Source organism: Heptranchias perlo, chromosome 8 (genome assembly GCF_035084215.1).
Source record: "Heptranchias perlo isolate sHepPer1 chromosome 8, sHepPer1.hap1, whole genome shotgun sequence".
Lineage (NCBI taxonomy): Eukaryota > Metazoa > Chordata > Chondrichthyes > Hexanchiformes > Hexanchidae > Heptranchias > Heptranchias perlo.
Window position 1 is genome coordinate 4,390,338 of NC_090332.1, and position 144,179 is coordinate 4,534,516.

Genomic DNA, 144,179 nt, shown 5'->3' on the forward strand with positions numbered 1-144,179 from the left:
GAGATCTAATCTTACAAAAAAAACTCCACTGGGCACAATTTGAGTGAGACAAAGCTTTTTATTTTTTCCAGTGAATTGGTTGCCTGGGACGTTTGCCATGTTTGTTCTACAGAGACTCATTATCTTCTCTTGCAAAGCAAAACATATTTGCGAGTTGGACAAATTCATTAGGTAAAGTTACAAAACAGCATCTCTTAAAAGGGGCTCGCATTATCACTGATGTTTAGTCTTGCAAGCCACAAATCCACTAAGATATTCAAGATATCGACGGTCCCCAGTGCGCTGGGATCTTTCTGAGAAAATAGGCAGTGTTTATTCGAGTGTTTTGAAAACAGGAAGATTTGTTACTTGAAACTATTCAGACACTGCATTTTGGAAAAGAATGCGCCTTGGCCCACGATTACATCATTGAACGGCGTGACATTGGGTCATATAGACCAGCAAGATCCCAGGTTCAACCCTGGTCTGTGCTGAAGTGACCAATCTCAGGCAGGGTTCCAGCTGACCTCAGTATCTCTGAGCGAGGGAGAGGGAAATTGACCAAGGTTCTTACTCCTGACTGCTTTCTAGTGACTCGCTGTAAAACACGGGCACGTTAAGATCAAGCGAGGACGGGATTCGGCTGGGAGAGCGACCGTAGTCTAATAACTTGACAACGCTCACTGTCCGGATCGGGCTTTGCTGAGAATCACCATGGACTAATAACTTGACAACACTCGCTGTCTGGATCGGGCTTTGCTGAGAATCACCATGGACAAAGAGCTTGACAACGCTCACTGTCTGGATCGGGCTTTACTGAGAATCACCATGGACAAAGAGCTTGACAACGCTCACTGTCTGGATCGGGCTTTACTGAGAATCACCATGGACAAAGAGCTTGACAACGCTCACTGTCTGGATCGGGCTTTACTGAGAATCACCATGGACAAAGAGCTTGACAACGCTCACTGTCTGGATCGGGCTTTGCTGAGAATCACCATGGACAAAGAGCTTGACAACGCTCACTGTCTGGATCGGGCTTTACTGAGAATCACCATGGACAAAGAGCTTGACAACACTCACTGTCTGGGCACATACATGAAGAGTGACTAAGTATAGGCAAGTTGCTGCCACCTCATCATGAGTCGACACCTTCTGGGATACAGAGGTAAGGAGAGAAAATTGGAAGAATAAAACAACGCATTACCAGTGGAGTGCAATGGCTGGTGTTATCTGCCGAGAATATGGCACAAACAGCGATGATGAGTTAATTATTTTTTTTGTGTAATATTTGTTGAGGGAGGAGTTTCTGTCAGGACATTGGGAGAAGTCCCTGCTCTTCTTGAAATATGCCATGCGATCTTTAACAGTCAAGTGGGGCCTCAGCACCTCCAACACTGCAGCATTCGAGTGTCAGCTTAGATTGTGAGCTCAAGCCCAATTATGGAGTGCAAACCAAAAGAGGTGAGAGTGCTACCTCCACATTCCTTACCCCTGAGTGGAGCTATCATCATTAGTAACAGAATATTTTGTTCAATGTTGTTGCTACAGTTCAGCTTCTTAAGGTGAAACCTTTACTACCATTTTACCAGAATGGTTCCAAGGATGAGGGACTTCAGTTATGTGGAGAGACTGGAGAAGCTGGGGTTGTTCTCCTTAGAACAGAGAAGGTTAAGGGGAGATTTAACAGAGGTGTTCAAAATCATGAACAGTTTTGACAGAGTAAATAAGAAGAAACTGTTTCCAGTGGCGGAAGGGTCGGTAACCAGAGGACACAGGTTTAAGGTGATCGGCAAAAGAGCCAGAGGCAACATGAGGAAACATTTTTTTTACGCAGCTATGATCTGGAATGCGCTGCCTGAAAGGGCGGTGGAAGCAGATTCAATCGTAACTTTCAAAAGGGAATTAGATAAAAACTTGAAGGGAAAAAATTTACAGGGCTAGGGGGAAAGAGCAGGGGAGTGGGACTAATTGAATAGCCGTTTCACAGAGCCAGCACAGGCACGATGGGCCGAATGCACTTCAGTGCTGTTATATCCAGAGCTTCTCCCATTCCCAATTCACTGCGCTGCGTTGCTTGTTTTTCAAAACATTTGTTGCTCTTCAGATGTGTTATTAAGAACTTCCTGCCTAACTCCATTGTGGGAGCACGATCGCTACCAGGACCACAGCAGTTCAAGAAGGCGGAACACAGCTACCTACCCAGAGCAGCTGAGGATTAACAGTAAATGCGGCCTTACCGGCCGTGCCCACATCTTGAGAACAAATAATGATAAAAGGGATCTCACAGTGGAGGAGGGGGGGGAAGGACATCTCCCCTTCCGGGAAATTCTTAGAATGCTTTGAGCTACAGTCTATTCCTGCCATTCTTCTGCCCTTTGCCCTACTCTGTTTGTATTAGATACGCCATCAACTGCTATAAAGATTGTCTTACAGTTGAATACGCGTTCCCAACAGATAGAGGCATATTTTTCTCCGGTCACTACTCTTGGTGATAAAGTAGACATGACGGGGGTGAAATTAGCTTTAGGCAGTAGTGCAAAAACAGGCGATAACAAATCAGCAGCCTGTTTCACAACCCCGCCGGATTTGACACTGATTTGACACCAACGGAAAAGAAAACAGGGCAAAATGTTAAAAAAAAAAGCTGCCAATTTGCTTAACTCACTCCCAACCTTCCTGAAACACGGGCTGTATTTTTGTGAACGTTTGAAAGTAATTTAGTTTTAGGATAGGGAGATCACGTGCTTGAAACTCTTCAGAAACTACACATTCGAAAAGAACACCCTGCTACCCCCACCCCCCCCACCCCGCCACGATTATCTCAACACTGCGCGCTGCGGCATTGAGGTACAGGCCATGAAGATCCTGGTCTCGGTCCTGGTCCGTGCTGAGGCCGAGGCAGCCAGTCTCAAGATAGAGCAGCCAGGGAGCCGCTGCAATTGGACCTCAATGTCCCCGAACTAAAGGAAGGACAAATTGTTCCTGCCCTTGACCAGTGATTGATGGAAAGTGCGTGTGTGTGGACATGGAGTGAGGACGAGGTCAAACCGAACTCTAAGCATCACCACTTTATACTCGTATCTACCTTTTCCACTGAAATTAGTGAAGGGAAGCAAATATGGTGTGGCAGGGTGTAGGAACGCCCTGTATAGGGGCCTGCAAGCATCAACCCTCATTCAGTGGTGACACTCTTAGCTTTCAGTCAGAAGATTGTGGGTTCAAGCTCATTCCAGAGACTTAGGCACATTATCTAGGCCGACACTTAAGTGCAGTACTGAGGGAACCCTGCACTGGCAGAGGTGCCGTCTTTCGGATGAGATGTTAAACTGAGACTCTCTACTTGTTCAGGTGAATGGCGTTATGCAAAGGAGAGCATTGGTGCTCTCCAAGTATCCTTCAATCAATATTACTACTACAGATTAACGGGTAATTTATCTCATTGCTGTTTGTGGCATCTTGCAGTGTGCTAATTGGTTGTGTTTGCCTACATTATAAAAGTGACTACACTTCAAAAGAAGGAACTTGCATTTATATAGCATCTTTCACATCCTCAGGATGTCCCAAAATGCTTTTCAGCAAATGAAGTACTTTTTGAAGTGTAGTTACTGCTGTAATGTAGGAAACACAGCAGCCAATTTGCGTACAGCAAGGTCCCACAAACAGCAACGAGATAATGTCCAGATGATCTGATTTTTGTTGGTGTTTGTCAAGGGGCACCAGGAGAATTCCAAGCTCCCCTTCGAATTGGGATCTTGTATTGGCTGTGAAGTGCTTTATAAATGGAGGGTCCATCTAAAGCTGCATGGTACAGCAGCACTATGCCTCTCACTGTCTCACAGATTTAAGTTTATTTATGATATGTGGGGCAACTTGACGACCTTTGATAGTTGTAGAGATTACCCCTCTTCTCTTGCAGTCATGCAGCTGTGTTGAAATGAATTGCTGTATTGAACTGTTGGACCCAATCAAGTTAGGCGAGTATTTTCTTCCCCTGACTTTCCCCCTTCCCCCAACTTTCCTGAAGGTGACGACTTGTGCTGGGGGTACGGGTTCCACAAGTGCCGGCCGCCACCGGTAACTCTTAGTAGGTGGCCGTTCTTCACGTGTGAGCCTGGACACTGAGTGTGCAATCGCTGCTGTTCAACCGTGAATGGCACCACAATGTAGCCCATTGCTGTCCCCAGCCGTCATCCTTATATATGCGCTTTCCAGTAGGAGGCGCTACCTGTGGCTGATATTTTTTACTCCCTTCCCTCACTCAAGGGGTGCTGAGGCCAGTTACAGCGAGGCTGCCCCCGAAGGCTACCCCAGCTGAGATCAGCTGGCACAACAGAGACGAGGGACGGGACCTGGGACCTGGGACCTGCCTGGTCTGTAGTACTCAGCTCCGCACTGGTCATTGCATTTACCGGTTAAGTTATCAGGGCAGCCTGCAGGCAAGAGCTGCTAAACATGTTTCAAAGTTCTGTCAAGGCAGTGGAAGTTAAGAATTTTGGAACGTCCCTGTTGCTAATATCATGGCATTTTAATGGCTAAAAATAACAGTTAAGACTTGGAAGGAGCACTAGTTTCCACTAGCTTGGTTCGTGGCTGATGTCCTCCCCTCCCCTTTAATTACAAAAAGAGAATTTTGTCTGTAATTTTAATCCCCCTGGAGGACTGGGTGGTACATAAATCAAAACACTCTCCTCTCTCCTCTGGGACCTGTATTTGCATCCAGCTTTGAACTGATAGCATGAAAATGACCTCTCCCTGCCAGATGTAACGAGCCTGAGGAGGTCTCACCCTAATTCCCAGTAGATCGGGCTCTGCAGTGGACAAACTGCCCACAACTCACCATTAATTACAGTTGGAGGGGCCACAGGACGGCTGGAAAATGGAAAATGTAACTCTGGCAGTGACGTGCCTTTCCAAGGTTGGCACAAGGTACAGAAAGCTGTAATCCATGGGAAAGTATCTAATCCATGTCGTGCTCAACCCGGGGGTATTTGATCATCAACAGTGGGCAGAACGTCACTCTGACACTGTGACGTGGAGCACTCGATGCTGACGCTGGGTACAAAAAGCGGACAAAAGCCTAATTTTCCGTCGCTGATATCCCTCACCTTGAATGCGCCAAGAAACAAATGAACTGCAAAAATAGTGATATTCACCTTCTCTTCGTGTTCCCCCTGTATCCCCGAAGCCTCTGCCAACGCTGCTGTGTACATATTATTGAGTGCTGTGTGAAACACAGTGATTGCTGTGCATGGGAATCACAAAACACAAAGCAAGTTTGAATGGAATTCTGATGAAGGGTCCATACCTGAAAAGCTAACTCTTGTTTCTCTCTCCACGGGTACTGTCTGATCTGCTGAGTGTTTCCAGCACTTCCTATTTCTCTTTCAAGATTTCCAGCATCTCCGGTATTTTCCTTTTCGTCGGATGAAGAAGCGCCTTTGGGCTCACTTGAGTTCGTCCGTCCAGGAAACAGGGACTCCCCCTACAATTGGACTGTTATGTATTGTTCCAGTGTTTTGCCTTGCTACCCTGAGACATCAACTCCTGTTTGGGTATGGTTATTCGGGCAAAGACCACACTGTCACCCAAGTAAGGTTGCCAACTCTGGTTGGACATATCCCGGGAGGCATCATCACATGACCTTCTGCCTCCAAGCGCCCCGCCCCCACTCTCCCCCTCATTGGCCGCCCAACACGTCCAACCTCGCAGCGCCCCCCACCTTCCCACGGCCAATCGGAAAGCAAATTAGACTCTTCGTTACCCGATTGGATGATTCCTGACTGTCAGTCAGTTTATTTTTCTGGTATAACCGATAAACAGAAGTGTTCAAAGAAAATTAAAAAAAGACACAATATTTTTTAATGCCGCTATGATTTTTCTCCTGGGCTTGCTCGCAACGAGAGATTAGTCTTTAATTCCTGGAGACTCCAGGGCAATCCTGGACCCAAGTGGTCAACTCTTCATGTGTGAGCCCAGCCGGCCAGTGTGTGGGTAGGTTATTTGCCCCATTAGGGGCAACACTGCTGAGCCTGATCCTGCCTTCAGCTGACATCCACACACATGGACTTCAGAGCAGGGACTGGATCATGTTTTGAGAGAAAGTAAACTCTGCTGTGAAAATAATGCATCTGATTCAGTCAGGCCTGCAAACCAATCTACTGCTTAAAGTCATATCTAAGTGAACTTTCACTGAACAGGAAAAAATGTTGGACAATGGAGTCACTTTTAATTTTTTTTTATATATACAAATAATGCTTTAACATAGATAGAGATGCAGATGGTTTTTCCAAATGATATCAGCGTGTCATTTCCAGCCAGAGATATTATTCTTAACTTCATCAGAATGCCTTTTAAAAAATACTTTTGTATATTACATGGCACAAATGACTGGCAACAGAGGTCTCCCAACATTGTCTGCCTGTTGGTGAGCGCCAATGAGTTTGTACTGGATTTCCAAGAGGCAAGGACGAAGCCAGTGTGCAGCCTATCATACGCTCCAAACATGGCAGCTTGGAGGAGAAAAAGTCTTGCAAGTCCAAAATACCATAATTGTCAAAATCACAAATGGCACGGGGCCATCACAAATCATTTGCAGAGCTCGAACCCATTGCTAATTCTTCATAAAATCTTCTGAACAAAAGACCTACCAACAGAACAGGGCTGCTTGTGATAACGTAATTCATATATGGATATATACTTACATAGAATGACATCGAACTTACAGCATAGAAACAGGCCATTCGGCCTTACTGGTCTATGCTGGCGTTTATGGGGAGGGTTTAAACTAGCTTGGCAGGGGGGATGGGAACCTGAGTGTAGATTCAGATGGGACAGAATCAGAACTGGAGCTAGAAGGCAGAAAATGAGTAAGTGACTTAGGAAGGCAGAGGAAACAAAGGTTAGAAAATAAACAGCAAGGGAGTTTGGCAGCGCTTAATGGTATATACCTCAATACAAGGAGTATAGTGAATAAGGCAGAGGAGCTAAGGGCACAGATAGACTCGTGGCAGTATGATATCTTAGCTAGTATAGAAACATGGCTTAAAGAGGGGCAGGAATGGCAGCTCAACGTTCCTGCTTACAGGGCCTTCAGCCGAGATAGAGAGGGGGGGTGGCAATTTTGGTTAAAGAAACAATTACAGCTGTAAGGAGGGATGATGTGTTAGAAGGATCATCAAATGAGGCCATATGGGTTGAGCTAAGGAACAAAAAAAGGGGCAGTCACGCTGCTGGGAGTGTACTATAGACCCCCAAACAGTCAGAGAGAGATAGATGAGCAAATATGTAGGCAAATTTCTGAGAAGTGCAAAAACAGTAGGGCAGTAATAGTAGGGGATTTCAACTACCCGAATATTAACTGGGACACAAACGGTGTGAAGGGTATAGAGGGTGCAAAGTTCTTCAACTGCATTCAGGAGAACTTTTTTAGCCAGTACGTAGCAAGCCCAACAAGAGCGGGGGCAGTTCTGGATTTAGTTTTAGGAAATGAGGCTGGGCAGGTGGAAGGAGTATCAGTGGGAGAGTATTTTGGTGGTAGTGATCATAATTCAGTAAGTTTTAGCATAGTGTTGGAAAAGGACAGAGATAGAACAGGAGTTAAAGTTCTCAATTGGGGATTTCATTTCGACATTGTTCACCTGAGGAAGGAGGAAGCCTCCGAAAGCTTGTGAATTGAAAATAAAATTGCTGGACTATAACTTGGTGTTGTAAAATTGTTTACAATTCACAAAAGAGGGGGACGATGCAGCCATTGTAGTTGAGGAGGAGTGTGAAATATTGGATGGGAAAAACATAGTGAGAGAGGAAGTATTAAGGGGATTAGCATCTTTGAAAATAGATAAATCACCAGTGCCGGACGAAATGTATCCCAGGCTATTAAAAGAAGCAAGGGAGGATATAGCGGAGGCTCTGACCATCATTTTCCAATCCTCCCTGGATACAGGCGTGGTGCCGGAGGATTGGAGGACTGCTAACCTTGTACCATTGTTTAAAAAGGGAGCGAGGGATAGACTGAATATTTACAGGCCAGTCAGTCTAACCTCAGTGGTGGGCAAATTATTGGAATCAATTCTGAGGGTCAGGCTAAACCATCAGTTAGAAAGGCACGGAGTAATCAAGGACAATCAACATGGATTTGTTATGGGAAGGTGTCTGACTAACTTGATTGAATTTTTTGAGGAGGTAACAAGGAGGGTCGATGAGGGTAATGCATTTGATGTAGTCTACATGGATTTTAGCAAGGCTTTTGACAAGGTCCCACATGGCAAACTGGTCAAAAAAGTAAAAGCCCATGGATCCAAGGGAAAGTGGTAAGTTGGATCCGAAATTGGCTCAGTGGCAGGAAGCAAAGGGTAATGGTGGACGGGTGTTTTTGTGACGGGAAGACTGTTTCCAGTGGGGTTCAGCAGGGCTCAGTACTAGGTTCCGTGCTTTTTGTAGAATATATTAATGATTTGGAATTAAATGTAGGGGGCATGATTAAGAAGTTTGCAGATAATACAAAAATTGGTCGTGTGGTTGATAGTGAGGAGGAAAGCTGTAAACTGCAGGAAGATATCAATAGACTGGTCAGGTGGGCAGAAAAGTGGCAAATGGAATTCAATCCAGAGAAGTGTGAGGTAATACATTTGAGGAGGGCAAATAAGGCAAAGGGAGTACACAATAAATGGGAGAATACTGAAAGGTGTAGAGGAAGTGAGGGACCTTGGAGTGCAAGTCCACAGATCCCTGAAGGTAGCTGGACAGGTAGATAAGGTGGTTAAGAAGGCATATGGAATACTTTCCTTTATTAGCCGAGGCATAGAATATAAGAGCATGGAGGTTATGCTGGAACTGTATAAAAACTTGTTAGACCACAGCTGAGTACTGTGTACAGTTCTGGTCACCACATTACAGGAAAGATGTGATTGCACTAGAGAGGGTACGGAGGAGATTTACGAGGATGTTGCCAGGACTGGAGAATTTTAGCTATGAGGAAAGATTGGATAGGCTGGGGTTGTTTTCTTTGGAACAGAGGAGGCTGAGGGGTGATTTAATTGAGGTGTACAAAATTTGAGGGGCCTGGATAGAGTAACAGGAAGGACCTATTTCCGTTAGCAAAGGTCAATAACCAGGGGCATATATTTAAAGTGATTGGAGGGGAGCTGAGGAAAAATGTTTTCACCCAGAGGGTGGTGGGGGTCTGGAAATCACTGCCTGAAAGAGTGGTAGAGGCAGAAACCCTCAACTCATTTAAAAAGTACCTGGATGTGCACCTGAAGAGCCGTAACCTACAGGGCTACGGACCAAGTGCTGGAAAGTGGGATTAGGCTGGGTGGCTCATCTTTGGCCGGCACGGACACGATGGGCCAAATGGCCTCCTTCTGTGCCGTAAATTTTCTATGATCCTTCTATGATTCTTATGCTCCACACGAGCCTCCTCCCACCCCTCTTCATCTAACCCTATCAACATATCCTTCTATTCCTTTCTCTCTGGGACAGCCATAGCATTAGGGGCTTGGATGGAGAGAAATTTGTTGAGTGTATTCAGGAGGAATTTCTCATTCAGTATGTGGATGGCCCGACTAGAGAGGGGGCAAAACTTGACCTCCTCTTGGGAAATAAGGAAGGGCAGGTGACAGAAGTGTTAGTGAGGGATCACTTTGGGACCAGTGATCATAATTCCATTAGTTTTAAGATAGCTATGGAGAATGATAGGTCTGGCCCAAAAGCTAAAATTCTAAATTGGGGAAAGGCCAATTTTGATGGTATTAGACAGGAACTTTCAGAAGTTGATTGGGAGAGTCTGTTGGCAGGCAAAGGGACGTCTGGTAAGTGGGAGTCCTTCAAAAATGTGTTAACCAGGGTTCAGGGTAAGCACATTCCTTATAAAGTAAAGGGCAAGGCTGGTAGAAGTAGGGAACCTTGGATGACTCGGGAGATTGAGGCCCTAGTCAGAAAGAAGAAGGAGGCATATGACATGCATAGGCAGCTGGGATCAAGTGGATCCCTTGAAGAGTATAGAGATTGCCGGAGTAGAGTTAAGAGAGAAATCAGGAGGGCAAAAAGGGGACATGAGATTGCTTTGGCAGATAAGGCAAAGGTGAATCCAAAGAGCTTCTACAAATACATAAAGGGCAAAAGAGTAACTAGGGAGAAAGTAGGGCCTCTGAAGGATCAACAAGGTCATCTATGTGCGGAACCACAAGAGATGGGTGAGATCCTAAATGAATATTTCGCATCGGTATTTACGGTTGAGAAAGGCATGGATGTTAGGGAACTTGGGGAAATAAATAGTGATGTCTTGAGGAGTGTACATATTACAGAGAGGGAGGTGCTGGAAGTCTTAACGCGCATCAAGGTAGATAAATCTCCGGGACCTGATGAAATGTATCCCAGGACGTTATGGGAGGTTAGGGAGGAAATTGCGGGTCCCCTAGCAGGGATATTTGAATCATCCACCGCTACAGGTGAGGTGCCTGAAGATTGGAGGGTAGCAAATGTTGTGCCTTTGTTTAAGAAGGGCGGCAGGGAAAAGCCTGGGAACTACAGACCGGTGAGCCTGACATCTGTAGTGGGTAAGTTGTTAGAGGGTATTCTGAGAGACAGGATCTACGGGCATTTGGAGAGGCAGGGACTGATTAGGAACAGTCAGCATGGTTTTGTGAGAGGAAAATCATGTCTCACGAATTTGATTGAGTTTTTTGAAGGGGTAACCAAGGAGATAGATGAGGGCTGTGCAGTAGACGTGGTCTACATGGACTTTAGCAAAGCCTTTGACAAGGTACCGCATGGTAGGTTGTTACATAAGGTTAAATCTCACAGGATCCAAGGTGAGGTAGCCAATTGGATACAACATTGGCTTGACGACAGAAGACAGAGGGTGGGTGTAGAGGGTTGTTTTTCAAATTGGAGGCCTGTGACCAGCGGTGTGCCTCAGGGATCGGTGCTGGGTCTGCTGTTATTTGTTATTTATATTAATGATTTGGATGAGAATTTAGGAGGCATGGTTAGTAAGTTTGCAGATGACACCAAGATTGGTGGCATTGTGGACAGTGAAGAAGGTTATCTAGGATTGCAACGGGATCTTGATAAATTGGGCCAGTGGACCGATGAATGGCAGATGGAGTTTAATTTAGATAAATGTGAGGTGATGCATTTTGGGAGATCGAATCGGGCCAGGACCTACTCCGTTAATGGTAGGGCGTTGGGGAGAGTTATAGAACAAAGAGATCTAGGAGTACAGGTTCATAACTCCTTGAAAGTGGAGTCACAGGTGGATAGGGTGGTGAAGAAGGCATTCAGCTTGCTTGGTTTCATTGGTCAGAACATTGAATACAGGAGTTGGGATGTCTTGTTGAAGTTGTACAAGACATTAGTTAGGCCACACTTGGAATACTGTGTACAGTTCTGGTCACCCTATTGTAGAAAGGATATTATTAAACTAGAAAGAGTGCAGAAAAGATTTACTCGGATGCTACCGGGACTTGATGGTTTGACTTATAGGGAGAGGTTAGATAGACTGGGACTTTTTTCCCTGGAGAGTAGGAGGTTGAGGGGTGATCTTATACAAGTCTATAAAATAATGAGGGGCATAGATAAGGTAGATAGTCAAAATCTTTTCCCAAAGGTAGGGGAGTCTATAATGAGGGGACATAGATTTAAGGTGAGAGGGGAGAGATACAAAAGGGTCCAGAGGGGCAATTTTTTCACTCAAAGGGTGGTGAGTGTCTGGAACGAGCTGCCAGAGGCAGTAGTAGAGGCGGGTACAATTTTGTCTTTTAAAAAGCATTTGGACAGTTACATGGGTAAGATGGGTATAGAGGGATATGGGCCAAGTGCAGGCAATTGGGACTAGCTTAGTGGTATAAACTGGGCGACATGGACATGTTGGGCCGAAGGGCCTGTTTCCATGTTGTAAACTTCTATGATTCTCACATACTTATCGAGCTTCCCCTTAAAGGCATCTACGCTATTTGCCTCAACCACTCCATGCACTTGAAAAGGAAATATTTGCAGGGCTACGAGGAAAGAGCAGGGGGAGTGGGACTAATTGGAGAGCTCTTTCAAAGAGGCATGATGGGCCAAATGGCCTCCTTCTGTGCTCTAAGATTCCATGATAATACTTAGAACAATAAATGAGCATGAGAAGGGGAGATCGCAAGTATATGTGCAGTCACTTACAAGTCGGAAAGTAATTAACAATTCACACACACACACACACACACACACACACACGTCTGTCACTCCCTTGCTATTCTTTATTTTCTAATAATATATACAAGGTACTGCATGATCTTTTGAGGTGACACTAAATGATGATTTCAAGATCATGAAGAGGGGTTGGTAAAGAGGTTTTGAGTCAAATTATTCACTATGGCTGAGAGTTCAGGAGATGTTAGTTAAACATTAAGGAGGTAAGAAAAGTAGTAAGAAGAAAAGTCCAGCGAGCGTTGCGTAAAATAAACCACAACTGCAGGGGCAACAGTACATGGGTACAAACTGGGAAAAGTCAAGTTCAGAACTTTTTCCACATAAAGAGTAATAGTGTGGAATAAATTACAAGGAAAGCCATTGAAACAAGTAGTATAAGTGGATTGAATAGTCTCCAACGAAAGTTTTCCATTTATACAGCACCTTTCGTGACTTCAAGACGCCCCAAAGCGCTTTACAGCCAATGAAATACTTATGAAGTAATCATTGTTGTGATGTAGGAAGCGCAGCAGCCAATTTGCGCACAGCAAGCTCCCACAAACAGCAATGAGATAAATGACCAGAAAATCTGTTTTGGTGATGTTGGTTGAGGGATAAATATTAGCCAGGACACCGGGGAGAATTCCGCCTGCTCTTCTTCAAAATAGTGCCATGGAATCTTTCACCTGAGGGCAGATGGGGCCTCGGTTTAAAGTCTCACATGAGAAGACAGGGGTTGATCTATGAAAAAGTGGCGGGCTTGTTGATCCGAATGGCCTTTTCCTGTTCCTAAAAATGCTTGTGTCCTTATGTCCTCCGCATTTCCATTTGTGAAAGTGACTAGCAAGTGCCAGGGTGATGGAGGGGAGGTTTGGGCAGGGCCGCACCCAGAATTCTTAGGACCCCCGAACACCCCACCCATCCATTAAAACACAAACTTGCAATGTGATGCCTAAAGATTAAATATCCAACCTTGTGAAGAGCTGCAGAGGCTTCTCGAGGTTCTTTGACCATGTCTTCCGACCCTTGGGACCACACGCAGGACGCTTGGAGCAGATCCGACCACAGTCGGTAACCAAACACCGCCCCCAACACCCCCCCACCCCCACTGCCCACCGTGCATTGCAATTAACATAATCGGTAGGCAGAGCTGATTAGGTTTTTGGTGAGGTCTGTTCACAGGGGACCCCAGCGATGGCCCCATATTTGGCCGCCCGTTGGCCCATGCATTAATGCAGTCCAGGATGTGGGAGGGGAGGAGAGGGCAGGGGAGGCCAACTGCTCATTTGAGAGCTTTGGTAGTGAGGAAAAATGAGTTCCAGCTCACGGCCACAATTGGTGCAAAAGTAGAAGTAAGCGCTGTTTTGACAGACGTTACAGTGTACAGGGATACTACTTTCAGTAATATACTGTATAAATATCACAACTGTATTAAAAAAATAAACTAAAAGCAGCCCTCTGATGCACTATGGTGTGGGGTTGAGTTGAATTCCCAGTCTTGCTCAGTGGGGCCTTCCTTGTTCCACTCTTGCTGTGAAGAGGCAGTGAGAGGCAGCCAGGCACTTGCCAAGGTATTTTATGTATGGGTTGCTCTTCACATTTATGGTTCATCCGGTTACTAACTCTAATTACGTTCCTTTTGTTTCATTAAACTCATATTTCCGCCTTCTCCCATTTTAGGTTGCTCTGTTGTACGGCCCATATCCTAGCCATGAGGGCAGGCAGGCTCCTTACTTCCAAGACCCTGCCAAGACCAAGGCTTAGCTGAGACTGGGAACGAGTCATGTGGGGAATCAGGAGCCCATGACCATGATGTTTTGGCACAACATGTTGGACCTCTAACACATTGTGTTGTGCGGTACTTACCTTCCTTGAAGTATAGTTTGATGCCTCCTCTTGCGAGGAAGCTACTGAAGACCAACAAGGTAGGTGCAAGAGAAGAATGAAGGTCCGATGTTGGAAGTTTAGAAGTTCAGTCTCGGGAAAACAAAGAGCTACAGTACCTTGCATATATTACGACATCACAAAGTGTCCAGAAACGTACTGCGGATTCCGGTAAGAGTGTCAGAGATACAACATCTTTGCAACAGCGTCAAAGTGAACTGTAATTATACGAACGTGGTGGAGTCCACAAAAAAAGAGAAAAAAATCTTAACCTAGCTTTGCTGATTGGATTGATTTAATGCTAGCGTTGGTCCATTTAAAATGAACGAGTTAACGCTGGTGCTGAAACAACACTAATTGGAAAATCTAGGCTCTTGTCTCTTAGGCTTTAGACGTCTTTAAACTCAACCTCTGTAACTTGACAACTGTGAATTGGTACTTATTACGAATTAACAAATGACCTTGTTGATGCTATGATCTCATTAGTCGGATGATTTAGCTCCAACCAAGCTGGTTGGATGAATGAGGTTCATGAGGTTAATAACTGTGACTCCATAACACTGCTTGGACATGATAATGGTCTGTTCCTTTTTCCAATGAGGTGTAATAACTGTCTTCATTCCCCAGGTTTTCCACGTGGTATCTTCTGCCTTGTGTCAGTCCATTTTGTTCTTAGTGTTGAGCTTTTCTTCTACATCTAGGAAAACACCAGATCAAATATGTGTTTCAGTGAAGTACATTTCTGTTTTTATCTTCCATTTTTGATTTGCTTGTGCATATCAGTCATACTTATAATATGGCCAGGAGATCACAGCAGCGTAACACCTCCTCACCTGCAGGTCCTCTGCAGAATACCTGCCCTGTCCGTCTGTGGGCTTCTGCCCGCAGCCGACTCAGCTGTGGGGTGTTGGCAGAGACGGGATTGAGTGCTGGCCCTCTCTCCTTCACTTGCAAGTAAAGGGGCGCTGTTGGCAAGAAGGGGCTATCCCAGCATCCATTGTACAAGTGAAAGAGCAACTCCACACTGCAGCACTGCTGAAATTAGGAACTCACCATTCCAGGGCAACATTTCCATTTGCTACAACCATCGTCATGGACTCCCTTCAGTGAAATTAACCATTTAGTAGACGGTCGTATGCTCTGGATTCGGATCCTCCAGGAACTGGGTTGCAACTGCCCCAAATCCCTTTCCATCTGAGACCACTTTGGAGCCATCAAAGAAAGGAGACTTTCATTCTTTCAATCTAGCCCTTAGTAGCCTTAGTAAGAGTGATGTGGGAAATAGGAAAATTCACACTGGCATAGTAGGGGATGGTCTGATGAGATTGGATTTAAGATACCTTACCAAGGCGGGTAGATGGAGTTAAGATACAGACCAGCCATGATCTAATTGAAAGGCGGAACAGGCTCGAGGGGCTGAATGGCCTCCTCCTGTTCCTATGTTCCTACCTTGGTGGGAACAGTGTGGACAGAACTTTGTACCACGTTACACTTGATCTGGCTGTGCTTGATGCTGCCAAGAAGTGAAAAGAAGTTCCATTCCCCAGCACAGTCTCAGGTGCAAAATAAGAAGAAATCACCTCAAAAATGAAAAGCTGAGCTGTGTCCCTGACACCCTAGATTAATGGGAAACATCTCACTACCACAGTTTTGTACTGAGTGATATTAGACATGAAATATATTCTAATCCACTAAAATGCAGCGATAATCTGCGCATGCACGAGAGACAAACGGCCTCGGATGTACACTTTCTCTGTCACAGGAGAGAATGATTTTCAGTGGTCTGAAATAGCATTGTACAGGGGATAAAAAAAACATTTCTGATCTCAGTATGGTCTTCAGCACCTCTGGGCTGGGGGGAGGGGGACAAAAAGGACCCCACATTTAGCCTTCAACACTCATGCTGAAAGAAAATCAGCCAAAAGCTCTCATTCCTGATTGTTAGCCAGAGCGCCGTTATGATCGAAGGGCCCACAACCGCAGTGTCAGAACTTGTGGCTTTTGTATCTTACATAACTTGCAAATCTGTAACCAGAGGACACAGATTTACGGTAATTGGCAAAAGAACCAGAGGCGACATGAGGATAATTGGATTGCTCTTTCAAAGAGCCGGCACAGGCACGATGGGCCAAATGGCCTTCTTCTGTGCTGTACCATTCTACGATTCTATGAACTTGTCTTTTCTGTTTGCAGATGACAACTGACCTGTTGTGTATTTCCAGCATTTGCTGTTTTTATAGAAGCTTTCAATTTACAAAAAGGACTAGGGAAAGATAGGTTAGATGGAAAAAAGTAAAATTTAAGTTTTTTTTAAAAAGAGACAGGCAACGAGAAAGAGAGGAAGGGCAGGAAAAAAAAAACAATGAAGAGGGTGAGCGAGATTCAAATGTTTAAATTATCTTAATTTTTAACTAAAATTATTTTTAAGTGCTTATTCTAGTAACTTGGGGTTAATGTTACCAAAATAAGGCTATTTCTGACATTCAAGTAGCTTTTTAATGCTGTGATATTTGCGTTCCTTTATGGCCACATTGTGCATGAGCTGAAAACTTCCTAAAATCCGGGTGGACCAGTGGTGGGGTTGGGTCTGCAGGGTGAAACAAAAATGGGTTAAATTTCAGATGCAAAAAGAATAATTAATGACAAGTTATGCCAGTAATGAACATTTCCAGTAGCGAATGGGTCACAAATTGCTCTACTGTCGGGTTATTCAATTAGCTTGGAGTGGAAATATAACATCACATATGAATCATGCACAGGCCTTTATATCTTACATATGTTTTTGTACTGAGAGGATTTAAACAGGATCTAGATAACGCCAGTACTTACATCTCGACTTGGCCCAGATGAAACTGTTTAATATCTCACCCACCACGTATAAGACGTTAATGGCAGCGATCGATGCAACAAAGGTCCCGATCTTCGTAAAACTGGACAGATGATCGAGAAGTGGGTAGACCCACATCCCTGTCACGTGGCGGATCCAACAAATCCTGGGAGGGGGGTAGGGGGAGTGGGGAACAAGGAAACGCACACGGTAAAACCTCCCTGCGTGAATGGTGGGCAACAGCAAGGACCCTTGCGCCCCTGGCCCCGCAAAGGAAAATGCTACATTTGCCTAGGAGGGGGCCTCTCCATCTGACGGCCGGCCGTAGACCTGGTCCAGCCTGGCGTGAGAAGCCGAGGCGGAATCCCCCCCCCCCACCTCCCCCGCCCCCGGTTAAAACGCAATCAGCGTCCTGTCAATGCAAGTTCAATTGCAAATTTTGCAGGGCTAACGGGGAAAGAGCAGGGGGCAGTGGGACTAATTGGCTAGCTCTTTCAACGAACCGGCGCAGACACGATGGGCTGAATGTGCGCTGTATGATTCTATGATATTACAGGGAGCAAAATGCAACCAAACATCAGTGCTCCTTCTAAAATAACGGCAATCTAGCATCAACTTTTCCAACAGAAACCTAGCTTTAAGAATCGAACTTCAACAGGCCAAGCCCGAATGTCAGTCGCAAGCCAGGAGGATGTGAAGTTCGCTGTAGGACCTGATGTGAAGATTGTCTGTATTAAAGTGAGACCAGCAGCACGCTCCATTGCCTGCTGATTTCCTTCACCATGAAATGGGGTGTGCTGTGAATTGGGCATGTGGCCTTGTCATCAGCACCCCTAATGAGGCTCTGTGCCCTCACTGGAGCCTCACGAAATTGAGGCTTAAATGTCTCCCTTTTCAGACGCTATCTCCAACCTTGAAGCTGGCGACTTAATGGCGAACATCCCTAATCCCAAACCAGTTGTAGAACCTGGCTGAGCTTCTTGGGGTCAAGAAGCACTTTGCCATCATCAGTGCTGCATTTGCACGTAAAACAATTAACTTTAGGCTAGCGGGAGAGGGGTGAGGAAGCAGGGCATTAGCTCAGTGCCACTCAGCAGGAAGGTGCCAATCAGAGGCCGTGGAATCACCCAGCATGGGGACAGGAAAATCAGAGAAAGAAAGACTTGCATTTCTGTCGCGCCTTTCACGACCTCAGGACGTCCTAAAGCGCTTTACAACCAATGAAGTACTTTTTGAAGTGCAGTTACTGTTGTAATGTAGGAAACGCAGCAGCCAATGCAGAACATCGCATGCCTCCCCACCCCCGCTCCCCCACCTGCACTGACCATTACTGCACTGGATCATTTACTGGACTGAATAACCACATTCCCAGCAAGAAAGTCTCACCCACATACATTTGGTTTCGCTGTGGCACTGCTCCCGACACCAGAAAGAAGAAAACAAAATCCTTCCAGCTGTTGATTTGCTATCAGCAAACTTTAAAATTAGATCAGACAATTCCCTGTGCAGTTGTGAAATTTGCTGATTGCAATGTCAATCGCTGAGATCTTGATGTTTACTGAAAAATGAAAATCATGAACAAAGATAACTGAATCATCAGCCCTGCTCGTCACTCAGCTCAACACAGTGACTTCCAGGACTGCACTAATGGCATGAGTAAAAAAAGAACTTGCATTTATATAGCGCCTTTCACGACCTCAGGATGTCTCAAAGCACTTTACTTTTGAAGTGTTGTCACTGTTGTAACGTAGGAATCGCGGCAGCCAATTTGTGCACAGCGAGATCCCATAAACAGCAATGTGATAATGACCAAATAATCGGTTTTAGTGGTGTTGGTTGAGGGATAAATATTGGCCAGGACACTGGAGAGAACTCCCCCTGCTCTTCTTTGAAAAGTGCCATGGGATCTTTCACGTCCACCTGAGTGGGCCTACTGAAAGACAGCACATTGCTCCCTCTGTACTGCACTGGAGTGTTAGCCTGATTTTGAGCTTAAGTCTCTGAAGTGGGGTTTGAACCCACAACCTTCTAGATTCAGAGGCAGGAGCGCTACCCACTGAGCCAAGACTGAAACCAGAGAGGATAGCGAGAGTAACTGTGGGGTGTGGAATGTGAGAATAGGCACAGGGCCATAGCGGGTTTGGGAGCAGGGTCTAACAGTCAGGCCAAGAGGACAAAGAACACAAAGGGCCTTAAATGAATAAAAATAAAGGCTCTGAAATTCTTCTGGCCAATAATTGTATTGAAAACATCGGCACGAATACAAAACTGATAATTCTACTTTGAACCTATGCTGTCACTAAAACAATGGGACAGGAAAAACTTCACCCTCAGTGACATTTTTAAGAATGAGCTTTTTCCTTGGGTTTTCCAGGGCCACAACTTCTCTTGGGCTCTAGGGGTTGCCAACCCTCCAGGATTGTCCTGGAGTCTCCAGAAATTAAAGATTAATCTCTAGGACACTGCTGCAAGGAGAAAAATCAAAGGGGCATTAAAAGAATTGTGTGCTTTTTTCATTTTCTTTGAATGCTTTCATTTATTAGTTATAAAAATATCGGAGATGGGGGGAGAAAGGCTGTTTGACCGAGCGGGACGACTGGAGGCCCGAGGTCATGTGTACAAACCTCCAGGAATATGTCCAACCAGAGTTGGCAACCCTACTTGGGCCCATCATCGAGCCTTGGACTCTCTCGTTTCAAACAAATGATCGGGCCTGATCCTGCTGCCTCTCGTTGCTAGTTCCTAAAGGATAGGTGAAGAATTAGATTAATTAACTGGGGCTGAGATCAAAGCTGCGAAAGCAGCACTTAACAGACAATAATACGCAAGCAAACCCTACTGTTCAGCATGGCCTCAATGAAAATAAGCCGAAAGCAAAGGCTCTGCTCTTTGTGATCAACAGCGCAATTCTTTTTGAGTGTGCGCTAACAGACAAGTCATCTGCGTATTGTAAAGTTCTTCACCACCGCCCCCCCCCCCATCCCCCCCACCTCAAAATACAATTACTGGAAGTGTGGTAATTGCTATGGCAACATCATTAGTGAATGAGATTTGTAGAAGACACGTAATACTGGGGGCGGAGGGGCCCTGTGTGAGGTCACACTATTATTGAATCCATTTGTCTTTGTTACTGGTGTAATAGTCCACCTACTTTCACACTGTTGTGCCCAGATTATGTTTTATAAAAACAAATAAAAATATAATTTAGCTTATCCATGGTTCACAGAAATCCATTTCCCTCCCACATATTTTATGCCACTGCTTGGCAGATTTACTTTTAATCTTTTGTCGCCAGTAATACCTGAAGGAAACCAGTTGGAGCTGCAACACATTGAGCTGCCAATCTCTCAGCAGTTAATAACTCCTTGTGCCTACTCTCATAAATCGGGAGAGATGGAAAATGGGCTGCCGATTCGTTATCACCCGTTTGACATTACGACACAAAGTCAAAATTACCCCCAGTGAGTCTCCTATCTATCCTAACATGAACGTTTGGAGCTGGAATACGCATCCCAGATAAAATCCAAGATATGGCCTTCCAGTTTCTTAATGACGGGGCAAATGAGGCACCAGGTTAAAGGCCTTACAGAAATCAATAAAAGCAGTGTAAGTGGGGTTCCCTGAGTTACACAATGTTCTGCAATCTCATATAAAGCACCAAATGTCCACCATGTGAGTGAAACCCTGCCTTTTCCTTTTTGATTGTTCTTCTATCCTCCACAGCATCTGATATGTTTGCCGTGACAATCCTAAGATTCAGTGAGATTCCTTGGCAGCTTTCAGGCTCACCATAGCCTCCCTTTTTTGTGGTTAGAGACCCATAACTCTGCTCAGAGAGGGTGTGCTTGCCTCAACAGTTTGGATTGCTATTCTGGAAGGAAAATGGACTGAAAGGTTTTCTTCATCCAAACCCATCGCGTGATTAATGATTAAAGAGTAAAGATTCCGCCTTGTAACAAAACTTCTTACTAACTTTAGCCTAAAACAAACCTCTTCAATTCACGACGTCCATTTACAAAAGATTTATGAGCACAGAATGTGATGCCAACAAGGCAGAAACATTTTCACAGGTGGATGATTAACTTTTATGCAGAAGTTTGTCTCATCTGTAGGCGTCCTGTACAGTGTGTACAGGAGATAGTTACCAACAAAGCTTTAAACTGTTTCCTTGGTTCCTGAGTGTGATCTCTTCCATGGTCTCATGCCCTAAATTGAACTCCACCCGTTGAATCTTTTGGGTGGTAACCTGAGAGAAACACAAGTCACGGTGAGTCAATGTTTCGTGGTGAAGTGGTTGAAGCAGATGGCTTTGCTGAAATTTTGACGGGAGTGTTTGTGAACAGAGTTTGGCTCTGCAGAACGCAAATGCAGCTTCAATAAGTGATTTAAAGAAAAATCATATTCTGTTTTCTCTTCAACCCCCTCTTTTATGCCTGTCCTGTGCCACAATCCCTTCTCTCCAGAAACACATCCCATTACCTGTTTATACTGCCCACCTCAAAGGCCTTCCCTGGTAACTTATTCCATAAGTGGAACCAGGCAACACCCTGACTTCCTTGACCATTCTCTATATAGTCCTATTTTTTTTTTAAAATCACTGGCATGGCCGGCATTTATTGCCCATCCCGAGTTGCCCCTTGAAGGTGGTGGTGGGCCTTCTTCTTGAACCGCTGCAGTCCCATGTGGTGAAGGTGTTCCCACAGTGCTGTTAGGGAGGGAGTTCCAGGATTTTCACCCAGCAATGATGAAGGAACGGGCGATATATTTCCAAGTTAGGATGATGTCTGACTTGGAGGGAACTTGGAGGTGATGATGTTCCCATGCACCTGCTAGAAGGTACCGGTCGCGGGATTGGGAGGTGCTGTCGAAGAAACCTTGGTGAGTTGATGCAGTGCATCCTGTACATCGGTGGTGGAGGGAGTGGATGTTTAAGGTGGCGGATGGGCTGCTGAACAAGCGGATTGTTTTGTCCTGGATGGTGTTGAGCTTTTTGAGTGTTGTTGGAGCTGCACTCATCCAGGCAAGTGGAGAGTATTCCATCACACTCCTGACTTGTGCCTTGTAGGTGATGGGGAGTCAGGAGGTGAGTCACTCATAGCAAAATACCCAGTCTCTGACCTGCTCTTGTAGCCACGGCATTTTTGTGACTGGTCCAGTTAAGTTTCTGGTCAATGGTGACTCCCAGGATGTTGATGGAGGGGGATTCAGTGATGGTAATGTCATTGAATGTCTAGAGGAGGTGGTTAAGCTCTCTCTTGTTGGAGATGGTCATTGCCTGGCACTTGTGTGGTGTGAATGTTACTTGCCACTTATCAGCCCAAGCCTGGATGTTGTCCAGGTCTTGCTGCATGCGGGCACGGACTGCTTCATTATCTGAGGAATTGCGAATGGAGATGAACCCTACTGAGAAATGAAATTAAATGGATTCCAACACATGCAGCTCAATTTCTTTGTGGGTAGCAATGTTACTACACTATTTTGCAATGAATATGGATTTTATTATATTAAGCTAGTCGCAGCAGTTGTTTAAAACTGAGTGCCCTGTTCAGTCCCAGGGTTTGACTAGCTGTAGCAACTGCTAAACCAGTTGGTGGGTTAGTGATGGGGCTGCACTCTTGTGTCCCATGCATGTGTCTCCACCGCTAACCCATCCGTTCCTTTCTCCTCCAGGTTCCCATTTACGTACGCAGGGCGGGTTAGGAACAGTAACAGTGCTCCTCATTGGGGTAACACTGCTGGGAGGAATGGAAACAGAGTGATGTTGTAGTGTTTTAAACACTGCTATTTAAAGGGGTGACATGTATTATTGGAGAGCAACAGCCTGTGGGGAAGGGGGGGGGGGATGGTTAACAGCAGGAAGAGCTCTCAGATTCCGCCAGGACCACTCGGCTCCAGAACTCATTACAGCCTTGGTCCAAACATGGACAAAAGAGCTGAATTCCAGAGGTGAGGTGAGAGTGACTGCCCTTGACATCAAGGCAGCATTTGACCGAGTGTGGCACCAAGGAGCCCTAGTAAAATTGAAGTCAATGGGAATCAGGGGGAAAACTCTCCAGTGGCTGGAGTCATACCTAGCACAAAGGAAGATGGTAGTGGTTGTTGGAGGCCAATCATCTCAGCCCCAAGACATTGCTGCAGGAGTGCCTCAGGGCAGTGTCCTAGGCCCAACCATCTTCAGCTGCTTCATCAATGACCTTCCCTCCATCATAAGGTCAGAAATGGGGATGTTCGCTGATGATTGCACTGTGTTCAGTTCCATTTGCAACCCCTCAGATAATGAAGCAGTCTGTGCCCGCATGCAGCAAGACCTGGACAACATCCAGGCTCGGGCTGATAAGTGGCAAGTAACATTCGCGCCAGACAAGTGCCAGGCAATGACCATCTCCAACAAGAGAGAGTCTAACCACCTCCCCTTGACATTCAACGGCATTACCATCGCCGAATCCCCCACCATCAACATCCTGGGGGTCACCATTGATCATAAACTTAACTGGACCAGCCATATAAATACTGTGGTTACAAGAGCAGGTCAGAGGCTGGGTATTCTGTGGCGAGTGACTCACCTCCTGATTCCCCAAAGCCTTTCCACCATCTACAAGGCACAAGTCAAGAGTGTGATGGAATACTCTCCGCTTGCCTGGATGAGTGCAGCTCCAACAACACTCAAGAAGCTCAACACCATCCAGGACAAAGCAGCCCGCTTGATTGGCACCCCATCCACCACCCTAAACATTCACTCCCTTCACCACCGGCGCACAGTGGCTGCAGTGTGCACCATCCACAGGATGCACTGCAGCAACTCGCCAAGGCTTCTTCGACAGCACTTCCCAAACCCGCGACCTCTACCACCTAGAAGGACAAGAGCAGCAGGCACATGGGAACAACACCACCTGCACGTTCCCCTCCAAGTCACACACCATCCCGACTTGGAAATATATCGCCGTTCCTTCATTGTCGCTGGGTCAAAATCCTGGAACTCCCTTCCTAACAGCACTGTGGGAGAACCTTCACCACACGGACTGCAGCGGTTCAAGAAGGCGGCTCACCACCACCTTCTCAAGGGCAATTAGGGATGGGCAATAAATGCTGGCCTCGCCAGCGACGCCCACATCCCATGAACAAATAAAAAAAAATACAGAAATGGATGTTTTACTGGATGAAGAGCTAGAAGGAAACGTTTGTTGGAGACTGAGGGCAGGAAGTTCATAAGAGGATTGATTGGCCTGAATGGGGGGAGGTTCCAGAACATACAACTTCCACCATCTCAAGAAGTGCTTCACGGTGCAGGAATAAGTTCAATGACCTTGCAAGGGTGACCAAGGTACGTAAAGGCACTGTTCCCCATGCAGATCTTGTTCAAATGATGGAGGCTTCATGCACCTCCTTACCTCTCATGCTCTTTTTGTGTCATCACTGGGTGTCAGGGAAACTGACTTACGCAAAGGGGAACCTCTGGAAACAGTGAAGCATTAAGTCAACTCACAACCACTCCGTGAACTCACATTGCCTGCCACAGGGGGTTTTGCTAGTCTTGAAGGACAGTTGATTTAAAGGGACAATGCATCAGATACACGTATGGAGGGAAACAAGTATCTGTGCTAGTCACATTCCCTCAACATGTGTTTACTCCCTGAAAAGGAAATGGTCACACATAATCATCGCCAGAGAACTGCAACTGGAAGAGGAACACCATCACTGGAAACCCTGAGGTGAATCTCTGCAGACAATAGGCAGACAGATAAAAGAGACTGTGGGAGATGGCAAGGGAAGGTTGGTAAAGGCTTGACAAGGTTCACCATAGGTAGTTTCAGTTTTATGTTGTTTCTCAGAGCATTGCAATGTCCTGACTCTCAGCCGCTATTTCCTCAAGGGGAAATGAAATCTCACTGTGCTCAACTAAGCACAAGCTCTTCTGTTGCTCACATCACCGGGGGTGCCTTGGAGGAGGAGACCTGCCACGCTCATAACCAGACCCACAACTGCTGCCAATTCCAGATACACAATCCCTCCCACACCCTCACCAACTCCATTCACGGCACCCCATCTACTCCATAGGCATGGACATTCAGCTTTGCTGCGATACCCTTCCCCCGTAAGATAAATGATCTCCTGCTGCTCCCCCACTGTCTGCCAGCACTCTTAGAACCAAAACCTAGCATCAGTCAGTGCTTTCAGAAGAGACAGGAAGGAAAGGGATGAAAATTGGGGAAAAAAAGGAAGGAACCACCAAGTATCATTGTGTACTTTGTACTTTATTCTACACACTGACTAAAGCACTATAAAATTGGGTACAGTGGTGTCGTGGTTATGTTAATGGATTAGTAATCCAGAGTTCTCGACTAATAATCCAGAGGACATGAGTTCAAGTTCCGCCATAGCAGTTTGAGAATTTGAATTCAGTTTAAAAAATGAAAATAAAAAGCTGGTATCAGTAAAAGTGACTGTTGAGTTGTCATAAAAACCCAACTGGTTCACTAATGCCCTTTAGGGGAAGGAAACCTGCCAGTCTGGCCTGCATGTGACTCCAGTCCCACGCCAATGTGGTTGACTCTTAAGTGCCCTTCTGAGGTGGCCTAGCAAGCCCCTCAGTTGTATCAAACCTCTACTGCAACGGTTCAAGAAGAAGGCCCACCACCACCTTCTCAGGGCAACTAGGGATGGACAATAAATGCCAGCAATGCCCACAGCCCAAGAACAATTTTTTTTTTAAAATGTTGGTGCAGGGGATAAACCATTTTAATGTCAGCTTAGCCCAGTTAATAATACTCACACCAAGACCTAGGAACATAATTCAGGCTGATGCTCCAGTACAATACCAAAGGGAATCCTACATTGTTAAAGGTACTGTCCTTCGGATGGGATGTTAAAATGGTGTGCTCTCCACCTGTTCCGGTGGATGTTAAAAACTGTAATGGGAAGACAATAGGAATGGTATTCTGGGAGGATAAGATCGAGGGGGTTGAACATTATTCAAACCAATTTATTGTCCTTGTGGGAAGACTGTTGCCGTAAGGAACGCGCAAGCAAACATAACAACAAATTAAAAAACAAATCCAGATTTCATCCATGAGCCACTGTAAATAAACTATCAATATTCAGTCCCACACATGTGGCATGAAGAATTTTACAAGTTCGTTGTTAATCAAGAAAGCATGTTTCCTGGGCAGCTGGTTTACTTCACAAAGTCTGGCACAGTCAGACATTGAACCTGGTTCAAGCATTTGGGTCCAATACCTGGCTCTGCATTATCCAATTGCGGATAACTCTGTAGTGAGAATGGTTCTCGGTTTATATAAGTGCCTTGGGACGTTCCACAGACCTTGTACGATCGATCATAAACTTTACCAAACCCATTTAATGTCCTGAAAAATAGTTCTGCAATGTTCTTTTCTTTTCCTCACACCCCTAAAGGGACAACAAACAAAACTGCAGTAACTTTACATCCTGCCTTATTATTCTTTGGCTGGTTGCCATTGGTAGCGTGACATTTCCAAGTGTCCAGACATTCAGGAACTGTCATGTTCCTCCTCACATATTAACCACTTCACTGCTAATTGGGTACTCACTAATTTATTTTGTTAAAGGTGTTAATCAACTGCTTTGACTGGGAGTTTATCTATATGGGAACCTAATCCACATAATACTTTGTGGGTAAATTAAGAACATAAGAAATGGGAGCAGGAGTAGGCCATACCACTCGCTGCAGTTGAAAATTGGCACTTTGAAAATTCCATCCTCGGATGTGATATTTTTGGCTGCACTGTCAAAGTGAAATGGTCTCTTAAGTCTCAGGAATTCAGTAACCGCAAGAGTACTCAGCAGGCAATGAGTTTATGGTGTAACCTGCCCATCACAGGCAGTTTCCTCAGTGACTGCCCTGGGTGCCTGGAGCTTTCCCACAGTGCCGCTTAATTAGACACTGCAATCCTTCAGCATCCTGAACCGAAATGCTGATCAGAACCCTTAGGGGGCCTGGGGTTTTCCTTTTTTTATCTTTAAATCACTGCAGCTTCTGCATTTCTGCTCAGGGCTTGCTAACTCAGCCAGCGCGTGGCCCCTGCCAGTGATGGGTCAGGTCAAACTTCAGAGGTAGGAGGAGAAAAAAAAAAAATGGGAGGGAACGTTTGCATTGCAGTGGCACAACACCAATTTTACACTTCAGTACTCTTGGGAAAATAATGATTCTGATATTACTATGTTGTAACTGGATTATATTTTGTCCCTTGGAATCCGGGGATTACAGAGGAGAAAAATCAGTTAGGGTTCCCGCTCCTGATTGCTGTAAAGAAAGAACTTACATTTAGATGGTGCCTTTCACGTCCTCAGGCTGCTTCAAAGTGCGTCACAACCAATGAAGTTGCTTTTGAAATGTAGTCGCTGTTATGTAGGCAAACGTGGCAGCCAATTTTGTGTACAGGAAGGTCCCATAAGCAGCGGATGAGTTGAATGACCAGCTAATCTGCTTTGATGGTATTGCTCAGGTGATGAATATTGTCCAGGACACCAGCACAACACCGTGCTCTTTGGCGAAAAGTGCCATGGGATCTTCTGCGTCTACCTGTGGGGTGGAGTGTGGGGTCATCGGGCGAGGATCGGATCTGATCGAGTTGGGCTGCGGTGCTTTCCATGTTGGAATAGCCCGTCAAAGCTTAGGCCCCGATATTAACGGGGAGCCGGGGAGGGTGCGGGAGACAGCGGGCGATGAACCCGGTAAGGCCGGGCACTAATGGCAGGGCCTCGTTTAAATAAAAGAATGCAGAGTCCCGCACCAAAACCGGCCAGATTGAAATCAATGGACCCGATCTGTATATCCTTCCTGCGGGTCTCCTGCTCGCCTGCTCAAAAGAGCAGGTTAACATGGAGAAGTGACACGAAGGAAGCAAGGTCGGAGCGGGCAAGTGACTCCCGTTATTTTAACTGCTCCCCCTCCCTCACCCCCGGCTCGGTTTCGGCCAGTTGGGGGCAGTTAAAATTGGGGCAATGGGTGAGATATTGGCGGTGGCTGGTGCCTGTGAAACGGTACCCCTAGCATGGGTTAGCACCTCCAGGACAGGAAAAAATAAAAGTGGAAAAGGCATGTTATCATTTTTCTGCTCGCGCTCCACCAAAATATACAAGTACGGCAGCCTCATCTTTAGCTGCTATACCTTGATTACAACCTGCAGAGTTAATCATTGTTCAAAGTGTCTAAAATAATCCACCACCTATCAGGCTTCAACAGCTTCCTTGTCTGTGCCATTTCAGTACTTTGCGTAGGATGTGTGCTGAGGTGATGGTACTTGTTTTAGGTCTCTTATTTTTGTCACTTGTCACTTTGGTATCTTCTGATTCATAAGAAAAGTTATTACCGTTTTAAAATTTTGGTGCTTTTTAAAAGAAAGTAAGTCAGACCTGAAAGAACAAGCAGCTGCTCGAGAGTGACTTTTGTGAATGTGTGCTTCTGGCCATGGAACCTTCCCTGACTTTCCTTCAAACAGGTCTGCAGTCAGAACAAAATCACCACCCAATGCCACCAGCCGCTGCCATTTGCGTTTGCCAATAGCTTTTCCCTCAAGAAGGAGGGAGCAAAATTATCTTGTGAGGTGTGCCTCTGTGCCCCCAGAAGCAGCAGTGTAATATGAGTAGGGTATAAAATGCTCTCAGTTGCTTCTCAAACCTTTGGTTTGAGCGCAGCACTGGGAGTAGGTCACCCACCCTCTTGGCCACCGATTGAGTTGCCAACTCTGGTTGACCGTGTTCCGAGAGGTTTCATCACATGACTTCCTGCCTCCAACTGCACCCCCACCCTCGCCTTGCTCCCTCCATTGGTTGTCCATCCTCACGGTGCCCCGTCTCCCTAAGGGGAATTGGAAAGCGAACAGACTCTTCTTTACCCGATTGGATGATTCTTGATTGTCGGTCAAACAGCCTTTTCCTCCCATCTCCAATGCGTTTTTTATAACTAACAAACAAAAGTGTTCCAAGAAAATGAAATAAGAACACACTATTTTTTTTAATGCCCCTGTGATTTTTCTCCCAGGTTGCTTACAGCTGTATCCTGGAGATTAATAGGGGCATAGATAAGGTAGATAGTCAAAATCTTTTCCCAAAGGTAGGGGAGTCTATAATGAGGGGACATAGATTTAAGGTGAGAGGGGAGAGATACAAAAGGGTCCAGAGGAGCAATTTTTTCACTCAAAGGGTGGTGAGTGTCTGGAACGAGCTGCCAGAGGCAGTAGTAGAGGCGGGTACAATTTTGTCTTTTAAAAAGCATTTGGACAGTTACATGGGTAAGATGGGTATAGAGGGATATGGGCCAAGTGCAGGCAATTGGGACTAGCTTAGTAGTATAAACTGGGCGACATGGACATGTTGGGCCGAAGGGCCTGTTTCCATGTTGTAAACTTCTATGATTCTATGAATCTTTAATTCCTGGAGACTCCAGGACAATCCTGGAGGGTTGGCAACCCCTAGATTCCACCGCACTGGAAAAAAAAACAGGAGTGGGGGGGGGGGAAGAAAAAGACAGGGTGAGAAAATTGGAGTGTTAAAAATGTGTGCAGTGACAGTGGCTTCTTGATTTCTGCAGCAGATTACTAAAACATCCGTAAGGCTGAAGATGCATCTGTAATTGAGGTTTCAGCTCAAATGAGGCACAAAGTGTGAACTGGTAATGATTGCATTCATTGTATCCAAATATAGCAGCATATGACTCAACGGTGATGTGAAAGCAGTGCTGTTAAGTAGAGCTACTTACCATAAAATATATCCAGTAGAAAAGAAGCTAACTGCAGCCTGGCCTGCTTTCCTGCTGGGATAATGATGATGTGTTGTTCTCATCTCAATTAGAATGAAGGGAAGGACTGTGGTATGCTGCGGGGAGAAAAAACAAAAGTACAAAAACAAGGAGAAAACATACCGAGACCGAAAACAAAAATATATATATTAGCAATTCAGATCGACCCCCGCTAAATAACTGAAGAAAAGGAAAAGTCACACTCGTAATGGGGAGATTGTGAAACACTCCTTGGTCAATTGTTTTACATCCAGTGCACAGTGCACAATGTATTGGAGCACCAGCTCACTGCTACAGAGCGATACAATTCCCCACCTTGAGAGTCCCCTCATCTGGCAGTCTTGAGTACTGAGGCCATATTTGGGCAGTCAACACTGAATCTTGAACGCCGGTGGAGTCAAAATATCAATTTAACCAATTAGTGTGGGAGGGCATCTTTGATAGGTGGCCACAAACAAACAAGAACACGAAGGTCAAACTTCTGAGCGTTGTCAAAAGAGCTTGAAAGTTTACTCTCGTTTACTGGCATCCCAAACTTTTTTTTTTGATAGGCAGTAATTAAACTACAGGCACAATGCATGTAGCTTTCCCCATCGTAAGTCCACACTCACCCCACCAAGGCAGGCAATTAAACCAGCTTGAGAACATGTAGTGAAATGAAAAGGAAATACTGCAAATGCTAGAAATTGGAAATAAAAACGGAAAGTGTTAGAAATGCACAGCAGGCCAGTCAGCATCCGTAAAGAGAAAAGGTTTTCCCCTCCATAATCGCAGCCCATCTTTTCACTGTACAGATACTAACTGACCTGTTGTGGCACCGAAGGTCAAACAATAGCAGACGACTGCCAGTAATTTCCACCAGGGTTCTCCTGCTCTCCCACCATAACTTTACACCATCCCTCTGGGACTTTTCCCAGTTTTCCGCTGAAGTTACAGGAGGAGAGCATCGAGCCCCCCGTGGAAATTCCACCCGACATTTTTTTTTTGGAACGGGAGCAGCAGAGCTGGGGGCTTGGAATTTGCTTTGAGCCAACTGGATTGGAATGCAGACAAATTCTGGAATTTTTGGGTGATTTGGAAATTGCGCTTACCTTTTCAACCTGCGCTTGGAGACACTGGCCGTCAGTTTCTGCGGGGGCCGGGTGGGATAAGGTTGTGGTGGGGGGCGGGCGGGGGGGGGTCCTCCCGATCGTCTGCTCAAAATTCAGCGGAAGGCCTACGGAGACCTTGAGGGAAAAAAACGGCGCCAACTGGTTTCCGCAGCTTTTCCACCGGATCATCAGGAGAATCCCCGTAGGAGTTCACCCTCGGTGATTTGGCGACTGTTGGCTTACTGGCTTGTTCAGTAATCAGTGACACCCTAGATGTGTTTCGCTCCAGCAACTATTCAAACTTGGCTTTTACGTGTCAAATGTTCCACAAGTTAAATTCCTTTCTAGTAATTACACATCAAAAACACATGAAATCATTGCTGGTATGTATTAAGTAACTTTATGTACATTAATAAAACTCATGGGATTCATTTAACATCAAACTATTACCAGGTGGCCTGGCACGCTAACATACTAAAATATGGAAGTACTAAAGAAATGGATCTGCGGCAATGGGTCCCCACTGGGTGAGTTTCTGATCTCGGCCAGGGCTGATGGTGGGAGGCATCGAGTGACGTTTGGGGTGCTTTCCCCACTGGGTGATAGGGGATGTCAGAAAACAAGGCTGTGCTCCACCCCCCCCCACCTCCCTCTCCCACTCAATGGCCCTCTCAGCAAGGAGAACCAGGGAGGGCAGCGTTGGTAAAGGGTTAACCCCTTGTCCCCCTTATCCATTCCTTTTGTGAAAGAAACACGTTTCTTTGTAGAGCTCACTCATCTGGGGGGACAACGTTTGAAAATTACATAGAATATACAGCTCAGAAATAGGCTATTCGGCCCAACAGGTCTCTGCCGGTGTTTATGCTCCACACGAGCCTCCTCCTACAATACCTCATCTAACCCTATCAGCATATCCTTTCTATTCCTTTCTCCCTCATGTGTTTATCTAGCTTCCCCTTAAATGCATCTGTGTTATTCGCCTCAACTACTCCTTGTGGTAGCGAGTTCCACATTCTAACCACTCTCTGGGTAAAGAGGTTACTCCTGAATTCCTTATTGGATTTATTAGTGACTCTCTTATATCAATGACCCCTAGTTTTAGAGCGTGGGGAGGATCTCAAAGAGAGAAGCAAGCGGGTAAAAATGAGAGCTAAAGCGGGCGTTTAAAACAAAATTAAAAACTTTATTGCAAGGGACACTCTTGCATTGAACCCATTCAAGAGAACATGAAGCTGCCACCTTGTTCTGTTAGCAGATCCCTCTCTGTTTTCACGTGATTCACAGTGTACACATCTGCTTTTTTTGCAGTGTGAGACTCTTACGGAATTTCCTGATGCCTTCAAACCACGGCACAGTCTGATTGTTATCGGCGATCATTACCTGCTGTCCCAGAGCAATAGTTTAAAAGAAAAATGTACCCTTTGCGCGACTGTTTGGTGCCTTATTCTAGCGCGGAACACCTTGAGGCTACTTATTATCAGGCTGCACTCTTACCCAACACGCCCAAATATAGGCAGAGATGAATACACTCTGCAACGTAATGCCACTCATTTCCTGATATGCTGCACGCAGCTGCTCATTTACAAGCTGGTATGAAAAATGCAATTTGCTGCATTTCCACAAAACCTCTTTGTTTTTATTTGTCAGCCCGTGGCTCTGCCCCAACCGCAGTACATGAGAACATAAGAAATAGGAGCAGGAGTAGGCCAATCGGCCCCTCGAGCCTGCTCCGCCATTCAATAAGATCATGGCTGATCTGATCCTAACCTCAAATCTAAATTCATGTCCAATTTCCTGCCCGCTCCCCGTAACCCCTAATTCCCTTTACTTCTAGGAAACTGTCGATTTCTGTTTTAAATTTATTTAATGATGTAGCTTCCACAGCTTCCTGGGGCAGCAAATTCCACAGACCTACCACCCTCTGAGTGAAGAAGTTTCTCCTCATCTCAGTTTTGAAAGAGCAGCCCCTTATTCTAAGATTATGCCCCCTAGTTCTAGTTTCACCCATCCCTGGGAACAACCAGGACGGTACGCAGAAACCCTGCCGTGAGTTCAGTAACGATAAAAACCACCTGCGGCCGGAGCCCACTGTGATAAGAGCAGATAGATGGCGAATTTGGACCCTGGTAGTTGCCAGGAACGGAAATATTTGGAGAAATTGTACCGAGGAATCGCCAGGAAAGTCATAAACCCCGTTTTTAACCTAACCCGCCTGGCAGGAACGGGATGGGGTTGGCGCCAAATGCCTGTTTTACACCCTGCCCGATTTCACGCTCCATTTTGATGTGTCCAACCTGAACCGGTCCGCGGGTCAGATTAAAAAATAGGGCACTGGTTTCGCAATGCGCACTCCAGCAAACCTACTTCAGCAATTGATGGATGTGTTTAAACTTCTGCATTCAAGGGGGAGAATTCCAGGAGAGAACGGGGGCAATTTTGCAAGTCTGCCCTCCTGGCATGGGGCAGTTGTGGAGAGAGGACTGCATCACTGCAGCCCCAGTTTTCTGACCTTCGCTCACTGCCAGATGATTGTCAAGCAAAAAGAGAGTTAATCACAATTTAGAGGGTGACATTATCAGGAAAGACAACAATTCCTCTTTTGATGATATCCGAGAAGTCTCTAGTGAATGATAATAATATTTGGATTTATATAATCTTCAGAACTCCCTGCACACTATGTTGGACTTTGTACAAGTTATGTGGAGAGACTGGAGAAGCTGGGATTGTTCTCCTCACAGCAGAGAAGGTTAAGGGGAGATTTAATAGAGGTGCTCAAGGTTATGAGGGATTTTGATAGAGTGGAAAGGGAGAAACTGTTTCCACTGGCAGGAGGGTCGGTAACCAGGGGACACAGATTTAAGATAATTGGCAAGAACTAGTGGGGAGATGAGGAGACATTTTTTTGCACAGCGAGTTGTTATGATCTGCCTGAAAGGACGGCAGAAATAGATTCAATAGTGACTTTCAAAAGGGAATTGGATAAGTACTTGAAAAGGAAAAATTTGCAGGGCTATGGGGAAAGAGCAAGGGAGTGGGACTAGTTGGATAGCTCTTTCAAAGAGTCGGCACAGACACGAAGGGCTGAATGGCCTTTTGTGCTGCATGGTTCTATGATCTTTCTTTTGATACCAAAGTACACATACGAGACTTGGGTCCCGAAGAAGAGGAAGTTGACCAATGCTCTGAGAATCCAACCCATCTCCTTTCTGAAAATGCTTTGATGGTTTTCCCTGGGTGTGGATGTGTGAAGAGGAAGACAAAGTGTAACATTGCAAATCTCGTCAGCTTGCTGCGTCGAGCGGTCTCAGTTTTATCAACTCTTCAAGCCCCTGGAGTCTATTCTGTTTGGAAATTCCTAGGAATGTTTGGCAAAATAAGTACTATGCAAAGTTGACTGTCGGAAGCCTCAAGATGACCCATGTCTGACCAGAGAGGGGCTTCCAACAGTTGACACAAATTCTGAAGTCAGGACTTGGCATGAATGAACATCTTTGTGAAAAACAAGAATCGGAGTTTGAACTCACCATATTGAAAATAAATCTCAAGAAGACAGGTCAGAAATCGGCTCAGTATTGTCTAGAGATAAGTTAATGGCTCTTCGCCAGAGCACAGCAATGGCAATTCATGACAATGTGAGGAAAAACCCACCACATGGGGATACTCTACATTGTCTGTAGGAAGGGGAATTTTGTTGTGAAGGGGGAAAATCTCTTAAGGAGACAGCTGCATTAGAATATGTGGTGAATAACATTTGTTTTTTTCCATTGCTAAAACTCATTGCTAGCTTTATTCTAAAACTTTATAAATATTAAAACATCACCAATAACAGCAACAAGTTGCATTTATATAGTCTTTGACATACAAAAATGTCCCAAGGTGCTTCCCAGAGGTATAATCAGAAAAAAAATTGATGCCAAGCCAAAGAAGGAGATATTAAGAGGTGTGACCGAAAGCTTGGTCAAAGAGGTGGGTTGTCGGGGGGGTCTTAAGGGAGGAGGGTGAGGTGGAGAGGCAGGTGGGTTTAAGGAGGGAATTCCAGAAAGTGGGGCCTAGGCAGCTGAAGGCACGGCTGCCAATGGTGGGGTGGAGGGAAGGGGGTGCACAAGAAGATGCTAGCATCAGAGGAACAGAGATTTCGATGGGGGAAGGAATTGTAGGGCTGGAGGAGATTACAGAGGTAAGGAGGGGCGAGTCCATGATGGAATTTCAACAGGAGAATGAAAATTTTAAATTGGTGGGGTCAGTGGACCATGAGCCAATGTAAGTCAACGAGCACATGGATGAGCGGGACTTGGTGCAGGATAGGATGTAAGTAGCAGAGTTTTGGATGAGCTGAAGCTTACCGAGGGTTGGGTATGGGTGGTTGGCCAGAAGAGCATTGGAATATTCAAATCTGGAGGTGAGAAAGGCATGGCGGAGGTGGGCGCTGTTATGGAGGTGCAAGTAGATGGTCTTTGTAATGGAGAGGAATTGGAGCCAGAAGCTCATCTCAGAGTGGAATAGGAGGTTGTGAACAATCTGGTTCAATGTAAGGTGGTGGCTGGGGAGGGAGATGAAATCGGTGGCATGGGTATGGATTTTTGTGGTGGAGCCCAAAGACAATGGTTTCGGCCTTCCCAATTTTTAACTGGAAGAAATTGCGACTCATCAAAAATTGGATATTGGACAAGCAGCCTGACAACACAGAGGCAGCGGAGGGGTCGATAGAGGTGGTGCTGGATGTCTTCAATATATATATGGAAAGGAAGGTTGGAGATGGGGCGCTAGTTTGCAAGGACAGAGAGCTGGAGGTTGATGATGGCGGTTTTAAAAGAGAAGTCAATGCAATCATCCACAATAAACCATGGATGGCAAGGACCTTGCTCGAGAGTGAATGGTCAGTCTGGAGGAAAATGCAGAGATTGATCCACTGGTAGAGTCCAAAGGGGCAGTAGTGGGTGGGATGAGTGGGACGGGCAGGAGATTGGGGAGATTAGTCCTCTGTGGGCAAGTTGGGCAGGAAGGTTAGCGAGAGAGGATAAGGCAGTTGGGGTTGTTGCTCGTAAGGAGGCAGTGACGAGTGCCTTGATGGGCCCTACAGAGATTGCCAAGAGAAACACAGAGAGTAGCTGTGGGCTTAGTCAAGGGAGGATTCAATCTGTGATGGCAACAAAAGAGAAGAGTAGTGATGGGTTGGTATAGGGACAGAAAAGCCCGAGTGAGACCAGGAGAAAAAAGAGAGATAGACGAGTAGACACAGAGGGAATTCAGGTTATATAGGCATGGCAAATTAAGCTTAGATGTAAACAGAGCACAAGGGAAAAACAATATGAAAGAGTCCAAAATTAAAGTCTGAGGTCCTGTGATGGGATGATGTCGACTTCTAGAGAGGATGGAACCAGCTTTGGAGAGTCCATGAACCAGTGTCCCGGTTCGGAGACAGTTGCAGAGAGGAGTAGATCCAGGAGCGAATTGAAGGGTGGAGTATCAGTGAGCTGGAATCAGAGGGCCGAGGAGGAATGGAGAGGAAACCGTTTGCCAGCAAAGTGGAGGTGAGCGAGAACTGCGTATTATTCATTGCCCAAATCATATTAAATACATAAAAATGACATTAAAACTGATCTGGCCTTCATTGTCTCAGTGGTTACGGCAATGCTACAGAGAAAATACAGGTGGAGGAACTGGGCAAGGATGGAGAATGAGGGCCTGTCTGGGAATATTCTGCAGGCAGTCAGATATCACACCAGAATGCTTCAGCCTGCCTAGGAGAGGTAACGCATGGGCAAAAGCAGCCTGCAAATTCCTGTTTGCACTCAAATCGGGGTAAATAGAGCGATACAAGTTTCTCTTGTGAATGCACTCACATAACCGTTCACTCTATATTCGACATTAGTATGTTCATTGCCTGGCACAATGGGTTACTTAATGAAGCGTTCTCGCAAAGTTAACAGCTGAGGCTCATTTAAAGTGCTTCAGCGGCCATTTAAATGATTGAATTCGCACCTGCAGCACTAAAGAGTTTTGAGCTGCAAAATTCCCGGGCAATGGAGCAAGAAGGCGAAGGAAAGGAGAGCTGTCCTCTTCAGCACTGAAGAACACCCTCCACAGAAATGAGTGGTGCAGTGAGCCTGGAAGCAGGTAGTGGAAATCTGGAACTCTCTCCCCCAAAAGGCTGTGGACGCTGGGGGTCAATTGAAGTTTTTTAAAGACTGAGATCGCTAGACTTTTGTTGGGTAAGGGTATCAAGGGATATGGAGCAAAGGCAGGTAAATGGAGTTGAGGTACAGATCAGCCATTATCTAATTGAAAGGCTGAACAAGCTTGAGGGGCTGAATGGCCTCTTTCTGCTCCTATGTTCCTTTGAGAGGGAGAATGCTGTCACTTGTTCCAAATATACTAGAAGGTGGCAGACTTGAAGAAATCTGCCACGGTAAGATTCCTAAACTGCTTTCTGTGACAAGTAAGTGCCACATAATCTGCTCTATCCATACAACCTGACCATGTATGGTTATACTGCAACATGGCACAAGTACCAGGTGCAACTTACATCTGAGGCCAGACTGGGTAAGGAATGGCAGGTTTCTTCTCCCAAAGAACATTAATGAACCAGTTGCATTTTTACAACAGCTTCATGGTCACTTTTACTGAAGCCAGCTTTTTATTTCCAGATTTTCTTTAAACTGAATTCAAATTCTCAAACTACCACGATGGGATTTGAACTCACGTTCACTGGATCATTAGTCCAGTAACATAATCACTACATTACCGTATCCACCCATGCCTAAGCCCTGTCTGAACATCTTTTGTGAACGCTCAGACTCTTGCTATAGAACCTGGGCTCAAATCTGCAAGAGGGGTTCATTGCTGGGGACTTGGATGGACAGAGTCACGAGGCAGGGTTTCACAGACCTCTTTGCTGTCCGGGGACCTCCTCGCATGGAGATGTTGCGCACAGACTAAGGGATTGCCCAGCAGCATGGGCATACCTGGAGTAGGCCGACCGATGAGGCTACTGTCTCTCAGGGTGACACCATGCACAGCCTCATCCAGTAGCCCTGTGCAAATGTCAATAGATGTGCCAGAAAGTGAGTCGGTTGCAGGGCTACCTTTAATAACCTGCACAAGTTTAAGATGTGGAGATGCCGGTGATGGACTGGGGTTGACAATTGTAAACAATTTTACAACACCAAGTTATAGTCCAGCAATTTTATTTTAAATTCACAAGCTTTCGGAGGCTTCCTCCTTCCTCAGGTGAAGGCTGTTGGAAAAACGTTCACCTGAGGAAGGAGGAAGCCTCCGAAAGCTTGTGAATTTAAAATAAAATTGCTGGACTATAACTTGGTGTTGTAAAATTGTTTACAACTGCACAAGTTAATACAGGGCCGCATGGATCTTAACGGCTCTTTTACTGTAACCCAGCAGCCTGTCAGAACACTTTACTCCTTCCAGGAGCCACAGGTTAGGGGGGTTAGAATTTGTACTCAGTAAAACAGTACAAAGGAGAAGCATTAGGTTAATAACATTGCATCTGTACAGCCCTGTGGTGCTGTCCTTTATTGTTCAGCAGGAATGATAATGAAGGTGTTTGAGAAAGTGTCAGTCACCTCATTAATACATCTGTGGACAATAAATTGGCCGATACAGCAGATGTTTACGTGCTAGCCTGGAAAGAGCCGGAGGCCTTGGTCAGCTTGAGTGGCAGTGGGAGTGCCATCACTGTGCTGGAGGCGAAGCTGGCTGCAACTGTCTTCGAAGCAGATGTACAGCTCTGTAAGTGCTTCCTTAGCTGAACCCGAGCCTGAGAAGGCACTGTCTTCTCAGTCGCTACCAATTAGCTGCGTCTGAGCCTATAGATAAAGTGGGTGGCATGTAGGTGGGCATGGGCAGGTCACCTCTAGTGCCTTGTGATATTCCTGGCATCCCTTTTCTGTTTCTCTTTCCGATCTTCCAAGCAAACGGGGTAGCACGGAAAGCAGTGCCCGCGGTTTAAAAGATGCGTGCAGTGAAAGAAGTGGGAGCAGCCGCTGCTGGGCTTGAGTCCCTGACATGCAAGAACCCGGGCAAGGTTAGCGCACTACGCATGTGGTGCGTCAAATAGGGGAGAACTCAAGGCTCCCCCGGTAAGTGGTAGTCAGTAGCAGGTTTGCTTTGTCAATGAAGGCAGCGCGGGTCCTGCCAGCAGGGAAGCAGCGCGGGGATTTCAAGGGTGGTGATGTCCTGTGAGCAGGAAGTGAGCGAGCTCAGCAAGTAACAATTTCCTGGCCCGCCACCCCCCCACCCCTGCATGCATAATTTCCGCTAGTGTAAAGCACTTACACTAACCTGTAATTTCCAGGCTAGTGTATCCAGTTGGGAGACTAAACACACGGTCAGGGAAAAGTTGAATGCTCATTCTAATTACATACAAGCTGAAACCCTGCTGATTTTGATAAGGGGCTGAACAAACATTAATCCAACGGTAAGACCAGACCATTACAGAATCAGGAGTAGCCCTTTAATTGAGAATAAATTTATCTTCGCCCTTCCGTACAGTGCTATGTAACATTTTTATTTTTAAAAAATTGAATTCCCCTCGCTCAGCTCTTCTGAGCACTCTGCAGATCAGCAAGAATGGTGGGTACAATAGTGAGCTTATCATGTCTGTCTTTTGTAATGTGTGCTTCCTGTGAAATTGGGTCAGACTGCAGCTGGGTGGGAATGCACAGCTGCAGCCCACTCAGCCACCCATAATTAAGAGTTGTGCCTGTCCCAGGGCAACAGAAGTGCCATTCTGCTTGAAAAGGGGAAAAACTGAATCATGTGATTTTTTTATTGGTGTAAATATATAGATATGTTAGTATCAGAGTTGCAAAGGGATTCTACCAGCAGCAATGACAATTAGGGAAAATACTCCTCTTTTAGGCAGGAGACTGTACAGAAGTTCAAGCTGTCTGAGTGCACTTGTAGTTTCTTACATTGGTGCTCATGGGTTCAAATTTCCACCAGCTTCATGTCTTAAGTGTAAATAAAATTAAGTTGTAGCATAACAGCAGGTGGTTTGCTGATTAAAAAAAAAATGTTCCCCTGTTGAAATAAACAAACCTTGATGTATTAATCCACAGACAGAAAGCCTCTTTTTAATTAGATCAATGGAGTAAGTCACAGATATTACTGACTGCATTTCCAGTGTGTGTTCACCCCACTATACCGGATCTCCACGCCCAGTGACAGAAAATATTTCTCTGAGCCAGTGTGGCACCTGTTTTTAGCCTCTGCGTAAGAGTCCTGCTTGCTATTGATACAATTATCATTCTCTAGTTTAATCTCTGTAGTTAGATGTAAATGAAAATCGCATAACAAAATGAGGAGGAAAGGACATTCAGTTTATTTCCACTTAGCCTATCATTTGGTTCCATATGTAGGAGATCCACTCAAGAGCCTATCCTGCACTGGGAATTTAATAAACTCACCCAATCAAAAAAAAACAAGAGGAGGCCATTCAGCCCCTCAAGCCCGTTCCGCCATTCAATTAGATCATGGCTGACCTGCACCTCAAATTCATTCACCCGCCTTTGATCCATATTCCTTGATATCCTTACCTAATAAAGATTGGTCGATCTCAATCTTGAAAATTTTAGTTGGCCACCAGCATCCATAGCCTTTTGGGAGACCGAGTTCCAGATTTCTAACCTCTGTGTGAAAAAGTGCTTCCTGATTTCACTCCTAAATGGCCTAACTCTAATTTAAAGATTATACCCCCTTGTTCTGGATTCCCCCAGCAGAGGGAAAAGTTTCTCTGTATCTACCCTATCAAATCCTTTTATCATCTTAAACACCTCAATTAGATCGCCCCTCAACCTTCTAAACTCAAGGGAATGCAAGCCAAGTTTATGCAACCTCTCTTCATAATTCAACCCTTTTAGCCCCGGTATCATTCTGCGCTGCGTCGCCTCCAAGGCCAATATATCCTTCCTGAGGTGTGGTGCCCAGAACTGAACTGACCAAGGCTCTGTACAACTGAAGCATAACTTCCTCCCCTTTTGTATTCCATTAGCCTTTATGATTACTTTTTACACCTATGCACTAGCTTCCAGTGATTTGTGTACATGGACACCCAAATCCCTTTGCTTCTTTACAGTTCCTAATCTCTCACCATTAAGAAAATATTTTGATTTGTCTTTCTCGAATTTAAATTGGATGGCCTCACATTTCCCCACATTGAACTCCATCTGTCAGTTTTTCCCACTCACTTAGTCTGTCTATGTCCCTTCGTAACTTTCTGCTCATCCACACAATTTACTGTGCCTCCTAACTTAGTCTCATCTGCAAACTTAGGTATGTAACACTCTTCTTCTTCATTCAAGTCATTAATATATATGGTGAGAAACCGAGACCCCAGTACAGATCCCTGGGGAGCTCCACTTGTCACATCCCACCAATCAGAGTACATTCCCTTTATCCTTACTCTCTGTCTCCTACCTCCCAACTAATTACCGACCTATATCATAAGGCAAGCTCTATAAACGGCCACAAAATAAACGGCATAAGAAGGAGTGAAAATAACAGGGATTCAGGAGACTTGGACAAGCGCTGAAGCTTTGCTCTCACAGTTCATCACATCATCCGAACACTCACAGTCATAATGTACTTTGCAACTCTCCTGGTGACCTAGGTTTTGTACGGTGCAAACTCATTTCTAAGTGTGATACTGACCATATGCTAAGAATCTGCGTTTGATTATCGATTTCCCTGAACTAAATGGGTGTGAACACGGTTGCTATGGCAGCAAGCATAAACAAACTGATGAAGTACACAGAAAAGTATGCAAAATATGTGCAGACAGCAGACTATAAAATTCAAAAAAAGTTTTCCCCTCTACTTTTTGTGCTAAACAGTTTGTGTAGATTGTGCCTTGTGATAATAAATGAGAATCAGAACTATTTTAGTGGAGGTTCAATATTGTATAACAAAGTGTTTGATAATATGGCGGACAAGGCATGTCGAATTTTCACCATCACCCAGCACTTGGATGAAAGAAAATAGGTCCCTTGTCCCAAAAACAACGTCAACAATAACTTGCATTTATATAGCACCGAACCTCTGTGAAAAAGTGCTTCCTGATTTCACTCCTAAATGGCCTAACTCTAATTTAAAGATTATACCCCCTTGTTCTGGATTCCCCCAGCAGAGGGAAAAGTTTCTCTGTATCTACCCTATCAAATCCTTTTATCATCTTAAACACCAGGAGCGTAACCAGGACAGGTGACCAAAAGCTTGGTCAAAGAAGTAGGTTTTAAGGAGTGTCTTAAAGGAGTAGAGAGAGGCGGAGAGGTTTAGGGAGTGAATTCCACAGCTCAGGGCCTGGATAGCTGAATGCACGGCCGTCAATAGTGACAAGAACCCGGGGGTCATAGGCCTGACAAACTGGGCAATGACAGATGAGCTAAAGCAAACTTTAACTTAAGAATGAGAATTACTTAAAGAACACAAGCATTCAGCGTTGTTTAGTGATAGCTAATACATGACTGGGCATGGAGGTTCATGTTACATAATTTCCAAATATAAAGTAAAGAACTGCAGCTGGAGGGCAGTAAAATGGCGCACTGCAGTACAGCACTGGGGTATACCCATGGAATAATGAATCATAGAATCATAGAATCATAGAAGTTACAACATGGAAACAGGCCCTTCGGCCCGACATGTCCACGTCGCCCAGTTTATACCACTAAGCTAGTCCCAATTGCCTGCACTTGGCCCATATCCCTCTATACCCATCTTACCCATGTAACTGTCCAAATGCTTTTTAAAAGACAAAATTGTACCCGCCTCTACTACTGCCTCTGGCAGCTCGGTCCAGACACTCACCACCCTTTGAGTGAAAAAATTGCCCCTCTGGGCCCTTTTGTATCTCTCCCCTCTCACTTTAAATCTATGTCCCCTCGTTGTAGACTCCCCTACCTTTGGGAAAAGATTTTGACCATCTACCTTATCTATGCCCCTCATTATTTTATAAGATCACCCCTTAACCTCCTACTCTCCAGGGAAAAAAGTCCTAGTCTATCTAACCTCTCCCTATAAATCAAACCATCAAGTCCCGGTAGCATCCTAGTAAATCTTTTCTGCACTCTTTCTAGTTTAATAATATCCTTTCTATAATAGGGTGACCAGAACTGTACACAGTATTCCAAGTGTGGCCTTACTAATGTCTTGTACAACTTCAACAAGACATCCCAACTCCTGTATTCAATGTTCTGACCAATGAAACCAAGCATGCCGAATGCCTTCTTCACCACCCTATCCACCTGTGACTCCACTTTCAAGGAGCTATGAACCTGTACTCCTAGATCTCTTTGTTCTATAACTCTCCCCAATGCCCTACCATTAACGGAGTAGGTCCTGGCCCGATTCGATCTACCAAAATGCATCACCTCACATTTATCTAAATTAAACTCCATCTGCCATTCATCGGCCCACTGGCCCAATTTATCAAGATCCCGTTGCAATCCTAGATAACCTTCTTCACTGTCCACAATGCCACCAATCTTGGTGTCATCTGCAAACTTACTAACCATGCCTCCTAAATTCTCATCCAAATCATTAATATAAATAACAAATAACAGCAGACCCAGCACCGATCCCTGAGGCACACCGCTGGTCACAGGCCTCCAGTTTGAAAAACAACCCTCTACACCCACCCTCTGTCTTCTGTCGTCAATCCAATTTTGTATCCAATTGGCTACCTCACCTTAGATCCCGTGACATTTAACCTTATGTAACAACCTACCATGCGGTACCTTGTCAAAGGCTTTGCTGAAGTCCATGTAGACCACGTCTACTGCACAGCCCTCATCTATCTTCTTGGTTACCCCTTCAAAAAACTCAATCAAATTCATGAGACAAGATTTTCCTCTCACAAAACCATGCTGACTGTTCCTAATCAGTCCCTGCCTCTCCAAATGCCTGTAGATCCTGTCTCTCAGAATACCCTCTAACAACTTACCCACTACAGATGTCTGTAGTTCTCAGGCTTTTCCCTGCCGCCCTTCTTAAACAAAGGCACAACATTTGCTACCCTCCAATCTTCAGGCACCTCACCTGTAGCTGTCGATGATTCAAATATCTCTGCTAGGGGACCCGCAATTTCCTCCCTAACCTCCCATAACGTCCTGGGATACATTTCATCAGGTCCCGGAGATTTATCTGCCTTGATGCGCGTTAAGACTTCCAGCACCTCCCTCTCTGTAATATGTACACTCCTCAAGACATCACTATTTATTTCCCCAAGTTCCCTAACATCCATGCCTTTCTCAACCGTAAATACCGATGTGAAATATTCATTCAGGATCTCACCCATCTCTTGTGGTTCCGCACATAGATGACCTTGTTGATCCTTAAGAGGCCCTACTCTCTCCCTAGTTACTCTTTTGCCCTTTATGTATTTGTAGAAGCTCTTTGGATTCTCCTTTGCCTTATCTGCCAAAGCAATCTCATGTCCCCTTTTTGCCCTCCTGATTTCTCTCTTAACTCTACTCCGGCAATCTCTATTTGAGATTCTGTTTCAATCACACTGGTTTGAGGAGTTGTTGAGTGGAGTCCAAGCATTTCCCAAAAGGGGTGGAAAGAGTGGGAGAATTCCCAACTTGGACTTTTATGAGTACGCAACTTCGCCATAGCTTCCCTCACAACTGGTCTTCGACCTCAGCGTGTTCAATTGCAAGAAGTCTCTTTTCTCAGTGGAAATGGCAAACATTGTTTGCAATTGGCCTGACAATAATCCAAACAGATTCTGACAAAAAACAAATACTGCAGATAATGGAAGTCTCAAACGAAAGCTGAAAATGCCGGAAACACTCAGCAAATTAGGCCCCATCTGTAAAGTAAGAGCGAATGTTAATGTTTCAGGAATGCCCTTTTCTCACAACTGGAACAGGGGTAGATTTTAGCTTTGGGCCGGCTGTCTGTCTGTGCCGGGATCGAAGAGGCCCGGGCTACAGTTGAGTAGCAGCAGCCCAGATTATTTGTGTGGGGCCCGGGGCAGCTCTCCTGCTCCTACTGTCCCCAACAAAAATAATTTAAAACTTATCTCTACTGTTGTACTGCCAACTCCGCCCAGTTGTCTGCCGAAATGGCATACAGAGTCCTATGTATGTCATAGGACCCCAATTTGCATATTAAAAGGAGCCTATTACATGAAAGCCTTAGGCCCCTTTAAAAATGGCGACGGCAGAAACATTGCTGTTAACAGGGCAGTAAGTCTACTGACCTCATTGATAAGGCCTCGTTAACCCTGATTTGGCCACGTTAGAATCGGCCTCATTAACTTAAACAAGGAAGGTGGCTTGCGCCAAGACAGTCAAGTTGCCTCGTGTCACCAATGCCCACTGATTTACCTTGTTACTCAATAAGCCTACTTAGTATAAAAGAAAGAACTTGAATTTCTATTGTACCTTTCATGATCTCAGGACGTCCCAGACAACAAAGTACTTTTGAAGTGTAGTCACTGTTGTAATGTAGGAAACGCAGCAGCCAATTTGCACACGCTAAGCTCCCTCAATCAGCAATATGATAATGACCCGATCATCTGTTTTAAGGTGTTGGTCAAGGGATAAATGTTGGCCAGGACACTGGCAAGAACTCCCCTGTTTGTCTTATACCATGGGATCTTTTATGTCCACCCAAGAGGGCAGATAGGGCCTCAGTTTAACCTCCCATCTGAAAGACAGCACTGGAATGTCAGCCTGGATTATGGGTTCAAGACTCTGGAGTAGGACTTGAACCTACAACCTTCTGACTCAGAGGCAAGACTGTTCCCAACTGAGCCAAGACTGACACACAAATATATGATTGAATTAAAAAGCATACAATCCAAGATACTTTGTTGTGTGCAAACATGCTTCCTGTGCGATAGTCTTAATTGATCACCTCAAATTGATCCCACCACAACCAATACCTGGGATAGTCGAGGATTTAAAATAAATAAATTTAATTTTGTGAACTGCAGTATCATGGAATTCCCAGGAGATAGGGTTGGGTTTTTAATAGTTTCATTATTACATGTGTATTCTATTGCGTAACAATCCTTCACTTTAGTGATACGTGTCACAAAATGTTCCCTCCAGATAAAACTCAAGTTTGGAAGGACTGCACCTGTAATTATACTGTTAGGTGTTTTTTACGGTACAAAACTTTCACATGCTCTCATTATAAGTACTGAGTTCTTGGTGGTGACATAGATCTTTAGAGGAAAGCACCATCCACAGAACCAGGTATAGGACTCGGCTGTCAAAGGGCAGAAACAACATGGGCACAATCCCATCAATTACATCGTGCCTCTGAAAGAGTACCCCGTGTGACCCTTCCTTCCTACTCTGTGTAAAGGTGAAACCCTGGGTTGGTCGGCCAGTTGTTTAAAAAAGAAGGCAAATAAATCAAATATAACGATGTACAAGAATAAACAAAATTCAGCTACATTCGCTGAATCCCTGAAAATGGGTACAGATGAGCTGCATGGGAGGGAGCTCAGTCAAGGTGGGTAGCTTAGCTCTCCTCTTTACTGGTCACCTCGCACTTAGTTCAGGAGTTTAACCAGTTGGACTGAGGAAGAGAAATGGAGGATCTTCTACTCCCCGGGAAAAAAATCCGCAGTCAGAACAATTCTGTCAAATTGCAGATTTGCTGATGAAACCAACTGGCAATGTTTGCTGCAAGCACCAACTCTCAGCGAATGTTTCCCTGTCGTTACTCAACCACATCCATAGTACTCACCATTCCATGGTTAATCCACGGTGGTATAAAGCTGTCCAAGATTCTTGGATAAACCAACTCTCGATCATACAGGTATAAGGCCCAGAACATTGTCACAACAAGCTGCAAGGAAACAAGAAATAGGAGTAAAGTAGCAATATCTATTCGTTCTCCAACAAGTGTAGTGTTGAAGCTGGTTTTGTGTGACACGTGAAGCCAATGAAACCTTGCAATAAGCTGATGTGCCTCTTGCCTGTGTGAAATACTGAATTAATTCCTAGAGTGTAATTTAACATGGTAACTGCTTCTGCCTCCATTAGTCAAACCAAAAGTTTGTGGCAATGCATTGCCACCATATTGCAAAATGCCTTCAGTGGAAAATAATGTTATAAAATTTTGTTCAGAAATAGAGGAGACTTCAGAGTGACCTAATCAAAGCCTTCAAGATGATGAAGCTCAATTGGCAAAGTTGAACCAAGGAAACTGCTCGAATGCCAGGGAACCCAAGTTTAAAAATGTGTAAGTTAGGAGTGAAAAGGAAAGGAATATTTTCACTCAAAGTGCATAGACCTGTGGGCTAAAGGGGCAATTTTAAACCCTACACCCCAGCAGACATCAGGCTGGCGGGCAGTTAAAATGGTCTGGAAGACTTACCTGCCGACATCCAGCATCGTTCCCACTGTCTTCTATTTTAACCCACTATCCCGGGCAGGCGGCAAGGACACCTGCCTGAAGCCCACGGGGTCCTTCTTTAGATTTGAAGATCGGGATCCGGAGACATCTTCAGGCCCCGACTGCAATTTTAACTGATGGCCTGAGCGGGGAAGCCATTGTGGTTTCCCTGCCAGGTGAACACAGCGGGAAGAGGACCTGGGGCCAGAAGAGGCCCAAAACAGGCGAGTTTTTTCTAAATTTTCTTTGTGGGATCAGGTGGAACAGAAATGCTCTACCTGGCCTCCCCTGCCTCGGACTCCCCCCTCTTCCCAAACGACAGGCTCTTCCAAACCCCCCCTCCTCCCCCCGCAGCTTAACTGAGCGCCAACGACCATTCCCAGCTGGCAACCTCTTGTCGCCCAACGTTCCGCACCTGCCCGCAGCTCAGCTGCTGCTTCCCACCCGTTTCGGGCGGGCGCCTGACCGGGGGACATGCAGGTGAGGCCAGGGAGTTAAAATTGCCCCCGGGCCTCACACACTGTCGAGGTCAGGGGGTTTTGTCGGTCACCACACCGACCCCCTTGCCCGATTCCCACTCCGGGTTAAAATAAGGCCTTAAGGTACCAAGGAAGGCCATCGAAGCAATGGGTTCAGGCAACAATTGTATGCATTTCTGGCAAGAAAAGGATGTGCGAGATAGTATGGGAAAGCAGGCAGGTGGGATAGCTCCATCATAAATAGACACGTTTACTTGACCTAATGCCCCTTCCTCTAACTAAATGTTCCTACGTTGTGGCGTGTCCCATTGCTGAGTGACGGAAATAGGGTGAGATTTTAGCTCCGTTACAGGATATAAAGATGCAAGCTTGGATTGTCATGTGTGCGGTAATGTCACTGTAATAAACAGTGCAGATGCAATGTGCTGCCAGTGATGGTAATGGAAAACTTGCAGTAATTAACATGACTCTGCACTTTCCATACACTATTAAATCTGCCTGCACTTAGTGAACCACGAATTAAGCCAATTATTAATGGAATTAATGGTATTTTCTCTGGTGGCATTAAATTGTGCTATTTAAAGGACATTTGAAACAGAATTGAATACCTCGCCTCCTACTCTATCCCACTATTTTCATACATCTCCTTTTAGTTTTTCCACTAGATATAAATCTGCTTTGAATTATAGAGTTCCACTGTACTTCAGTTTAACGCAGCAGCTAATGTAGTTTACATACTCTGGTCCATATGTGGCATTTTAAAATGAGAACTATGAACAGAAAGTGGAGTAAATGAAGGAAAAATGAGAACATAAATCGAAATTTCTTTCATTACAATACCGCACAACAAATTGACACAACTTCTACAGGTTTGTATTAAAGCAACCAGGTCTCGTATGATAAGAGAGCAAGACACAGGCCAGGATACACAAGAAAAATGAAACAATGCACATTTTTACAAACCATGAAACGTTAACTAAGTACCAGCACCAAAAGAAAAGGGGTCGGATACAAAAGAGATAAAAAAAAAAAAAAATCTTATTTAACAGGTTTTCGATTACAGAAGGTAAATATAGTGCAATTTTGACAGTTTCAAAAATTGGCGTTGACTAAAATTAATTTATATTTTAAAAAGTCATCTAAATGAACTAGATGTCCAATAGTAATTATGGGGGGAAATTTCCTCTTTGCACTAAGTGTAACAAAAGAATAAATCAGTTTATAAAGGGCTTATGATTTCATGGTACATGGCACACGGATGGAATCTTCCATCATGTTGGTACAATGTGTAGTATGTAGACCAATCCCTATTGTGTCCACTGAGCAATCACTGGAAATTCCGTCCTCCCATCATCCCTCCCCCTCCCCCCAATCCCTTTTTGTTGCGACGAGAGTCATTTATTTTTTTGAAAACCACTCACATCCGACATGTGCTCCCTTTATTTAAAATATTTTTTTTTGAGAGAGACATAAAGGCCCAGAAATGACTCACCTCAGGACGCCGTTCCATTATGGCGTCCTCTCCCAGCGCTGGCCAATCAATGGAGTAAGTTCGCGAATGCGCGCACGCGCACTGAAACCCGGCAATCGCGAACTCGCTCCCTTTGGTTTGCCGGCGGTTTGACAGTTCCGAATTAAAGAGACACGGTACCGTAAAACCATAGAAATCATTAAACGTTCGCAAACTTACCCATCTGCCCAGCTGGAACGCAGATACTTACGTCACCCAAAAGGTACATTGGAAAATACCAGCCCTGCACTACTTTTTAAAGGCACGGTGACTATTAATGACTGCGAAACAACAAAAAAACTACATTTTAAAAATGCGGTTTGTCAAATTACTTTTATTTTAATATTTTTTGATCATTAAATTTTTTTTTAAAATTACAAATTAAAAAAAATAACTTCTGTAAGTTTCATTAAATTAAATAATTTGCTTGGCTTTTTGTAATAAGATATGTTAAAGTTTTATTTACACTAACATAGAGAAGTTTACTTGAAATTAATGATTTCTCCTTGCCTGCTTGCGAGCGGGACTTCCATTCCCACAGACGTTTCCCGTGCGCATCAACCCGCGCTGTTCAGAGGCTGGGCTGATGTCGCGATTTTTTTTTTTCAAATCTGCAAAATCACGCAAGTCTACGCCACGGACCCCCGGTAAGTAAATTCGTACCTTTTATTCGTAGGAGCTGCTGCGGACGTTGCCATACCGACGTGAGCAATTTCCGGCCCAAAATAGCTGGATGTACCCAGATTTGCTCACAAGACGATAGTTATATTATAACTGGGACTCAGTGAAACACTTCCTGTACGAGTACATTATCAGAGGTCTGTTTGAGTCCAGATAGCTTATATAAGAAGGCTTGACCATGTCTTTTTTTGGTTTATTTTGTGATCAAGATGAGGGATTCTGGGCCATGGGACACTTTCCAATTTTCTTTAATAAAGACTTCTAAGAATCATACCCAGGCAAGGAATCAACATCTTCAAGAGAGGACAGATGAAAATCTGGCAGAGAAAACTGCAAGGGACCTAAAAATAATAACAATCTGCAAGATCTTTGAGGCTGCATCTTCAAATGAAGGAAAAGCTTTGTGTTCCCAAAACATTTCTTAAACGGGTTTCTAAATACTATTATCTTGAAAGCTTTAGGCCTTCTGGCTATTGATTATAAAATGGACAGTGGGGGAGAAAATGGAATCTGTATTTGAACCAATGATTTGACAGGTTGAAATTCGTTTTTCAAATTTCATTCTTGGGATGTGGGCATCGCTGGCAAGGCTGGCATTTATTGCCCATCCCTAGTTGCCCCTTGAGAAGGTGGTGATGGGCCTTCTTCCTGAACCGCTGCAGTCCGTGCAGTGAATATGCTCCCATAATGCTGTTAGGTAGGCGGCTCCAGGGTTTTGACCCAGCGACAAAGAAGGAACGGGCGATATATGTTCAAGTCGGGATGGTGTGTGACTTGGAGGGGAACTTGGAGATGTTGGTGCTGCCATGCATCTTCTACCCTTGTCCTTCCAGGTGGTGGAGGTTGCAGGTTTGGGAGGTGATGGATTCACAAATTTACAATATTTTGTAACAGGTACCAGTTTAAAGGAACACAAAATTAAATTCCGGAGGAAATTTCCATAAAGTCACACCTTAATCATAACATCACTACTAGGAAAAATATTCCTTAATTCCCAGTCTAGCGTCTTCTCCAAGTTGTTTGAAAGGAGAGGGTAATTCTTAAACTATAGTACTACTATGAATGGTCGACTTTGAAATAGGAATTACTTTCTGTTTAAAGTGCTTCTCTAGTGTCTATCTGGGAAAAATGTCTACATGTGAATATCCTGCAGGACTTTAAATTCAGTGTGAAGGAGGTATTTGGTAGGTTGAAGGGACTGAAGACTTAACAAATCCTCCAGTCCAAATGGCACATAACCTGAAGGAGATGAGGGAGGGAGTTTGTGGGGTGCTGAATATAGTCATGAACGAATTATTGAGTCCTGATGAAGTTCTGAAGGATTGGAAACAAACGAATGCCGTAACTATACGTAAAAAGAGGGACAAATATGACCCAGGTAACTACAGGCCCATTAGCCCAACATCAACAGCAGGTAAAATAATGCAAACCATTCTAAAGCTTAGGCTGGAGGAGTTTTGGCGGGGGGGGCGAGGGGTGCTGTTTTGTCTACTCAGGCTGGGATCAACATTTGGGCCCCCACTGTTTCTTATCTGCTTAGCTGCAGAAGTCAATAATAAGCGTGTTACATTTGCAGACAGCACTATAAGCAGTAGGAATGGAGGGTGCAGTTTAACGACTTGTAGAAGGATTTAGATCAGTTAAGCAATTCGGCAAACAAATTGGCAAATGAAATTTAACGCTAAAAAAAAATGTAAAGCATTGCATAATAGGTGAAAAAATGAGTGTCATAGGTAGAAAATGAAGGAATCAGAAATAGCGGAGAGACAGAAAGCAATCTGGAGAAAAAGTTGACTCATCATTTTCACTGTGGAAAACCAACGAAAAAACAACATAGAATGTTAGGATACCCATCCAGAACAGTGGAGTATTAGTCCACAGAGGTTATGCTGTGGCTTCATAATACACTGGTCAGACCAGATGTGGGAGTCCTGTGTACAATTTTGTCACCATGTTTCAAAAGGGACTTAAATGTGTTGCAGAGGGTGCAAAGAAGAGCAGCAAGAATTATCTCAACTGGAACGGTAAGACTAGAGAAAATTACGCTCTTTAGCCTGTAAAGAAGGTGATTAAAGGGGCATCTTCACTGAGGTACATAAGGGCAAATGCTTCGATTTAGTGCTCCTTGCAAAGAGCTTTGTGCGCCAGGAGTGCACATCTGGAATCCAGACACAGAGGTCAGGGCGTCCAATTCAAAGTCTGTTCGATTTTCTGTTCACTCCCAAATTCCGAATATACACTCCTATCGATTGAAGCTCTGTGCGTTAAACCATGAAGACGATAAAAGGCACCAAAGAGGTTTAAAAAAAGAAAATGGCCACTTACCACACCCACAGGAAATGCCAAGACAGCCATCAACCAGTCTCGAAGAGAAATCAGTTTCCTCAGTTGTCTCTGTTGTTCTTGGTCATCAGTCCCTTGAGTCAGGAGACTAGACAGATCAGTCAGTACACAGATCCCAAAGAAAATGGTCTGAATAACCTGTTGAACAAATGACATTGTGAGGCTATTTTATAGTCTTAAACATAGTAGGGGTGATTTTGACCTTGGGCGTTAGTGTAAAATTGACAATATCGGATCCACTGAAAGTCAATGCAAATTAAAATCGGGAGAGATGTAATTGGCAAAAGAACCAGAGGCGACACGAGGAAAAAATATTTTGCGCAGCGAGTTGTTATGATCTGGAATGCGCTGCCTGAAAGGGCGGTGGAAGCCGATTCAATAATAACTTTCAAAAGGGAATTGGGTAAATACTTGAAGGAGGAAAATTTGCAGGGCTACAGGGAAAGAGATGGGGAGTGGGACTAATTGGATAGCTCGTTCAAGGAGCCGACACAGGCACGATGGGCCGAATGGCCTCCTTCTGTGCTATATCATTCTATGATTCTATTTGTAACGGGTGGCTGATCCAATATCGGCCATTTTATACTATCGTCCCAAGTCAAAATTACCCACAGTAACATTAAAATATCAACAAAAAACAGACTTAGCCCAAATTGCCAAGACACTATTGGCACAGCGAGCAGTTTTTGGGCAGGTTCAAGTCAGCTGGTTCTTAAAGCCACCGATGCAACACTGGCGTCTGGGGAAAGTCTCCACTGCAGCAGTCACTGTGCCAATAGGATGAAAAATAATTTGCGGGTTCTGATGCAACAGTGGGTGAACGTATTGTACGTCGTGCAGTACTGAGCCATGCAGGTCAGAAACCACCTTCAATCTCTGGTTCGTGCCGAGTTAGCCGATCTGAGCTGGGGACAGTACAATCGGCCACAGTGTCCCTCCGCTATTAGGGGAAATATCAGACAACATTCCCACTCCTAACCCTTATTCAGTGACACCCCCTGCTGGAAAATGCTTGTGTGTGGATTTTGAGAGACGCCACGGTCGGCCTTGGCAGTGGTGCCCTGCCGACCCTCACGGTTTATGTTCGACACACAAAGAACGGGCATTTGCCCAGGTACCAGTGAGCAGCCTGCGACCATCGAGTTGTCCCACAACGTAACTCAGTGCCTTCAGGAGAGGAAGGAAGGGTAGAACATTTTTACTTTTCCTATTTCTTGCGTTTCTATATCAGCCAACCTTTCCGATATGATGTCCCTACCAACAACTTGAGCCTATCAAAATTATTTGGGACGTTAATTTAATAAAAATGTATGTAATATTTTATATTTCCCTGTGTCTTTACTATTGTGTTACTATTTGACTGCAACCTTATTTCCTAAATGAATAATTTATTTTTCCACATTATTTTAATCACATACCATGAATGTTCATCTATCATGAATTCATCTAGCCACTACTTCTTGATTTAACGCATCTTCTGTCCTACTCTTTGCAGCTTTGTTGGTGTCCTGCCCAATGACCGTGAGCCTTCAACTAGGTTTCTCAATAATAAAAATAAAGAAATGTCAGTACTAACGATCGCTTTGCTCTATACTACCCCCTGCTTCGGTAAATGAAAAGGCTCATTATATTCATTGGATAAAACAATTAGATGTTAATCACAGAATAAATGGTGGCTAGTGCGTACGTTACAACAACCTGCATTTATATAGCCCCTTTAACATAGTAAAACGTCCCAAGGCGCTTCACAGAACCGAAAACAGACAAAGTTTGACACCGAGCCACATAAGGAGATATTGGGACAGGTGACCAAAAGCTTGGTCAAAGAGGTAGGTTTTAAGGAGCGGCATAAAGGGGGAGAGAGAGGCGGAGAGACGGAGAGGTTTAGAGAGGGAATTCCAGAGGTTGGGGCCCAGGCAGCTGAAGGCACGGCCGCCAATAGTGGGGCATTATATTACAAGACTCTTTGGGGGTTTGGACGGTGGCATAAATCACGAGGGTAAAGTGGTTGCCAAAGTTATTCAAGCCCTGGAGTGGGGTACAGACTTAAACAACAGGAGAGGTCAGCTTCAAAGTGATTCTTAGAAATCGGGTTGGGATAACAGGGTGTGAAGACAAATTTAACTTCAGGTTAAAGGAAAAATTTGCAGGGCTACGGGGAAAAAGCAGGGGAGTGGGACTAATCGGATAGCTCTTTCAAAGAGCCGGCACAGGCAAGATGGGCCAAGTGGCCTCCGTCTGTGCTGTATGATTCTATGATTCTAGGTCATTAAATGTCATTGAATGACATACTGACAATGCAGATTTATAACGTGCTGTGAAAAGACACAGCAGACCAAAGTGTCAAAAGCGAAAAAGTAAATAATTTAATGCAAAGCACAATAATTGCCTTTAATTCATTTCTCACTCCAGTACAGTGCCTTTCTTCAAAGAAGATTCACTAACTCTGCTGCTCCGAGGAGGTGCTACCCCAGTGGCTTCAGCAAAGCTGCTGGAAGGCTGCTGTTGCTCGTGCTGGGATCTTCGAGATACTCATAGCCGGTGACCTCTGGAAGCTCAAACCCGCGAGGGCCTGGCTGCAGACTGTCGCCATTTCGACTGCTTCCGGGGCCGTCTGGCCCAGCTGGCTTTCTAGCACCATGGCGGGTATTGTTTGAGCGAGGGAGCAGACGTGTTGACATCCTGGGAGAGGGCAACATGTGCTGCTCCCGTCTCGCCGCTACCTCTCCCTTGGGACTGCAGCACATCACTCTCACTGATATGCAGAAGAGCAGAAAGTAAGAAAGAACATGCATTTATATAGGGCCTTTCACGACCTCAGGACATCCCAAAGAGCTTTGCAGCCAATGAAGTACTTTTGAAGTGTAGTCACTGTTGCAATGTAAGAAACACAGAGCCAATTTGCGCACAGCAAGCTCCCCCAAACAGCAATGTGATAATGACTAGATATTATCAATGCAGACTGCAGGAGCTGGAGATGAGTGATGCCTTGAAAGCCTTTATCCATCTGATCCACCAGCCTCTCCAAAGTGGAACACGCATTGGAGTCCAGAGTCTGGAGGGCAGCTGTCTGAGCTTCCATCAAAGCTGCAAAGGCCACAGACTCCTAGGATGAGGGCCCAGCTGCAGCGTCCCTGGAGGTGGCCACACACTCCAAGCTGGACTGCAGCGTGCTGATGCCGTGCGACAGGACGCCACACAGGCTGGAAGCGGACGCCTCCATACTTTTGGCCAAAGCACAGCAACTCCTGGGCAGGCCTGCCAATATCTCACGTAATTCCTTGGGCGTTGCGAGGAGTTTCATTTCCAAGGCTGGGCCCCTGAAGCCAGCATCTCTGTCTTGATCAGCGGAGCTGGGAGACGACCTCACCCTCCGGCGAGCCGTCTCCTGGGCTGACCCGGCCACCGCTACCTGCTCCTGCTCATGTGTGCTGGGTACTTCACCGCCTGCCCGAATCCTGCTTCCAGCTAAAATACCTCCTGTGGAGAATTTAAATTAAACTGCGAAGGGCAGGAGAAGAAAAGGTTAAAGATTAAAATGAAAATTTACCTGCAGAGAAACCAATATGGCAGTCCCTGTCTCTGAAACTTTCCAGAGAGGGGTTCCAAAGTTTATTTACAGTCTTTGCACGAAGCGAGCTAGCGGCCAGATTGTGTAATTATAGCGTGACATGTTTACGTGACGTCTGTGGGACTCCGACGCTCTACTGAAGGCTCTACTCAGTCGAGCACGCGTTCTGTTCAGTGGAACCTGGCCGTCAAGAGGAAGAGGCCCCAAAAATAAGGAACGTGAAGAAGTATTTTTGGGGGGGGTCCTAGGAGGAGAGCTACTCTGGGCTCCACAAGAATAATGTGAGTTGCTGCCTTCCTGGTCCCCGCCTACCCACCCCCCCGACCTACGCCCCTGCAGGCCGGGTTGGCCTCTGGGCTCTAATACTGAACCAGCCCAGGGCTGGCAAGCCTGTTCGGTGTCCTGGGCTTGGTTTTGCACTGTGCGAGAGCGAAACAGATTGCAACGAGAGGCAATATCCAAATTATCATGCCCATCATAGTTACGAAAGGCCTTGAAGTCACTCGGTGTGATTAGCCGTTAAACGGCCTCAGTAAAACAGCAGTTGAATGCTTAGAGCTTTTGTACGGCAATGTTTGCACAGTGCAATTTCAAGGCCGAAGTGTTTGGAATGTAATGCTTTCTAATCAAACATCTTGTATACCCCCTTAGTAGAAGCTTTCCCTCCGACATTAATTAGTCCACTACAGAATTACAGTACAATGGAAACCTGAATCATAAAACCCCTGTGTAAGTAAGATATCCAGAGTAACCTTTTGTATCATATTACAGGCCCTAATGTATTAATCACGCTGAGTAAGGTAAGCTGTACCTTGCTTTTCCGTTGCTATTGTGAATGACATTCTGACTCCTGAGTGATTCACTTAAGAAAAAATGCTCTGCTTTTAACAGGGAGCTGGATGGGTTTCTGAGTGTGACCAACATAACTAAATATGGAAGCTTGCTGGGCACTGGGCGACGTGTTTCCCAGTCACCGTGGTCTCATCGAACTTCGGGGGCTCAGAGAAGAATTTCTCAGAATTTTTTCCTAAATCTGCCTAAGTTTTTTTTTCTCTGTTTTTTTTTGGCCTCTCCCGGGAGATTGCATGGCTCATGGGTGGGGAGGAGATGGGGGTTTGATGGTGTGTAGAAGTTACACCGAGACAGAATAGGACCGGCTCGACTGACCGGCTGGTCTTTTGTTGTCCTTCCTTTCTGTATGTCCAGAATTTATTTTCCTCCTCTCAATTTCCCACCCCAATGAATGGTCGTCAAACCTTCTTACGGGCTGCTGCTAATGCTACTCTTCATCCGAGCAATGGCAGGTGTGTAAGAATGACCAAGAGTGAACTGTCGACTATGGTTTCCTCCTCCAAAGTACCTGGCCTAGTTTTGGTGCTTCGCAGCGATGAAAGTCTAGGATTATTTACTTTTTTTTTTCTTCCCTTGTTAATCCTCCAGGGCCAATCAACTTCTGCCGGTGCCTTGGCTTGGCTTGCCTATGAAGTACTATCAGGGACTGCCGACGGCCATGAAACCCATAATCCCAAGATTGGACGTCAATGTAGGACAGGTAACTGCAGGGGAAGAAGGTTGGAGGGGAAAACGCCAATTCAGGCTCTTCAAAACAGTGGGTGCAGACGTATTTCAGAAGATGTTTTATTTGATTTCGATATCTCTTGTGAGAGTTACGAGGGTTTAGTACCCCTGCATGTGTTGGGCTTGTTTCGGGGTGGGAGATGAGTGAGGGAGAAAAAAAAAAGAGTGAATTTCGTTTGGAAACGGCAGCACTCAGTCCAAAATGAAAAGACGATCCATTTTTTTTGGCTGTGGAAAGCAGTTTGCAATGAATTAGTCACTAAAACATGCTGTTACTCTTGAGGCCGATAAGAGTATAGAATCAGCTACCGATGTTAGCCTCACTAGGTACAGTACTTCTGTTTAAAATGCACAGATTTGAACTATGCAGAATCTGAAAATTAAAATTCTCAAATGGTGATACGTTATCTTCTACTGCCAGCGTATCAGATTATCGGGGTAAAATTAGCTGCTGCACTGGCATGAAATATTCAGCCTTGTTATTTTTTGCCGGAAGTGGATTAGTCATCATTTTTCTAGAGGCCTGGAGAAAAAAATAAGCGAGGAATATATTTACACAAAAAAAGCCAAACTACGCAACGTCATGAATTTTAAAAAGAGAATGACAAAGAACCCACGCCTTGTGTCGACCTATTTCCGATGACGTTTCTGAATATTGTTGTTTAAACAAGGGAATGCTGGTTATCTCAAAAGTCGAAACTGGTGTGGAGTAGCTGAGCCAGACGGTGAACAGGAGCTGAGTTCTGAAGTAAAGGGGACACCACCTCAAACGATAGTCCATCTTTGCTCTTTTCCACTTCTGTGCTGGCCAGCCTGCGATTCTGATTGTAGCGCCCGCAGCTCGCTGGTCTAATCTACTCATTTCAGCGCAGGGATCACTCCCTCCACCCGGTTTGGGTATCCAATTGCACCCCCAAAGTTGAGTACCTTCATTAAGGTATTTACTTGGAGGCCTCAGTCTCCCTCAAAAGTATGAAGTTGATAATTTCAAGCTATCACTGCGTCACTTACTATACCAATATCTGCAGTTCCCAGGATTCCATATTCTGAGTATGAGCAGTGTATAGAATTTACCCTGTGTTTTCTTATGTTTATAATTTAGAATTAAAAAACAATTATGCAGATATAGACAGACAATCATTTTCTACTTGCTTCTTCTGACCGTGGAATGATTTACAAGCAGCCGCCAATCTACAGAGAAAATATTCAACTATTAGACTGCAATTGATCTCAAAAGGTGCCTACTTGAAGCATTAGACCTTGTGGCCTTAAATGGACACGTCTAGTTACACACAACTCCACTTAATTGTGCGGCAGATGGTATAACGCACCTGTCACCCTCCAGCTCACTGTTAGCAATAAAGATACTCGTTTGTACAACACCACCGTATACAGCATTTAAAGCGGAGATGGAAGAACAGATGGGTCTGTTTGAAAGACAAGCACTACAAACTCAGATAATCTGATGCAGACAAATCCTTTGCAATCTTACTGCAAAACCTGGAACCCAGACGTTTGACAGTACACGGCATTGAATTTAGAAAGGATACAAGAAGTTGTGAAATTCTTTGGACCTAATCCGTAACAAGTGAATTCTTCGAAACATGGGACAAAAACAAAAGACTAGCTGGTTGTACAGGACGGGAGGACTCACTTCATTGTGTTTCTTAAAGGATCTTTTGGCCTTGTGGATCACCCTGTGCTCAATGATTCATAAGTGAAGGATGGGCCTGTAAATATATACTTTATATACAGTTGATATATGTATTGAGGCAGGGACCCATTTCTGTTAAGGTGCACCATGTATGTACAGATATGGGTTGTCTCCCTGACTTATTAAACAGACATACCACAATCCCACGTTCTTTGTGAGATGATATAGAATCATAGACTCATACAGCACAAAACGAGGCCATTCGGCCCATCATGCCAGTGCCAGCTCTCTGAAAGAGCCGCCAAATAGTCCCACTCCCCAGCTCTTCCCCATAGCCCTGCAAATCTTTCCTTTTTAGGCATATATCCAATTTCCTTTAGAAAGTTACTATTAAATCTGCTTCCACCACCCTTTCAGGCAGCGCATTCCAGATCGTAACAACTTGCTGCGTAAGAAAAATTCTCCTCATCGTCCCCTGGCTTTTTTGCCAATTATCTTAAATCTGTGTCCTCTGCAGATGTTGCATTTTCTCAATGGAAGGGAGGACCCGGGGAGCCTCGGATAGACAGACCTGCAGTGACCCGGGTTTCTTTTGCGGGGGGGCTAAGATGATAAGTCCTGCTCCTACCGGCCCTACTGAAAAAAAGTATAGATATTTCTTAGCCTGTTTTGTGAGCGGCCTCCAGCTGACCTATTAAGGACCACCAGTTAGCTAGTGTCAGCTGTGGCTCAATTAGGAGCACTCTCACCTCTGAGTCAGAAGGTCATGGGGGTCAAGTCCCACTCCAGAGACTTGAGGACACAATCTAGGCTGACACTGCAATGCAGTACTGAGGGAGTGCTGCATGTCGGAGGTGCCGTCTTACAGATGAGACATTAAACCAAGGCCCCGTCTGCCCTCTAAGGTGGACATAAAAGATCCCATGGCACTATTTGGAAGAAAGCAGGGGAGTTCTCCCCAGCGACCCAAGCAATATTCATCCCTCAACCAACACCTCTAAAACAAATAATCTGGTCATTATCACATTGCTGTTTGTGGGAGCTTGCTGTGTGCAAATTGGCTGCCGCGTTTCCTACATTACAACAGCGACTACACTTCAAAAGTACTTCATTGGCTGTAAAACTACTTTGGGATGTCCTGAGGTCATGAAAATGCAATGTAAATAGAGTCTTTCTTTCTTTAGGTCACTCAACGCCTGGTCCCAGTGCACGCTCCGCCCATTTGTACCTCGGAATTGCATTCGGGGTCATAGGAACGTCACAGGACCCCGATTTGCATAAATTAATGAGGCTCCCGCGCTGATTCATAGAATCATAGAATGGTTACAGCACGGAAGGAGGCCATTCGGCCCATTGAGTCCGTGCCGGCTCTATGCAAGAGCAGTCCAGCTAGTCCCACTCCCCCGCCCTATCCCCGTAGCCCGACATATTTTTTCCTTTCAAGTGCTTATCCAGTTCCCTTTTGAAGGCCATGATTGAATCTGCCTCCACCAGCCCCTCGGGCAGTGAATTCCAGATCCTAACCACTCGCTGTGTAAAAAGTTTTTCCTCTTGTCACCTTTGGTTCTTTTGCCAATCACCTTAAATCTGTGCCCTCTGGTTCTTGACCCCTCCGCCAATGGGGACAGTTTCTCTCTATCTACTCTGTCTAGACCCTTCATGATTTTGAATACGTCTATCAAATCTCCTCTCAAACTTTTCTGTTCCAAGGAGAACAACCCCAGCTTCTCCAGTCTATCCACGTAACTAAAGTCCCTCATCCCTGGAATCATTCTAGTAAATCTCTTCTGCACCCTCTCTAAGGCCTTCACGTCCTTCCTAAAGTGCGGTGCCCGGAACTGGATACAATAATCCAGCTGTGGCCAAACCAATATTTTACTTTTGTACTCTATGCCTCTATTTATAAAGTCCAGGATCCCGTATGCTTTTTAACTGCTTTCTCAACCTGCCCTGCGACCTTCAATGATTTCTGTACATATACCCCCAGATCTCTCAGTTCCTTTACCTCTTTTAGAGTTGTGCCCTCTAGTTTATATTGCCTCTACTCGTTTTTCCTACCGAAATGCATCACTTCCCATTTTTCTGCTTTAATTTCATCTGCCACGTGTCCATCCATGCCACCAGCCTGTCTATACCCTCTTGAAGTCTATCACTATCCTCCTCACTGTTCACTACCCTTCCAAGATTTGCGTCATCCGCAAATTTTGAAATTGTGCCCTGTACACCCAAGTCCAAGTCATTAATATATATCAAGAGAAGCAGAGGTCCCAGCACCGACCCCTGGGGAACACCACTGTACATCTCCCTCCAGTCCGATTCAGGTGGGCATCGGGGTCGCCCTTGTAAACGCCCTGTGCAAAATGGCAGCGGACGTGATCGGAGCAGGAACAGGGCGGTAAGTGCAGATTTTAGGACTACTGCCGCCCCGTTCCCATTGAACGTGCGGACTGAGTTGAAATGGCCCTTCGTGTCTCAAGCAACCGAGAACTGGGAATATTCAGCATGCACGTTTTCACTATTCCTTTCTGTCAATATGATACCCTGCACTTGGTCATCGTTGCCAACTTTGTGCTTCATTGGTTTTATCATTCTTTTTAAAAAAAGGAACTGAACGCAGTTTTCTCCGAACAATGTTATTACTCCCAATAACATGATTTCAGAACGTTACAAACCCCACAGTGGAGCACTGATCTGGCAGAACAGTGTCTAGCTTAGTCCTTTTGATTATTACAGATTAATCTTTTGTCTCGAAAAGAGAAGGCTGAGGGGTGACCTAATAGAGGCCTTTAAAAGCATGAAAGGGTTTGATAGGGTAGATGTAGAGAACATGTTTCCACTTGTGGAGGAGACCAAAACTAGGGGTCATCCATATAAGATAGTCGCTAATAAATCCACTAAGGAATTCACGAGAAACTTCTTTATCCAGAGACTGGTTAGAATGTGGAATGTACTACCACATGGAATAGTTGAGGTGAATCGCACAGATGCATTTAAGGGAAAGCTCGATAAGTACATGAGGGAGAAAGGAATAAAAGGATATGCTGATAGGGTGAGATGAAGTAGGGAGGGAGGAGGCTCGTGTGGAGCATAAACACCGGCATAGACCAGTTGGGCCGAATGGCCTGTTTCTGTGCTGTAAATTCTATGTAATTCTATGTAACTTGTTCATCCAAGATCAGACTGGTCTCTATTGCAAATCTGAATAAAACTGTACAACAGTAAGTACTTAACCACTGGGAAATCTCTTCTATCTCAGAAGGGAGATTTTACAAAAAAGTTTGTTTTTTTGTGCCAAATTCTGCACGAGTGGCAGATCTGCTGCAGAATTTTGAATAAGGAAAATAAGGCAACCAGCGGATCTCTGAAGCACACGATACCTGTTGTGGCAGGTACATTTTTGCTTTAATGAAATACGGGAGAATGATTGGTTTTCTCTACAGTTAATGGCACACTAACAAAAGCGCAGACTCAGAAATTGCACATGAATTTCTGTAATTTTGTTAGTCCGACGTTAATTGCAGAGAGAAATAGGCATCTTCTCGTTTTTCGTTAAAGCAGGAGTTTCACGACATCTGCCGCAAGAGAGGACAAACACATCAGATTTGTGACAAGAGTATTGGCCACAATGGAAAACAGTACATTTAATCTTGGTAGACCAGGACTTGTAAGGAAAATTAAAAAGAGAAGGCTCAGACTGTTTACTGACTAGGCACATTGTTGTATTAATATAAAACACCACAGAATGGAATGAAGGACGTGGGTCATTCTCCTCTCTCCTAACCACACGTATCAAATTTCTAACATCAAGCAAGCTCTCTGGAGCAGACAGTCGGTAGCCCACAGAAAGTAAATACTAAGAGTTTGAGCTGCTTCAGGTATACTGGCTCACACTTCCCAGTACCCTGTTATAGAGTATTACATCCAGAAGCCTCGTAGTTGATCTTCAAAACATGGAATGATGCATGGATAGGACAATCCTAAAAGAAGAACGGGACACTAACTAGCTAGAAAAAATATCCTTTGTAAAGGTATATACAATATAAGTCAATGGCAGCGGTAAGGAAAGGGTTAATCAGACTGCCCGGATGTTATGGTAATGTTATACTGTTATTGATTTATCTCTATATTGCAGTAATCGTAACCTTGAGCCTTTGCCTGTTAAGCAGGGATATTTAAGTCAATTTAAAATACCACTAGGTTATTGAGCCGGGGCTGACCGTAAAGCAATGGTCAGTTTAGTCACTTCAGCGAACCTAATTTAAAAAACATACCAGAGCGTACTGATTCAGACATTTCAGAGAACTTTAATCAGTTGATAACAAGTGCAGGAAAAACAGTTAGTTCTGCAAAGGAAAACATCTGGGTTGACTGGTATGAAATGGCACTGAATCAAACACAGACTTATAATTAAAAGTTTCACTTGCTGGAATAGCAATTCTATGTAACAAGAGTGAAACTCGTTAAAACTAAACTTATTGATAAGGAATAATTCAATCAAATTCTCTTTATAAGGAGTTGTATTTTAACTGTTATATAATTATGCAGAATTGTGTGATCGTCACGTGGAGAGAGTAAGAGAAATGTATAAAAATTGGCTTTTTGCAATGAGTATTTGGATTCGTAAAGGCCTAAGATACTGAGCTCAGAACTGCAACACATTTGAATCCACAACCAACCATCATTAGGTCAGGTTGCCTGCGAAGGATGTATGGACTTAGCACAGTGGGAAAATAGGATATAAAAGAACTTGGTTAAAAAAAAAGGAGGGGTAATTTTCCAACTTTGCCCTTGTATGTTGGGAATCTGTGCACATGCTATGCACTATTTTTTACTCCTTAATTTATGTACAGAGTGTGCCCACATTTCTGGTGGCCGAGGGTCCCTGTTGGCAGCGTAGAGTCAAAAAAAAATCCTACGGTGTTTATTCGACGAGAAGGGAGAATCGGAAGGGAGAGTCACCTCGGGCTGCTTTCATACAGCTCCCGGTGGCAGGGATTACAGTACATCATTGGCAAAGGCCGACCTTATTTGAGTGGAGGTAGATGTAAGGAGTCTTACAACACCAGGTTATAGTCCAACCAGGTTATAGTTGGACTATAACCTGGTGTTGTAAGACTCCTTACATTTGTCCACCCCAGTCCATCACCGGCATCTCCACAGAGTGGAGGTAGCGCAGGGGGACGAGACAAGGGGAAAAGAAAGAAAAATAAAGAGCAATGTTTTAAAAAGTTAGTCAACATTTGCTCTTTTGAAGTAGCACCTAAACTGACAACCCCGCCCCCCCAACCCCTCCCCATTAGATTAACAGATTTGTATCTCACTCCCAGTTACCCAATATCCTTGATTTAATGCTTTACTGTTCTTGTTTTCCTACAAGGGTTCAACCAACCATAAGTTTCTCATGAGCTGGCAATTTACTGCAATTTGTGGTTTTGGAAATAGCCCACAGTGTGCAAAGTACAAGGCGATGGCTCGTTGAAATGAAGAATACCATCGCCACATTCTTTTGTTCCGTTTCCACATCCAAACAAGACTCTCGGATAACTAGAAAATGAAATCAAATCCCCAAGTGATGTGCCGGAACTGAAAAGGCTGAGAAAGTAGATTCCATGCTCTGTTAAAGCAACCGATCATGCCGCTTAAACATCAAGACAAAAAGAAAATCCTTAAAAGCTGGAAATCTAGCAGAAAATGCTAGAAATGCAGAGCAGGTCAGTCAGTGGCCGAAAGGGAAAAGCTGTGATAATCCATAATGTTAACATATCTTTCTATTTCAGATGCTGTTCATTCCTGTGGAAAAATGTGAACCCAGGCTGAGACATTTATGTGAAACGCTGGAAAACTGAGTACACTGCTTTATAATGAGCTTCACAACATTTTTTTAAAAATACAATTTAAAATATCCCAACATTAAAAAAAAAATTCAGCTAGGCAAACCTGACACAGGAAGCATCAGTCCTCAGTGGTGTCATATTGAGGACATCAGAAAAGAAAAAGAGATGAGTCAGCACACTTCGGGAAATTGAAATAATTATAAAGTGCCCAGAGCACAGTTTTAAGAATAGAATGCCACGTTCAGAATGAGAAGAGCTCACATAACAGTCACAGGGAATAACATCATTATTAAAAGGCTGCTTATAGTTAAAGTGGCTTCAAAACCTCTTCTTATATTCAAGTGTGTTTCATGTGCAGTCTGTGACAGTATGTATTTATGTTGCTGAAAGGCGGTGGAAGCAAATTCAGTAATAACTTTCGAAAGGGAATTGGATAAATACTTGAAAAGGAAAGATTTGCAGGGCTATGGGGAAAGAGCAAAGGGGGGAGTGGTGGGAATTGGATAGCTCTTTCAAAGCACCGGCACGGGCCGATGGGCCGAATAGCCTCCTTCTGTGCTGTGATACTGTTGTCACTCTTATAGCGGGCCACAGAGAAACAGGAAGGATGGCAGCCCATGGATTCTGGTGTGCAGGCACTTATACTCACATGAAACTAATGCTGAAATGTCCCCAAGCCAAACAAAGAAGAGTTAGGTATCAAAACTGATTTGGTCATTGAAATTCACAATCCAGCAGCACAACATTGGTCATTTTACCCTCATGTGGATGTTGTATCCCTTCACAGTGCTGTTATATGGCTGCTTAAACAGGATATAATGTTTAGCTCCCCTTTAGATTTTAGTCACAATGGAGAATATATTTAAGTGGAACTGGGAGAATATTGCTCTTTTCTGGACGGTATTTATTTATTCCTCTCTTCGCAGAATACCGCTTAACAATTGGTCGGTTGCCTTTTTTGTAAGTCATTTATTGACCAACAAACTGTAGGTGTGATACTGCCTTATTCTCACAGCGGAGACAAGGATACCTTTATAGAGTCATAGAGTCATAGAAGTTTACAACATGGAAACAGGCCCTTCGGCCCAACATGTCCATGTTGCCCAGTTTATACCACTAAGCTAGTCCCAATTGCCTGCACTTGGCCCATATCCCTCTATACCCATCTTACCCATGTAACTGTCCAAATGCTTTTTAAAAGACAAAATTGTACCCGCCTCTACTACTGCCTCTGGCAGCTCGTTCCAGACACTCACCACCCTTTGAGTGAAAAAATTGCCCCTCTGGACCCTTTTGTATCTCTCCCCTCTCACCTTAAATCTATGTCCCCTCGTTATAGACTCCCCTACCTTTGGGAAAAGATTTTGACTATCTACCTTATCTATGCCCCTCATTATTTTATAGACTTCTATAAGATCACCCCTTAACCTCCTACTCTCCAGGGAAAAAAGTCCCAGTCTATCTAACCTCTCCCTATAAGTCAAACCATCAAGTCCCGGTAGCATCCTAGTAAATCTTTTCTGCACTCTTTCTAGTTTAATAATATCCTTTCTATAGTAGGGTGACCAGAACTGTACACAGTATTCCAAGTGTGGCCTTACTAATGTCTTGTACAACTTCAACAAGACATCCCAACTCCTGTATTCAATGTTCTGACCAATGAAACCAAGCATGCCGAATGCCTTTTCACCACCCTATCCACCTGTGACTCCACTTTCAAGGAGCTATGAACCTGTACTCCTAGATCTCTTTGTTCTATAACTCTCCCCAACGCCCTACCATTAACGGAGTAGGTCCTGGTCCGATTCGATCTACTTTGATGCATCAAAATTAAAAACTCATATTGAAATACATTTACAGTCTTGATTTCTATTTTTAGCAAGGCCACATTTAAGTATTAGCAGTAGGACACTCAATACTCAGTATACATTCTTTGGCAATGAGAAATTGTACTCGCAGTGTATGTTATTTCCCATGAAATGAATTTGTCCACAAAACACCCCAATCCTAAAAGCGTGTAACACTGCTATCCCAGTGTGTACAACTATAGGTGAATCGTACAAGGTAGCACTGCTGACGAGCCTCAATCAATGAACAACCAAAAGATTAGGAAGGCCACAAGTCAGATGCATTGAGCTCCATGTCGACCAAAGCTCTGGGCCAGGCATGAAAGAAAGAACGGACAAACTTGTATTCATATAGCACCTCTCACATCTTGATAACATCACAAAGCACTCTTGAAATGTAGTCACTGTTGTTTTGTGGGCAAGCACGGCAGCTAGTTTGAACACAACCAATTTTGGCCTCCAACAGCCTCCTCCCGATATCCCCACCATCACAGAAGTCAGTCTTCAGCCAATTCGATTCACTCCACGTGATATCAAGAAACAGCTGAGTGCACTGGATACAGCAAAGGCTATGGGCCCCGACAACATCCCGGCTGTAGTGCTGAAAACTTGGGGCTCCAGAACTAGCTGCACCCCTAGCCAAGCTGTTCCAATACCGCTACAACACTGGCATCTACCCGACAATGTGGAAAATTGCCCAGGTATGTCCTGTCCAAAAAAAGCAGGACAAATCCAATCCAGCCAATTACCGCCCCATCAGTCTACTCTCAATCATCAGCCAAGTGATGGAAAGTGTCGTCGACAGTGCTATCAAGCGGCACTTACTCGCCAATAACCTGCTCACCGATGCTCGGTTTCGGTTCCGCCAGGACCACTCAGCTCCAGGCTTCATTACAGCCTTGGCCCAAACATGGACAAAGAGCTGAATTCAAGAGGTGAGGAGAGGGTGACTGCCCTTGATATCAAGGCCGCAGTTGAGCAAGTGTGGCACCAAGGAGCCCTCGTAAAATTGAAGTCAATGGGAATCAGGGGGAAAACTCTCCAGTGGCTGGAGTCATACCTAGCACAAAGGAAGATGGTAGTGGTTGTTGGAGGCCAATCAGCTCAGCACCAGGACATTGCTGCAGGAGTTCCTCAGGGCAGTGTCCTTGGCCCAACCATCTTCAGCTGCTTCATCAATGACCTTCCCTCCATCATAAGGTCAGAAGGAGGGATGTTCGCTGATGATTGCACAGTGTTCAGTTCCATTCGCAACCCCTCAGATAATGAAGCAGTCCGAGCCCACATGCAGCAAGACCTGGACAACATCCAGACTTGGGCTCATAAGTGGCAAGTAACATTCGTGCCAGACAAGTGCCAGGCAATGACCATCTCCAACCAGAGAGAGTCTAACCACCTCCCCTTGCCATTCAACGGCATTGCTATCACCGAATCCCCCACCATCAACATCCGGGCAGTCACCATTGACCAGAAATTTAACTGGACCAGCCATATAAATACTGTGGCTACAAGAGCAGGTCAGAGGCTGGGTATCCTGCAGCAAGTGACTCACCTCCTGACTCCCCAAAGCCTTTCTACCATCTACAAGGCACAAATCAGGAGTGTGATGGAATACTCTCCAATTGCCTGGATGAGTGCAGCTCCAACAACACTCAAGAAGCTCAACACCATCCAGCGCCAAGCAGCCTGCTTGATTGGCACCCCATCCACCACCCTAAACATTCACTCCCTTCACCACCGGTGCACTGTGGCTGCAGTGTGTACCATCCACAGGATGCACTGCAGCAACGCACCAAGACTTCTTCGACAGCACCTCCCATACCCGCAACTTCTACCACCTAGAAGGACAAGGGCAGCAGGCACATGGGAACAACACTACCTGCACATTCCCCTCCAAGTCACACACCATCCCAACTTGGAAATATACCGCCGTTCCTTCATCGTCACCAGGTCAAAATCCTGGAACTCTCTACCTAACAGCACTGTGGGAGAACCTTCACCACACGGACTGCAGCGGTTCAAGAAGGCAGCTCACCACCACCTTCTCAAGGGCAATTAGGGATGGGCAATAAATGTTGGCCTTGCCAGCGAAGCCCGCATCCCATGAACAAATAAAAAAAAATGGCAGTGAGATGAATCACTAGATAATCTGTTTTTGGTGGCGCAGTTTGAGGGATAAATATTGGTGATGACACTGGGAGAACCTGCACTTCTTCAAATAATGCCGCGGCATCTTTTAAAAGGCAACGGGGACCTTGGTTTAATGTCTTATCTGAAATACGGCACTTCTGAAAATGCATTGCTACCTCAATATTGCACTGGTGTTTTAACGCCAACAACTTGTATTTATATTGCACCTTTAGTGTAGAAAAAGTCCCAAGGCCTTTTTCAGAAGCATAATCAGATAAAAATGGATGCTGAGCCAAAGAAGGAGATGTGATTTGGTGAGAAAGACACTCTGCTGCTGCGGTTTGGGCAGTGGAGATGGCAGAAAGTATAGTCAGGTGGGGATGCTTCAGCTTGAACTTGTAGTTTGGGCTAAAATGCACACACTTTTAGGGGGCAGGTGATCTTAACCAGTGAAAGAGAGGAGATTGGAGGGGGCAGAGGGCAAAGGATAGCAATGGATGGCCACGGATAGAGTTGCAAGGCAGAGGAGCTCAGTGAGGAGCTGCCAGTCCAGAAGCCATCTTGAAAGGTCATCCTACAGTGTGCTGAAGCCCTAGAGTAGCCCTTGAACCCACAACCTGAGTCAGCTAAGGTTAACACTAACAATGTATCAACACATTGATTTTATCAGTGTACGCTACTGTAAATAAAATGTACAACTGCACACCCACATTTAACAACGGTAAAATTTTTGAAAAATTATACAAAAAGAAATAAAACCAAATGTCACATGTTAAAAATCACCTGGAACAATAGAATTCCAGTTCAAAGCACCTGGTCCATTTATTGTTTCTCTCTTCCTCCTCTGCTGTAGGTGTTGACATCTTGTTGGGATAAGATTCCACTGGCACTGATTATCTTCCAGTATTTTACCCAAGCGGCCATTTTTCGTGTGTGAGACCGGACAGTGAGTGTTAATGGATTATTTTATCAGAGAGGGGATCGCAGCTGAGTTCAATCCTTTGAGCAAGACTAATGATCAGGAGTGAGAAGTGTGGCCGATTTTTCCATCCCTAACCCAGGGTTACTGCATCCATGTGTAGCACCCCTTACAGTCACAACTGAGATCAGCAAATTCACCACCTACTTGGGCACCAAACTTGGGATCTTCCTGAACTGTATGGCTCAGCCAATCACCACTTTAGTGGGCTGGGCCATCGGAGAAATCAGGTGAACCACCGAGTTTATGACTTTATCTTTAGCCCTCGATGTGAGGTAGAACGTTCCAGCCTTTACATTATTCAATGTACAAACAAAGTCATCTGAAACACTTGATGTGACACATAGAGGATAATACTTACATATTTGGAAAACTCACTCCAGCCAGTTACAGAGTATAGACCCCTGCTGATAAGGAACAGAAGGTACCAAGACTTTGGATGATTCATGCATTCCTGAGGTTTCATTTCCTGGAGTCCTCATAGTTTTGTCTGATAGGCACACAAATCTTTCATACTTGTAAAGTAAAGTATTAAATATCTGTGCTTTATTCAGCCAAAGGAATTTCTATTATTAAACATGCCATCTTAATGTTTTCTTGGGAACTTAGTATCTCTATGTTAAATACATTTAGGAACCCCCCCCCACTTCCAACCTCTGACTTACCAATAGCCCGACAGTATTCAATGGTTTGAGGTTGGAAATTGTAGTAAATTCCCGTAACAATTTGGAAATTACAAGGCAAAGATGCTTTAATTTGTCACGGTACGCCTGGCTAATTTGGTGCTGTTTTGCAGAGTCAGAACATATTCAGTCCAAAAGCTATCTGGGATGGGCTGTCAGCCGGATAATGTTGTTTCACCATGGCAACTCAGACCTAATTATTCTACACTGGATTCCAGGGGCTCAATTTTAAAAACCAAGTCCGGGTGCGTTGGGGTTTGTGGGGGGTGGGGGGGTGGGCAAAGAAAATCAGAGAAATCCGGAGCGGGAACGAATCCCGGCTCCAATCCGTCAACTTCCGCATTGGACCCAGACGCATCTGTGCATGCGCGCTGCAGGAAGCCGGAAGCCCGGTCAGCAATTAAAGCCGGCGAGCTGATATTTAGACCAATAATTAAGGGAATTGAACTTGTTAAAGTATTTAATTTTATGTTGATTGAGGCAGGGAAAGGATTTTAAGTCTGCCTCAGCGTGTTTCCCTTGGCCTCTGAAAGGTGCCATGGTGAAGGAGCCGTGTTTCAGCTGGCAGCCACTTGGACATTTAAATGCCTGTTTGACAGATGGGGATAAAAGGTGAGTTATTGCAGCAGGGCACTCAGTTCTCTCAGACAAACTTTTGGCCGGGAAATCTTTGTGTTTAGACTGAAAATGCTTGGTTTCCACTCAGAATTGTTCTGTTCATACATATTTACCAACTTTCCGGACCCCCTCAAAATGACACCGTCAGGATGGGAGGCGCCATGGCTGTATTCACCACTACATCTGAGGGCAGGGAACATCACCATCTTCGCCAGGCAGGGCGTGCACTTCCACCATTTGGAGCTCCACAACACAGGGCTGCGCCACAGGCACCCGCACAAGAGCACAGAGGGGAAGAACAGAGGGAACGATGTCCCAGGAGGCACTACCCATGTCAGAGGGTCTCCAGACCCAGGTTCAGCTTCCTGGGCGTCTCTGAGGAGCAGTGCATTCAGAGGCTGAGAGTGAGTCGCCTGGTGGTCGCAGGCATCTGCCGCCTCCTACATGCCGAGCTGCTCCAGGCTGGGCCTGGCGGCATCTCATTGACCATCGCTGTTAAAGTCACCACTGCCATCAACTTCTTTGCCTCCAGATCATTCCAGGGTGCCACCGGGGACATCGCCGGGGTCTCTCAGTTGTCTACACAAAAGTGCATAAGGCAGGTCACCAACAGCTTGTTTTGCAGAGCCTCGCAATGCATCAACTTCCCCATGGACGATCTCAGTCAGACGGAGAGGGCAGTGGGATTCCACTCTGTGGCTGGCTTCCCACGGGTACGTGGTGCAATCGATTGCATGCATATAGCAATCCGAGCACCTCCACACGAGCCAGGACTGTTCATCAAAAGGAAGGGCTATCACTCCATCGACACCCAGCGCGTTTGTGACCACCGCAAAAGATTTCTTCACCTGTGCGCCAGATTCCCTGGCAGCTGCCACGATTCGTTCATTCTGAGGGAATCCAACATCCTGTCCCTCTTCCATGCACCAAACACCCTTAAGGGCTGGCTCCTCGGGGACAAGGGATACCCCCTGCACACGTGGCTCATGACACCTCTGAGGAACCCCATCACCAAGCAACAGCGTCGATATAACGACACTGGGTGGCATCAAGTGTCGCCGTTCATGATGAAAGGGCGCTATCACAAATGCCAGTCAAGAATGGGCAAGATGTGGCAGTAGTGGTGAGAATGATAACATTTTAATGTGAATATAACAAAAAACAAATATAAATGGAAAACATGACAGTCTGACAGACACCCTTGAGCATCCCCTTCGTGATCACAAATCCTTAGCCTTGCCCTTCCTACCGCTTCTACGTGGTGCATCCCTTGTGGCTGCAGCAGAGGTAGTGGCAGGTTGCTCTTGTCCATGGCCAGACTGCTTAGATGCTTTGGGCCTACACCCTCTGAGTTTTGGAGCCCGTGAGGGCCCCTCCAAAGACTGCTCCACCTGCACCTGTGCAGGGGCAGACTCGGCCACCTGGAGAGGAGGCAGCAGTGCGGGTACTGGTTGAGAGGGGGGCAACGGGTGAGACGTGGAAGCACTTTAAGTGGCGTCCCCACTTCCATGTCCCCTTTCGCCATCATCTCTCTCCTGGACCAGGCCCACATCACTCCTACCACCCTGCTGGACAACAGTTTGGAGGACTTGTGTGATGCCTTGAAAGGTCACTTCTAAAGTATCTGTCAGCCTGTTTAAGGCGGCAGAATGTTCTTCACTCTGAGTCCGTATGGCCGTTGTCAGGGACTCATTTGTGAGCCGTGCTTGAAGCTCAACGGAGGCTAGCCTTCTCTCCATCGCAGGCATTCCCGCCCTTACCTGCGACACTATCTCAGACATTTCCAAAGTTACGTGCGACACTATCTCAGACAGTTGCTCAAGTCTCTGCGATACTATCTCAGAGATGCCCTCTTGTCCCTGCGACACTATCTCAGATATTACCTCCTGTACCTGTGCCACCATTCCACTCATGCAGGAGTTGGCCTCCTCCATCCTCTGCGCTATTGTGGAGAGTGCACGTGGCACCTGTTCCAGCACCTCGCAAATGTGCTGCTGTCCCTCGATCATTCTCCTTTTAAAGGATGGCCCCCAGGGTTCAGCATCTGCGTCCAGCTGAGTAGAGGCTGGAGAGGAGTGCGCCCACAGACACTGACTCTCCACAGCTGCCTCTGCTCCCAGTGTCTGCTCATGCTCACTTGTGTGTGGTAACTCACCATATGCGACCCCAACTAACTGACTACTAGGACCCAATGAGGTGTGAGCATCTGCACTGGTGGATGGCTCGCTAAGATGTGACGGTGCACCCTCAGATGCCGGCAGGTCCTCTGAGGAACCGCCCTCTGCCATCATTGCGGTCGTTGATGGGCCTGTAAAAGAACAGAAGGCAATACTAAGCATCATCACAGATGTGTCGTGTTGCGATGAGCATACTGAGGTGTTCAATATGCCAATCATTGTTAACATCAATTCATGTTGTGTGTGATGAATGTTAAAGTTGTGTCACCAGACATTTGTGGGGTGCCAGTCTCGGCGTCCCCGACAGAAAGACACTCAAGGATTCGATTGATCTCCAGGACCTCCTCCTCCGTGTCTGTGAGGACCACTGTTCGTTGTGGCCCCCCCTCCAGTCCTCGCCCTCTCGCGTGTATTTTACTCTCTCTTCTCCTCAAAGGGGAGAAAGTACAGACGTGTGAGTGAGTGATGGTGAAGTGGTCAACCGACGAATGCTTTGGTTTGGGTGAGGCTGACCATGAAAGAGGTGCATCAGAGGGTGAGTATGAGACAGGGCCATCACATTGGATGAGGATTGGGGTGAGTGGTTGTGGTGGGGTCACCAATGGGGAGGTGAGGAAGTGCTGAGGAAGTGCAGGTAGGTTGAGGATGAGCCTTAAGAGGGGGTGAGGAGTGATGCGATGGAGGAGTGTTGGCAGTACAGAATGAGTTGGGGAGGGCGGGGGGTGATGTGAGACACGGAATGTTGGAGAATCAGTAAGTGTACTCACTTTTGCTGACCTAGTTAGGTCATTGAAATGTTTCCTGCACTGGACCCATATGCGGGAGATGTTGCTGCTGCTGGTGCCCTCCTCTGCCATCTCAAGCCAAGCCTTCTTGGTGGCAGAGGCAGGACACTTCCTCCTGTCGGCCGGGTAAAACACTTCCCTCCTCCTCCTCAACCCGGCCAGTTGCACCTGTAGTGAGGCATCGATGAATCTTGAAGCAGCCTTGCCCCTGTGCTGCTCCACTGGGTCTCCTCGCTCTTTGCCCCAGCAAAATCCATTGGAGCAATGGCCCTTTAAATCTAGAGGCTCCGGCTGACAGCCCGTGATGCGGGTGCACAGTCCGCCCACTACGCAGCTTTCGGACGGCAAACCCGGAAGCCATGTTAAGTGGCACCAACTGAGTCGCGATCGCATGGGGAAAGGTAAGTTTTTGTTATCCGGGTTTGCCGCGCGCCCTTTGACCTCTGATGGGGGAGTCCAGAACAATGGGGCATAACTTTAAAATTAGAGCCAGGCCGTTCAGGGGTGATGTCGGGAAGCACTTCTTCGCACAAAGGGGAGTGGAAATCTGGAACTCTCTCCCCCAAAAAGGCTGTTGAGGCTGGGGGTCAATTGAAAATTTCAAAACTGAGATTGATCGATTTTTGTTAAGCAAGGGTATTAAGGGATTTGGAAGTTAATGTACAGATCAGCCATGATCTAATTGAATAACAGAACAGGCTCGAGGGGCTGAATGGCCTCCTCCTGTTCCTATGTTCCTATCCCAAAGCACTTCACATCCAATAGTGCAGTGACTGTTATTACACAGGAAACTGTGGCAGGCAAAATTGCACAGAGAAAGACCCCACAAACAGCAAATGAAATAAAAGACGAATTAATTAATTTTTGCTGGTGTTGGTTAAGGGAGGAATATCATCCAGGACGCCAAGAAAACTCTTTTTTAAATAACGCCATGGGAGCTTTCACATCCACCTGCGCAAACAGACAAGGGCCCTGGTTTAACAACTAATCTGAAAGATCAAAGCCCTGGAGTCAGGTTTGTATTTTCAGCCTACTGACTCAGAGGTGAAATTGCTACCAACTGAGTGAAGCTGACATGGAGTCCCTCACTTCCATGTTGACAATGCTGGAACCACAATGTGCATGAGAGGGAATCTGAAGAAGGCGCTTTTGACACTATTATCTGAATTTAAGAGAATTTAGGTGCATTTGCAAGACACTCATGCCTTCTTGGGGAATGATAAAGAGGTGACAGCAGAAAGATTCAATACAATATCAATGTATAGCTTATAAAACGTTTAACATCAACAGCAAAATTTTTCCCAATAACCATGGGGTAAATTTTCATCAGCGTCCCTGGTGCAGAGTTTTGTGTGCTGTAAGTCAAGATCAGAAACTTAGGCTATGAATAGAGAGGGGAGGGGAGAGGGGGAAAGAGAAAAGAAACTTCACCTAAATCAGGACCAGATTTCCAATGCTAGTTCAAAAAAGTAGAATGCCCCACTCCAGGAGTTGAACGTGTAATCTAGGCTGACTCTCCTATGCTGCACTAAGGTAGTGTTGCATTGTCAGACACGTCCTTCGGGTGAGATATTAAACCATGCTCCCCACCTGCCTGGTTCGCTGGTTCACGGCACTATCCAAAGAAAAGACAGGAAGAACTCGCATGTATGTAACACCTTATCATATTTACAGGACATCCCAAAGCGCTTCACGGCCAATTTATAATAAATGACAAGATCATCTGTTTTTAGTGATGTTGGTTGAGGGGTACTTGTTGGCCAGGACACCGGGGAGAACGCCCATGCTCTTCTTCAAATAGTGCCGTGAGCTCTTTTACATTCACCCGAGAGAGCAGACGTCTCATCTGAAAGACGGCACCTCCAACAATGCAGCGCTCCCTCAGTACTGCACTGATGTGTCAGCCCAGATTATGTGCTCAAGTCCTGGTGTGACGTTTCAACTCACAATCTTCTGACTCAGAGGAGGGAGTGCTACCAGCTGTGCCAAGCTGATCCTCAAAGATGGAGTTTTCCTGGTGTCCTGGCTGACATCCTTCCCTCAACCACTACCATCAAAACCAGACTAACAGGTCATGCAGCTTACTGCTGTTTGTTGGATCTTCATGCCCGAGAAATGGCGGCTGCACATGCCTACAGTTACTGCAGCTAAAATTAATTCATTAAAGGGATATTGCCACGATCCCATGCTTTCAGCAGGAAGGCACACTCCCAGAAAGCACAGGATGCAGAATTAGGGCTACAGAGGAATCCCTCCTCCGACCTGCACAGCCTGTGAGTACAGCTTACCTGCTGGGGACATGAGACTGCCTCTTACATGTGATGCGTTTGAGATATTTCTGAGAAACGCAATAAGGCATTATGTAAGTTCAAGTGATTTATTCTTTTCTCTCATGGTGCGGTGCGAGCAAGATATAAACTTTTGCATCCTTGTAATTTGCGTTCAGTGACGTTCTCATCATGAGGTTTCATGAGCTTGAAAGTAATGGTGGAGGCACAGAGCATTGCAGTGGTGTGAATCCTGATACCAGTTGAGCCTTTTATCCTTTCCCGTTTAGTGACATTGATCGTGTGTTCTTTTGCCTCTGCCAGGTATAGGAACAGCTGCTGCTATGCGTCTGAGTGATTTCTGTTTGAGGCTGTTTCTGATCCCCTTGTCAATAGCACCAGTTCCTCGGAAGCTCAAGGAACAGCACCTCATCTTTCGACAGAAAGCTATTAATAGATTAAGTGAACGGGCAAAACTGTGGCAAATGAATTTCAATGTAGGCAAATGTGAGGTCATCCACTTTGGACCTAAAAAGGAGAGGACAGAGTAATTTCCGAATGGTAAAATGCTCAAAACAGTGGAGGTCAAAAGAGACTTAGGGGTCCACGTACATAGATCATTAAAATGTCATGGATGGGTACAGAAAATAATCAAAAAGACTAATGGAATACTGGCCTTCATATCTAGAGGGCTAGAATACAAGGGGGTAGAAGTTATGCTACAGTTATGCAAAGCCCTGGTTAGACCACATCTGGACTACTGTGTTCAGTTCTGGGCACTGGACCTTAGGAAGGATATATTGGCTTTGGAGGGAGTGCAAAGTAGGTTTACTAGAATGATACCTGGACTCCAAGGGTTAAATTGCGAGGAGAGATTAAACAACTGGGGTTGTATTCCCTGGAATTTAGAAGATTATGGGGTGATTTGATTGAAGTTTTCAAGATATTAAGGGGAACTGATAGGGTAGATAGAGAGAAACTATTTCTGCTGGTTGGGGAGTCGAGCCAGGACTTTCAGGAGTGAAGTTAGGAAACTCTTCGACACGCAAAGCGAGATAGAAGTTTGGAACTCTCTTCCACAAATGGCAGTTGATGCTAGCTCAATTGTTAATTTTAAATCTAAGGTTGATAGATTTTTGTTAACCAAAGGTATTAAGGGATATGGAGCTAAGGCGGGTAAATGGAGTTAGGTCACAGATCAGCCATGATCTCACTGAATGGCAGAACAGGCTCAAGGGGCTAAATGGCCTACTGCTGTTCCTATGTTCCTATGATTAGGCACTTTACAACCTTTCGGATTCGACATTGATTTCAATAACTTCAGATCATAACCACTGCTCCCATTTTTTTGTACAGCAGGTGCTGGTAATGGTTCCGCTGTTGCCATTCACATCTCCTCTAGACCCATCTTTTGTTTCTTTATTTGTCCCATTACCACCCTCCTTTTGCCTTGCACCATCATCCCTTTTGTCATTTAATCACTCGTGCCCTCCACCCTATCACAGACCTTCCCTTTTGTTCTTTCCTCCCCTCCCCACCAACTCCCCCACCTTTCCCTGGCTCTGAACTTGCTTAAAAACTGTTAAATCTCTAACTTCTTCCAGTTCTGATGAAAGGGCGTCGATCTGAAACATTAACTCTGTTTCTGTCTCCACAGATGCTGCTTGACCTGCTGAGCATTTCCAGCATTTTCTGTTTTTATTTCAGATTTCCAGCATCTGCAGTATTTTGTTCTTTGCACCAGTTCCTTTGTCTGGTTATTTTGCACTTGCCTGAAGACTGGACATTGGGGCTACTTACTGGCCATACCATCTGACACTTCGATGATAGTGACCCATCCATTGAAGTTATCCTGACAGATGATGATGCTGACCCGCAGATTATCACTACTGCAGTGGATACTGTGGACAGACATTTTGGCCTCCATGTCAATGCCAAAGAAACAACAACATGAAATTGAGGTAATCTCCATCGATAAAGAGAGATTAGACATGACGTCAGGATTATGACCAGATAAGATAAATAAATAAATCTGTCTACTTGGAGGGGCTGATTGTGGAGACTGTTGGACGCTCAGGAGATATTCCGCAGAGAATTCTAATTGCAGCAGGACAACTAAAAATGCTGCATACCACCTGGAGATCAAAAGTGATATCAGCACAACTGAAATCAAGGCTTCATCAATGTCTCACTACTCCAGTCCTCTTTTGAAGCAATGAGGCAGACAGATTCTCAGTTTCTACAAGTTCTAGTTTCAGAGGACATGAGGTATTCAACACCGACAAAATGAGGACTTTAGTTGCCAAATCAAAAATGGAACCAACTCTGATAAATAGGATTGAGATATAACAGCTGCAATACTTTGGGCATACACAAGGACTGGCCGGATAGACTGCCCGTTCATGCAATTAACTGGTGTCAGTGGCATCACTACAAGTGAAGAACTGATTCCATCAGAGAAACAGCGGACAAACAACAGCTGTACAGGAGAGAGGTGAATGGTGCTGAGCACCAGGAGGCACCAATAGTGACATCCATTGGCCAAAGTTGGAGAGGCCATGTTGCTGAAGATGACTTGAAATGCGGCCATTTTGCAAAAACTGTACTAACATATAGAAATTAGATTATCTTCAAGCAATCTACCATATCCCCATTAGTTAGCCCAGAAAAAAACACATAATCCAGTAACTGTTCAGGCCACACATGCTGAATATATGCCATTATTATAAAGTATTGGTGGGGTGTGGACTTGGTGGGGTTATTAAATGTCTTGCAGCCATATTTGCTGAGTGGTGTCATTAGCATTTATGATTCTGGCCATTCCTGCCACACATGCTCTTCTGAACACCCAGCGACCATCTACTGGAAAGGGAAGCTTCCTCCTCCAGTGCACTTGCTCCATTGCCACGTCAGTAAGCCTCGTCACCCTACTGCTTGCACGATGGCTCAGTGACAATGCTGGAAATTTTTGTGCTTGGCCTCTGTAACCATAAAATGCAAAGCCCCCTTCAAACTGCTGAAAATCCATTACCTGCTCACTAATGGATGATCTCCCAATGAGGCAATAATGACATATGATTTGTGCCATGCACTGCAAACTAGACGGACCCTGAAACTAGAGGTAGGAGCAGCACGATTAATTGTCGGGTACATGTTAATAAGCACACCATCTGAAATGCATTCGAACGCATGCCCCGAATGAAAATGGGGGCTCATTTCAGTTATCTTTAATCTGATTTTATGTGTTACTACAAGTTACTCCATATTATTGATCGTATCATTGAGTAGTAGCATTCGTAACACCATCGGGACTTGATTGATAACATTCTAGGCAGAGTTCCACCCAACAATATCCACAGAGGAATATCGGCAATTGTGCTCAAAATGGCAGAACAGTATAAATGACTTTACAATCATATCACAAAGCAATTTTCACTACAACTGGGTGCAATACAACTGGGAATTCTGAAATTCCATTCTTCATTTACACACCTGAAAAATTTGGGGCATTGGAAAACTAGTACAATTTACCTTCTTCAGTCTTTATAACTTGCATGAAAAAGTTATTTCAAAATGTACTTGCGGAATGAACACAAGAATGTCCGAAAAGAGAAGATACCATTCTGCTCATTATGCTTATTGTCCAAATTAAATAGCTTATTTTCTTTCATCTTATCTGTACCTTTCTTTATTTTAAAGACCTGTACTGCATCTTCCCTCAGTCTTCTTTTCTCCAGCAAAATATTGAGTCACTGGAACTCTTCTTCCCAAGGCCTGGAATCATCTTGGTCACTCTTCTCTGAACCCTTTTGAATACATGTTTTGTTTAGAATTAATTTGGATGGGCCTTTAAGAGGAGGCACTGAATATATATGGTCGAATTCGATTTTTGCCCAGCCCCACAATCCACTGGTTCCTTATAAAATAGGACCCTCTCATGTTTAATGTTGCCTCATTCTACATACGCTACATGTATCCACATTGAAATCCATCTGCCATATCTCAGTCCATCTGCATAATTGGAAGATAACCCTACCAGTTCAGTCATCAGGAAAGTTCTTCTACAAAGTTAAACAAAGTAGTGTAAAAACTACACTAGTTTGTACCAGAGCAGGTAGATTAAGGATTGAATCCCCTCATTGACTATGAGTGTGAGGGGAAAGGCAGGGGAATAATTCGTAGTGTCTGCTGAATTGCACCAGATGCTATCTCCAAGTGCGGCTAAAGAACTTCACAGAACCAAATACCATAAAACTCAAACATATCACAAGATTTCAAGAAATCACACTGATTAGCAAGGCTGTTAAATTTCACAGTACAGCAGTAAAGTCTGATTGGAAACTATCTTAAAATCTGGAATTTACTTGTGCAAAACAGGTCAAAACCTAAAACAAAACCTACACAAAGGTAAGTAATGCACAGTGCAGATTATTGCACAGCAGAACAGACTTACTGATAATTATTAAGAAAGAAAGGACGTTAGTTTGTTTACCAGTCGACTATCCTTTACCTCTAGTCTTCATTCCATTCATCACCACCTTCTGCAGACCAGTACTGTCATAAAACAAAATTTAGCTCAGGCAAATGCATCATTAGAAAATAATTAATATATTATTGTGATCTTGTGCTAATACAATCCACCTGGAGCTTAGCCTGGGGAAAGTGTCAAGATCGGCACTGTCAAGTTGCCCCTTTGGGATATATATAGCAACATACTCATCACTGTGCATGCTATGTAGGATGCTGAATCTGCCAAGGATTGCAATTTCTATCTAGCCCACAAGAAAATCTTGATTTGCACTGAGTTAAATTAACATCACTGTGCTGTTAGTAATTCTTGTTTTAACATGTTGTGTATTGTTACACTAGAGCAACTCTCCGCTATGTACACTGAGGACATACGTCTATTAATGCTGTTGATTAGCTCTCATTTTATAATAAATGTTCATGAATTTGAGAGCAATTAGCAAACACACTAATACATCCAATAAAGAATTCAGGAGAAACTTCTTTACTCAGAGAGTGGTGAGAATGTGGAACTCGCTCCCACATGAACTGGTTGAGCATAGATGCATTTAAGGAGAAGCTAGATGAGGGAGAAAGGAATAGAAGGTTATGTTAATAGGGTGAGATGGAGGAAGTTGGGAGGAGGTTCATGTGGAACATAAACACCGGCAAAGACCTGTTGGGCCGAATGACCTGTTCCCATGCTGTAAAATCCTATGTAATTCTGTGTACTATCCAATATGTAATTCACAAATCACTTATTATGATCCAGAACTTTGATTTCAAAAGAAGGAAATAAGTTCGTTAACAATTATTTGAGTGAATTTAGCTTCACGTATGTCTATAAGGGTTGCATAATGGACATTAATATTTCTAAACACTTCCTCTCGCTCTCCTCCGCAGTCATGTAATATGATAATATAAGCGGACACTTCAGTGCAGTACAGAGGGAGTGCTGCACTGCTGGAGGTGCCATCTTTTGGACAAAATGTTAAAGCGAGGCCCCGTCTGGCATAAAAGATCCCATGGCACTATTTGAAAAAGCAGGGGAATTCTCTCAGTAACCAATATTTTTCCCTCAACCAACACCACTAAAAACAAATTATCTGCTCATTTATTTTCATTGCTGTTTGCGGGACCTTGCTGTGCTCAAATTTGCTGCCGTGTTCCCTACATTACAACTGTGAACACACTTCAAAAGTACTTCATTAGTTGTAAAGGGCTTTGGGACATCCTCAGGTCGTGAAAGGCGCTATATAAATGCAAGCCCTTTCTTCTTTCTAATGATTCTGTCTATGTTGGTCAGTGATCACACATTAATCTGTTTGCTCTTTCACCTCATTTAACAATACATCTTAGACCAATGCAATCATGTTCGTTGCATACATTGCACAATATTAAACATCAATATCTTGCATCTTCCATGTTGTTAAAGTCTTTGCAGATTTCTAAACAATACCTTTTCTACAAAAGATCCTTCTTTCCCATAGTATCATCTGTGAGGATAGCCATTTTATGTTCAATGCTTTCAGGAAGATGATTAATAAATATTCCAAATAGCAGAGGAAACCAGAATCAATGTCTGGAGACTCCACTGGTCACAGCTGCCAAAGACAACTACGCATTTATTTATTTATAGATAACTAGCCTGTTTCCGATTATCTAGCAAATTCATAATCCAATTTACCACTTCACCGTCGATCCTGTGAGCTTTTATTCTAGCTCTAAATCTCTTGTCAGGGACAGCAGATGTTTTCTGGTAGTCAACCATATTATTTTCATCCACTAACTATGTTACATGCTCAAAGAATTTCAACAAATTAGTTAGACGTAGCTTGCCTTTCATAAATCCCTGTTCTCTTGGATGCAGTAACTTCACCCTTGATATTCCTAGATGCTCTTGAATAGCTTCCTTTAAAACAGACTCCAGTATGACTTACGCTAAAGGTGGCCATCTAATAGGCCTATAAACCCTAGGATTATGTGTCAATTTTTTTTAAATGGTGGAAGAACCAATTTAATTAACTATTTTCCAGATTTCTGGTACCACATATGTCACCTTGAGTTCACTATTGACATAAGATCACTGTGCAGTCAGAATCAAAATTGTGACAGGCTGTCACGGAAATGTAACACTCTTGGTACAGTCATTAAGAAAGTTGATCTTAGAGTTTTAATTGTGACGTTTGCATGCCTCTACATATAGATCCTCCCCATTGCAAGTGAGCTTCTCATCATTCTACGTTTAAACTTAATTTGAGAACCTTTTAGCCACTGCACATTAGGTAGCAGGGAGAATCCTTTTTTCTAAATTAAAATTTGAAACAATTATTGATTCATTTTTACTCAAGCCAATGAGTGAGGTGCAGCGTATAAAGTCAGTAAAAATTGAGAATAGTTATAGGCAGAAATAGACAAATACTACATCCTGGAGCTTTGACTACGTCGGAAAATAACTACAATTATAGGGTGAATATGTGGCTTATTAAAGGAATGTGGCACACAGAAGACAACGGGGAGAAATTGGTCTCGGGAGGTAGTGCAAAATGGGCGATAGTGAACTGAGGGTCCGATTTACACCCCGTTCGATTTCCTTCTCCACTGCCCGTTTTGCACTCCCACCTGAGACCAATTTTGCCCCCAACATCTTTTCAGAACAAGGTTCTGTGCTGGTCGTTGTTGTTAAAACTGGATAGCCATATGGTGAAGGAAAGAATACCAGAGCCTAGTCTTTAGTTGCTTCCAAGCCTTTATTCACACACTCCATACCCTAGCTAAACTCTCCTATAAAAAGGATCCATGAGAATCCCCAATCGATACCCACCACCTGAACACAGTTAACCTCAACTGATACAACTCATACAATTAACAGTTGTAGTTGTGAGTGCAGGGGCTGATGTATTTGGTTTGTTCACATCTTGTTTTCGTTGGTGGCTGAGCGTTGCCGGGAAGGTCTCTGTTTAACGCAGGATTTTTCTGTGGCCAGTGGCTGGTGAAACGAAAGCAGCTGTTAGAGCTTAAGTAGTGAGCGTGATCTGTTATGCCCACATATGGAGAGGAAACAGTCCTGTAATAATCATATCGCGTGGGTTTTGGCCGAGGAATGCACAATGCAGCCCATGATAACAATGCAAGGTAACTTCTTGGGTCACAGAGAAAGAGTACTGATCGATGAAATGTACTTACCGATAGAGTTACTAATGTAGCCTTTCGGATCTGTGCACAGATCCAGTAGGAGCCAGGCATGACAGGATACACACCCGCCCCATTGGAAGAGAGCTGACCCTGCAGCAACTTCTGTATTGCTTAACTGTAATATTTTCAGTGAACTATTGGCCCATTTTAAGCCTGATGCTGAGAGTTTGCCAGAGGGGAAGGCTGCATATAGTGACGCCACTATTCCTGGCAGAATGGAAATGATTGAGTAATTCCCTCATCAATCACCCCTATAGCCCGCACTGCTGTAAGCGACTGGGGTTGATTTTATGCACATAATTTGTATTATGTAACTGTCCTCCACTCATTGCATTTTGCTAGAGAAATAATCCTGCTTTTATCGGGAGACTTTGCTGTAGTTTTGGTCATGAGTTCCGTCTGCTATAGTTCATAGAGACTCTTTTCAAGTAGACTTTGTTTGCTGTAAAATAGACTGTCTGCTGTGAGTCCTGCTGTAATTCCTGCCCCACCTCCAACTCATTGGCTGACACAGTGGTGCCAATAGACACTCTGTTAATGGTAATACTTTCAGTGAACTATTGGCCTATATTAAGCCTGTGCTGATAGTTTGCCAGAGGGGAAGACAGGAAATTGAACCCCAGCAGCCCTCAAAGGTACGTAGCTCACTGCACCTGGGCCAAAAATTGTGATCACCTTCAAAAAGGTTGGAAATATTTTCAAACCATATTTGGTGTTTGGTGTAAACAAGGCACTGGCATATCCACGGGCTGGCACAATAAATACAGAGGCAGGAAATGGAATCTGCAGAGTAATGATAGAGTGGAGCAGCACTCAAGCCTGCTACTTGATGGCTGGCAAAGTGGAGGCACGGCTACATAAGACAGCTGCGAGAAGGGCTGGCCTGTTTGCTACTCCCTAGAGAACAGAAGGGCAGCATGCTGGCAGTGAATGAAGGACAGGCTCAACACCTAGTGCAGGACCTGGGAATAGATGTGGAACACCTTAAGGAAGTTGCAAAGGGAAGCTAACCCAACATTTCCAATTGCCAGGTACTTCATTGGATGTAAGCTCTTTGGGATGTCCTGAATGGTGCTATATAAATGCAAGTCTTTCTTTCTTTCTTTCTTTAATGATGCACATGATGGCTGCAGCTACAATCTATGTCTGTCCTTTGCATGTGTTCCTTCAACTTATAATATTTCAAGGCTACTTCTCTGCTCGCATGACAAAGTGATCCTAATACATGGGGCAGAGCCGAGCTCAGAAATCTTAAGTTCATGACTCCCGTGCAGTGGACTATCCTGGGACAACCACTGAGCGGATAAGAGGAAGTGAAGCCACAGGCCTCTCCAAGCAGTGGAATGATACCATCCAGTTGTCATGTCTTGTCCCCCTTCTCACTCTCTCCCACTCAAGCATATACATAAACATAAACCAAAATACAGTTAGCATCTTGTTAGAAGGAATCTCTTGGAGAAGGGTTGTAAAATTAGTCACTTTGGGTAGTTGTAGTCCTGGAACAGCAGCCCGTAAGCACTGCCAGAGGGCCAGGACAAGACAACACCTCACAGCACCCTATGTTCTCATCAACCTTTGCAAGCACCAGCACAGCTACTTACATCTTGGAGTTAGCGTTTGAGAAGGTAACACCTGGGGTGAGTATAGGTGAGGGGGACCAAGTAACAGTGACAAAGAAGGAAGAGGAATATGCTGGGCACTATCAAGTATTTTGGGAAATGTAGAGTGCAGTGATACTGGACAGGCATGTTATATCTGTAGGAAATGAGTTGAAACAGCAGGTTAAACCGTCAGTAGTTACATACGTCTGTGGGGAGCACAGATTGGCGAATAATGTAGATGATGCCTATGCTACACCGGAAGGAGGCAGAACCAAGAAGGTTGAGTTCATGAGATACCTTGCCTGCCAGGTACGACACCAACCCTATATTGCAAGTTGGATGCAGGTATCCTTGCAGCAGATGGCACAGCTCATCAACTGGCTCCCTCTGACCCTATCCCTATGGAGCCACTTCCCCATAGTCACTGCCAGGTACGTGTGTTAGGGCCAGTAGGTATAGTTGGTGACACCATGACTTATTTCACCATGTACCACCTAAAGGATTAACTACAATGACTGGGGAATTTTCTCGCAGCCCCCAGCAATAAGGTAACAGAAACTTGCCAAAGGGCACTGCACTTGGTGCAGCTTTCAATTAGGTACAATGATCGACTCATGTGAGGGGCACTTTTACAGATCCCATCTTTAAGAATCTTCCCATTCTGCTGAACTCTTGGAAAGAGTTTCTGCACAGTCAGTCTCTCTGTGATATTGGTAATACTGATCCAGCTGTCTGTCTCGTTAAATAGACATTTCTTCCATGGTCTAATCCAGAAAACAAAGGAAAAATACGTTACTTAAAAATTAAAAAAAATTCCAAAAACCACCTTTAACATTCTTCCTTCTGTCCATTTAAATTGGGATTTTAAGTCATTTCTTTTTAATGCACAATTTCAATGGGCAAAAGTGCAACTAGGCCAAATATTAAAAAGTGAACTAGGCCTACTTAACAGCAAACTTATTAAAGCTCCTGCTCAAAAGGAGTGAGGATGATTAGTATGGGTACACAGTTCATACGGGTATATCCCACCCATAATAGCAATATTACCCACTGGCACATCCACCTTACTGTCTACCCGGGGATTGGACAATAACCCAGTGGGTGAGCACACTGTCCTCTCATTACAAAGAACTGGGCTTACATCCAGGCCCACTGATAGCATGAGTATTAAGTCTCTGCCAACCGCAAGAGTCCTACGGGGATGGACTTCACCTTGGGCAAATGAACATCGGGTGGAGTGTAAAACGGGCTGTCGATTCGCTATCGCCTGCTTTTTCACTACGCTCCACCCCCCCGCCACCGAAGACCATTTTCACCCAATTTGATTTTATTGGACATCTTCAAAAGCACAAGGATGCCCAGAACCTGGCAAACATCATCATTCTTGCATAGAGAGGCCACAGTGAGGAGCGGGTGTGGGAAGTGGGAAACTTACACTAGTGTGGTGGGAAATGGTCCTTTGAGGTACAATTTTAGCCACAGGGAGTACCAGGCTTTGCCATACCATACCTGGAAGTACTTAAAACTGACACTGGGTTGGAAGGATCGATAAAGGATTCCACTAACCAGTACTGACATCTCTGAACTTTATGGACGTAAAAATTCATCAAATACAAGTTGAAAAAAGTTACCCTTGCCTTTAAGAATTAGCGAAAATCTAATTAAAATAACTTCTGATGTTGAATTTCAGATTTTTAAACTCAAGTTAAAAAAATTCTGAAAATGCCAATGATCACAAATCACGATCTACAAATGGGCTTTGATATTATGGGCTTTCGGGTAATCTAAAAATCTGCAGAAATCCAAGATACAAAATGAAATATATCTTCTAAGGTCCTTCCTGACATCGCTGAGTTTAATACAAATCGGTTTATTTAAAGGGTTACGTCTATTTGTTGCGTCTTTCTATCCTTTTTTCATTGAGTTTAATTCAGTTATCCTCCCACTACACTGACTGCCACACAGCAATAAGCTAGAGGTGTAAGCAACTCAAATGCTAATGTCTGCAGTGACGTCTTGCTGTCACAGACTAGCTTGATTTCCCCGCCCACGTACTAAGACATTCAAAATATTGGAGCTGGTTTTCTGACTTTTAATGGAGTAAATGCAGAGAAAACTAGAAAGGAGTTGGTGCTGACCACGTCAAAACACAGTATCCTCTTCCACATCTGTCAACTTAATGCAAGTACTAGAATGTTAAAAACAGTCCAGTATGACGATGGAGCTAATGGTCTTTCAAGATGCAGATTTACGAGAGAGTATGAGAATATATTGGCGGCCAACATAAAAGGGAATCCAAAACTCTTCTACAGGTATGTAAACAGTAAACAGGGAGTAAGAGGAGGGATGGGGCCGATTAGGGACCATAAAGGAGATCTACTCATGGAGGCAGAGGGGATGGCCGAGGTGCTAAATGAGTACTTTGCATCTGTCTTTGCCAAGGAAGAAGATGCTGCCAGAATCTCAGTAAAGGAGGTTACAGTTGAGATACTGGATGGGCTAAAAATTGATAAAGAAAAGATACTAGAAAGGCTGGCTGTACTTAAAGTAGATAAGTCACCCGGTCCGGATGGGATGCATCCTAGGTTGCTAAGGGAAGTAAGAGTGGAAATTGTGGAGATACTGGCCATAATCTTCCAAACATCCGTAGATACAGGGGTGGTGCCAGAGGACTGGAGAATTGCAAATGTTACACCCATGTTCAAAAAAGGGTGTAAGGATTAACCCAGCAACTATAGGCCAGTCAGTTTAACCTCTGTGGTGGGGAAACTTTTAGAAACGATAATCCGGGACAGAATTAACAGTCACTTGGACGAGTGTGGATTGATTAGGGAAAGCCAGCATGGATTTGTTAAAGGCAAATCGTGTTTAACTAACCTGATAGAGATTTTTGATGAGGTAACAGAGAGGGTAGATGAGGGCAATGCAGTTGAAGTGGTGTATATGGACTTTCAAAAGGTGTTTGATAAAGTGCCGCACGATAGGCTTATCATCTAGATTATGGCCCATGGAATAAAGGGGGCAGTAGCAACATGGATACAGAATTGGCTAAGTGACAGGAAACAGAGAGTAGTGGTGAATGGTTATTTTTCAGACTGGAGGGAGGTGTACAGTGATGTTCCCCAGGGGTCAGTACTAGGACCACTGTTTTTCTTGATATATATTAATGAATTGGACTTGGGTGTACAGGGCACAATTTCAAAATTTGCAGATGACACAAAACTTGGAAGTGTAGTAAACAGTGAGGAGGATAGTGATAGACTTCAAGCGGATATAGACAGGCTGGTGGCATGGGCGGACACGTGGTAGATGAAATTTAACGCAGAAAAATGCAAAGTGATACATTTCGATAGGAAGAACGAGGAGAGGCAATATAAACTACAGAGCATAATTCTAAAAAGGGGAAAGGAACAGAGAGATCTGGGGATATATGTGCACAAATCGTTGAAGGTGGCAGGGCAGGTTGAGAAAGTAGTTTAAAAAGCATATGGGATCATGGGCTTTATAAATAGAGGCATAGAGTACAAAAGTATGGAATTCATAATGAATCTTTATAATACACTGGTTCAGCCACAACTGGAGTATTGTGTCCAGTTCCGGGCACCGCACTTTAGGAAAGATGTGAAGGCCTTAGAAAGGGTGCAGAAGAGATTTACTAGAATGATTCCAGGGATGAGGGACTTTAATTACACGGTTAGACTGGAGAAGCTGGGGTTGTTCTCCTTGGAACAGAGAAGGTTACGAGGAGATTTGATAGAGGTATTCAAAATCATGAAGGGCCTAGACAGAGTAGATAGAGAGAAACTGTTCCCATTGGCAGAAGGCTCAAGAACCAGAGGACATAGATTTAAGGTGATTGGCAAAAGAACCAAAGGTGACATGAGGAGAAACTTTTTTACACAGCGAGTGGTTAGGATCTGGAATGCACTGCCCGAGGGGGTGGTGGAGGCAGATTCAATCATGGCCTTCAAAAGGGAACTGGTTAAGTACTTGAAAGGAAACAATCTGCATAACTACTGGGATAGGCCGGGGGAGCTGGACTCGCTGGATTGCTCTAGCATAGAGCCGGCGCGGACTTGATGGGCCGAATGGCCTCCTTCCATGCTGTAACCGTTCTATAATTCTATGTGTATAATGATGGATATATTAACCTGCTTATCCTGCACAACACAAACTAAAGTGACAATCACTATGTTGCTGATGAATTGTTGCCAGACTTTTCAACTCCCCTTTTCCCAAATCTTGTTGTTTTTACTGTGAGATGCTACAATGACTCCCTTAAGTGGCTTCCATTGTTTCTCAATTAAATATCACAACAGTTGTGATATTGTGCTGATACTGTAATACTAATCATATAATGCCATACGAATACGATAATATGTTTTCCCATCACTGCAATTATCGAAAGAACCATATAGAACAGCATCGTCACCAGTTGTAAAAAAACCCGCTGTGTTACAAGCTCTTGCTAGAAAGCCTTTCAAAGCTGTTCGGAATCGCCCGATACAGTCAGCCAATTAGTCCAGTGGATGAGATGAGCCACTCCATGAGCATTGTGGTGAGGACTTCTGTCAGTTTTAAACTCACGGGAATCAATGGATGAATGACTTTGAAACAGATCATACGTACTCAATCCCATTTTTTGATATTTTCCAGTCCTGCATTGTTTAGACATGCGAACAGATCTAAATTCACAATTGAATGCCCTTATAGGAGCATTTTGCATTATTCTGCAAACACCCCTATTTTAACAAATTGCATCCACAACAAAGAAACTTTACAAACAGGAAAAAGTCATTGGGTCTTTCAACCCAACCCTTTTTGATAGATCTGAACTCTACTTATCCCTTTCTCACCATATCCTTCAATCTCTTCTCTCTTCTGAAATGCATCTAATTATCTCCTCAAGGGACCAGAGACGCTGGGATTGTTCTCCTTGGAGCAAAGAAGGTTAAGGGGAGATTTAATAGAAGTGCTCAGAATTCTGAAGGGTTTTGATAGGGTAGATAGGGAGAAATTGTTTCCAGTACCATGAGGGGCGGTAAAGAAAGGACACAGATTTAAGATAATTGGCAAAAAAGCCAGGGTGGAGATGAGGATAATTTTTTTTTAACTCAGCGAGTTGTTGTGATCTTGAATGGACTGCCTGAAAAGGTGGTGGAATCAGTTGCAATAGTAATTTTCAAAAGGGAATTGGATATATACTTTAAAAGGAGAAAATTACAAGGCTATGGAGAAAATGTAGGGAAGTGGGACCAATTGTGGGAGTAGGTAGCTCCTTCAGAGAGCCGGCACAGGTGCAATGGGCTGAATGGCCTCCTTCTGTGCTGTAAAATTCTATGATTCTATATGATTCTATAACCATTACTGTACTCCAGAGGTTATCAATTGTGCAAAGCCCTTTGTGAAGCTTCAACATGATGAAATGCTGCACACATGCAAGTATTGTTATTTACCCTCATACGTTTGCATGAACGTGTTTGGGAATCCATCATACTTAGGAACCACAGGGGCAAAAATGCATCGTGTTATTTCACAGCATAATGCACAGATTTCCATGCTGGTGGCAATGTGACAGAGCTGCTAAGCCTCCAATTCTATATACTACAAATCTTAAAAAAAACACAGGCTGCTGTCCCTGATATGTCAAGGTTTTGAACAACACTACATGTCCCTTCTAACTGTTTTAACTGCTCCTTGAACAAAGATACTTGAGAATGATTTGACTCCTTGGCCATACCTCCCCTCCACTCCACTCCACTCCAGTGGTACATGAGATTGTATGTGATGTTGTCGTTAGAATAACAACTATACAATTCAATTCACCCTTGTGTCAAGATTCCAGAAAGCCTTTGATAAAGTTCTACATGAAAGGCTGTTACACAAGTGCAAGGCATTGGGTATCTTAGGCAGAACTTGGAGGTAGATAACAAATTGGCTGAAATGGGGAATCAGCAAGTACTAGTTAGGGAATATTGGGCTGGAGAGATTTATTGAGCGGATTGGTTCTGGGACCCCTACTGTTCCTAATCTACCTAAATTAACTGGATTCAGCAAAGCGGAACAAATTGTCTAAATTCACAAATGACACTAAACTAAGGAGGGCGATAGCAGCCAAAGAACACAAGTACTTGGGCAAAACTGTGGCAGATAAAATCCAATACAAAATAAGTGAAAGGTGTTATATGTTGGAAGAGAAAATGGTGTCGCTAGGAGGGAAGTTGAAAGAGATATGGGAATGATAGCAAACTCAACACTTACATGTCCAGTCATTGTGAAACAGCAAATAACAAGGCAAAAATAATTCTGAGTTATATTGTGAAAACAGTAGAATATCAGTCTGAGGCTATCACATTGAAACTATATCATGCTCCTGTCAAGCAACACCTTGATTTCTAGTATCCAAGGCACAAGACAAACATCCAAGCCTTGAAAACAGTGCAGAGAAAGGCCACAGGATCGATCCGTAGTGTCAGAATACTGAGCTAATGAAGAGAAGAAGTGACTGAGAGGGGACGTTAGAGAGGTATATAAGATAAGTAGAGTAGAAAATCCTGAACACCATTTCATGTTAAATACAACTGAAGGACAAAGGGACATGAGCACAAACTGGTAAAAAGGCAAGTTCAGGTCTGATATTAGGAAACATTTCTTCATGTCCGATGGTCCTTCAGGCAGGGGTAGTTCAGGCAAAAACTCTGGAATTAGTCATGAGGCAGTTAGATGCTATGAAGAGGGGGCTGCAGGGTGCTGTGGACAGAAGAGCTGGAGGAGGTGAATGGCATACGTCATCTGGAATTATCTTTGTGAAGACTTGAAATAAAATTCACTGAGCTAGGAATTTTAGCTGACCAAAATCATTGGTCTTCTATAACAGAAACAAACAAAAATGTAAAAATACTTTTGCACCTTAAAAACACACACACACACATATAAACACAATCAGTGCTAGAATGCTTTCAATCACACTTTCTTCAATGGAATACATATCCTGCAGCTGCTGGTCTGAGGCCATTAGCTATGTGTCAATTCCAGACAGATAGTGCCCGATTCATACTGCCTAGTTTTAAAATTCTTATCCTTGTTTTCAAATCCCTCCATGGCCTCGCCCCTCCCCATCTCTGTAACCTCCTCCAGCCCTACAACCCTCCGAGATCTCTGCGCTCCTCCAATTCTGGCCTCCTGCGCATCCTCGATTTTAATCGCCCCACCATTGGCGGCCGTGCCTTCAGCTGCCTGGGCCCTAAGCTCTGGAATTCCCTCCCTAAACCTCTCCGCCCCCTTTACTTCTCTCTCTCCTCCTTTAAGACGCTCCTTAAAAATCTACCTCTTTGACCAAGCTTTTGGTCACCCGTCCTAAAATCTCTTTATGTGGCTTGGTGTCAAATTGTGTTTGACAATCGCTCCTGTTAAGTGCCATGGGACGTTTTACTACGTTAAAGGCGCTATATAAATGCAAGTTGTTGTTGTAGTCAAACTGCAATTTTCCAGCCCTGGAGCGAGCTTATAAACATGTGCGGAGCTCCTCTCCCAGCTGTTAAAATGTAAATGTTTTGAGAGTGCAGTCAAGAGCTCCGTAAATATTTAAATCAACTGTGGGTAAGTTTTAAAAGTGCCCAGGAAGTGTAAAGGATCCGTTGAGTACTTTTTAAACTCAGTTTGACACTGAATTGGGGCCATAATCGTTACGGTGTCAAACCAAAGAGCTGGTGGAAATGGGATTACTTCCTCTAGGGGGCTCCGCACCACTTCTTTCCAGAGTCAGATCAGGTCCCGACGTAGATTAACACTGCAACTTAAATATCACTGTGAAGCACAACACTGAAGTTCCTGTATAAATCTCCCAGAGTCTTGCTAAATGTGTTGGTTTCAACCCAGTAGCCTGGTGTTAAATAGGAGCCCTTGCTGCTCGTTAATGGATAAGATTTTAATGACGATCTTAATTAAAGATGCTGTATCATCTAGATTGCAGTGGACTGTTCTTGAAATGATTATGTTCCGCTTTACGGCTCTCCTCTTTCCATTTACCATTGATGTATTTCACTGTTGCGATGATTTACACAGAGAATGAATGATTCAAGTGCATTGCAGATGATTCTTGCTGTGCGCATTCAATCAATCACAATTGATCACCACAGTATTTACCCCATCACTCACCTCCGACCGTGAAAAAACAGACAGAAAAGTCTGGATTCCCCCCCTTCCTGGATGTGTACAAAAGCAAGACCACCTTTCATGATAAACATCAAAGCACATTATAAAGAAGGAAGGCTGACACAAAGGGGGAGGACAGCGGTGCATCCTCCACATACCCCAGTCCCAAGAATCTCTTTCTGACCCTGTGATACCCCTAAACACAGTGGGGGGGGGGGGGGGTAGACTAAATACCCTTGTCCAGTTACCCCGTCCCCCCATCACCAACAAACACCCTGACTCTGAAGTACAACTATACCTTTTAACAATTTCAACAATGCCAATATTTGTGCGAGCAAAACGAATAACTGAACCATTATGAAAATAATTGAAAATGTAAAATGACATTTCAGCATAAAAAAATCAGACTGACTCCCTTCACTCTTTCCCTTCCAAACCCTTGTGCATTGTCCTCCTCAAATGCAGAGGTCTCCTATTCTCACCATGAGGTTTGAAGGAGAGGGGAGGATTTAAGTGCACTGAGCCACGCCACACTGGATAAAATTAAGATTTAAAAATGTCAAAATAAATGTCCCTCTGCCTTTGTGAATAATGATGGTGTTGAAGATGAGGGAGAGGAGTGGGGGGGGAGAAAAAAACGCCCACAGCAGATCCCAGAAATATTATTCATTGAGAAGGGAATTTTCTGTGTGTTTGTGTGGGTGGATTTAAAAGGAGGGGGGGGGGGGGGGGGGAAATTGGAACGACGACACCATAATAATAATAATAATCATCATCATCAGGAGTTTACTTTCTTCATGACTTACCAGGTCTATGAATGTTAGGAATTTCCAGCTGCCGCCGTATGTTTGGTGAGCTGGGATGTCGAGGGCTTTGAAATTGCAGAGGATGGAGAGGTAGGAGAGGAGGATGGCGACCCGCAGGACCTGAGAGGGGATGAGAGCCATGTTGCTGCTGCTGTGGTGAGTCTCTCCTCTCCTCTCCTCTCCTCGCTGCTGCTGCTGCTGCCTAGTAACCGCCCAGAGGATGGAGACCGTGAGCAACCTAGAGGGAGCCTGTTACCATGGAGACCGGGCTGGCAGGCTGCTGGTAGGGACTGGATTGCTTAGGCCTTCTAAACATTTATATAGATATATAGATATAGATATAACCACATTTTGTTGTCCAGGTGTATAAAATATAACCTAATTTATAACTATGAAACGATGGGGCAATAATTATTACTGCTCTATATCTACACATGTATTCATTCATATAATTTAATATTCATATTAAAGGATGCAGATGTTGGATGAACATTAATCTTCCTGTAAAAAAAAGGGGGAAAATCTGCATCGATCATCTATCTAATCTATCTATCTATGTGTGTGTGCCATATATAAAAACTGTAAATATGTAGTGCTATCTTAACTTTACTACAGCTATGTCTGTGTTTACATATATAATAAATGTGGCTATCAGTGATGCTGTTGCTGGACAAATACTTGTTTATCTTCACAAACAAAATGAGTAAAATATTAGATTTTTTTTTAAAAAGCGAGCCTCCTGTAAACTGGGCTGTAATTAATACCTGGACATTGTCTGTCTATCCTGGAGGGCTGGCAATGTTATAACATAGCCCATCAGAATATACACAGACCAGCAGTCCTTCCTTCTGCAGATTTAATTTTTTTTTAATCTCACAGTGATTATATTTTATATGACAGAATAAATATAAATAACAATGCCGTCCAAAAAAAAAACGAGTGGGAGTGCTTACGATGAAAATCTCATTTTGTGGTTACGACGTCATCCAGCTCCTCAATGAGATTATTTCCCTGCAGTCACTCCCACCCACTCATTATTCATATTCATGTTCTCTTTTTTTTACAGTTGCAAGATAATGTCTTAACAGCTTCACACTCACACAGACGCACACGGATACACAGATTTATACATTGAGGGTAATAATGCTAAATGTTAATGACTAGTAATAGAGATTGAATGTCCCACTGATTTAATTTTTTTTTCATAAGGAACATCAGTGGCTTGCAGTTTTTTTTTCCATTATGGCAGGCCTCTGCAAATATTAACACCCTCCTGAGGACCCCCTTATCCTAACTTGCAAAAGATAACGTCAGCTACTTAAAAGAAAGCAGTGTTGTCATTTACAGGAAAACATTTCTCTGAGTATCCGGCAACATGCTACAAGTCTTCAAAAGGCGGAACAAAATAGAATACAGAATTCTTGAGGCGCTGTGCTTGTGGGACACAATATGCCGAGCCTCCCCCACCATCAGATGGAATTCTAATAACCGAGCAGACCCCGCAACCAGGGTCTACAGACTTTCAAAATTCATTCAGCAAAGTGACTTGCGAATTGCTTTGCAAGTTTGTAAACAGAAAATCTGCAGTGGTGATGCAGTGAGGTCAATCATAACTGCCAATAATATTTTCACACTCATTAGTCTGCATAAAGTTTAACTACATTCTAAACCACACTGAAGTGCTGCACCAGAAATTCCTCCAGTATCTTTTTCTCCATAGTTAACTGCCTGCTAACTAAGCTGTGGTGTCTGGTCAGGCTTTAAAACCTGCTACCGTGACTGGTCAACGCAGGGTGCCTGACAGCATAAAAATGGCCACCTCCAGATAGTGCCAATGGCTTTGGGTGGAGGAGCACCTGGAGGAGGGGAGTGGGACCCTCAGTGGAGAAATTGCCATCAAAGCGCCGATGGGATAATCCTTGAATTAGTCAACGGTGTCCACAACCTACGAGCCGTGACGTAACTGCAGTACATGACAAGTCAATGAAAGAGCAGCCATGGGCAATCTGAAACACACAACACCAGAGTTCAAGCCCCTGCTTTAAAGAGGTGTGGAGGACAGTCACGGGAGCTCCGAGAATAGTCGACTGATGGTGGATGATGATGAACTAAGCTGTATTCTCAGAAATCATACATTTCGAAGCTGGACATTTCCACAATTTTTTATTTTGTTCTTAAGGCATGGCAAGGCCACTGATAAGATTAGCAATTGCTTGCACTCAAGTAGATTGCTAGGCCATTTCAGAGGGCATAGGGTTGCCAAGTCTGGTTGGGCGTATTCCTGGAAGTTTCATCACATGACCTTCAGCCTCCTACCGTGCTCCGTGCTCCCGCCATTGGTCGCCCAACACAGCCATCCTCATGGTGCACCGCCTTCTCACGCCAATTGGAAAGCAAACAGGCTCTTAATTACCCGATTGAATGATGCTTGACTGTCAATCAAACAGCCTTTTTATCCCATCTCCAATATTTTTAGAACTAATATATGTTCAAAAAAAGTCACACACCAATTTTTTTTTAAATGTCCTTATGATTTTTCTCCTGGGTGTTGCTCGAAGCAGTGTCCTGGAGATTAACCATCAATTCCTGGATTCTCCAGGTCAATCCTGGAAGGTTGGCAACCCTTAGAGGGCATTAAGAGCTACTTACACAGTGTGCAATTGGAGTCATGTGTAAGTCGCTCCAGGATATAAGTGAACCAGTTGGGATTTTACAACAATCTGGAAGGATTCATGGTTATTATTTCCCCTGGCATCAGTCCACAAATTATCAATTCAATGCCACAACGGGGTTTTAGCCTCATAACTTCTACGTTGTTAGTCCAGTACCATGGTCATTAGTTATGGAGAAAAACAAGCGGTCTACTTTTCACTAAAAGAAATTTCAGGCCAACAGTTTCTGTTGCAGTACGGATTTTCACAGATATCCAAATTAATAATGACTGTTTAAAGTAGTAAGGCTGCCTGGAAACTCCCCAAAACCATAGTGCTAGTGGCTGAACATACGGAAGGAAAATACTGCGGCTGCTGGAATTCTGAAATAAAAACAGAAAACGCTGGAAACACTCAGCAAGTCAGGCAGCATCTGTGGAGAGAAAAGCAGAGTTAACATTTCAGGTCGATGGCATTTAGTATCTTGCTGTGCCTCATTGCTTCTAAGTTATATTTAGCTTGTAAATAATACTATTAGTTTAAATGCTTAAAAACAATAAAAATATACATAGAATCTACAGCATAGAAACAGCCCATTCGGCCCAACTGGTCTGTGCTGGCATTTATATGCCGCAAGAGCCTCCTCCCACTCTAATTACCTCTTCCCACCCTGCTCCCCTCGCACCCCTCTATTCCCTTCTCCCTCATGTATGCATGAAGCCTCCCCTTATATACATCAACATTTCAACCTCTTCATATAGCAGCAAGTTCCACATTCTCACCACTCTCTGTATAAAGAAATGGCCCCTAAATTCTTTATTTGATCTGTTATTGGCTGCCTTATTTTTATGCCCCCTTATTCTGGACTCACCCACAAGTGGAAACAATTTTTCCATATCCGTCCTATTGGACCCCTTCATAATTCATTAAACCTCTATCAGATCCCTTCTTAGTCTCTTTTCCAGAGAAAAGAACCCCTGCCTGCACAACCTTTCCTGATAAGTTGAATCCTCTCAATTCTGGTAAGATCCTTGTAAATCTTTCCTGAACTTTCCTCAATGCTTCAATATCCATTTTGTAGCATAGAGACCAGAACCGCACACAGAACTCCAAGTGTGGTCTAACCAAGGTTCTACATAAATTTAACATTACGTCCCTGCTCTTGTAATCTATTCCTCTAGAAATAAACCCCAGTACATTGTTTGCACTCCTTATGTATCTGTATTCCTAGGTCGCTTTGCTCCTCTACCCCATTTTGTTTCTCACCTTCCAAGGAATAAGTGGCCTCTTTATTCTTCCTACCAAAATGAACCACCTGACAGTTTGCTATATTGAATTTTAGGTGCCATTTATCCGCCCGTTTTTTTATGTCTTCCTGTATTTTGATGCAGCTGTCCACATTATTAGCTATACCGCCCAATTTGGTATCATCTGCTAATTCTGGCACGATACCTCCAAATCACTTATGTATATTGTGAACAACAGTGGTCCCAGCACAGATCACTGCAGGACACCACTTCATACTTTCTGCCAATCTGAGAAACTTCCCTTAACTCCGACCCTCTGTTTCCTGTTTTGTAGCCATCATTCAATGCTACCTGACTCCATACCCCCTGACCTTTGGCGAGAGTCTCTTATGTGGCACCTTATCGAATGCCTTCTGAAAGTCCATCTATACCACATCCACTGTGTTGCCGATGTCTACTCTTGCTGCTATTTCTTCAACGTTGGTTAAACATGACCTTCCTTTTAGAAATCCACGCTATTTTAAAAATTATATTCTCTGTCTCTTGATGTTTTGTTATCTGATCTTTTAGCAAAGATTCTAGTATGCATCCTACCACTGACATTAAGCTAACTGGTCCATAGTTCCTTAGGTTGGTTCTATCTTTTTGAAGGTAGGAATTACATTTGCTGTTCGACAGTCTTCTGGCACTATTCCTTTTTCTATTGAATTTTTATATGTTTAAATCTATATATTTTTTATGTAGGTACGGGTCCCTCTGATAGCTCCTCCTTAATTTCTTTGAGTATCCATTTGTGCAATCAATTAGACTGTAACATGGTAAACTAATGTATTTCATACACAGTTTGATAAGCAAGAGGACTTTTGAATGAAAAAAATCTTTCATGGAGCTTCACAGTGTGAAGTAATCCATGGATGGAACAAATTTCCAATCCATTCATGGAGTTTTGAATTCCATTCAGAACTAAAGCCTGTGAGAACATTGCTCAGACTTAAACAGTCCAACAGCCTCAGATGTCAGACCTGTCAATCACCCCGGATACCACAATGGTAGGGGATATTGCATATCATGCTAATGAGGAGGTGCTCACTAACTGTCCGGGTGTCGTATACCTGCTATTGCTTTGACCGTGTATAATTTAATTAGCATCTAGAACAAAGCACCTGTATCCTGTCTACTTTTCAGATCAATCAACCTGGCCAGGTCCCATAGGCAATTCATCTCCAGGCCTCCACCTCGAACTTGGGTAAGGAATGGAGCTTCTGTTTCAGCTCTGTCTACTTTACAACAGAATGAGATAAAATGCAGAGATTTCTCTATCTTTGTCACAAAGGTGTTAATGGTGCATTTGCATGTTTTTATGCTATTACAAGAAGCATTCTGGAATTAAGAAGTATACACAGAGACAATACTGACATCAGTGGTATTGCAGAAATATAGGTGGGGTTGAAAGGTAGCCCCAGAAATGAAATTAATAGCATGCAGAAGGTTTCACAATATAGACCTGTTAAGCACAGAGAACACGCATTATTGATTAGGGATGACACAAGAGTTGAGAAAGGGGAACTGCAGAAGAAATATGGATAGAAATTGGCAATTATAAGGACAGATAAAATTATGCATCGCACCCAACCACTGACTTTAGACAAATTGCTAGAGAGCAGTTTGGGCTAGAAAGAGAGGCTATTAAAAAAATCACAATTTCTTTTATTCATGAAATCATAAGGTGTCAGCATTGGCTCAGTGGGTAGCACTCTTGTGTCTGAGTCAGAAGATTGTTGGTTCAAGTTCCACTCCAGAGACTTGAGCACATAATCCAGACTGACACTTCAGTGCAGTACTGAGGGAGTGCTGCATTGTCGGAGATGCCCGTCTTTTGGGTGAGACGTTAAACCGAGGCTGCGCCTTTCTGCTCAGGTGGGCATAGAAGATCCCATGGCACTATTCAAAGAAGAGCAAAGGAGTTCTCCTCAGTGTCCTGGCCAATATTTATTCCTCAACCAACATCACTAAAACAGATTATCTGGGCATTATCCCATTGGTATTTTTGGGAACATGCTGTATGCAAATTGGCTGCCACGTTTCCTACATCACAACAGTGATTTCACTTCAAAAGTACTTCATTGGTTGTAAAATGTTTTGGGACATCCCGAGGTCATGAAAGGCGCTATATAAATGCAAGTCTTGCTTTTTTTTTGCTTTTGGATTGTCCTAGGCCCTAAGCTCTGGAACCTCCTCCCTAAACCTCTCCGCCTCTCTACCTCTCTCTCCTCCTTTAATGTGGAGATGCCGGTGATGGACTGGGGTGGACAAATGTAAGGAATCTTACAACACCAGGTTATAGTCCAACAGTTTTATTTGAAAATCACAAGCTTTCGGAGCTTACCTCCTTCGTCAGGTGAGTGAGTGAAGGGTTCTCAAATCGCATCGCATATATTAGGCTGGGAGACGATCACACCAATCAAAGGTGTCGTTGGTGTTCAGACATTAAGACATGCCTTAAAACCTACCTCTTTGACCAAGCTTTTGGTCATTTGTACTAATAACTCCTTATGTGACTCGGTGTTAAATTTTGTCTGATTACGTTCCTGTGAAGTGCCTTGGGATGTTTTATTACTTTAAAGGCGCTATATAAATGCAAATTACAAGTGACTACTTAAAAAAAAGTACTTAATTGGCTGTATAATGCTTTGGTACATCCTAAGATTGTGAAAGGCTCTATATAAACGCAAGTCTTTCTTTCACTAAATTCCCATTCACAATTCCTCCGATAATGAAGCAGCCCATACAACAGGACATGAACAACACCCAGGCTTGAGCTGAGGAGTGGCAGGTGACATTTGCGCCACAGAAGTGCCAGGCAATGACCACCGCCCACAGCCACTGGAGTGTCAACCTAGTGGTCAGGAGTTCAGTTTTGAATGGTCTCACTATTTGTATGATCAAATGTATTTACCAGCTCAGCAAGTGGCTGCACTTGTGATTCCACTCCATCAAATTGCTGTCGCGCCAGATCAAAATATTGACAACACACCTGTCGAGTGTGTCTCTTCTCTCTTCTACAATAACAGCAGTACACTTCTCATTGAGTTCACACGGAGCTTTCTGTTAAAAATATTCATGTTTCCTCTGCGAGTGTTCTCGACTGACTGACAGTACAGCTCCACTGCCCTCCGCATGAACTTCTTTTGATATAAAAAGAAAAATCACGTGTATTGGAAGTCTGTAATACGAACAGAAAATGCCGGAAATGCAAAGCATGCCAGTCAGACCCAGTGATAGCACTCTAGCTTCAAAGTCAAAGTGATATGTGGGTTCAAAGCCCACGCCCAGGAGTTGAGTACATAATCTAGGCTGAGGCGTTAAGCATATTTCTTTTGGATTGTTGGAAGTACCATCTTTCAGATGAAGTGTGAAACCAAGGCCTTGTCTACCTGTTTAGGTGGATATTAAAGATCCATGGCACTTCTTTGGAGAAGAGCAGTGAATTCCCTTGGTGTCCTGGCCAACATTCCTCTCTCAACCAACACCATTGAAACATTTTAGCTGGCCATTTATCTTATTTGCAGTTTGTGGGACTTTGTTGTGTTTGCCTACATAACAACAGCGACTGCACTTCAAAATTAAACCATTGGCTATAATTTGACTTGGGATGTGAACGGTGATATATAAATGCAATTTCATTCTTTTGGTCTAATGTTTCAGGTTGGACCCTTTCTGATCAAAGATAAACATTAACTTAACTTTCTCTTGACAAATCCACTATGCAAATCCAAAAAAAAATCTCTCGCTCTTTTAATTTTCTCCTTAAATTTTCTCCCCTCTTCTCCTGCCGATATTGACTCCCTCACTCGACTCCATGTCGACTCCGTGAGCAGCCAACAGCCTCCAACACCTCACCCAAGTGACTATTATTCACGAGGGAGCCTCGAATGAACACAGGACACATTCCCAACAGTTGAACCCAAACCTTTCCTTGCCTGCTGCCCATAAATGATCATTTCCAGAAGGGGCCACTATGTACCACTCAGTGGCAGGAACCTTGGGTGTTTTTTTTTCCCCGCTTCCCTAATCCAGGGGCAAAACAGCAACAGGATACAGCTGGAGGCAAATTTGAGAAGTACAAATGTCTTGCCAGTAATTGCTGGAAGCACATAAAGGCTTTGACAATTGATATTACGGCACCAATGGACAACATATTTAAAAGAGAATAACACAGCAACTTGAAGGAATGCCCTCAGTTTAGGGTCATTAATCTTCTCCACCCGTTTGTTAAACAGCTCCGCCCTTTTTTTATTTAGCAGGTGTTATTTTAAGAGGCTGAATCATGACAAATAAACAAATTATGAATCCAAACAGGAAAACCATTAAACGTTTACCAGTCAAGGAAAAAACATTTTTTTAAAGGAAAACTCATACCAGGCTCAGGTATTGATGTAGTAGCTTTTAAAGTTTGCTCTTGGGGTGTAGGCGACACTGGCAATGCAGTATTTTTTAACCCAGCTCTAGTTGTCCTGAGGGCATTAATAGTCAACCACATAGTGTGGGACTGGAGTCACATGTCGGCCCAGACTGGGTAATGGTGGTACGTTCCCTCTCCTAAAGGACATCGGTTGGGATTTTACAACTTTCCGGCATTTCTCATGGACTTTTTTTTGGTGCCAGCCTACAAATTACCAGATTTATTGAATTCATTTTTACCACTTGACATGGCGGGATTTGAATGAGCTTCAGGATCACTGCAACTACGGGGAGGGGGTTAGTCGGACATGGAATGGTGGGGATGATCCAATCTTTTCTGAGGTGCAGTTGGGTCTGATCACTCTTCTCTTAGGAACATAGGAACAGGAGTAGGCCATTCAGCCCCTTGTGCCTGCTCCGCCATTTGATGAGATCATGGCTGATCTGTGATCTAACTCCATATACCTGCCTTTGGCCCATATCCCTTAATACCTTTGGTTGCCAAAAAGCTATCTATCTCAGATTTAAATTTAGCAATTGAGCTAGTATCAATTGCCGTTTGCGGAAGAGAGTTCCAAACTTCTACAACCCTTTGTTTGTAGAAATGTTTTCTAATCTCACTCCTGAAAGGTCTGGCTCTAATTTTTAGACTGTGCCCCCTACTCCTAGAATCCCTAACCAGCGGAAATAGTTTCTCTCTATCCACCCTATCCGTTCCCCTTAATATCTTATAAACTTCGATCAGGTCACCCCTTAACCTTCGAAACTCTAGAGAATACAACCCCAATTTGTGTAATCTCTCCTCGTAACTTAACCCTTGAAGTCCGGGTATCATTCTAAAGAGTTGGTGGTGTGTTCCCATTGTCTATCTGGCTTTTTCGAGCCATTATCTTTATGCCTCTTATTTCACGGAGAGCAATGTCATGGTATTTCCATCACAACTTGCAAAAAGAACACAGTGACGCCTCTGGAGCAAAATTCACAGTGCCCTGATCAGGACACACCTAGAGTGCTGCGTTCAGTTTTGGTAACCAGGACAACGACCACAGAAACAACAACAGCGACAACTTGCATTCATATAGTGCCTGCAGCGTCAGGCGCTTCACAGAGGCGTAATCAGTCAAGAATGGGCGCCAAGCCAAAGAAGAAGATAATAGGATGGGTCACCAAGGGCTTGGTCAAAGAGGTGGGTTTTAAGCGGGGTCTTAAAGGGGGATCCTGCCATGCATTTCTGAGTGGTCGCCACCTCCCGCCAGCCATGGGGGTCTAGCTATTCTCTGGGGAGGGTGCTGTGGAATAGCAGACAACCTTCCCCGTTCCTGCCTAATGCAGCAGTACCACTTTGCCAGGCAGTAAACGGGATGTTGAGTGTTGAGTCCATTAAGGACCCTCGGACTTTGCTTTCTGCGCCCACACTTATTGGCCCCAATACTTCTGGGGAGGTGGGGGGGGTGGGGGGTGTAGCAGCCGGGAAACCTGGAAGTATGGGTTTCCCGGAGGTCCTGCTGAATTTAATGGCGGGACCTGATTTAAATTTTTGGACTCCATTTCCCTGCCGATTGAGAGGCAAGCTGGCTGTTGGGCGGATAGGCCTGCAGTGCCTGGCCGCAGCTGGGGGGTGGAGAGCAGGGAGGGAGGGAATGTAGGTCAGGGAGACATCGGGGGAGGGGGCCAGAGAGATCGATCGGGGGGAGAAATCAGGAGGAGGGGACGTGCATCAATCGTGGCCCAGAGACATCGGTGGGGGTGGGGGGGGGCGGTGGCGGAGACATTGGGGGGGGGGGGGGGCGGAGACATTGGAGGCGGAGCCACGGAGGCGGAGACATTAGGGGCTGAGACATCAGCGGGGTGGAGACATTGGGGGGGGGGGGGTGCTGGAGACATCGGTGGGGGAGATATCGGGGGGATGGAGATATCGGGGGGATGGAGATATCGGGGGGATGGAGATATCGGGGGGATGGAGACATCGAGTGGGAGATATCGGGGTGGGGGTGGAGACATCGGGAGTGTAGAGACATCGAGGGGGTGGACACTTCGGCAGGGTGGTGAAGACATTGCGGGGGGAGGCATCAGGGGGTGGAAACATCAGGGGGGGGGGGGGGGCGGAGACATTAGATGGATGGAGATAGCAAGGAGGAAAGCATCGGGGGGGGGGGGGTGTGCAATGGGTAGATTGGTGGGGGTGCAACTGCGGGCAGGGGTCAGCTGATAGCAGGGGTCCAATCACGGGGATGGAAACAGGTTTGCCCTGTGGGGGAGTGGGGGCACTCCTGCACCTCCTGGCCCACCAGCAGTGCTGGAAAGGCACTTACCCACTCGATCCAACAGTTCTGGCCTCCCTTCAGCTGTCGGGTTTCCCGAGCCCCGGGAAACACGGCCCGCAGACGTTAAATGTAAAAGAGAGGTTAAATTTGAGGAACGCAGCCTCATTAAATTATTTAAAATAGGGACCCGCCTCTGGAGAACGGGTTAGTCGCCCTTCCCCCCAACCCTCCTCTGTTTAAACCGGAAGTGGGCGTGTTGGAGGGGGGTTGGAGTCGGGTTTCCCATTTTTGCAATTTTAACCCCCTCTCCGCCTGTCCTGTGGGGGGGTTAAAATTCCCCCCGTAATGTCAGCCAATGGATATTGCCAGCTACTATTTTGCACCAAACACCCATCGGAAAGGCTCAAATTTGCTTTGATAATATTTATAATCTTTTTAAAGCCCAACCTAATTTTTGCATCATAAGCAGTCACTAACCTTCAAATGCTCCCAGCATCCTTTGTTAGTAGCCATTGAAGTGTTTCCTTCGCTCTTGGTAAACTCAGCCTCTCTGTGTGTCTGTGTCTGTGCCTCTATCCCTCTGTTTCAATATTTCTCTATCTGTGCGTGTTTTCTCGCTCTATGTAAGTGTATGTGTTTCTCTTGGCCTCTCCCTCTTTCTGTATCCGTAGGAGTCTCTTTGTGTGTGTTTGTCAGTCTGTACCAGTCTCCCTAAGCTCCTATCCATTTCAACACCTGTTGTAAGCTGTCATTACTCACAGTTTCACTCTCTGCTCTACATTCTCAGCTTTCTTCCTCCCACATGCTCCTTCCGCCTACACACACAGTTCACCTCACACAGCTCCATTCAGTTTAATTTGCTGATTTCAATAACCGACACTGAACAATCTAGTTCCTTCTCCATCCAGCCCCACTCAGCGAGCGTTTCGATGATTTACTAATCTTTACATGAATGATCCCACGTCACACACCCTATGTGATTGTGTGTGTGTGTGTGTCAAAAGCTGAAAATATTCACGTACTACTGGAATTTTTTTTTTCATTAAAGATTATCTGGCCTCGTCCAGGGTCTCGAGTTACATTTCTGACAAAGGAGTCAATTGCTCCTAACTTAAAAAATGGTCTTTGGTCCAAAACAGTTTTCTGCTGCTGGTTTGACTCCAACTGTTATGTCACATTTTAGCCATGTGGAGAGTAATTTTACCCAAAGGTTTACACTGAACATAGTGGGGGTCATTTTAACTTTCGAAGGGGGGAGGGGACAGGAAACAGGGGGCAGATGATTGGCCGCCCGTTTTTCAATCCCCCCCGCCCCACCCAACCCCGAAAGTTACAATTACTTCCCATACGCCATGTGTCAATTTGGCCCAGTTAATAACACTCTTGCCTCTCGGTCAGAAGGGTTTTGAACTCCACAGTGGGAACTGCGTGTGGAACATAGGAACAGCGGTAGGCCATCCAGCCCCCTCGAGCCTGTTCCGCCATTCAATTAGATTGTGGCTGACCCGTATCTTAACTCCATCGACCGGCCTTGGTTCCGAAATACCCTCGCCTTACAAAAATAAATGAACGAAAACCCCCGCTTGGAGGCAGTGTAATCCAGGCTGAGACTCTAGCGCGACACTGCAGGAGTGCTGCGTTGTCAGAGGTGCTATCGTTTGGGTATGGCATAAAATCAAGGTCCTGCCTATCTGTTTAGATGGACCTTAAAAATCCATGGCACTGTTTGAAGAACAGCGAAGGATTCTCTCTGATGAAATTCATCCCTCAGCGAAATAATCCATAGTCATTTTCCTTGCACTTTGCAAATTGGAATTATCCAATAATTTGAATTAAGAAACTGTGCATTAAGAGGAGTGAGCTGTATCAGCGAAGATAACAGACTAACTGCTTGTTCATCTCATTGCTGTTTGTGGGATCTTGCTGTGCGCGAATTAGATGTCGCCTTTGCCTACATAACAACAGTCACTGCACTTCAAAAGTAGCTCACTGTGAGAAGGCGGCAAGAATCTTGCATTTACACGGAGCCTTCCGTGACCTCACGACGTCCCGAAGCGCTTTACAGCTGATTAAGTACTTTTTTGAAGTGTAGTCACAGTTGTCATGTAGGAAGCGCAGCAGCCAATTTGCACACAGCAAGATCCCACTAACAGCAATGACCAGATAATTTGTTTTTACTGATGTTGGTTGAGGGACAAATATTGGCCAGGACACCCTCCCCTGCTCTTCTTCGGCAAAAAGAAAATTCTCCTCATTGTTCCTTCGGTTCTTTGGCCAATTATCTGAGATCTGTATCCTGTGGTTATCGACCCATCCGCCTGTGGAAACTGTTTCTCCTTTTTTCACTTCAAAGCAATGTGCTGGAACCTGACTTATGAAGAGCATCCCTGACTGTGCTGGTATTCATTTTTCCAGCTAACCTTATGGCCTTCCTGAGAGATCTAGTGCCAATTTATGCTAAATTGTGAGCAGCTTTAAGCCGTGGAGCTGCACTCACTGCAGATTGAGATGAATCCTCTCCAAAGCCACTTCAGAAAGGACCTTTAGAGCTGAGCCGGCAGGCTGAGGAGATGTCCATCGCACCGTGTGTCATGGAGGTGAGGGGACAGAGCACCATCCAGGCTCAGCACTTGTTAATATTATTCAGGAGTGTGATGGAATACTCTCCACTTGCCTGGATGGGAACAGCTGCAACAAAACTCAAGAAGCTCGACACCATCCAGGACAAAGTCAGCCCGCTTGATTGGCACCCCATCCACCACCTCAAACATCCACTCCCTCCATCACCAGTGCACCGTGGCTGCAGTGCGTACCATCTACAGGATGCACTGCAGCAACTCGCTAAGGATTCTTCGACAGAACCTCCCAAAGCCCCCACCTCCACCACTTAGAAGGACAAGGGCAGCAGGTGCATGGGAAAACCATCATCTCCAAGTTCCCCTCCGAGTCACACACCATCCCGACTTGGAAATATATCACTTGTTCCTTCATCGTCGCTGGGTCAAAATCCTGGAACTCCCTCCCTAACAGCACTGTGGGAGAACCTTCACCACACGGACTGCAGCGGTTCAAGAAGAAGGCAGCTCACCACCACCTTCTCAAGGGGCAACTAGGGACAGGCAATAAATGTTGGCCATGCCAGCGACGCCCACATCCCAAGAGAATGAATTTTAGAAAGGGCTATAGGATCAATCACAATTTGTTCTCCGCTCACCTCCATATTTTGTATCAATAATAAAGTTGGCAGGTGTACAGTAATTCTGCTTCACCGAGCCAGTGTACACAGAGCATTGAGCAAACTAACAAAACATAGAGAACAGATCTGTGAACCTTTGGACAGAAATTCAAGAACTATTTGTTTTTGTTGTTTGTACACACTTGCACTACCTCAGGGAACTACTGAGACGTCCTCTGGGGTTCAGCATAGAAACAAGAGAACAATTCACTTGCACCTTTGTTATTTGACATTCATATTTAATTATTACCCTTTGGTTTCCTCCCCCTCCCTCCTGGAGGTGCTAACGCATAGATTTCTACCAATTGGCAATCAGGAACAAGGGGGGGGCCTTGCTGATTTCCCACCTTACCCCAGCCGAGGCTCAGTTGTAACCTTTCCACTGAGGACAGTTACCTCAGCACAGATGGGCGATTGAACATGAGGTCATCCTGGCCTGTGACGCAAAGTACTTCCTGATGTGTTCAGATGTTGAAGTCAGCCTGCGAGGGGCTAAGTGTACTCTTAGCTTTTTTTCTTAACGTGCCGTTTAAAAAGAAAACTTTACTTACTTTTTTTTTTGGTGTCGGCCGCTAGCTAGGCCGCACCGCCTGTAAGACCTGAGCGGAAGCAGGCCCGCTCAGGGCAGCCCAATTTTCCAGAGGGATCCCAAAACAGGGGCGAGGCCCCTCATTGGCATTTCCAAGGGGCCTAACGCCTGTTCTGGGCGGTTGCCTCATTCACCTGAAAAAATGATTTCTGGTTGGAGGTTTCTCCGGCGACCTTTGGGGGCACAGGACACCGCTCCCCTGAAATTGGGCCTCGTTGCGCCCATTTTAAAACAAGCGCATCGATCCTCGCCATTGAGGCACTTCTGCTTTGCGGGTTGGCTTACTGAGAGCTGCTTCGTTCTTTCCCTGATGTTCTTGTTTGTCATTTTGACCGTCCAGCTGATCCCGAGAATCTTGCAAAAACATTTGATGTAGAAAGTTTCTTGCCTGTAGCCTTTGTCGCTGGCCAGGTTTTAGGGCCATACAGTGGTGTAGAAAACATGTTCCTATCATTCATAGAATCAGAGAATCATTACAGCACAGAAGAAGGCCATTTGGCCCATCGAGCCCATGCCGGCGGAAAGAGTTTTGTATTTCTCCGGGTGTGATCCAGCCTATTAAGTCCCAAAGTGCTTGACAACCAATGAATTATTATTGAAGTGCAGTCACTGTTGTTGTCTAGGCCACACGGCAGCCAATTTGTGCACAGCAAGATTCCACAAACAGGAAGTGAGATGGATAACCAGTTTCTCTGTTTTGGCGGTGTTGGTTGAACGATGAATGTTGGTCAGAACTTCAGACAAGCTCCCTGCTCTTCTTTGAAAAAATGCCAAGGGATCCTTTGTGTGTGACTGAACAGGAGGACACAGGCGGTCGATTTTAACCCTAAAGACAGAAGAGGCCTCTTCTGCTGAGTCTAAAACTTTGTCTTTGCGGGGCCAGGAAGAGCAGGACTGCTCTTCTGAACCCCACAAGGAAAGTCGTCGCCTCCTCTACTCCGGACTCTCTCCCTTTGCCTCCCCCAAGACCCTCCCAAAACCCCCTCCCTGCCACTTACCTGGAAGCCAGCGGGCGATTAGCAGCCATCTGATCATCGACTGCTGGCAGCCGCCCTGGCCCTTATCATGCCCATTCCGGGCAGGAAGTGGACCAGTGACATTTGAATGAATCCCAGCAGTTCAGATCGCCGTGGCCTCCTGCTGTCTCTGTCAGGTGAGAAATCAACTCACCGGAGCAGGTTCCCACCAAAACGTGTTCCGAGTTAAAATCCACCCTCCTTGGTCTAACGTCTCAATCCAAGGACAGTAACTGTGGCAGTGCAGCACTCCCTCCGCAGTGCACTCAAGTGTCAGCTTAGATTACATGCTCAAATCCTAGAGTGGGGCTTGATCTTGCAAAAGCACAAACTGTTTTGCGAACTCTAGCTTCACTTTTAGCATTGCTGCGTATTGTCCTTTGAAGCTAGCTGATGTAATCTACACTCTCCTCTATACTTGCTGTTAGCATTGGTGCCATTCAATCCTTCTGATAGATGCTTCTGATAGATCCTTCTGATAGATCCTTAGCCCAGCTTGCTGCCCTCCTTTGTTGATGATGTCTGCTTTCCTTTGCATTTCTTTTTCCATTTCTACCAATAGTATTGTATCATCCATGAAATCTTGACTTCAAGTATTTGCGGTCTTCTTCACTCAAGTCTTCTGTCCTCCTCCTCTTTCCTCACGTGCGGCGCTGAGGGTAGAGGTCGTTGACCAGCCACAAGCGTGACTACCGTGACATCATTTTAGCCACATGCACTAATTTTAGTAGCAGACGCTTTATACATAATACAAATGTACTTCACACATATATTGATTGAAAAAAACATCTATCACCATTCAGTGCGAAACTTTGCAGTCTTTCTCTTTCACCAAAGTTTGCAATTCTGACATGAATTCGTCAAACACGACACATCTTAGTGCAGCTTCTAGGTTTTGTGCAGCAATTGCGAGCGGTATTTGGCCTTCATCAGGGTGATTACTGAGAATGTTGATTCACACAATGAGACCCGCCAGCCCCCACAGCTCTTCATTCCAGTCCCCCCTCCACTCTCCATTACTGACCCCCCCGCTCTCCATTACAGATCCCCCTGCTCTCCATTACTGACCCCCCTGCACTCCATTACAGATCCCCCCGCTCTCCATTACAGACCCCTCTGCTCTCCATTATAGACCCCCCCCCGGCTCTCTATTACAGAACCCCCCCACTCTCCATCCAGACCCACCCACGCTCTCCATTACAGAACCCCCCCACTCTCCATTCAGACCCACCCTCCTCTCCATTACAGAACCCCCTGCTCTCCATTACAGAACCCCCCACTCTCCATTACAGACCCCCGGGCTCTCCATTACAGAACCCCCCACTCTCCATTACAGACCCCCCCCGTTCTCCATTACAGAACCCCCCGCTCTCCATTACAGAACCCCCCCACTCTCCATTCAGACCCACCCTCCTCTCCATTACAGAACCCCCTGCTCTCCATTACAGAACCCCCCACTCTCCATTACAGACCCCCCCCGGCTCTCCATTACAGAACCCCCCACTCTCCATTACAGACCCCTCCGCTCTCCATTATAGACCCCCCCCCCCCAGCTCTCTATTACAGAACCCCCCCACTCTCCATCCAGACCCACCCACGCTCTCCATTACAGAACCCCCCCACTCTCCATTCAGACCCACCCTCCTCTCCATTACAGAACCCCCTGCTCTCCATTACAGAACCCCCCACTCTCCATTACAGACCCCCCGGCTCTCCATTACAGAACCCCCCACTCTCCATTACAGACCCCCCCGTTCTCCATTACAGAACCCCCCGCTCTCCATTACAGAACCCCCCGCTCTCCATTACAGAACTCCCCCACTCTCCATTCAGACCCACCCTCCTCTCCATTACAGAACCCCCTGCTCTCCATTACAGAACCCCCCACTCTCCATTACAGACCCCCCCTGGCTCTCCATTACAGAACCCCCCACTCTCCATTACAGAACCCCCCGCTCTCCATTACAGAACCCCCCGCTCTCCATTACGGACACCTCCACTCTCCATTCCAGACCTCCCCCCGCTCTCCATTCCAGACCTCCCCCCGCTCTCCATTACAGATCCCCCCCCCCGCTCTCCATTACAGACCCCCCGGCTCTCCATTACAGAACCCCCCACTCTCCATCCAGACCTCCCCTTGCTTTCCATCCAGAAGGCGATTGGCTGCTGCTTGCCCTTTGCCATGACCTGCCCTGTTGCAGCTACTTGTTATTGGTTGAGCACCTTTCTTCTGCTGGCCTGGAGTGATTGTTCTGATTGGTCGAGCTGACCATGATGACAGCTTCCCTCTCCATACAATGTTGCTGGTGTTCCTATGGTCCAGCGTTTTCACCCGTGTTATACACTATTTTAGCAAATAACCAATAAACAGTAACCAAAGAAGTAAAGTACACACTACAATCAAAAGAAACTGTAGCACTCTGCTTTTCATCTTACCATTTTACAGCAAAACCCTCCAAACGGTTAAAGTACACATGCATACAGCTTGCAGGATTAAGATGATATTCCCAACGATGGCATCTAATACTCATTTTTTATTTACTAATCAAAAATACATTAGCCACATCTGGATTCCCCAATAGCCTGCACGTTCCCCTCCAAGTCACACACCATCCTGACTTGCAAATATATCGGCCGCTCCTTCTTCGTCGCTGGGTCAAAATCCTGGAAGTCCCCACCTAACAGCATTGTGGGAGAACCTTCACCTCACGGACTGCAGCGGTTCAAGAAGGCGGCTCACCACCACCTTCTCAAGGGCAATTAGGGATGGGCAATAAATGCTGGCCTTGCCAGCGACGCCCACATCCTATGAACGAATAAAAAAAATGTATTGGACAGCATTGCATTATCAGATCTATTGCTCGTCCAAATAAAAACAGTGACAAGACACACCCTTGAGACTGATAATGAACTCACCCCACATCAGTTATTACAGTCTAGTAGGTCTTCCTTTTTGGTAGCTTTGCTGTGAGATTTTTTTTCCAATTCTTTCCCTTCGCCCATCCATATTTGATTGACCCATTGACTGTTTTGCCAGTAATCAAGCTCAGATGGTTCCATTTGCACCTCAAGTGTTCTTTCTTTCATTGTTCTTTCTGGAATCTTCCGTGTTTCTTGTAGTTTCAATCGGTTCAGCATTTCTCAAAAAGCTTTGAACCGCTCTTTGATCTTGTCTTGTCTTTTACAGGGAGTAACCTTTGTCCTTCTCCCTCTGATAGAAGCTTTATTATCTCGTAACAGAAGGGAGAAACTTTTTTTTTTGCACAGAGGGTTGTGAGGCTGTGGAAGGCAATATCAGAGTTAGTGATTGATGAGGAGACCATGTCGACATCTAAGAGTAGATTAGAGTGGGGGGGAGATTGAAGGAAAGGAGGATAAAGGGATATAAGAACAGGAGAGGCACATGGGATTGTAGTGGGTAAAGACCAGCACGGACCAGTTGGGCCGAAGGGCCTGTTTCTGTGTTGTAATCTATGTATTAGCCACTCTTGAAGCCCCTGCTATGTGCTGCACATTTTTGGCTTCACTGTTCATCCAGTTTCTCTTATCATTTCTTGCATTTTCTTGCAAGGCCAGTCAGCTTTAATACCGACAGAGCTTACTGTTCACAGGTCCAGCCACCCGCAATCTCATTGCTGTCAAACATCTCCACCACAGAAGAGTTTTCTGGTGCGTGGGAGTTGGGACATGACCATGGAAATTTGGCAATGGCATTGGAGATCCTGCATTCAGCATCAACGTACACTGCCTGAGGGATGATAATGATGTATTCTATCCCCAAGATGATGTTCGCAGTCGGGTGATCTGCAAAAGTTGAACATGTGTTGTATCACCCATTGGTTTTAGGACGTTTAGGATACCCACCTAGGCTATGTTTGACTTTGTGTTGCTGCTACTGCCTTCTTAACCAAGTAGCTGGAAGTAAGAAGGAAGGTCGAGTGAAACCTTTTCTGTCAACGGGTTGTAGACTAAGTTATGAGGGCCATTTAAGTGAATACATTAAATAGGATTAAGAGGTGTTTTGTGAGACAGAAAGGATAAAATGAGAAGGCAGGTGAGGTTGAGAACTGTCAAAAAGGGATAGCTTTGCCCTCTTTCTAAGGATTGCTCTGTGCCATTTGGAAATGATGGATCGGCTAACCCTAGCAACCCATCTCAGACAGAATTTTAAAGGTTCTTATCTGAAGATTATTGAGGGTAAAGGTGTGGTGGCGGTGCGCAGGCCAGAGTGCATCACAGGATAAGGTTACTTATGGAATCAGGCCAGCTCTCCAGTAACATCTTACACCCTACTGACTGAGGAAGCCTACCATGAATGATGGCAGCATGCCACCATCATGAGCCAGTATCCAATCAACTCGTGGAGTGAAGAGATTGAGAAGTTCTGTTTATATAATTTAGAGTCAAGCAAGATTTCATCCAAAGCAAACTTTGATCTGCGTCAAACAGCGCCAAGATTGCATTCCGCTTTTCACTCGATTGTAGAAAGAGTGCTCCTAAAGTAAGAGCATGGTTTCAACTTCAGATTCCTCCCAATGCTCAGCCACTCAGTGCGGCTTTCAGCAATAGCCCCTGACATAAAGTAGACCACATACAGAGGATAACACATAGGTTGCAGTATTTTGCTCATTAAGCATTGGCTGTGGTGTGTTACAAACAGAACAAGTTGGCTAGGGTGTTGCACACGAGACAATGCATAACACAAGTGCAAGACTACACAGTGCATGGAATTGGAGGTACCATGTTCTTGAGTTTTGTCTGTCTGTTCAGGGGGACATTAAAAATCCCATGGCACTATTCAAAGAAGAGCAGGGAGTCTCTTGGCCGATATTCCTCCCTCAACCAAAACACGGAAACAGATCACATAGATATTTATCTCATTGCAGTTTGGCCTTTGTGCTCCAATGTGCAGTGCCAACAACGGTTACGGTGGAGTAGCAGACATGATATTGAACTAGTAATCCAGACGCCTGGACTGATATCCAGAGAATGTGAGATCTAATTCCCACGAATGGCAGTTTGAGAATTTGGATTCAGTTTAAATCTGGAAATAAAAAGCTGGTCTCAGTAAAAGTGACCGTGAAGCTGTCGGATTGTCATAAAAACCCAACTGGTTCACTATTGTCCTTTAAGGAAGGAAACCTGCTGTCCTTACCCAGTCTGGGCCTATGTGTGACTCGTCCCACATCAATGTGGTTGACTCTTAACTGCCCTCTGGAGTGGCCTAGCGAGACACTCAGTTGTACAGGGTAACTAGGGATGGACAATAAATGTTGGTGTTGCTAGCGGCACCCACATCCTGAGAATTAATTAAAAAAAACATGTTGCTTTATACCTTCCACTATCTGATCATGTGCACACTATAAATCAGCCAGTTATACTATCCTGTATTTCCCTTGGCTAGTTTAATCTCACACAATAAAGGACATCCTGAACACTGTCAAAAGTAAAATATGAGCAAGTAACCCATGGTGGTCATTGACTGAATCTCCTTTCATCCAATATTTCTTTTCACTGCCATTTTTCCTCTCTCCCTGCTTCTCCTGAAGGAGGCAACGCCTCCCAGGGGTAATGGTTCCAATGGCACTCGATCACCCTCATATAACTTGCTCAAGTGCCCATTATTTATGTGCTTGATTTAACAGTCAGTGTTTTCAGGCTATTTGGCAGCAGTGGGCATCACAGCTGGACCCAATCCTGCTGTCACTGACATCAACATATGTGCAGTTACAACCAGAGGGATTGAATGGTGCTGAGGACCAAGAGCCCTGGCTGGCTTTCCCCCCTCTCTGTAGGGTTGTCAACCCTCCAGGATTGGCCTGGAGTCTCCAGGAATTGAAGATTAATCTCCAGGAGACTGCTGCGAGGAATCCGGGAAAAAAAAATCCTCGGGGCGTTAAAAGAAATTGTATGGGTTTTTTTTCATTTTCTTTGAACACTTCTGTTTATTAGTTATAAAAATATTGGAGATGGGAGAAAAAAAGGCTGTTTGACCAATAGTCAAGAATCATCAATCGGGTAATGAAGAGTCTTTTTGCTTTCCAATGGGCAGAGGGAAGGCGGGGCACTGTGAGGATTGATGCATCAGGCGACCAATGGAGGGAGAGTGGGGGTGGGGCAGTTGGAGGATGATGAATCCTCCAGGAATATGTCCAACCAGAGTTGGCTACCCTGCCTCTCTAACCCCGAGCCATCGAGACCAATCGTATCGTCACGATCACCCTGGCAGCGGAGAGCTGCTAACAGCGCAAACCGGTCACTGAGCCTGGGACTTGTCTTCGGTCCGCATGGCTCAGCTGCTCAGAGCAGAAGCTCGTTGAGCCATCGAATGGGCAAGGTTAAGTATGCTATCGTGTTCATAAAGCACGCAAGTCGGGCGCATGGCTAAACCCACCCCCTGTGCACATTTAAGTATGTTTTGCTTATGTTTATTTATGGGCACACTGGATGTGGGAGGAGAGTGTGCTGAAAATTGAACACAGATGGAAGCCTGTATTCGTGGAAAAAACAGAGTGAAATGCAGGTGCAATTGGGCAATAGCAGACGCATCCTTTCTCATTCCACCAGCAGTGGAAAATTTCACTCCCCTACAATTAGAAACACTGAAATGCACGGGGGGGGGGGGCGGAGGGGCGTGAATCTTCAAAGTCAGCAAGACTTTGGCATCGGAAAAATAAAATGACAGCTTTAAAAAGTTATTGGATTTTCCCCCACATATTCCTCCCCCTCCCCTCCGAATGATGTTTCCTCTTCAAACAATATAAACACCTTTGATTCAAAAAATGACAAGTCAGGCAGATTATTCAAAGCACTTATATCAAGAGTGAATATATTTTAAAAAAATATATCCCCCACCCCTTCGAAGAAAAGTATTGGAAACCAAGTGATATGAGCCACTTAATAACACTCAACGGGCGCTAAATTGGGCCGTGCAGCGCCCGTTGTTTCGGCGCTACGTGGCCTCTCGAGATGCTGAGATGGCGTCTTGGCTGCGCACGCACGTAACATGCGCCGGACGCCATCTTGGTATAGGAGTTAGCACAGGCGCAAATACCGAACGCCGACTGCATGTAAAGTAAGGAGGAAATGGATACAATCAGTGCGCAACGCTGATTTAAAGTGACAGACACCATTTTGGCACTTAACGCTCAACTCAACGCACAGTCTTAACCCCGACCATCTGAACGTGTCTTAGAGTGCCTGGAGGACCCCCCCACCAGTGCTATTTAAAGGGACCATGCAGGATTTACAGGTTAGTGGCCGGATTATTGCATCTGGCTGCCGAGACATTTGTGCCTGTTTTTGGTGGTCTCCTATACTTGAATACCAGGACGCGGGGACATAGCCTAACATTTAGAGCCAGGACGTGCAGGAGTGAATTTAGGAAACGCTTCTACACGCAAAAGGTGGAAGATGTTTGGAACGCTCTTCTGCAAATGGCAGTTGATGCTAGCTCAATTGTGAATTCTAAATCTAAGATTGATAGATTTCTGTGAACCAAGGGTTCATTATTAAGGGATTAAGGGATATGGGGCTAAGGCGGGTATATGGAGTTACGTCACAGGTCTGCCATGATCTCATTGAATGGCAGAACAGGCTCGAGGGGCTAAATGCCACTGCCACTTGTTGCCACCTGATATGCGCCACCTTCTCCTGCAAGAAAGCGGGACATGTGCCTGGTTGAATAGCTGCCAGTGTGTGAGTTGTTGGTGGGCAGCTTGCAGCAGTGGTAATGTGTAAGGGTGAGAGGAAGCATCTGATTGGAAACGTTGAGTACTGATTGAAAGAGTTTGTTGGTATATGGGTGATGGGGGGTGTAGTGCGTGGTGCAGTGGATGCGGCTAGTGGTGCAGTTAGTAGGAGACGCCACTTGACAGTTGACCTCACTCACCTTGACCACTCGTGCCAAATCATTGAACTTCTTCCTGCATTGCATCCATGTTCATGGTGCTGTGTGCCTGGCGTTGACTTCATCCTCCTTTTGAGCATATGTCTGGAGGGCCTTTTGCCCTCCCTCCCCCGTGGATACAGGATGCCCCTCCTACTGTCCATCTCTTGCACCAAGACCTCTAGTGCATCATCAGAGAACCTTGGTGCATGTTCTCTCGCAGGCCTGGTACAAACTCAGATCAGCAGATTGATGAGGTCTGGTGTGCAGAATGGAGGTTATGGGATTTAGTAGTGCACAAACTTTATTCAATGTTTTAACATAACTCATCAGTGTGTAAACATAGGGACGGGACCTGCAACTGTGTTTTATGTGTGTGATGTCTGGTCTCCGTTTAGACTCCGTGCAGACAGCAGACTGTTATTTTTTAGCCAATAACAGGTACCGCTCACCTTTAAGAGATTTTAAGAGACATCTTCCCTTTAAGAGAGTGGGGCTCCCCCTGTTGGTGGAAAGTGTAAATTGCATTGACATGCAAGGCATGGATTTAAAGCAGCTTGCAGGTGCGGACTGAGGCCGGATGAAGTTCTCCTCCTGCCTGCACCGGGTTCATTGGGCGCAGAGTGCAGAGATCTCGGAGGGTTGTAGGGCTGGAGGAGGTTACAGAGATAGGGAGGGATGAGACTATGGACAGAAAGTTTGGGGAAGTACGTGGAGACACATGCGAAAGGCCCAATATTGAGTTTGTATGTCAATGGTAGCATTCTTGCCTTTGAGTTAGAAGATCGTGGGTCCTAGCTCTGCTCCACAGACTTGAGCACACAATCTAGGCTCACACATCAGTACAGTTTTGAGGAAGTAATGCACTGTCGGAGGCGCCGTCTTTCAGATGAGACCTTAAACCGAGACCCCCGTCTGTCCTTTTAGGGGGACTTAAAAGATCCTTGGCACAAAAGAGCAAAGAAAGCTTTTTGGAGACAGCTTTAGGTACTGGTGAGAGGTGGGAATTCCATCTGAGTTCAGAGGAGATATTAATATTGCTAGGTGAATAAAGACCAAGGGTAAGCAGTGAAAGCTGTCGATTAGGCTTGGGAGAGGATACCACGAAAAAGATTTTATACAGAATCGCTTGCACAGTATACTGAGCCTTGGTTTAACATCTCATCCGAAAGATGGCACCTCAGACAGTGCAGCACTCCCTCAGTGCTGCACTGCAGTGTCAGCCTCGGTTACGTGCTCAAGTCTCTGGAGTGGGGACTACAGTCAAAAAAAAGTAATTCATTGGTTGTGAAGCACTTTGGGACATTCTGAGGTTGCAAAAGACAAGACTGTAAAAAATGTAAGTTCTTTCTTTCTAATGTCATGGCCCCGACCAGTAAGGTGCTTTATTTTTTTGTATGGCTTATACTCAGAAAGTGGTGTATTATAAATCTATATTTACTGCTGTACTCTAACCAGGTTATTAAGAGATCTCTTTAACCATATATCTGGGTCTATGAATATGTTATCAACTGAACAGCAATAAAATTACAGGTATTCCAGTTAAAGTTTGATACTGTGCCAGTCAGATACAACAAGCGGCTAATCCAAAGCCAACAACAAGCAATTCAAAAAGAAGTTGCTTCATCTTCTGTCTTCTTCCCAATAACAAATTAGAACTGCGGTTACTTAGAGAACATTGTTTTTATATCTTTCTTGTTCGGTGTGCACATGGCTCAGTTGTTTTGCTGAGCAGCTCTGGAAAAGGATGGGCAATAGAAAGTGAATTTACCAGTTCTCCCGCAGGACCAATATACCCTCAGGCGTATCGTAAAGTTGATAGTACCCTTTGTTCCGCATCGTGCAACGCTGTTGTTATCTTCAACAGCATCAGATAAACGTCCCGCATCAAAGGAATGGATGGCAATTGAAACTGTCGTAAAGACGCGGTCTATTTTTAATCTGTGGGGTTTGCTCAGTTGGCAGAGCGCTGGACTGGTAGCTGAAAGGTGGTGGGTTTGAACATCGGTGAGGCCCCACCTTTCTTCAGTCTGAGGTTTAGTAGAATGAGTCCCACTGATGCGAGAAGCTATTTCCTCTGGTGGGGAGTGTCTGGAACAAGGGGGGGCATAACCTCAAAATTAGAGCCAGGCCATTCAGGGGTGATGTCAGGAAGCACTTCTTCACACAAAGGGGAGTGGAAATCTGGAACCCTTCCCCCCCAAAAAGCTGTTGAGGCTGGGGGTCAATTGAACATTTCAAAACTGAGATCGATAGATTTTTGTTGGGTAAGGGTATTAAGGGTTACGGAACTATGGCGGGTAAATGGAGTTAAGATTCAGATCAGCCATGATCTAATTGAATGGTGGAACAGGCTCGAGGGGCTTAATGACCTACTGCTGTTCCCATGTTCTTGAATAGTGTGTGTGGGGTGGTGGTGAGTGGGTGTGGGTGGATCGGGGGTCTGTTTGTCTCTTGCTTCCGCTGGCGTAGAGCTGAAAATGGCAAACTAACCAGAAACTAACCTCCTGGAGGTCCAGTTTCCACTCACAATTTATATTGCATTGATATACAACACTCCCTAAACCAGTGGCACATGACCTCACCAACACGACCCACCTCACATGCTTTTCCAAGGGCCCTCCAGAGATAAGGAACCACTGGAGACAAAAGGATACAGTGATGCTGAATGACCCAGGGCCACCACGCATTTCTTGAAATGGGTACAGTAGCGTTATGGTTATCTCATTGGACCAGCAATCCAGAGAACGCGAGTTCCAAATCCCACCATGGCAGTTTGAGGATTTCAATTCAGTTGAAAAAAGTATCTGGAAATAAAAAAAAAAGCTGTTTTAAGCAAAAGTGACCGTGAAGCTGTCGGATTGTCGTGAAAACCCAACTGGTTCACTCATGTCCTTCAGGGAAGGAAACCTGCCGTCCTTACCCGGTTTGGCCCATAAGGGACTCCAGACTCACGCCAAAGTGGTTGACTCTTAACCTCCCTTTGAAGTGGCCTAGCAAGCCACTCAGTTGCATCAAACCGCAACCTAGCGCTTCAAGAAGAAGGCCCGCTACCACCTTCTCAGGGCAACTAGGGATGGGCAATAAATGCCGGCCTTGCCAGCAATGCCCACATCCCAAGAACGAATTCAAGAAAGTAAAGCTGTGAACTCAGCCGGCCAACGACACAGTTTTTATGTTGCTTCTCCCTGGGAACATCCATGGCCAGAAACTAAAAGGTGCAACAGCAACATTCGAACATGTGTACACGTGCAGTGGTTTCAGTGTTGCTCTAAATCAGTGCACCAGCAGCAACACCGCAGTGCGGAACCAGTTCTGAATTGCTTGACACTCCAGTACCCTTTGGTGCAGTGATACACCCACAGACGTCCCAGGTACAATGAATAACATGCCACAATGACAAGAAAAAGTTACAAAGTCAACATGCACTGTCAGCGTTGTAAGAAATAGAAGCAGGAGAAGGCCATACGGCCCCTCGAGCCTGTGAGTTATTTTGGGTGAGTGATAGTTGTAAGTGAATTTCAGGAAGCAAATTTCAGCATCAGGTAACAATTAAAAACTACTGAGCGTGTTGCTCACTCCCACATATCGATAAACCACCTGAACCCCTCGATTAGATTCCAGCCTGTGACTCACTCCTAGGTATGCATTATTCTATATAAAATCCATCTGAACCCCTCGATTAGATTCCAGCCTGTAACTCACTCATGGGTATCCATTATTCTATATATAAACCATCTGAACCCTTCGATTAGATTCCAGCCTGTAACTCACTCCTAGGAATCCATTATTCTATATATAAACCATCTGAACCCCTCGATTAGATTCCAGCCTGTAACTCACTCCCAGGTATGCATTATTCTATATATAAACCATCTGAACCCCTCGATTAGATTCCAGCCTGTAACTCACTCACGGGTATCCATTATTCCATATATAAACCATCTGAACCCCTCGATTAGATTCCAGCCTGTAACTCACTCACGGGTATCCATTATTCCATATATAAACCATCTGAACCCCTCGATTAGATTCCAGCCTGTAACTCACTCACGGGTATCCATTATTCTATATATAAACCATCTGAACCCCTTGATTGGATTCCAGCCTGTAACTCACTCCCAGGTATGCATTATTCTATATATAAACCATCTGAACCCCTCGATTAGATTCCAGCCTGTAACTCACTCCTAGGTATCCATTATTCTATATATAAACCATCTGAACCCTTTGATTAGATTCCAGCCTGTGACTCACTCCTAGGTATCCATTATTCTATATATGATAATCTAGTTGGGCCGAATGGCCTGTTTCTGTGCTGTAAATTCTGTGCAATTCTATCTAATAACGTATACAAGCTGTGATACTTTCAAGTTTTGTGATGTGCAACAATTCCTGCTATCGCCACCAAATACCACTTCTGTTACACAACATAGTCATGGGAGCCAGCAGTCCATTGCCATTCACCACCTCACCAGACAAAAAACAGAAATGTATAAATAAAAGTAATGTAAAATTTGATGTTTTATACAGATGTTACTGTCAAACCTTTGATTTGTTGCTCTTTTGTAACAGTCCAGAATGTGTCTCAGTCCACATATAAACTATCTGATTGGCTTACAGGCTGTAATCACTCTCAGATTTCCATTGTTCTATATATAAATCACCAGTACCTCTTGATTGGATTACAGCTGGTAATGTACTTAATCGTATGCATTATGCTTCAGCTAATATCAATTGCAAAGGACCTGAAATACCAGCAATGTTGAAAGGAAAAAAAAGGGACAAACTGCCTTGCTGTCCAACAACAAAAAACGCCAACATACCATACTGTACATTTTATTTAAAAAGAGTTTCACTTTGTTCCTCCCCCCCGACCCCGACCTCAACTGTTGCCATGAAATGAGCATGATTGTCAGGCTAGCTGTTCAACTGTTACATCTTCCCAGTGTTTCTAATGGCCAGATTCCAGCTTCGAGTGGTTGTTCAACCCATGATGATCCTCTGGTGATTTTTTTAGTTCTGCTTTCACAGTGGAATTCATGCACCAGCACAATCACAGTACAAGTGGTTTAATCCATAGTGCAGCAGCCCAAAGGCAAAGATGGCTGTTTAAAGAAAGACTTGCATTTTACACAGAGCCTTTCACGACGTTCCCAAAGCACTTTACATCCACTGAAGTACTTTTTGAAGTGTAGTCACCGTTGTAATGTAGAAAACGCGGCTGCCAATTTTTACACAGCAAGATTCCACAAACAGCAATGAGATAAAAACCAGATTGTTAAATCAGATAGCACAGAAGGAGGCCGTTCAGCCCATCGTGCCTCTGTCGGCCCTTTGAAAGAGCTATCCAATTAGTCCCACTCCCTTGCTCTTTGCCCATAGCCCTGTAAATTTCTGCTTTCTAAGTAAATATTCACTTCCCTTTTGAAAGTTACTATTGAATCTACTACCACTGCCTTTCTCCTTATATCTCCCCCCTGCTTCTTTTGCCAATTATTTTAAATCTGTGTCCTCTGGTTACCGACCCTGCTGCCTATGGAAACAGTTTCTCCCCATCTACTCTATCAAAACCCCTTCATAATTTTGAGCACCTCTATTAAATCTCCCCTTAACCTTCTCTGCACTAAGGAAAACAACCCCAGTTTCTCCAGTCTCTCCACATAGCTGAAGTCCCTCATCCCTGGTTCCATTCTAGTAAATCTCCTCTGCACCAACTCACCCTCTATGAGCCATGACTCAGTGGTATCACTCTTGCCTCTGAGTCAGAAGCTTGTGGGTTCAAGCTCCACCCCAGAGATTTGAGTACATAATCTAGGCTGACACTTCAGTGCGGTACTGAGGGAGTGCTGTCAGAGGTGTCGTCTTTCGGATGAGATGTTAAACTGAGGCCCCATCTGCCCTCTCAGATGGACATAACAGATTCCATGGCTCCATTTGAAGGAGAGCAGGAGGGTTCAGCTGGTGTCCTGGACAACATTTATCCCTCAACCAACATCATTAATACAGATTATCTGATAGTTTATCTCACTGCCGTTTGTGGGACCTTGCTGTGTGCAAATTAGCTGCTGCATTTTCCTACATTACAGCAGTGACTGCACTTCAAAAGTACTCCATTGGCTGTAAAGTGCTTTGGGATGTCCTGAGGTAATCAAAGGGGCTAAATAAATGCAAGTCCTCTCCTGAAGGTGCTGACTGGTGCTGGAGTACGCTACCATGGGTCATAGCTGCCCCTCCATTAACTTTCCCAAGTTCCCATTCTTTATTTCTACTCAGACAGTAGCTGTGGGGGGACTCCCCCCTCCCCTCCCCTTATACCTGTGTGAAGAGTCTGGGGATGCATTCCTACATTAAGGGAGCTATGTAAATGCAAACTGTTGTTGTTGAACTCTGGATATATCAGAACTGAAGCTGATATTTTCCTCACTTGACATCCACAAGTGTGAACCTTTCAGCAGAGATCACTGGAGGGTAATTGAAGGAACCCTGGCTAAGTTCCCCCTCCCTCGCCCAGGGACTCTGACGTTAATTGTCACCTTGCCTAAGATCTGCTAATTCAAACACAGAGGAAGTATGAAACTTTCCTCATCTGTGTGACTCAGCTCCACTGCAGGCTAGGAGTCAGCACCAAAACACCTCCAAGTCATAAACATTAAGATAATTAATGTTTGAACATTTGAACATAAAGCTATATGATCCTTTGGGGGGAAGGGGAGGGGGAAGATGCCAATATTGGATTACCACTAAGGTGACTATCATTATTTATTTACGTGTTAAAATCTGCACAGGATCATTCCCATTGAAATCTAAATTAAACAATGGTGTATGCATTTCACAGATTGTAAATAATGAGCACTGGTAACCAAATGAAAAGAGTTGTATTTTGTGGGGCTGCATAGATTTATTGTATGGTTAGGCAGAGTGCAGGAATCCAGGACAAAACCAGAATCGGATGCCAAAATCCCACAGTAATGTACCTTGCTAGTGAATTCCCTCCCCCACTTTGATTATATTTAATAAGAAACATGAAGCTTCAGTAATGGGTGAGATCAGGTATGGGATGATCCTACAATTTACTGGAAGTCCTCAACTGTGAAACCTTTATTAATTTGTTAAATGATATATATATAAATCACCTGGGTAATCCTTATGCCGCACAATACGTCCTTCTAGGTGTAAATCTGCAGGATTGCAAATGGCTGGCTCTTATATTTTCTTTTACTTGACTAAAATGCATCTCCCAGTCCTTTAAAGACGCCTCTTCCCCGTGTACAGTACAGAGGGGGGAATAAAAAGAGCGCTTTTGCCAACAAAAAAAAATCCCCTCTGGCTCTGCAGTGAATTTGCTTTCGCTTGACAGCTTACCCATGTCAGCACCCAAGGGGTTAAGAACAAGAACAAGCCGCTGTGTTGTTCCTACGCCGATGACGGCATCCCTGCCACAGTGACATTCAGCCCTGGCTCAGGGGAACGAGTGAAGGTCGAATGTGTGTGTGTGTGTTTTTTGCAGAGGCAACCCTGAAGGTATTTCCACACACACACACACAGAGATAACCAAGCAATCCCCATTTAAGATCACATTCCCAGATAAGGTCAAGAATGCATTTTTTTTCCAATCCACTATTGACAATGCAATTCATTCCTGATAAGATTGTTTTTTTGTGTTAAATTATAAAACAAACTTTGATCTGATCAAGATTGCAGCGTGTTTGAAATGTGACCCTCCCCTTTCCCCCTGCTGAAGGGCGACTTATCTCAGTGCTGTTTGTAGCACTCGGGCTCGCAGTGGGACGCGATGGGGGATCCAGCAACGTCACTGCTCAAAAGTCTCCAGGATTTTTTTTTATAAAATGTTCTATTCTGGGAATCGGTGCCAGGAATAACCCCGTCAGCCGACACCACACACACACACACACACACATACATACACACACTGCAGCGTCAAAGAGAAAGCAAGAGAGCAACTCACGCACCGAGGGCCAGGGAGAGAGAGGAGCGGGGAGTGAAGAAGAAGAAGAGAGAAGAGGAGCCGCTAGGATCCCCTCCACAGGTGAACTAAATAATACCAAAAAAAGGCACACGCACACAGAAACCACCTGAGTGCATGTTAAGCTGAAGCTCTGACAGTCTGAGCTTCTTATAATCACTCCGTCCTTCCTTGATTTGCTTTTCTTTAAAATAACTTGAGTGGGAAAAGGTGTGTTTTTGTTTTTGTGGCCAGATTATTTTTGAAAAGGTGTGTTTGTGTTTGTAGGGAGAGGGGGGGGGGGCGTGGTGGAATTAAGTGACTGGCAAAATAATGGACTTGGCTTTCAGAGAAGGGACTGCCTTCAAACATGCACATTGTGAGCCCAGTGTAGGGGCTCGGTTATATATTTGTGAGCAGGTTTATTTATTTGCTGTTGTGCGATTGAAACGCAAACTGAAGTGAAAACAAAATGAATTTCGAGTTATTTTTTTAAAAAATTGTAACAATCTCTGGGCTCGCCGAGAAGGGGGAGGGGGACACGGGGGAATACCCAGCCTTTGGGGACATTTGCGCAACAATGTTAAAGACGGTGTATCTGTTTGTTTAAAGTTTCATTTAGTTGGTGTATATTAATAATTGTTGCATTTTAACCACGGAGTATCCTGTACCTGCAGTAAATAAAATGTATTGTTTTTTTTTGCAGTGGGTTCGGTTGATTGTGTTTTGTTTTTAATTGAGTAACATTGTCGCTCCCGCTGTCCCGGACCTGATTCTGACCCTGGATCTAGACCGGGTCCTGGGTCTGTCCCGGGTCCCTGGGTCCTGGGTCTGTCCCGGGTCCCTGGGCCCTGGTTCTGTCCCGGGTCCCTGGGTCCTGGTTCTGTCCCGGGTCCTGGGTCTGTCCCGGGTCCCTGGGTCCTGGGTCTGTCCCGGGTCCCTGGGCCCTGGTTCTGTCCCGGGTCCCTGGGCCCTGGTTCTGTCCCGGGTCCTGGGTCCTGGTTCTGTCCCGGGTCCCTGGGTCCTGGGTCTGTCCCGGGTCCCTGGGTCCTGGGTCTGTCCCGGGTCCCTGGGCCCTGGTTCTGTCCCGGGTCCTGGGTCCTGGTTCTGTCCCGGGTCCCTGGGTCCTGGGTCTGTCCCGGGTCCCTGGGTCCTGGGTCTGTCCCGGGTCCCTGGGTCTGTCCCGGGTCCCTGGGTCCTGGTTCTGTCCCGGGTTCCTGGGTCTGTCCCGGGTCCCTGGGTCCTGGGTCTGTCCCGGGTCCCTGGGTCCTGGTTCTGTCCCGGGTCCCTGGGTCTGTCCCGGGTCCCTGGGTCCTGGGTCTGTCCCGGGTCCCTGGGTCCTGGTTCTGTCCCGGGTCCCTGGGTCTGTCCCGGGTCCCTGGGTCCTGGGTCTGTCCCGGGTCCCTGGGTCCTGGTTCTGTCCCGGGTTCCTGGGTCTGTCCCGGGTCCCTGGGTCTGTCCCGGGTCCCTGGGTCCTGGCCCTGGACTTGGACCTGGCCCCGGTCCCGGTGTTTCGGAAAAGCATGTGGGTGGAATTGGAGCGTTCGGGGAATGTTCCATGACGTGTACAGGAAAGGAGCGAGAGAAAGAATCTCAATCTCAAACTCCTTGCAAACTCTCCGATCCGCATTACATGTCTGTCTGTCTCTGTCTGTGTCTGTGTGAATATTAGTCCTCAGCCTCGGGGTTTTTTTTTTGCATTCGGATAATTGTCCGCATCAGCACATCGCCTTTATGTCTCCGATCGGTGCGGGTTCCCCCCCCCCCCTTATTAATGGGACCTTTTTGTAAAGTTACTGAGCTCCCTAACAAGGAAAGGTATAAGCTGCATCCCGGCTTTCACCTTCCTGCTGCTCGAACTGCGGATTATAGTCGCCAGCGGCGCGACCCAAGGGGGCAAAGCTTAAAGTGGGGGCATTTCTGCAGAGGGAAGTTCAGATGATCGTTTTTTGAAATTAAACAAAAGTTCATGCCCCCCACACACACACACACACAAAAGCTGTTATGGTTTTGAAATAACTTCATTAGCAATTAAACAATTAAAGTGAGTACCTTGTATTGGGGTGTGTCTATCTATCTGTCTGTCATAGGGGTTTCTCCAGGGTGAAGAGATCAATGTGGGACTTCAGAGATTCCAGGTCGTGAAAAATATTTTATTTTTAAAAAATTTATTTTTATATATTATATGTATATATAAATATTTGTGTGTGTATTTATGTGTATGTGTGTATGTATGTTTGTGTGTCGATGTATGTATGTGTGTGTTGGTGTATGTATGTTTGTGTGTCTGTATGTTTATGTATGTGTATACATGTATGTGCAATATATATTGTGTATATGTGCATGTGTTTATGTATATAAATGTGTATAATATATATATATATAGTGTGTATACCTCTGGAGTCCCAAGGATCTATCCTTGGCCCCCTCTACACGCTGCCCCTCAGTGACATCATCTGAAAACACCATGTCAGATTCCACATGTACACTGACGACACCCAGCCCGACCTCACCACCACCAATCTTGACCTCTCCACTGTCTCTCATTTGTCCGATATCCAGTACTGGATGAGCAAAAATTTCCTCCAACTAAATATTGGGAAGACTGAAGCCATTGCCTTTGGTCCCTGCCGCAAACTCCGTTCCCTAGCCACCGACTCCGTCCCTCTCCCTGGCCACTGTCTGAGGCTGAGCCAGACCGTTCGTAACCTTGGCGTCCTATTTGACCCTGAGATGAGCTTCCGAATTTTACAAACAGGATAGCCAGGTAGCGAAGGATAGAATACTAGAGCCTGGTCTTCAGTTGCTTCAAGTCTTTATTCAGAGATCCACATTACCATCACCACATCCTAGATCAGCTCTCCTATAAATGGATCAAGAGAGTTCCAATTGATACCCACCACCTGAATACAATTGCTAATTGATATAAATCACATGGATACAATTAATACTGACCACATATCCGCTCCATCACCAAGATTGCCTAATATTTCCCGTCTCTGCCCCTGCCACTGAAACACTCATCCGTGCCTTTGTTACCTCCAGACTCGACTGTTCCAATGGTCTCCTGGCCGGCCTCCCATCTTCCACCCTCCATAAACTTGAGCTCATCCAAAACTCTGCTGCCCATGTCTTAACTGGCACCAAGTCCGGTTCTCCCATCACCCCTGTGCTCACTGACCTATATTGGCTCCTGGTCCAGGAACGCCTCGATTTTAAAATTCTCACCCTTGCTCTCAAATTCCTCCATGGCCTCTCCCCTCCCTATCTCTGTAACCTCCTCCAGCCCGACAACCCTCCGAGATCTCTGCATTCTTCCAATTCTGGCCTCTTGCGCATCCCCGATTTTCAGCGCTCCACCATTGGCGGCCGTGCCTTCAGCTGCCTATGCCCTAAGCTCTGGAATTCCCTCCCTAAACCTCTCCACCTCTCTACCTCTCTCTCCTCCTTTAAGATGCTCCTGAAAATCTACCTTTTTGACCAAGCTTTTGGACACCTGTCCTAATATCTCCTTATGTGGCTTGATGTCATATTTTGTTTGATAATCGCTCCTGTTGGTCTTGGGATGTTTTACTACATTAAAGGCACTTAATAAATGCAAGTTGTTGTTGTTGCATATATGTATATGTGTATTTATGTATGTATATGTGTGTGTATTTGTATGTATTTGTGCATGTATATATTGTGTGTATATGTGCGTATTTGTGTGTATATATGTGTGTATATATAGGTTTATGTGTGTATGTATATGTATTTGTGTGTATATATATACATATATAGGTATATGTATGTGTGCAATATATGATGTTGTAAAAAGTCAGTGGGGCCGAATTACAACATAGGAGCTTCTAAATCTGTTGTAAACTGGGTGAAACCCTGGAGAGCAGTTGCCAGACAGAATCATCTTCCAGGATCTCACAAAGACAACTTCACTATTGAAACTGGAAGCATTTTATTATTGAATTTATTTTTATTTATATGTAGTGAGTCGGCCCAAAAGAAAGCTGTTGCATTGCTTGCTGTGACTAATTTTTATTTTAAAAAGTATGCATTGTGTAATCCCATATTCAAAATGTTCCTTGATGTGCTGAAGTCTATCTCTCATCATTTTGCACCACATCCTGAAGCATTTTGGCCGATTTTCAGATTGGCAGACATGATTAGTCTTTTGGAGACATTAAGTTTCCCCCCCCCCCATGATCTTTAGAAATGTATTTTTGATTTTCCTTTAATATACGGACACATATTTGTAGAGCACAAATGGAATTCCATTTCTTGCATTTAGCAGTTTACACCTCTGTCTGCATATTGGGCTTATAGAAGGTCAGGTTCAACATCCCATGTGCTGTGATGGTGATCGTCAGGGCCACTAGTTCATGGTGATTGAGTATGTTAAAGTCCATTTTTATTGCATGAGATTCTAGGATTTTTCCTGGTGTTTTGGGATTGCATTCTGTGATTTGCAGTTTTCACAGAAAAATGGACAATAGGTAGCTCTGGAATTCCCTCTCTAAACCCCCTCTGCCTCTCCTCCTTCAAAGACCCTCCTTAAAACCCACCAAGCTTTTGGTCAACCTTTTGAATATTTCCTCCTTTGATTTGGTGTCCATTTATAGAATGGCTGCATGAAGCACTTTTGGACTAATTTCTACGTTAACGGTGCTTCAAGTTGTTGTTACTGCAATCTAACGATTGCCCTTTATTGCTTCACTTCCCCCAACACCCCCCTCCTCCTCACCCCCACCCATCCTGTGGAGAAGGAGGACCAAGATATTGCATCCAGTAAGCATTTATGATAAAAGTATTTTTCCTCACCAATTTTCTCCCATCCCTTTCCTCTTGTGAAGTTTTTGATTCTAGTTTCATGGGGTGCTGGTTGCCCTCCGATAACTCACCCAAGTGGCCATTTATCATATGAGACCTATTAATAGTGAGGCAGCCTATTCAACCGTGGTGGGATGTCACTGACCCTGCCCTCAGCCAACATCTGCACGCGTTCAGTTCCAGCAGAGGTTCCTAGATAATGACCTGCAGCGGGGACCCTGAGCAGTTATGCTCTCCCTAACAGCTGTGGCTCAGTGGGTCGCACTCTTGCTTCTGAGGTCTTGAAGGTTGTGGGTTCAAATCTCCCTCTAGAGACTTTAGTACAGAATTCAGACTGATACTCCCAGTGCTGCACTGTCGGAGATGTAGTCTTTTAGATGAGATAGTAAACCAAGGCTCTATCTGCCCTCTCAGGTGGATGTAAAAAATCCCATGGCCCTATTTCGAAGAAGAGCAATAGAGTTCTCCTCTGTGTCCTGGCCACTATTTATCCCTCAACCAACAACACGTAAGCAGATTATATGGTCATTATCACATTGCTGTTTGTGGGACCTTGCTGTGTGCAAATTGACTGCCGCGTTTCCGAAATTACAACAGTGACTACACTTCAAAAGTACTTCATTGTCTATAAAGCGCTTAGGGACATCCTGAGGTCATGAAAGGCACTATATAAATGCAAGTCTTTCTTCTTTATTAATGCCAATTGTAGCGCCCTACCAACATAACTGGGCACAGACTGGGTTCGAACCGGGGATTGTCCTTGGTCTCGATGGCAGAGGGTAAAATTATTTTTAATGAAAAAGCAGTTAAGAAAAACACACACTTGCTCCTTTTATAATACTAAATTACACAAATGCCACCTTATGATATGTCTGCGAGCTTAATAGCAGCAATCTTGCAATGCATCGTAACTTTAATAAACCTAGCCCATGAGGTATGCTGAACGTAAATAAGTCTAGCTGTAGTGAGAGTCATACTCCTGGGAGAGTTTTGCAGGAGCCTGTTTCGTACCTCCAATTAACAAGTAAACCCTTGTAGGAGTGGAGCGGGTTGAGACAGCATTGCCAACAGTCCATAGTGATTGATTGCGAGTGCTCTGTCTACTTATTTAAGAAGTGTTGGGGTGAGTCTTTCTGCTCGAGCTGAGCATGTTAGCAGTGCGAAATAGCAAGTATGGAGGCTGTGCAGCGTAGTATATGGAGCAAGCTACTCCAGGAGCAGCCTGCTTGGATCATAGAATCATACAGTGCAGAAGGAGGCCATTCAGCCCATCATGCCTGTGCTGGCTCTTTGAACGAGTTATTCAATTAGTCCCACTCTTTCCCCATAGCCCTGAAAATTTTTCCTTTTCAACTATATATCCGCTTTTAATTTGGTTGGTTAATAATTGAGCAAAGGGGTACGTTATCTCAATCTTTTATTATCTCTTTAGACAAAGGAATTTATTTTTTATGTAAGTGGAGGACTTTTTGCTCTTCCTTTAGTCTGCGCTATGTTGTGCAGTAAATTTAAAAAATACAACGCAATGTCCATTCTCTAAACCAGCAGTCTTCCAAGTTTCATGTGTGGAGGATGACCTGCAGATATTGACACATTCCTGGGAACCTCTGGCAGATATTGACACATTCCTGGCAACCTCTGGCAGATATTGACACATTCCTGGCAACCTCTGGCAGATATTGACACATTCCTGGCAACCTCTGGCAGATATTGACACACTCCCGGGAACATCTGGCAGATATTGACACATTCCTGGGGACCGTTGGCAGATATTGACACACTCCTGGGAACCTCTGTCAGATATTGACACACTCCTGGGAACATCTGGCAGATATTGACACACTCCTGGGAACATCTGGCAGATATTGACACACTCCTGGGAACATCTGGCAGATATTGACACATTCCTGGGAACATCTGGCAGATATTGACACATTCCTGGGAACCTCTGGCAGATATTGACACATTCCTGGCAACCTCTGGCAGATATTGACACATTCCTGGCAACCTCTGGCAGATATTGACACACTCCCGGGAACATCTGGCAGATATTGACACATTCCTGGGGACCGTTGGCAGATATTGACACACTCCTGGGAACCTCTGTCAGATATTGACACACTCCTGGGAACATCTGGCAGATATTGACACACTCCTGGGAACATCTGGCAGATATTGACACACTCCTGGGAACATCTGGCAGATATTGACACATTCCTGGGAACATCTGGCAGATATTGACACGATCCTGGGGACCTCTGGCAGATATTGACACAGTCTCTGGAATTTGCTGCAGGTATTATGGGTAGCACAAAACCACATACAAACTTCAAGCAATAAAACCACTTGTCGAGGAGAAAGGGGGTAAAACACAATGTATTTCATGTTAAAAGCATCTTTTGTTATGGTTTTGATCAATGAGGCTAATGTGCTCTACCTCATAAGTCTTCCACCATTCTTTTGTCATTGTTTTTGATGTTCAAAGTCTGGATGGTTATTATGCCACTTTGTTACAATCTAAATCTACATTACAACAGTGACTACACTTCAAAAGTACTTAACTGACTGTAAAGCGCTTTGGGACGCCCTGAGGTCGTGAAAGACGCTTTATAAATGCAGGTCTTTCTTTAAAAATTTTGACTGCAAATAAGAATGTAAAATTTGACTGTTAGATATTACATTTGTTCCACGAACTTTCAAAACCTCATTTTGCTTCAAATACACGTGTCTTCAGGCCACTTAAATCGCCTGAATGGACGTCCAGGATGCACGGCAGCCCAATCTAAAGTGGATGCATTCTGGTTTATGGTCACAATATGCTCAGTTAGGGCTTCCCCCGTGGCTCAGGATGTAAAAGGACCTTGTGGTGTGATACCAAGCCAAACAGACCAGGAAGGCTCCGCATTTCAATCCCTGGTCTGCGATGAGTTAGCGTGAAGCCATGGAAGTCGCTGCTGGTCTCGGCCAGTTGTTGGCTGCAAATAAAACCTGCAAATTTTAAAAAAGAAGAGGAATTAACTTGGGCCAAGTTCACGGCTTCATTCAGAAAAGCACCAAATGGCAGCCGTGCATAATGTTTATTTATTTTTTTTGTTTAAATTGGAGTAAGTCGTGAGCATCGAATCACCAAGCTAATTATGCGTTAACCCTAAACCGAACCCTTTTCTGCACCCCACACCCCTCAGGCAGAATTCTATGATGTTCAAGTGCAAACATCTCCCGGCAACCAAATGAGATGTTGTTAGCTCGGACCTGTGCTCTATAGACGTGTAAGTGCCACCATGCAACAAACTGACCTCACATTGCAATGTTGACTTGCTGCAGTATTAAATTGAAATAATCAACCTCAATCTATTTCATATAAAGGACTCTTAAGGATTTCATTACTACTTGTTGTGTACATCAAATTTCAAACCACTGCTTCTTGACTGAATTTGTTTCTATGGTCATTGAATTATATTTGGTGGCTTGCCCAAATTTTTAGTGGCCATTATTTGTTTTTATATATTCATTCTCGGGATGTGGGCATCGCTGGCGAGGCCGGCATTTATTGGCCATCGCTAGTTGCCCTTGAGAAGGTGGTGGTGGGTGGCCGCCTTCTTGAACCGATTTGATGCAAAATAAACTTTTTGTGAGTTTTGTTTTTGTTTCTTTCTCTATTGAGAAAGGTGGGTGGAGGGCCACCATCCCTCAAGCAGGTTACCACCAGGGTCGAAGAGAAGATGAGGTCATTCAAGGAGTGGTGGCTACATGATACGGAGCTTGGGTTTTAAAAGCTTTTGAGAAGAAGGGAAGAATGAGCAAGGGAAAGAGATCTGCACTTTTGGATTTCTTGGAAAGAATGAGATTAGAGTGGGTCAGCAGTAATTAAAGGCTAAAAACTGAAGCAGGTTAACAACAATTTGATGGAAAAAGTATAACAAATGCCTGTTGGGTTTTTATTGGTACTTGCATTGCTTAGTTTTCCTGGCTGAATGTAGTTCCAATAAATGCTTGTTCATAAGCTAGGTTCAGGTAAAGATGACCCTTCAGCCTATTTGATCTCGTCCTTCCAGAATACTTAATCCTGCTGTTCCCTCATTACCGACCCAACTGTTCCTTAAATATGTCCAGGGGATTGGCCACAACCACCCAAACCTAACGATCTACAAATCGGAATCAACCCAATGCGCAGTCCCTCTCTGGGTGGGTTTTAAGAGTCTTACAAGTTTAAGAGCTCAGTAGTTATTTTATACTATAAACAGCCGAGGAGTAATACCAGCTTCTATGAGCTAAGCAGCCAGTGCGGACCAATAAGTTGATCAAATTGAGAATTTGGTTTGTGTAATGTTCAGTTGCTCACGCCATTTATTTATTTTTCAAACCCTAGTATAGTCTGGCATAGAATTTTTCATCATCGTGACCCAGGCGTCTTGCACCTAATGTGCGATAACTATTTACAGTAAACTTAATACAGAAGTTGGCCCCAGTGTATCTATTGTGCATGTGTAATACAAGAACTGTGTATCATTTTTACAGAAGTGTGTCATCTGTATCATTGTTGCATCTCTCTGAGACTCTAGAACAGTGAACGCTGGTTGCACCTGTTGTATTGTGCATGTAAATATAGCACCTTTCAGGACCTCAGGCCATCCCAAAGCACTATTACGGTTAATGAGATACTTTTGAAGTGTAGTCACTGTTGTAATGTCAGAAACACAACAGCCAATTTGTGCACAGGTCCCACAAACATCAATGTGATAATGACCAGATAATCTTTTTTTTTAGCGATGTTGGTTGAGGGAGAAATATTGGCCGGGACATTGGGGAGGACTCCTCTGCTCTTCTTCGAAATATTACCATCAGATCTTTTACGTCCACCTGAGAGGGTAGACGGGGCCTCGGTTTGACGTCGCATCCGAAAGACGACACCTCCTGACAGTGCAGCACTCCCTCAGTACTGCACTGAAGCGTCAGCCGAGATTATCAGCTCAACTCACGGGAGTGGGACTATGAGCCTATGACCTTCTGACTCGGAGGCGAGAGTGCTACCCACTGAGCTGCGGCTGACCGAAGTCGATGTGGACCTGTGCTAGATGTGAAGGAATTGTTGCATTTGCCCATCGTGCTTTGTAGACATTGCACAGCTGGGCAGGACTTACCCCTGATAAAAAAGTACTTATTAGAAGTGGACTTCTGCAACTCCAGTTGAAAAAAACCAAGTTGCCTTGTGGGGTTGGTTGTAATTGCAGTAGCGTGATGGTAGAATTTGGTTTTGGCTTGCATTCCTGCAAGAAATTAATTTTTACCGTCTTGGAAAAACTGCTAGTTAAATTGCATCAGCTGCCAATAGACTTCTGATTATGCTTAATAGTAATGGTTATTAAAAGGGAGGTGGTCCCACATTCGGACTTTTCTTTTCAGGAGAACCTCAAATCATGGATCGAGTCTGTCTAGAAGCTTTTACTCAAATAGCATCATTTTGACAGCTGAGGCAAATGTACATTCACAGTGCAGCAAATGCATCATAAGTTTTTTTTTTAAAAGCTATTTTTTTTCCTCTCTGATTTTATCCCCCGCACCCTCCGAGATCTCTGCGCTCCTCCAATTCTGGCCTCTTGCGCATTCCTGATTCCCTTCATCCCGCCATTGGCGGCCATGCCTTCAGCCATCTAGACCCTAAGCTCTGGAATTAACTCCCTGAACTTTTCCGCCTCTCTACTGCGCTCTCCTACTTAAAACCTACCTCTTTGACCAAATTTTGGTCACGTGTCCTAATATCTCCTTCTTTGGCTCGTTAGCAATTTCTTTTTTGTCTGATTACACTCCTGTGAAGCGCCTTGGGACGTTTTAATACATTAAAGGCGCTATATAAATGCAAGTTGTTGTTATTGTCTCAGGCTAATATTACTTCTGCTGTTCAGCCATTTCCTGTTCTCCACTTAAGCACTTTACAGGTTATTCTATTCCTTTTTACACCTACACGCTTGTGTGTGTGTGTGTGTGTGTGTGTGTATCTGTGTGTTTTCTGTCCCCATTCCCCTTGCTCTGTTCCTTTTTTAAAAATGCTATTCACCTGTAACATCTTGCAGTTCTGACAAAGGATCTACACCTGAAACACTAGCTTGCCTGTTCTTCCCGCAGATGCTGCCTGACCTGCTGAGTGTTTCCAGCATTCTCTGTTTTGTTTTTTTAAAAAAAAACATTTTGTGAGAGTTTTGTCAATATAAGCCCAGGTGGGAAGGAGCAGACAAGAGGCAAGTCCCTCACCTGTGGCTAGAATCCTGAAGCATGGCTGTCCAAGATTGCTTAATGTGCCAGCGTCAACAAATTCCACCGATCTCCAATTCAGAACCTACTATTTTTAGATCAGCACAAGCGAATATTCCTTCGCAGTCCTGATGACTCACAGGATGTATGCACCAGGCTTTGGGAGGCATAGGATTTGCTATGAATGAAAACATTTCTAAAAGTGCTGCGTAAGATGTTGCTCAAAGGTCCGTCCGCAGTCCCTAGCGCAGTTTCCGGTTTGTCGTAATCGTAAAAAGGTCATTACCGTGTCTGAGAGGGCCCGGATGATTCCGGGTGTTCGGAATCCAAGTTGCGCGGAATGGTTGAGGAAAATTGAGCTTGTTTACTTTGGAAAAAGAGGAGCGACTTTGAAGGGAGGAGTTGTCAAGATTGTGAGGGGGGTGAGAGAAAGTTGATCCACGCAAGTTGTTCACTGTAAGAAAGGAGAAAGAAAGAACTTGCATTTATATAGCGCCTTTCACAACCTCAGGACGTCCCAAAGCGCTTCACAGGCAATGAAGTGCTTTTGAAGTGTAGTTCCTGTTGTAATGTCAGAAAGTAATGTTTACTGTAGTAAAGTGGTCAAATACCAGGGGACGCAGGGTTTAAAAGCGAGCAGTTTGGGACTAAGAAAGGAAGTGGGAAATTTGGGGAGAGGTTTTCGGTGGGCTGTCAACTGCATTGCTCGAGAAGAAAATGTAAGGATTTACATGGGGCAGTGATCTCTTCCGTTACCTAATTTGAGTGAGAAAAAAATTAGCCTGTGGAAGAAAAATATATCCGCCAAAAATTTCAGTGAGTGGAGGAAGTGAAAGCTGACTTCGTTAAAAAATAAATTCCATGCCAAGGTGCGAAATACTGGTTAAGCTCCCTGCTCACCATACTAGTAGAAATCTTTATTTTTACAGATGTAATGAATAACAGGTTGTGGTTCCACTTTGTTGACTGGTGCTCCTTACAGTAGATTCCCCGGGACTGTACAGTGCCAGGCGATAGTTGTGACTGCTGCTTTGCGTGCCTTAGAAACACACATGGCTTCATTTCGGTGTGGAGAATTCCCAGTGCAGTGTGAGCAACGGATGACATTTCCATTGGGGCATTCCCACGTTTTCGGTATAAATTTACATTTTCTAAATCATGTTTTAATTTTCTTTTTTTTAATCTCCTCCATCTGTGTTTGTGTTTTGATTTATGCTAGTGCACTCTTTCTTTGCATTAAGGTTAGGTAGAAATTCCAGAACAAAACTGAACAGAGAAAATGCCATTTAAAAAAGAATCCTGACTGATTACTTGAATTTATTTACTTGTTTCCATAGTCCTGTGGCGATGTGCTTGTTTAATAACTGCAACTGATAATGGCTGCATTTAATGGTATCTTCCACAGCTCTTGTGTCTCCCTTTCTGTCTCCCTCCCTCTCTCTCTGCATCCCTCCCTCTCTGCCTTCCTCACTCTCTCTGTCTCTCCCTGTGTCTCTCTCTGTCTCTCTATGTCTCTATGTCTCTTCCTCTTTCACTGTCTCTCTCTCTCTCTCTGTCCCGCTCTCTGTCTCTCTAACTGTCTCTGTCTCTTGTTCTTTCACTCTCTCTCTCTCTCTGTCCCTCTGTCTCTCTGTGTCTGTGTCTCTCTGTGCTTCTCTCTGTGTCTCTCTCTGTGTCTGTGTCTCTTGTTCTTTCACTGTCTCTCTGTCTCTCTATCTGTCTCTGTCTCTTGTCCTTTCACTATCTCTCTCTGTCTGTGTCTCTCTGTGCCTCTCTCTGTGTCTGTGTCTCTTGTTCTTTCACTGTCTCTCTCTCTGTCCCTTCCTCTCTGTCCCTCTCTCTGTGTCTCTTGCTCTTTCACTGCGTCTCTCTCCTGCCCTGTCTCTCTCTCTCTCTTATTCTCATTCTCTCTGTCATTCTCTTGGTGTCTTCTCCTTTGAGCATGTTGGAAATGACTGAACTTTGCCCTGTATCTGCTGACACCCTGAGGGAGTTTGAATGCAGTGACGTCCTTAGTTGTCTGAGCTGCACAACAGGAAACGCTCTCATGGCCTCCCCTCTTCCTGCTTCGAAAGAAAAACACCACCTCTTTCTGCAGGGAGCCAGCTGAGACCCACTCACTTTACAGGTCCGCACTCTGCACTCAGCCAACACCGTCCCACCATCCTGATTGACATCTCTAGTCCCGGAAGGCAGCCAATGAGATGGCAGGTGATGCCTCCCAAGTCGATGATGTAAGAAATATAATGATCTGCTCCAAAGAGTGACAGAGGGGAATACAGTTTTATGTTGCAATGGCTTTACTTGACGGAGCATGTGCATGCACAGTCTTCTGAAAGGACCAGGATGGAGGGTGCCCAGTTACCCTAGGGAGAATCTGTCAGCCACATAATGTGTGGAGGGTGCAGCGTCAGGTGTGTTATATGTGTCTTTTGGATCTGGTCAGTTTAATATTTCATTGTGATAAAAGGGCCTTCCTTTTGGATTGTTAAATTTTGTGACAGTATTTTATAAGATCACCATCCTAAACTTGAAGGGAATCCTCTAGAGTTAAAAAAAAACAAATAAATCCAGTGTGCCAGTCGGCCGATCTCTCACACAAATGGTGCTGCCGTCAGTTCGATTGGGTGACTTATTTTTCCTCCTCATTCTTCCTGTTCTGGAAACAGGTACTTTTAAAAAGGCGATGGTGGATTACAGTTCGCCCTGGGTTGCTAAGGAGCCAGTGCAGAGACGAGACCTATAATTAGAGGCAGAGGTGGGTTTGCCAGCAAGTTCAAATCTGAAGGCAGAATGTAGCTGGCTTTTATTTTTCTTCTTTGAATTTGCGATCGAAACTCAGCTCTCTTTTTTTTATATATAGCAGCCTGCTGTTACTCAAAGTCTAGTGTGCGTACAGTGCAAGAGATGGTTTAACCTTGTGTCAGGATTTGGTTCCTGTAGTTTACGTGAGCCTCTGAAAGGTGATGGTGAGGGGAGTGAGAACTGTAGGAACCCAGATAGTTATGACAGTTAACTTGGAGCGTTAAAGAAATTGTTACATTTTCCACCTTCTTCATTCTTTTTGACCCAGACTCTCGTCATTGGCACTGAGGAGCCTGATACAGAGGGAAGCTGTTTTAACACGGGTTCTTCAGTAGTGTAGCTGCTTTAAGTTTAAAGTGCCTTAATATTCATGAGTGTGGTGATAAGGGGCTGGTGTAGCATGTTTTCCCCCCACTTTCCTTCTCTTTCACCCCCCCCCCCCCCCCGCCCCTGCCAAGTTTGAAGGTGCTGACTCATGCTCGGGTCAGTCCCATGGTGTCAGGGAATCTTCCACCAGGTGAACATTCTTCATGCATGAGTCTGGACTGGGAATGTTGCAGCCCATTTAATGTGTGTATGTGTATATACACCATAAGGTGTATACATATGTGTGTGTGTGTATATGTATATACACCTATATACCTATATATATCTATACATATATATATACATGTGTGTGCGTGTATATATATACATGTATATGTGTGTATATGTATATGTGTATATGTATATGTGTGTATATATATGTGTGTATATATATATGTGTGTATATATACATGTGGGTATATGTATACATGTGTGTATATGTATGCATGTGTGTATATGTATGCATATGTGTATATATATACATATGGGTGTATATATACACACATATGCATATGTGTGTATATGTATGCATGTGCGTGTATATGTATATATATACATATACATGTGTGTATCCATATACACGTGTGTATATATATGTACGTGTGTGTGTGTGTGTGTAGCTATATATTTATACATTGTGTGTGACATTAACAACAGCTTGCATTTTAATAGTGCCTTAGACGTAGTAAAACGTCCCAAGGCGCTTCACAGGAGCGCTATCAGACAAAATTTGACACCGAGCCACATAAGGGGATATTAGGACAGGTGACCAAAAGCTTGTTAAGTTTTAAGTAGTGTCATAAAGGAGGAGAGAGAGGTAGAGAGGTTTAAGGAGGCAATTCCAGAGCTTGGGGCCTAGGCAGCTAAAGGCATGGCTGCCAATGGAGGAGAGATGGAAATCAGGGATACACAAGAGGCCATAATTGGAGGAGCGCATAGATCTCGGAGGGTTGTAGGGCTGGAGGAGGATACAGAGATCGGGGGGGGGGTGGGGGTGAGGCCATGGTGAGATTTGAAAACAAGGATAACCATTTTAAAATCGAGGCGTTGCTGGACCGGGAGCCAGGGGTGATGGGTGAACGGGTCCTGATGTGAGTTAGGATACGGGCAGCAGAGTTTTGGATGAGCTCGAGTTTATGGAGGGTGGAAGATGGGAGGCCGGCCAGGAGAGCATTGGAATAGTTGAGACTGAAGGTAACAAAGGCGTGGATGAGGGTTTCAGCATCAGATGGGTTGAGGCAGGGGCAGAGACGAGCAATGTTACGGAGGTGGAAGTGGGCGGTCTTGGTGATGGAGAGACTATTTGGTCGGAAGCTCATCTTAGGGTTAGATAGGTTGCAGAGGTTGTGAACGGTCTGGTTCAGCCTCAGGTAGTGGCCAGGGAGAGGGATGGAATCGGTGGCCAGGGAATGGAGTTTGTGACGGGGACCGAAGACAGTGGCTTCGGTCTTCCCATGACTAAATTGGAGGAAATTTCTGCTCACCCAATACTGGATGTTGGACAAGCAGTGTGACAGATCAGATGCAGTGAAGGGGTCGAGGGAGGTGGTGGTGAGGTAGAGCTGGGTGTCGTCAGTGTACGTGTGGAACCTGACGTCGTGTTTTCGGATGATGTCGCCGAGGGGCAGCGTGTAGATGAGAAATAGGAGGGGGCCAAGGATAGATCCTTGGGGGGACTCCAGAGGTAATGGTGCGGGAGGGGGTAGGGAAACCTTTGCTGGTGATTGATTCTCTGCCAACAACTGGATAGATAAGAATGGAACCAGGCGAGCACCACAGCCTAACCCAATCCCCTCACCTAATGTCTAGGTAGACAAGCCAATCAGCAGTTCTCTCCCCTCCACTCCCCATCCACCCTCTCCCGCAGCTCTTTAAGGAACTTATTAAATGCAAATGAAATGCTCCCTAAGTGATGCAATGCCCCTGTTTATATGTCCGTATACACACAGACTCCCATGCGGATAAATCGCCTGTTGACATTCCCTGTCCAGACTCATGCATGAAGGCTGTTGTAGGGAATGCACAGTCTTAATATTGACGGCAGTGTTCTGTGCAACGTAGTGCACTGTTTACTGTTTTTTTTTTTGGAAACCAGGCTGAAGGTGGTGAAATAACCTTTAAAACTAAATAGCAAGGCTGGTTGTGGAGAACATGTCCAGCCATACAGTTTACTGAAGGTGGTCTTGGCTGCTTTCAGATTGTAGAATCCAGACTCCTCTTGGCTGATGCTCAATGCTCCAGAATGATTACTGGAGGGGGGGGGTGAGGGAGGGGGGGACGGTGGTGGGGGGAGAAAGGAGAGAGTTGGCAGCGCAACTTATTTTCCTGTTAAAGATCTACAGCGTTGCAGCCAGTTTTTAACCCATTCCTTTTCTTGCAAGTGCCACAGTGCATAGGAACGTAGGAACAGGAGGAGGCCATTCAGCCCCTCGAATCTGTTCCGCCATTCAATCAGATCACGGCTGATCTGTATCCTAGCTCCATCCACCCGCCTTGGCTCCATATCCCTTAATACCCCTTTGGCTAGCAAAAATCTGTCAATCTCAGATTTAATATTATTAATTGAGCTAGCATCGAGTGCTTTTTGTGGGAGAGAGTTCCACACTCCAAGCGTTCAAGAGGGAAACTACAGAGGACGTAGGGGCAGTTTCACCGCAGCGATCTCCATTTTAGCGGTTCAGGTGAGCAATGTTTTTAAAACGATTGCAGCTTATGGGACGAGTAGGGTGAGCACTGATTCTGTCCTTTATTAGATAATTTGGAGGGTGCCTTCGTGTGTCAGCCCATAAGTTGGCCTCCTCTGCTTTTTTAGCTCAGGCTATGGGCCATTTCTTTTGCGTGCTGGCAGAAGTTGCAGATCAAAGGACGCTGGCCTGATGTGCAGGGTGGCCTGACTGCCACCTTAGCTACGGCTCTCTTAAATTGGCGTATTTAGTGCTCACCAAGGTCTTGCAGGTGTCAAGTGTTACAGATATATTTGTAAGTGATCAAGTAGGGCAGGTGTTGTCCTGTAGAGCAGTCGATGCGGGGTGTCTGTATTCCATTTTCTAACACGTACGTAGGACTTTCCCTGAGTGGAAGGGGTTCATTCTTTCGAGACATGCTTTCACATTTTGTTGGGCCCTTTAGAAAAGAAAAATTTAAATGCTTTCCCGAATTGTCCTTTCCAACCGACTTTTTTCACTGAATCTAAACTTGGCAATCGGCCATGGTTTCTTCGAGAGAATCTCCCAAACCCGCAACCTCCTCATATGGCAGGACTGACGTATGAGGAGAGATTGGGTCGACTAGGCCTATATTCACTAGAGTTTAGAAGAATGAGAGGTGATCTCATCGAAACATATAAAATTCTAACAGGACTAGATAGACTAGATGCAGGGAGGATGTTCCCGATGGCTGGGGAATCCAAAACCAGGGGTCACAGTCTCAGGATATGGGGTATGCCATTTAGAACCGAGTTGAGGAGAAATTTCTTCACCCAGAGGGTGGTGAACCTGTGGAATTCTCTCCCACAGAAGGCAGTGGAGGCCAAGTCATTAAATATATTCAAGAAGGAGATAGATATATTTCTTAATGCTAAAGGGATCAAGGGATATGGGGAAAAAGCGGGAACAGGGTACTGAGTTAGACGGTCAGCCACGGTCATTTTGAATGGCGGAGCAGGCCCGAAGGGCCGAATGGCCTACTTTTGCTCCTATTTTCTATGATTCTATGATCCACCGCCTAGAGAGACAAGGGCAGCAGGTGCATGGGAATAACCTCCATGGCACTACCTCCAAGTTCCCCTTAAAGTTACACATCATCCCGACTTGGACATAACTCGCCCGTTCCTTCATCGTCGCTGGGTTGGTTCAAGAAGGCTGAAACACCACCCTCTCAAGGGCAACTGGGGATGGGCAATAAATGCCGGCCGTGCCAGCGACTCCCATATCCTAAGAGAATGAATATAACATTTTAAAAAATGTAACTCATTTACGCTCTGTAATTTTGTCCATTCATCTCCCGTTCCGTGCTCGTCATAAAGTTAAGAAATGCTTATCCCCCCCTCCCCCCTTCCCCCTCCCCCCCTCCCCCTCCCTTCCCATTCTAAGTGTTCCTCTGTATGATACACACAGT

At 44.8% G+C, this 144,179-nt stretch overlaps 3 protein-coding genes and 1 long non-coding RNA gene across 4 annotated transcripts in view; 1 reads left to right on the forward strand and 3 right to left on the reverse strand.

The window, feature by feature from the left end:
* Positions 1–14,372: 14,372 nt before the first annotated feature.
* On the reverse strand, positions 14,373–94,643 carry aig1 (androgen-induced 1 (H. sapiens)). Its single transcript, XM_067988260.1, has 6 exons — positions 94,503–94,643; positions 52,100–52,255; positions 46,454–46,555; positions 29,601–29,716; positions 16,867–17,030; positions 14,373–14,734 (listed from the first exon to the last, which is right to left on the reverse strand). Exons 1-6 carry the CDS (start codon positions 94,641–94,643, stop codon positions 14,694–14,696), a joined length of 720 nt encoding a protein of 239 aa, XP_067844361.1. The 3' UTR covers positions 14,373–14,693.
* Positions 94,644–95,344: 701 nt separating this feature from the next.
* LOC137324122 (uncharacterized) lies at positions 95,345–105,953 on the reverse strand. Its single transcript, XR_010963502.1, has 3 exons — positions 105,603–105,953; positions 101,357–101,585; positions 95,345–97,586 (listed from the first exon to the last, which is right to left on the reverse strand). It is a non-coding gene; the product is annotated as an uncharacterized lncRNA (long non-coding RNA).
* Positions 105,954–125,721: 19,768 nt separating this feature from the next.
* Positions 125,722–144,179, forward strand: part of hivep2a (HIVEP zinc finger 2a) — a 177,644-nt gene continuing 159,186 nt past the window's right edge. Inside the window, exon 1 of the mRNA XM_067988549.1 lies at positions 125,722–125,903. The gene's annotated coding sequence lies outside the window, so the exon portion shown is untranslated. The remainder of the gene's footprint in view (positions 125,904–144,179) is intronic.
* Positions 126,607–127,344, reverse strand: LOC137324292 (collagen alpha-2(VI) chain-like). The gene has a single exon (XM_067988434.1). It carries the CDS (start codon positions 127,342–127,344, stop codon positions 126,607–126,609), a length of 738 nt encoding a protein of 245 aa, XP_067844535.1.

Bases quoted from the DNA above. Each gene is read 5' to 3' on its own strand.
- aig1 (XM_067988260.1), bottom strand. From the start codon at position 94,643: ATGGCTCTCATCCCCTCTCAGGTCCTGCGGGTCGCCATCCTCCTCTCC. The intron at 46,556-52,099 runs GTAAGTGGCCAT...GTTTCCTTGCAG, and splicing joins TGGCATTTCCTGTGGGTGTG to CTTGTTGTGACAATGTTCTG. The intron at 29,717-46,453 runs GTGAGTACTATG...TTCTCCCCGCAG, and splicing joins CGTGGATTAACCATGGAATG to CATACCACAGTCCTTCCCTT.
- LOC137324292 (XM_067988434.1), bottom strand. From the start codon at position 127,344: ATGCTTTTCCGAAACACCGGGACCGGGGCCAGGTCCAAGTCCAGGGCC.